The sequence below is a fragment of the Leuresthes tenuis genome, unplaced genomic scaffold, assembly GCF_036924035.1.
Source record: "Leuresthes tenuis unplaced genomic scaffold, fLeuTen1.0.hap1 SCAF_8, whole genome shotgun sequence".
Taxonomy (NCBI): domain Eukaryota; kingdom Metazoa; phylum Chordata; class Actinopteri; order Atheriniformes; family Atherinopsidae; genus Leuresthes; species Leuresthes tenuis.
Genome location: NW_027325362.1, coordinates 34,870,747 through 34,972,707, shown reverse-complemented (window position 1 = coordinate 34,972,707; position 101,961 = coordinate 34,870,747). Strand labels below are relative to the sequence as shown.

Genomic DNA, 101,961 nt, shown 5'->3' with positions numbered 1-101,961 from the left:
TACTCTAAATCTATAAAAGATTATTTTTGTTGAAAAGAAATCAGTGACATGCAGAGTGTGATGAGTATTTTTAAGAATAAGAAGAATAAGAATTCCCTTATTCGTCCCAAAGTGGAGAAATTTTCATGTTACAGCAGCAGCAAGAGATAAAAAAAATTAAAAGATTATTATATTTATTATAGTTTCCCTACTTTGTGCCTGTGTTACGAGACAACGTTTGAAAATGATTGATTTGTGGATCATTTTAGCATTGCTTGTGCCCAACTGTCCCAACAGTGTTGATGGGGTTGGGAACTACACAATCAGAGTTCATAATTTGCATGTTAAGATCAGCGCTTTTGATTGAAATATTCTGTGTTCTTCCTTTTTGGTTAAAATGTAATCTGATTACATCTCTGCACTCAAGCACAATATAAACAAATGGCAGATTTTCTCTCACAAATTGCTGAGTGGTGACTGTTTTTGTTTCACAGAATGCAGGATATGCAGGATATGCAGGACATGCAGGACATGCAGGACATGCAGGACATGCAGGACTTGCAGGACTTGCAGGACATGCAGGACATGTAGGACATGCAGGACATGTAGGACATGCAGGACTTGCAGGACATGCAGGACTTGTAGGACATGCAGGACTTGCAGGACTTGCAGGACATGCAGGACTTGCAGGACTTGCAGGACATGCAGGACTTGCAGGACTTGTAGGACATGCAGGACTTGCAGGACTTGCAGGACATGCAGGACTTGCAGGACTTGCAGGACATGCAGGACTTGCAGGACTTGCAGGACATGCAGGACTTGTAGGACATGCAGGACTTGTAGGACATGCAGGACTTGTAGGACTTGCAGGACTTGCAGGACATGCAGGACTTGTAGGACATGCAGGACTTGCAGGACTTGCAGGACATGCAGGACTTGTAGGACATGCAGGACTTGTAGGACATGCAGGACATGCAGGACTTGTAGGACATGCAGGACATGCAGGACTTGTAGGACATGCAGGACTTGCAGGACTTGCAGGACATGCAGGACTTGTAGGACATGCAGGACTTGTAGGACATGCAGGATATGCAGGACTTGTAGGACATGCAGGACTTGCAGGACTTGCAGGACATGCAGGACTTGCAGGACTTGCAGGACATGCAGGACTTGCAGGACTTGTAGGACATGCAGGACTTGTAGGACATGCAGGACTTGTAGGACTTGCAGGACTTGTAGGACATGCAGGACTTGTAGGACTTGCAGGACTTGCAGGACATGCAGGACTTGTAGGACATGCAGGACTTGCAGGACTTGCAGGACATGCAGGACTTGTAGGACATGCAGGACATGCAGGACTTGTAGGACATGCAGGACATGCAGGACTTGTAGGACATGCAGGACTTGCAGGACATGCAGGACTTGTAGGACATGCAGGACTTGCAGGACATGCAGGACATGCAGGACTTGTAGGACATGCAGGACTTGCAGGACTTGTAGGACATGCAGGACTTGTAGGACATGCAGGACATGCAGGACTTGTAGGACATGCAGGACTTGTAGGACTTGCAGGACATGCTCCTTATAGCCAGCAGTGGTACTGTACTTGATTGCACCTGACAACAGACCCAACATCTTGTTTATGTGTCTGTTATCAGCTACTGCACATAAATAACTCTGGTCTTTGTCAGACATTGATATGGTCTAACACTGCAAACAGCAGCTTCAAATAAACACTGTTTTTTCACTCACTGCTTCTGCAACACAACACCTTAGAACTGATAGAGGGCGTACTTTCTTTTTGACATGACTGTATGCATCAATGCCAACTCACGAACAGTACAATGGCTCGATGTCGTTTTCTTGGAGCAATGAAAAGCGATGTAGCTTTTGAATTCAGATCTGATAGCTTGACTGTTTTTTACAACGACGCGCAGCAATGCTGTGTTTGAAATAACGTGCAGCTTTTAAAAAGGGCGGACACTTGCAGCAGTTTGCATATCACAGCCGCACGCTCTCTTGATCAACGCACAGAGCTGAAACGCCTCGAAAAGTTTACCCACAATGCAACGCGCATCTGTCATGGCTGCTCACTGATACAACTTTAACCACATGGGTGGATAAACACTTAATGTCTGTTTGAAAATCACTCACTCGGCTTATTAATAGAGCTGGCTTTAACTCGGGACCGTTCCTGGCAGAATCCTTCTTCAGTTTATCACGAACCAGCGGTGTTCAGTCATGTCGCTCAACGCAGAGATCCCAGTACTCCGAGGCTTCCTAACATCCAGCGACGCAACGGAATGGAAACAGAACATCATCAGTGTTGCAGGTGAGAACCCCGGCTGCATTTTCGCTGTATGCGTCTTTAACACATTAGGAAAAAGATTATTTGATCTAGTCGCCGCTTCAGACACGGCTACGCTGGTTGGCTGTGGAAGCTTGCGAGGCAAAATGAGATTTAAACGCAACGATGGACAGATAGACTTTTAGATTTCTCTCTTTAGGTAGAAGTGCTAACGTACATGTCGGCCTTCCGACGTACTGGTGATGAAGACTGTGAGCGGATCACACAATGTCAATTTGCTCGAATTGAACCACTATCAAGCAGTTGTTAACCGTCGGCACTTTCCGTGTGTCCGTCCTGCCAGACTCCATGCAACGTTTGGGTAATATTCTGTTTGAGGGTGGTGGGGAGTACTGAATGAAGGAGTGAAATAGTGGTTTGAAATGTTGTGAGTGGCTTCGCTATTCGGCGTAAATCTTCTGAATGGATTTAAGCTAATAGAATCCGATTAGTCAAGAAAATGAGTTGATGTTAGCGTAAATTCGCTCAATCTTATGTGTGTTTTCTTTGCAGTGCCTTTTATCACATGAGACTGTGGCAGGTTGTAAGCTATATGGGAGCTACCTGGTTTCGCTTTTAGGTTGGATTGTACAGCTCCTGTCGGAGTCTGGCCACACACCTGCACCATGTCGAGCTGCCTTTTATCTTTAGCAAAGAAAGAGGAAACTTCCCCACATTTACGGGAGTGATGAAACATGGCTTTATTACAAAGTGGACAGCCAGAAAGCCTGGTTAAGATCTGGGGAAAGAGCGCCCATGTACATGTTCACAGGACATGATCCTGCTTACTTACACACACACACACACACACACACACACACTGTGTTATAGGAAGGACACACACACACACACACACTGTGTTATAGGAAGGACACACACACACACACACACACCGTGTTATAGGAAGGACACACACACACACACACACACTGTGTTATAGGAAGGACACACACACACACACACACACTGTGTTATAGGAAGGACACACACACACACACACACACTGTGTTATAGGAAGGACACACACACACACACACACACCGTGTTATAGGAAGGACACACACACACACACACACACACACACACTGTGTTATAGGAAGGACACACACACACACACACACACACACTGTGTTATAGGAAGGACACACACACACGATGTTGCTGTGCATCATCACTGTTGAAGGAAATGGACTTTTGTACGAGCCTTTAAAAGTGTGTTACTGTTGCAGTGAAAACTAAAGCTATGAAACGGTGTGTGTATCTGTGTGTGTATCTGTGTGCAGCTCTGTGTGCAGCTCTGTGTGTATCTCTGTGTGTATCTCTGTGTGTATCTCTGTGTGTATCTGTGTGTGTATCTGTGTGCAGCTCTGTGTGTATCTGTGTGCAGCTCTGTGTGCAGCTCTGTGTGTATCTGTGTGTGCAGCTCTGTGTGTATCTGTGTGTGCAGCTCTGTGTGTATCTGTGTGTGCAGCTCTGTGTGTATCTGTGTGCAGCTCTGTGTGTATCTCTGTGTGTATCTGTGTGTGTATCTGTGTGCAGCTCTGTGTGTATCTGTGTGCAGCTCTGTGTGTATCTCTGTGTGTATCTGTGTGTGTATCTGTGTGCAGTTCTGTGTGCAGTTCTGTGTGTATCTCTGTGTGTATCTCTGTGTGCAGCTCTGTGTGTATCTCTGTGTGTATCTGAGTGTGCAGCTCTGTGTGTATCTGTGTGTGCAGCTCTGTGTGTATCTGTGTGTGCAGCTCTGTGTGTATCTGTGTGTGCAGCTCTGTGTGTATCTCTGTGTGTATCTGTGTGTGTATCTCTGTGTGTATCTGTGTGTGTATCTGTGTGCAGCTCTGTGTGTATCTGTGTGCAGCTCTGTGTGTATCTCTGTGTGTATCTGTGTGTGTATCTGTGTGCAGTTCTGTGTGCAGTTCTGTGTGTATCTCTGTGTGTATCTCTGTGTGCAGCTCTGTGTGTATCTCTGTGTGTATCTGAGTGTGCAGCTCTGTGTGTATCTGTGTGTGCAGCTCTGTGTGTATCTGTGTGCAGCTCTGTGTGTATCTCTGTGTGCAGCTCTGTGTGTATCTCTGTGTGTATCTGTGTGTGTATCTCTGTGTGTATCTGTGTGTGTATCTCTGTGTGTATCTGTGTGTGCAGCTCTGTGTGTATCTGTGTGTGCAGCTCTGTGTGTATCTGTGTGCAGCTCTGTGTGTATCTCTGTGTGCAGCTCTGTGTGTATCTCTGTGTGTATCTGTGTGCAGCTCTGTGTGTGTATCTGTGTGCAGCTCTGTGTGTGTATCTGTGTGCAGCTCTGTGTGTATCTGTGTGCAGCTCTGTGTGTATCTGTGTGCAGCTCTGTGTGTGTATCTGTGTGCAGCTCTGTGTGTGTATCTGTGTGCAGCTCTGTGTGTGTATCTGTGTGCAGCTCTGTGTGTGTATCTGTGTGCAGCTCTGTGTGTGTATCTGTGTGCAGCTCTGTGTGCAGCTCTGTGTGCAGCTCTGTGTGCAGCTCTGTGTGTGTATCTGTGTGTATCTCTGTGTGCAGCTCTGTGTGTATCTCTGTGTGCAGCTCTGTGTGTATCTCTGTGTGTATCTGTGTGTGTATCTGTGTGCAGCTCTGTGTGTATCTGTGTGTATCTCTGTGTGTATCTCTGTGTGTATCTCTGTGTGTATCTCTGTGTGTATCTCTGTGTATCTCTGTGTGTATCTCTGTGTGTATCTCTGTGTGTATCTGTGTGTGTATCTCTGTGTGTATCTGTGTGTGCAGCTCTGTGTGTATCTCTGTGTGTATCTGTGTGTGTATCTCTGTGTGTATCTGTGTGTGTATCTGTGTGTGCAGCTCTGTGTGTATCTCTGTGTGTATCTGTGTGCAGCTCTGTGTGTATCTCTGTGTGTATCTGTGTGTGTATCTCTGTGTGTATCTGAGTGTGCAGCTCTGTGTGTATCTGTGTGTGCAGCTCTGTGTGTATCTGTGTGTGTATCTGTGTGCAGCTCTGTGTGTATCTGTGTGTATCTCTGTGTGTATCTCTGTGTGTATCTCTGTGTGTATCTCTGTGTGTATCTCTGTGTATCTCTGTGTGTATCTCTGTGTGTATCTCTGTGTGTATCTCTGTGTGTATCTGTGTGTGTATCTCTGTGTGTATCTGTGTGTGCAGCTCTGTGTGTATCTCTGTGTGTATCTGTGTGTGTATCTGTGTGTGTATCTCTGTGTGTATCTGTGTGTGTATCTGTGTGTGCAGCTCTGTGTGTATCTCTGTGTGTATCTGTGTGCAGCTCTGTGTGTATCTCTGTGTGTATCTGTGTGTGTATCTCTGTGTGTATCTGTGTGTGCAGCTCTGTGTGTATCTCTGTGTGTATCTGTGTGCAGCTCTGTGTGTATCTCTGTGTGTATCTGTGTGTGTATCTCTGTGTGTATCTGTGTGTGTATCTCTGTGTGTATCTGTGTGTGTATCTCTGTGTGTATCTGAGTGTGCAGCTCTGTGTGTATCTGAGTGTGCAGCTCTGTGTGTATCTGTGTGCAGCTCTGTGTGTATCTGAGTGGCCTCGCTGAGCCAACCAAAGTGTGTGAACCTCTTCAGCTGATGTGCATCCGAGGCCAACATTACAATGTTGTAGGATGATCAGAACAACTGTGGAAGTGAACTGGATCGTCTGAGTGTTTCAGTGCATGTTTCAATTCAATGAAATGACTTCAGTTCAATAAGTCATTCAGAAAATAAAATCATGTATTTTGCAATGAGCATCGAATATTATTAGGAAACCTAGAACAACAACCTGAAACCTTTCATTTTAAGGTCTACATTAGAAAACGAAGCGTCATAAATTGCCCTCCAATGAGCGGGTGCATGCTCCCACATGTCAGAGATGCACTTTCTATCAGGGCCGTTAGCAATGTCAGCCACAAATGATGAAATGATGCGTTTTGTTCCATCAGCCTGCATTTTCCTGGTCATCACCTGGCTTTGGAAAATGTCTAGTTTTGCAGAACTAGGAAAAGGAGAATGATCTTTGATAGTTGATGTCAGTGTTAAGACTCCATGATTAAGCTGTGCCTATCTAAATATCCTCATTTCAACACTGTGAGAAGATTTGGCAAAAATGTAGTTGAAGGAACTATTCTATTAAAAGCAGTGAAAGCACTGACCCCAAAGTAGACAGCAATAGTGAATTATAAAATGGTAAACGGTCTGCACTTGTTTGACTCCTTCTTGATTTCAGCTTGGTTCCACATTAGCTTTGTTTTCTCTTTCATTCATTTACAGACATATTAGTTTAGTTCTTCCTATTCTATATTAAAGGTGGACTGATAGAAAGTATTAATGGCCGATAATACTTTGGCCGGCACCCATTCATCCACTCGGGTCATGTCCCACCTTGACTACTGCAACACTCTCCTAACAGGTCTCCTAGTCTGTGCCGTAAAAACATGGAGAATGAAGAGAGCAGAGGGAGGAGAAGTGCATCATGGGAGGTCCCCCAGCAGTCTAAGCCTATAGCAGCTTAACTATGGGATGTTTCAGGGTCACCTGAGCCATCCCTAACTATAAGCTTTATCAAAAAGGAAAGTTTTAAGCCTAATCTTAAAAGTGGAAAGGGTGTCTGCTTCCTGAAGCCAAACTGGCAGCTTATTCCACAAGAGAGGGGCCTGATAACTGAAGGCTCTGCCTCCCATTCTACTTTTAGAAACTCTGGGAACAACAAGTAAACCTGCAGTTTGGGAGCGAAGTGCTCTGTTAGGAAAATATCTTACAATGAGATCTTTAAGATATGATGGAGCTCGGTCATTAAGCGCTTTATATGTGAGGAGAAGAATCTTAAATTCTATTCTGAATTTAACAGGGAGCCAATGAAGAGAAGCTAAAACTGGAGAAACATGATCTCTCCTGTTAGTTCTCATCAGAACTCTGGCTGCAGCATTTTGGATCAGCTGGAGGCTTTTCAGAGAATATGTGGGACAGCCCAATAATAAGGAATTACAGTAGTCCAATCCTGAAGTAACAAATGCATGAACTAGTTTCTCTGCATCACCCTGAGACAGGATGTTCCTGATTTTAGCAATATTACGAAGGTGAAAGAAGGCAGTCCTAGAAACCAGTTTTATATGTGCGTCAAATGATAAATTCTGGTCAAAAATAACTCCAAGGTTCCTCACTGTAGAACTAGAAGCCAAGGAAATAATAATAATAATAAAGTTATTACCTGTCGTTCTCTGAACTCCTTAAGCAGCTCTGGGGGCTTGTCCTTTTTGGGGTGTTAAAACGGAATTGACTGCTTTGAGACTTACGGCCCTTCAGAGCAGTATGGTTTTAGATCAGCTTACTGCCTCTGCAGGAGGTGTTTGTGCAATGATTGGTTCTTCCTGCTGCGCTTATATCCCAGCTGAGGACAGTGAAAGGGTGCTATTACGCTCGCTCTGTCCAACCTCATTAGGGATTCCCTCATTTCTGACTATACCCCACCTTCCGGCTGGTCTTCATGGCTTTGAGGTATTGGATGGCAGCTGTTTCTGCTTAGACGTCTTATCCCTGTTCTTAGTGTGTTTCTAATCCTGTTGGTCCTGTCTTGTTGCATGGTTCCCCTGGTTAACAGGCTGTTAGGTAATCTGATTGCTGCTCAGTTCTTAGACAGTACCCCCCTTTCCCACTCTGAGTTTCTGATCCTGCGTCTCAACCCTGTGTCAGATGATTTTGACCTCTCCTAATGTATTGTATTTTCTTATATTTTTCATATTTAATTTTTTCATTCCATGTTTCTGCTATTCCTTATTTCCTGGCATGTATATCTTTTGAGAAACAAATGCCGGTCTAATCTCACATATCTGTTAATGATGGTTATCTTTGAATCCACTGTGAATTAGGTAACCTGATGAGTACTGAGATATGTCTTCTAAAGTTTTGCTGTGTGATTAAAGTAAAAGGGGTTTTACTATAATCAAAAAGAGGGAAGTGTAATGGAAAATTTTATTTAGCCTTATGCTTGTCTCATCATGCTTAAATCACTTGTAAGACTTGATATTCATTCCCAGGCATTAGATGCACCAGATGTTACAGTACAATATTTCTTTTGTTTCTTGTGAAACTTGGTCTCCCTTTCCCAGGCACTCGAGAGATAAGATGTTTCCAATCAAACAATTCTGTCATTGTTCATTTTGTTTTGTGCACTCCACAAGGCCGTCCAGCTCATCAGGAGAAAAGAAGAAGTCGGCTTGAATGGTCTGATACGTAGACATTTTTTTCTTCTCCTTTGTTCGGGTTTAATACGACATGCAGTGAAACTGTAAGTCAGAGCTACACTCTGACACAGGTGCTCTGTGTTGACGAGTGTTTTTCACCTTAACAGTGCTAGAATAATCATGATTATTTTTTCCACCACAACACTTAATGACAGCAGTTTTTAAGGCCTTTGGATATGTTCCAGTCTGGAGTGAGATGTTAACTAGATGAGCGAGTTGTGGTAACAAACTGCTCAGCACAGACTTTAGAAATCTAGTGGGCAACTCATGAAGGCAGCACGTTGATGGACTCAGACTGCAGATGATCTATTCGACTGTTTTGTCAGTAACAGGTGTGAAATATGTCAGCTCTCGGTGTCTAGCTGGCTGCAGAGTAGTTATTTTGAGTTGTGGAAAAGTTCTTGCTAAATTGCTGGAAGTGAATGTCCCAGCAAGTTTATCCCAAGATCAGACCATGCAGTGCTCGGAGAAACTGTGAAAAAGCCAAGAGCTGCATCTCAGACTCTACAGGCTTTTAAGACAGCTGTCAATCTTCCCGGAGTGGACGTCCCAACAAGTTCAACTTAAGGTCAGATAATGCTTGGAGAAACGGCAAAAAACCCAAGAGACTCCACAGGCCACAGTTAGCATGTTAAATGTTAAAGTTCACAGTTAGAAAAAGACTGAACAAGGATGGCTTGTTTGGAAGGGCTGCAGGAGAAAGCCTCTTCTCTCTAAAAAGAACATGGAAGCACAGCTTAGGTTTGCAAAGCTGCATCTGAACAAAGCACAAGACTTCTGGAACAATGTCCTCTGGACAGACCAGACCAAAGTGGAGATGTTTGGTCCTAATGCACAGCAGCAGATCTACAACAGAATGTGTGAAAAAGAAAAGAATCGAGGTGTTGCAATGGTCCAGTCAGAGTCCAGACCTCAGCCTGACTGAAATGCTGTGGTGGGACCTTATCCCAGTTAGACCTAAAGTGAATGGTTTCTGGAACTGTCCCAAACTGTCCCAAAACACTTTGTTAGCCTCTGAAGAAACTGGAAGTATGAAAAACAAATATCTGTGAAGCTAAACCTTCAGCTTTAATTGTGCATTAACTATTTTGATCTCATATTTATTGATATACTTTAAGCAAAATTAGTGTGTATTGAAAATGTTGATGCAACGTTGCTCCAGGCTTGAAGAGCAAATGGCACATATGCTGCCAGGCCAAAAAAAAGTCGGACTGCCTTTAGCTCTGATTACAGCACTCATTCGCTGGGGCATCGTTTCGATAAGCTTCTATAATGTCACAACATTTATTTCCGTCCGGTGTTGCATTCATTTTTCACCAAGATCTTGTATTGATGATGGGAGAGTCGGACCACTGCGCAAAGTCTTCTCCAGCACAACCCAAAGAGTCTCAACGGGGTTCAGGTCTGGACTCTGTGGTGGCCGATCCATGTGTGAAAATGATGCCTCATGCTCCCTGAACCATTCTTTCACTGTTTGAGCCCGATGAATACGGGCATTGTCATCTAGGAATGTGCCCGTGCCATCAGGGAAGAAAAAATCCACAGACGGAATAATCTGGTCATTCAGTATATTCAGGTCGTCAGGCGAGCTCATTCTTTGGGCTCATAACGTTGCTGAACGTAGACCTGACCGACTGCAGCAACCCCAGATCATAGCACTGCCCACACAGGTTTGTATGGTAGGCACTAGGCATGATGGGTGCAGCACTTCATCCACCTCTCTTCTTACCCTGATGTGCTCATTATTCTGGAGCAGGGTAAATCTGGACTCATCAGACCACACTTCTTCCATTGCTCCAGAGTCCAATCACCCTAGCAAATTGAAGCCTTTTCTCCGATTAGCCTCACTGATTAGTGGTTTTCTTAGGGCTACACAGCTGTTCAGTCCCAATCCCTTGAATTCCAATTGTATTTTGCGTGTTGAAATGCTCTTACTTTCACTATTAAACATGAGTTCTGCTGTTGTTCTTTCTACAATTTGATTTCACCAAACGTTTAAGTGATCACCGATCACGATCATTCAAGATTTCTCCCTCAAAGATGATGGTTCCCCACTATCCTTCCAGTTGACCCTTATCAAACAGACTAACATATTTTCCACAACCACGTTATGTGTCTTCCAAAATGGTTGTTTTAAGAAATGAGAATGTACTCACTGCATCAGTTAGGGTTAAATAACTTGTTGCCAGCTGAAACATAACCATTCATGCTGTAATTACCCAATGGGAGGCTCTTGCCTATTTGCAAGTCACAATGTGTTAAGAGAGCTGTTCATTAATGAATGAAAAAATATTTGGATTAATTACATCCACAAATCACTTTCAGTTGTACAGCTAGCTTTTAAAAAAACTTCAGTGTAAATTAATTATTTATCTGAATGCAGACTGAACCAGGTTTGATTTAAAACAAATTAGTTGCATGCTCATCACAAACTAAATGTAGAGGGACGCAGCTTCATCTTACTCTTCGTTCGCCATCTTTCTGAAAGCCTGAGTTTGTTGTTGGTGGTGAAGACGTCAACAGGAAGTGGCTCTATTAGCGATAGCTGAAATGGGGACAGCGCCACCTATGGTACCGGGGTATGACATGCTTTGTGCCAGTGATTCCATTCATTCACCACCATATATCCAAGGATAATTACCCTCAGATAAGGAGCAGAACCCAACTGTAGCTGTAATCCAGTTAATCTCATCATGTAGACCCACTGAGGGGGTCAGAGCTGTTATGGCAGAAAACGGGGACCTACTCATTATTAGGCAGGTGGTCATAAAGTTATAGTTATCAGCAAGTTACAGAGCCAGACTGATGAGTCTGAGTTTGGTTAGATGTTTACCTGGCACAGGTTTTATTTTTTGTGTTTTGCTCCTGGTCGTCCTACAGTACATTTACACATTTGACCCTTTACTGGAATTACATGTTAAATACTAAAAGTGTAGTTTTCTACATTGTGTTAAATTGGAGTTGCTGACAGTGGTGATGCAAATATGAAACTGCCATTTGTCACTTTTGCTTAGCTAGAATAAAACAGACTTACTGACAAATGTTTGTAGGGGGATGATTTGAGTTTGGTTTCCTTTGACAAACAATTAAATTATTCATCATAAACATCTGAGTTTTTAGTCCAAATCTCTGTTTTAGTGTGTAGTACAATGGCTTTAAAAGCTTTACTTTGCTATTGACCAAAGCTCAATCCCTAAAAATGGCAAGAATCTGACATCTAGACATGCACAACTGTCTGGGGATGGACTGAATGGTCCTTTTAGACAAAAAGATGTGGTTTTGCAGGGGATACATGGCACTCTCTCTCAACTTTTCCAGACTTTGTTATACAGCTTATGACATTTACTTCTCTCTTTTTTTATCTCCACCAGGGAACACAAAGCAATCAGTGCTAATGAGCCAAGCCAGTTTCCCTCCTCAAATAAAAGACGCATTTGCTAAGCTTAGTGCCCGGGTAATACAGTTATTTCTGGTTGGCCCTCCAGCTGCCCTTATCCTTCTATAAATCAACTTTTTTCATCAGTCCAAATATAGTCGTCCTCAGCTTACACAGGGTAGTTCAGGCAGATTAAGTCCTTTTGACGTGTGCACCCCGTCAATCCCCCGCTGCTGTGCGGGTCACACAGCAGTCAAAACAAGAGGTGTACTTCAGTTGTCTTAACCCCAGATTCTTGGAAGTATTATTTAAGGTTTAGTATATATGATCACATGAGTGTTATTGTTAAAATTCATGATTTTCTTCTCACTTTTCGAAGACTCATTAATTCTAGAGTTTACATGAACACTGCAACTTCTAGTACACACTGTGTCTTCTCAGTTGACTGAAGAGAAGGAGAACTAAAATGATGGGAATGCTCGACCAATCAAAAATATTCAGCATTGCAAGCCCCACCCAGAACATTCCATTAATCTTAAAAGTACCAGGGCCATTTTTAGGGCTGAAATTCCTTCTCTGGAACCCTTCTTTTTCTTGTAGTAATCCTCACACAATGCCAATACAGCTGATACTTTCCTTAAGTTTGCTGTGTCTTTTGTTTAGCTTGTTGGAGACATAACAGTTGTGATGTATTCAACTTGACTCAAAATGCTACTTTTATTGTGGAAACATTCAAACAAATAATCAAATCATGCAGTGTCCTTATCCAGACTGTGTCGCCTCAAAATTGTTAAAGCAAGATTGTTGTGTGATGGCTTGGTATGTGGCTTTGGTGGTTAAAGTCCTGCAGACTAAAGAACATTTTGGGTGGTTATCGACTCATCATTATTTCTAAGAGATACACAATATTGCCTCGTAGTACTAGTATTGTCTCATCTGCCTTTACTCGCATATGAACTTCAGTAACATCTCATTCTTAATCCATAGGGTTTAATATGACGTCGGTCCACCCTTTGCAGCTATAACAGCTTCAACTCTTCTGGATAAGTTTTCCACAAGGTTTAGGAGTGTGTTTCTGGGAATTTTTGACCATTCTTCCATTTGTGAGGTCAGACACTGATGTTGGACAGAAGGCCTGACTCTCAGTCTCTGCTCTAATTCATCCCAAAGGTGTTCTATCAGGCTGAGGTCAGGACAGTCAGGTTCTTCCACACCAAACTGGCTCATCCATGTCTTTATGGACCTTGCTTTGTACACTGGTGTGCAGCCATGTTGGAACAGGAAGGGGCCATCCCCAAACTGTTTCCACAAAGTTGGGAGCCTGAAATTGTCCAAAATCTCTTATATGTGAAGCATTCAGAGTTTATTTCACTGGAACTAAGGGGCCAAGCCCAGGTCCTGAAGAACAACCCCACACCATAACCCCCCCCTCCACCAAACTTTATACTTGGCACAATGCAAGTACCGTTGTCCTGGCGGCGTGCTTTACACCACTGCATCCGACACTTTGCATTGCACTTGGTGATGTATGGCTTGGATGCCGCTGCTCGGCCATGGAAACCCATTCCATGAAGCTCTCTACACACTGTTCTTCAGCTAATCTGAAGGCCACATGAAGGTTGGAGGTCTGCAGCGGTCTTCATGACTGAGCTGCTGTCGTTCCCAACCGCTTCCACTTTGTTGTAACACCACTGACAGCTGACTGTGGAATATTTAGCAGCGAGGAAATTTCACGACTGGACTTGTTGCACAGGTGGCTTCCTATCACGGTACCATGCTGGAATTCACTGAGCTCCTGAGAGCGACCATTTCTTTCACAGATGTTTGTAGAAGCAGTCTGCATGTCGAGGTGCTTCAATTTATACACCTGTGGCCATGGAAGTGACTGGAACACCTGAATTTAATTATTTGGATGGGTGAGGGAATACTTTTGGCCATATAGTGTACTCATCAGATGTTTGCTAATATCTTTTATGATTTGGCTGCGACTTATCAGCACAATGACATCCTTGTACATCTGCTGCTTTTGTCTCTTTGAGAGTTCACACATGCAGACAGAGGCCTGCATTTGCATGTGCCAACACATATCAAGCCAGCATCACAGAATCAGCTGAGGGGTGACAGTTGGGGTGATACGTTCCACAATGCTGTGGAGTGTGTTTCACCTGTGTTCCTACCTAACACAGAGGGGCCCAAGTACGGCTGTGCAGCTATGTGTGGGCTGTAACACTGTTCTACTTTAAAATACATTGTACATTATTTCAGAATGTTGTCTTTATGCAAGAACACTTTGGAACCTGTCTCGTTTTTGATTATTATTTTTTCCATGTTCTTTCAGAGGCGGGCTGCCTACTGCAGTCTTTGTTGGATGGAGACTTTGAGGCAGTTCTGCTGAGCCCACAGGTGACATATCTGCTCACAGGAGATGGCAGCTATAATGAAGATGAGGACATTGAGGCCTATCTCGAGAGACGGCTCCTACTGTATCTCACTGATGGCACCCATGATAATCAGACCAACAGGTAAGGTCACTATTGGACAGTAAAGATTCCTCAGCTGAAATTACAGCATTAAAGCAACTCTCCTATGAAGCCTCTGAGATGTACAGAAAATGATCATGATTCTGCTGGAGTCATTATTATTTGTGTTTGGATAAGGGTATACTTTGAGTTATCTGGAGCGCACTTTAATCTGTCATCTCTTTAAAAGTATTCATGAATTCTGCAAAAAAGGTGGTGATAAAATGCTTTTTTTTTTTTTTTTGTCAAAGCAATGCAAAAGCATGCTAACTTACTCTACTGATATGGTGAATTTGTAAAGTCTACACTGTATCGAGACAAATGCTAAACTGTAAACCGTGGTCTCTTGCTTTTGTCAAGAATTATTCATTTCTAATAAGGACAGCAGAGCTTCTTTCTTTCCTCTTTCCTGCTCTACCCTCATCATGACAAGGTCCATTTCTCCTCTCTTCCATCACCCTGACTTTCCCACCCTAATTGAAATGCACTAAAGCATGCCAGTGTGATTTTATATCCTCTAAATGTGGCAGGTAGAAAGACCTGCAGTTACCTGTAAATGGTAAGACTTTGTCAAGCCAGGAAATATTTTGGTATATTAAGATGTGACTTCTCTGCAGCGTTTCTGTGCTGTAACTCCAGTGTTCATCATCTCTTCTGCTGCAGGGAGCTCGTGTTGCTGGCCCTGGCTGTCTCCTGCCTCCACATGTTTGCCCAGAGTAACTGGACTGGCCCGCCGCTCTCTTTTCACATCTTTGACTTGCTGCCTCCGGCCCTCCTGTCCTCTCAGGTATGTCTCCAACTTTTGTGTCATGTATTAAAGCTAAAACAACTCAGATTTTGAGGCCCTCTTGTGATTTTATTCAGAATTATGCCCGTGTTTTCCTCTTACAATAAACATGGAGAATAATGTACTGGCCCAATCAGATCACTATTTAAACAAGAGAATATTGCAGTTGAATTGGATCATTACACTCAATCAAAAGTTTAATGAAGGAAATCTTAATCTGTCCTAATTATCTTATGAGATCATCACCTGGAATATTTTTTAGATGAGCCTTAAGCAGCAGCTCAGCTAACAGCTCACAGAACTATAACCAAGGTTGCTGCTGGCTGTTTTTTAAGATTATAGTAGTAAACCACTTAGTTCAGTAATCTTGACAATCAAAGTGAGATGGGTTTCTTTGGCTCACATTGAAGCCTCTCTCACAGATGCTCTGCTTTCCATTCATCCGGATGTGCCGATGTGATGTGAATTACCCTCTGGGAGCTTTTCTACAAGAAAAGACAGAATTCAAAATCACTTACAACACGGCAGTTTAAACTGCTGCAGTCATGTCAACAGACACACTCATAGCAGTGGTGAGTTAATTTGAGATATGATGAGCCATTCAGAGGCGTCTCACAGTTCACAATTTTAAATAAACAGCAGCACTGTTCAAACCTTCCATCACTATCATTTTAACCAATTTAATATAGCTGCAGGGATGTGGAAGCCCTGCTTACCTATGTGATACTTTAAAAGCACTGGGTACGGTACTGGTGGGTAAGGTGGAGTAGTTGGCAACGACACTGCACTTGTAAACAATGAAATGGTATATATGACTATGGAAGCGAATCGTAACCATAGTTCAAATTAAAATGCATTTGCAGAAAGGCTTTTTCATTTTTAGAATGTGGCTGCATTATTTGACTCAAATTAAATTAGTAATCAATCATTCTATTTGCATTTTAATTTTCTTCTTCAAGAGTGCTCAATCTTTCACTTACTTAAAATGAAAAAGAAATAGACATTTGAGATTTAATTTTCAAAATATGCCACAGCAAATAGATACCAAAATTCAATTTGAAATGTCAAATTTGAAAATTAAAATGCATTTGCAGAAATGCTTTTTCATTTTAAGAAATTGGCTGCATTATTGGACTCATAAATAAAATTAGTAATCAATCCTTCCATTTTCTTCTTCAAGACTGCACATTATTGCTTTTTCGTTATCATGGTCTGCCCACAAAGTACTGCCTATGATTCAAAAAGGAAAACGCAATCTGAGCGGCGCAGCAGAGTGACGTCGGCTCTTCCTCAGCTACCTGCTGACTGAGCTACCCATCTTGTTCGGTAGGGGGCGCTGTGTACATCTGCATTGCATTACATTACATTGTAAATGTGCCGGGAAATTGATTGAATTGCCGGGTCTCTGGATTGAGAAATACAAGACGGTCCTTTTTTTTTCCCCATTGAAACGATCACTAAGAACAGTAACAATGCACGCTCATTGTTTGCTACTGTTAACAGATTAACAAATCCACCAATGCCAGTAGCCTCTGAATTTCTGTCTTCCGAAGCCTGCAATGACTTGGCTGCCTTTTTAACTGGGAGTGACACCCATCTCTATCTGTCCAGTAAACCTGACGCCACTCTCTGAGATTAAATCCTGGTTCACCTCAAACTTCCTTAAACTCAGCAGTGATAAAACTGACCTCCTTTTAGTTGGCACCAAATCCACCCTATCCCAAGTTGACAGGTTCTCCCTCACCATAGACAGCTCCACAGTGTCCCCCTCTCCCCAGGTTTAGAGTCTGGGTGTCATCCTCGACAGCACACTTTCTTTCCACTCCCACATCAATAACATTAGCCGGTCTGCTTATTTCCATTTGCGTAACCTTATTCGTCTCCACCCCTCTCTCACTCCTCACACCACTGCTGTCCTGGTCCATCGATTATTGTAACTCACTCCTTTTCGGTGTCCCTCACAAATACCTTCATAAGTTTCAACTGATCCAAAATTCTGCAGCCCGCATCATTACCAGAACCCCCTCCTTTCACCGTATCACCCCCGTTCTCCAGCAGCTTCACTGGCTCCCGGTCAAATTCAGAATTATTTTTAAAACCCTTCTCTTTACATTCAAGGCCATCTACAACCTCGCCCCCCAATATCTGTCTGATCTCCTCTGCATTGTCATCCCCTCTCGCTCCCTGAGGTCTTCCTCCTCCCTCCACCTCTCTGTGCCCTCTGCCCGTCTCAGCACCATGGAGCAGAGCTTTCAGTCGCTCTGCTCCCCAACTCTGGATGTCACTCCCACCAGACATCTGCAACATTGACTCATTAGCCCTCTTCAAATCAGAAGTCAAAACCCATCTGTTCCAAGCTGCATTCTCCCTCTAGCCTCATTGTTCTTTTGAACTTGTGTTATTTTATTTATTGTGTTTTAATGTGTTGTAAAGTGTCATTAAGTGTTAAGAAAGGTGCTTTTTTAAAATGAAATGTTTTATTATTATTAACTAACAAGATCTTGAACATTAGACAAGCTATCAGTGCCTCTATTGGAGCTTCTGGAAATGCAATGTCCCACTTGCTGCAAAAGTCAAATTGAAATATAATGAATATAATGATCAAATCAACCAATATGACCTTTGAAAACATTAAAATACAACAGAGACCCTCAACTTGCTGTCAGTTTTTCAAAATGTCACAGGTAGCTTAACTCCAGGTCTCCTGAATATTGTAAATACATCTTTCTGATATTTATCAGGAGGTTTTAAGAACCCCACTCATCAAGACTCTGTTAAAAAATAATGATTTGGACCCCTCAGTAATGAATAATTGTAGGTCGCTGTCAAACATTCCGTTTCTAGGTAAAATCATAGAAACAGCTGAACTAATTCTCTGAATCGGGGCTCCGTCCTCACCGCAGCACTGAGACTGCTCCTGTTTAAGTAAGAAACATGACTAATGTTAACAATTCTGTCTTGGTGTTACTGGATGTCAGTGCTACATTTAATATAGTCAACCACAACATATTGCTCTGCAGTCTGGAAAACTAGGTGAGACTTTCTGTCACAGCACGAAACTGGTAGAAATCTCACTTAAAGTACAGAGACTACTTTTTGTCGATAGGTAATCCTACATCTGATTTAAAAAAAAAAAAAAAAAAAAAAAAAAAAGACTGGCATGTGGAGTTGCTTAGGGTTCAGTTCTGGGGCCTCTTTTGTTCAGTATTTATGTGCTCCCACTCTGATTATACAAAGCAGAAAAATGTTCTTACCACACTTATGTGGACACCACACAAATCTAGATAACCATATCGCCCAGGGATTATAATCCCACACAAACACTCATAGTGTGATCAACAAATAAATACCGTAAATTCTGGACTATAAACCGCTACTTTTCCCCAGGCTTTGACCACCGCGGCTTATAATACGGTGCAGGTAATATAAGTTTTTTTTCTTTTTCTTATTTTTTTTTCATGCGACCAAAAACATTTTGCCTCGTAATATTAGACCAATAAAATGAACAAATAGTTCACAGTGGTCCAATGAAACTGTACGATAAATCAAAAACACTTACACTGCTAAATTATTTTAAATCGGTCATTTGTACTCACCCTCAACATGGAAAACAAAGAAATGCATATGATGCAGCTTTTAAATTAAAGGCGATCTATTTGAGATTTACGCCACCTGTTTGTGCGTTACTGATAGGTATTTAAGTTATAACCATCGGTGTTACAGGCACTGTTCGGGGAAAAAAGCATTTACGCCACCTGTTTGTGCCTTACTGATAGGTATTTAAGTTAAAACCATCGGTGCTCCGAGCTCGGTGCTCGAAGAGCCCTTCCCTTACGCGAGAAACTCGCCAACTCTCTTCTCTGCAGGTTCAGGACTCATGATTCATACCCGAGCGGTTCACAGCTCACTCGCTCTCTCTCCCTCTCGGCTTCATTTTGAAGGATGCGAGAGTTCATTCATTCTGTACATAATTATTTTATTTTAATGGTGCACTGTTGAATGTTAGAATATCATGATTTTTGTGCAACTGTTTAGGTTATTTAAATGTTCTATTTATGCACATTTTCATACATTTTATTATAATTTTCACTGTTTCGCACTGAATGTTAATTTATTGGCTGTTTGGGTTATTTGCATTTATTTAGAGAGAAAGAAAGAAAAATAAATGCCTGGGAGACTTCTTGATTTATTTTTATTTTTTAAAATCTTTTTCACAATGCTTTGGGGACTGGAGTGGTTTGGAATTTGTTTGTACATTCCATGGCGCACACTCTGGGTGACTGATTCAAGTGCCTCGAAAACCTGATTCACTTTAGTGAGTGACTCGTACAAACTTGAGTCAGTAAAAGGAATCGAGTATCCCATCACTACCTCCTGCTTCTTGTGTGTGAGACCACAGAAACAGTGGGATCAAGAATACAAGCAGCTGAAACAATCTATGCTCAGTACACATATAACCTCACAATCACAAATAGTCTAAACTGAAACAGGAAGGAAGGATTTCACATTACATCCCGTTTGGCCTGGGAACACTGGGATCCCTCAGTGTAGCTGAAGGATTTCTATGGGGGAACAGATGCTACTGGAAGTTATGGCAATTCTGTTTTACGATTCATGTCTGGTAAATGGTAAATGGTAAACTTGTATATACTTGTACTTGTATAGCGCTTTTCTAGTCTAGCTGACCACTCAAAGCACTACATGCCGCATTCACCCCACTCAGACACACACTCATACAGCATGTCTTAGGATATAACTACGTGCTTTCTAAGCATTCACACACATTCATACCCCCAATGATATACTGGGTTCAGTGTCTTGCCCAAGGACGCTTCGACAATTATCCTGGGGAAGCCAGAGTCGAACCACCGACCTTCCGATTGGTGGGCGACTGCTCTTCCTCCTGAGTTACAGCCGTCTGGATAAGCAACCTCACAGTTGATGAATGGACGCTAAGCTATTGTACAGCAGTCAGTGTATTAATAGGAAATGTTTGCATTGCAAGGTGAGAATGTTGGTATGAAAGTGAAAAGCATTTGCTCCTAGGCTCCTATGTAAGAGTGGTAGCACATTTATGTTGGATGTTTTTTAAATGCACCTGCACTGTTCCTCAGCAGCATTGAGTCAGTTTATGAAATATCACATTGTAAGAAAAAGGAAAAAAATATTATAGAATTGTTTTTGTTTTTTTTCTTTACAAATGCTTGGTGATCTGTACGCTATTAGAAACAAAACCTTATTTTTTTCCTAAGCTATATCCAACGTGTATATTTTTTCAGTTTAATTTGAGAATGAAAATTACATTCCAGATCTTAATTTCTTTCAGTCATTTTTCTCTATAAATGTCTCTAATTCCCTTGACTAGAAACCCCAGACTTTGGTTGAGGCCATCAACTCCAGTCTGCTCCTGGATGGGGAATCTGTCTATAGCCTGGTAATCAACCCCTTCCTGCTCCTGTTGGCCAGGGTAATTCTCACCAAGTGCTCTACCAAGATGGAAAGCCTCCAGGTACATCTGTCTTTACCTCCCCTTTATGATTACATTGAATTGAAGAGAGGATCCAACCAGAATTCAAATGCACTGATGCAACTACTACCATGTGTTGTTCTTATCTGTTTTGAAAACCTAATTCATCAATTTACAGTGTGGGTGTGAAAGATTTTATAAACCTATCTAGGGTAATGAAATGGGTTATTGCAGCTGAACTGGGTTAGATCTTCTGACTTTGCATTTCACAGTGAACAAACTCTTCATATAACAGATTTACAGAAAGGGCTGCATATTATTCTATAAGTTGTAAGATATATAGTTGATATTTGACTAAATGCTGTACATCTGTGAACGTGCCATAGGATTCAGATGTTATCTTTTGCTTAGCAATTCCTTAATCTTATGTTTAATCTTTTTTAAACTTTTCTTGGTGGATTTGCTAGTGTGCTTAACATCATCATCATGACGAAGGGTACACTTTTGTCTTCGATCACAATTTCGCCTTCTGGCTCAGCTCCTTCTTCACAACGATGGGTCGGTGCAGAGCCCGCAACACTGCTGACGCCGCACTGATCCGCCCGTCAATCTCACCCTCCATTCGTCCCTCACTCGTGAACAAGACCCCGAGATATTTGAACTCCTCCACTTGGGGAAGGATTTCATTCCCGACCTGGAGAGAGCATTCCACCTTTACCTGGCTGAGGACCATGGTCTCGGATTTGGAGGTGCTGATTCTCATCCCAGCCACTTCACACTCGGCTGCGAATCGCTCCAGTGAGAGCTGAAGGTCATGACCTGACGATGCTAACAGAACCACATCATCGGCAAAAAGCAGAGACCCCATTTCTGAGGTCGCCAAATCAGACCCCCTCAATGCCCTGGCTGCGCCTAGAAATTCTGTCCATAAAAATTATGAACAGAATCGGTGACAAAGGGCAGCCCTGACAGAGTCCAACCCTCACCGGTAACACGTCCGACTTACTGCCGGCAATGCGGACCAAACTCTGACACAGAGACCGAACGGCTCCTATCAAGGGGTCCGGCACTCAATACTCCCAGAGCACCCCGGGACGTTGTGAGTCGGTGGGGGGAATACTCTGAGGACCTCCTCAATCCTACCAACACACGTTTGGAGGAAGCAGAGTCGGAGAGCTCGGAGACGGGGCCTCCCATATCTGGGGCTGAGGTTGCTGAGGTGGTCAAAAAGCTCCTCGGTGGCAAGGCCCCAGGGGTGGATGAGGCCCGTCCTGAGTTTCTCAAGGCGCTCTGCATGTTGTAGGGCTGTCTTGGCTGACACGCCTCTGCAGCATCACGTGGACATCGGGGACAGTGTCTCTGGACTGGCAGATCTGATAGGTAGTGTGTTCCAACGAGGGTGTGTACCAACTACAGGGGGATCACACTCCTCAGCCTCTCTGGTAAGGTCTATTCGGGGGTACTGGAGAGGAGGATCCGTCGGATAGTCGAATCTCGGATTCGGAGTCTTTTGATGAGAATACTGTAGATGGTAGAATATTCAAGTTTTTGCAAATGACATTGACAAACGTTATTCTGAAATTACTCCACTCCTTTCATACCCAACCACGTTACTGACATGTTGCCAATAACATAACTGGCTGTAACATGTGCCGCCAGCTGTTTGTTTTTAGCACCACTTACATTTCCAGCCTTTCATTTCATTCATTTTTTTTTTAAAGCGTGTTGCTGACATCAAATTCAAGAAAAGTAGTGAAACGTCTCACTTTTATGTGTGTTCTGTTGTGAATAAAATATTCATTTGAGTTTTGCAAATCATTGAATTCAGTTATTTCTATTTTACACAGCATCCCAACTTTATTGGATCTGTGTTGAATGCCTGACAATCAAAGGTGGTTTTGTGGTTGTATATCCAGACCATTATTTGATTGAAGCTTTCATTTGATTCAAACCAGAAGTACAATTCCAATAAGAGAATTTTTTTTTTTTCTAATTTTCACTTTGATATGCAGCTGCTGCCCTGGTGGACCCTTCGTTACATCAACCTGCACCAGCAAATCCTGGAGGCCCGATCTCCACAGCTTCTGAGTTTGGCCCAATGCAGTATGGACAAAGGTTTGTAGACACAAACGAGTTTTTCTTCAGTTTTGAGCAGCTATGCACACACAGCCAAGTCACTCTGAATGGAACTTCAGCAGGCTGACACTCATTTCAGTGAGCAGTCTCCTCCTGCTCTCTGTAGTTACTCTTTTTTTTTTTTGTATATGTTTGCAAGATGGTGACGTAATCAGTGTGCTTCTCATCTGAAGTCAGTTGGGATGGGCTTCATCCCCAAATAACTTTCTACAGTATACAGAGGGTACAGAGAATCAGGAGATAGATGAACAGAATTGTCATGTTTAAATTGTGTTTTTCTTTTGCCCCACGTCTACCCTGTTTATGTATGTGCACATGATCAGCTGTGGGAACAATGCCTGGAATTGTTGAAGGAGAATTATTCTGTAGATTTGGATCACAGTGATAAATTTGTTCAAAGACTAATTTCGGCCTCAGTATTTGAATTTTAAAAAAAAAAAAGTACTTTCTCTTTTCTGCTGTTGATGTCCCAGCAGGAGTCTTACCAGAGGACATATTTGAGATATTTGTGTAATTATCCTTTTCCACATTTTGGTGTTCTGGTTGCTAGAGTTTATTGTTTGAGTGCAGAGAGTTGATTTGTTGTGGTGCATTCTTTTACTTGGCAGTTAACAGGGTGTGCAGAGAGAGAGAGCAATATGTTCTGGATACAAAACAGTCTGATCCATATTCCAGCGACGCAGTCTACCACACAATCTTACCAATGCCGTTAGAAGAGCGGTGTGGTGGAAGCTGTGAAGCACATGCAAATGGGTTTTCCCCCTGTGCTACACCACTTTGTGGAGGTGCTGCAATTATGTCTGGCTTTTTTTTTTTTGCATTTGTTTGGTGCTCAGTAGATAAAGTGATGACAGCTTAATTTCCTCAATTCTTTTCAATCACAGTGTTCATTAGGGGTTGAACAGCTTTAATTGTCAGTACTTGCTTTATTTTATTTATTTGGTTGTGTCTAATTCTTTAAAGCATTCAAAGACTAGTTGAATTACACAGAGCGTGACAAACTCACAAGCTTCTTTTTAATTTATCTGGTAGCCGTTAAAAGGTTTCGGAAGAATCAATTTGTCCTTCAAGACTAGCATAGCTTAGGGAATTGTTTGATGGAAAACAGACTCCTATGAATATCTCCAAATATTGGCGATTGATTTAAAAAACAACAACTATTTATTCATTTGCTTATAATTTTACAAGGGAACATTCAAAAGGAATATTCTGATGAAAAGGCAAAAAAGTAAAAGAAAAAAAGGCCAGTTGTAGCAGTTAACTATTTTCAGATGCATCCACTAACATTTAAAAAGCCTAATGTGGCCACTCACCATCTACTAGATTTCGCTGTCCAAGCCTAAAAGATTGGAGAGGCTGGTGAGCACACAGGTTAGGAAATGGCTCCGTTTACCAAGATGTCTTAGCAGCGCAAGGCTGTACAGGACTAGAGCCCTCTACCTACCATTATCACGCCCTGTGGAGGAGTACAAATGTGCCAAAACAAGACGAGGTATGACGCTCAAAGAGTCCAGAGATCCCATTTTAAGAGGTGCTTCACCAACTATAGGACTGGGAGGAAATGGAATGCTGCCACAGCGATGGAGGAAGCAATGACTCTTCTCAGATACCAAGACATTGTGGATAATGTCCAGCATGGCAGAGAAAGACTTGGGTTGGGTACAGCACTCACCAATTGGCACAGGGCTTCACCCAAGGAAGTGGTGGAGAAAGTGCGACACCAGGAGAAAGCAGCCAGGTGTGCCAGAGCAGTCCCGCAAGACAAGCAAGTCCGCTGGATGAAGTGGGATGGAGTGGAACAACATAAGATCAAATGGAGTGACCTGTTGAGCATGGAAGCAAACAGAATAAGCTTAATCATCAGAGCCACCTCTGCTGTTCTGCCCTCTCCAACCAATCTCCAGCTCTACCTCTGTGCAGCTCCAGCAAGCCTCAAACACATCCTGGTGGGTTGTAAGATAAGCTAGATGCACAAGGTAGATACACTTGGCGCCACAATCAAATTTTAAGGTGCTTGGCTGCCGCACTTGAAGACAAAAGAACATCAACCAAAACCACTCCTCTGAACACTCAGCCACAGATAACACAATTTATCCGAGAAGGAGAGAAACAGCAGACTAAGCCCTCCCCTTATTACGCAGGCCTACTACTGCAAGGGACTTGAAAATGTGTGTTGACCTACACCAAAAGCTCACTGTCCCATCTGAAATCGCAAACACCAACTTGCTTTCAGATCTGGTTCTCTGGTCCAGCTCCGGCCACTGCGTCTTTACCGTTGAGGCGACAAGAATTTGAAAAGAAAAAGGTACTACTACTTAGTTCTATTCAGGTGCACAAACCTAACACACCTCTCCAGCAGTCCCAGCAGTTCTCAGTGAACTGATAACCTGCGGAGGTGTGGAAAGCTAAATAACAGATACAGAACTCTTTCTCTGTCCTCGGTGAACAAATGAATCAGGACGTCTGGATCTCGTATTGGATCCATTTCACCTTCATCTGCAGGATGAAAATGGAGCAGAACAACTAGGTTCATTTACGCTCCCCTCTTTGAAAACACTTGTTGGTTAACACAAGTGCAATTAGCCTAGTGCAATTAGCCAACACATGAATGGCTGTGTCCAATTGTGCGCACAACATAAAATAAGGGGTGATGCCTGAAGCGTCAGCCATTCTCCTGTAAGGACATTCTTGGGTAAAAACTAGCGTGTCTACGTGCATGTGTCCACCGAGCAAGACCACTGAACAAGGCAAACCTGTCCTACTTGCCTCATCCATGTCGCTCTGGCCTCACCACCTGCTTTAAAATGTGCCTCAATCCCATTCCTGTTGTCTCCAGCTCGCATAGAAGGTTTCACACAACCAAACGCCACCGTAACCTTAACAACCTCCGCTCTCTAAAGCCCACTTCACTCTGTGACACGCCCTTGTCTGTGGGGTTGTGGAATTGCCAATCGGCGGTAAACAAAGCAGATTTCATTATGGCTTATGCCAACCACCTGTCTCTTGACATCCTGGCTCTCACTGAAACCTGGATTAAACCTGAAAACACAGCTACCCCGGCTGCACTTTCAACCAACCACTCATTCTCCCACACCTCTCGTACATCTGGGAGAGGTGGTGGAACAGGCATGCTCATTTCCAACAAATGGAAATACAACCAACCGCTACCTAATGCTAAATACAATACCTTTGAATACCACGCCATCTTGGTAACTGCACCGGTCAAAATTTATGATTGTCGTATATCGCCCACCAGGAGAACTCGGCGACTTTCTAGATGAACTAGACACCTTGCTCTCGTCTATCCCGGAGCATGACTGTCCCATTATGGTCCTTGGTGACATGAACATCCACCTTGACAGACCTAACTCTTCTGATTTTCTGATACTAATGCACTCGTTTGAGCTACAACCTCCGACCCATAAAGCTGGCAAAGTGCTAGATCTCATTTTCACAAGAAACTGTGCCACAGAGGCCCTGTCTGTCACACCTCTGCATTTTCTGACCACTATTTCATTCAGTTCAGAGTGAGTCTCCCGAGAAGACCATCTGCCTCTACTCCGATGGTTTCCTTCCACCACAATCGCCGCAAACTGTCGCCCACCCGCTTCTCCTCCGTTGTTGCCTCCGCTCTTCCAGCCTCCAGCACATTCTCCTCCCTTCAGGTTAATGGTGCCACATAGTCCCTTTGCTCTACACTGAGGTTATCTCTGGATAGTCTGTGTCCTCTATCCACCAAACCCGCCTGAGCCTCCCAGTCTCACCCCGGCTTAATGATACTCATGAGTGTTGCGCACCAATCTCAGAGCTGCCGAAAGGAAATGGCACAAGTCAAAAGATCCTGCAGATCTCGCTAAACTCCAGGTGCTACTGTCATCATTCGCATCCAGTGTTACTGATGCAAAAAAGTCTTTCTACATCAACAAGATTCATAGTACTACTGACAGCTGGAAACTTTATTCCACCTTCAAAACTCTACTTAATCATCCGGCACCTGCTACCAATCTAACAGCAGACACCTTTGCATAATTTTTTACTGACAAAGTGGCAGCTTTAAGCAAACAGTTTACTGAACCATGTACCACAAAATCTGCATGCAGAAGTCCTACTGCATCATTTTCCTCATTCCCCCCTCTCGCTCAGAGCAGTGTGTCTAAACTTCTTACATGTAGCCGTCCTACTGCATGCCCGTTGGACCCGTTCCCACTAATCTTTTCCAATCCATTTCTCCTACTGTAACTGTTGCGCATGTGAATTAATGCTTCAGTGACATCGGGCACATTTCCTACCATATTGAAGCAAGCTCAGGTTACACCGCTGCTCAAGAAACCTTCCCTCCCTCCAACTCATGTGGAGAATTATTGCCCGGTCTCTATCCTCCCGTTTCATCTAAAACTATTGAAAGGGCGGTCTTTAAGTAGGTCACTGATTACCTCTCACATAACAACCTCCTTGATCCAAACCAATCTGGATTTAAAACTGGACACTCCACCGAAACGGCCCTGTTGGCTGTGACAGAAGCCTTAAAGTAAACCAGAGCGACAGCTAAGTCCTCTGTACTTATCCTGCTCGACTTATCATCTGCATTTGATACTGTCAACCACAGTATCCTTCTGTCCATACTCTCTGGCATGGGCATCACAGGGAGAGCACACTCCTGGTTTGAATCATACCTCACTGGTCGGTCCTTCAAAGTATCCTGGCTTGGTCACACTTCTGCAGCGCACCACCTTGCCACAGGGGTCCCCCAAGGCTCAGTACTGGGACCTCTTCTCTTTGCCATATACACCACCTCACTGGGACAGATCATCCGATCACATGGCTTCTCATACCTATGTTATGCTGATGATACCCAGCTCTATCTGTCATTCCCACCTGACGACCACACGGTCTCAGCACGGATCTCAGACTGTCTCTCTGACATATCAACATAGATGAAAGCCCATCACCTCCAACTTAACCTCCCAAAAACTGAACTACTTGTCTTCCCAGCCAAACCAACCATACAACACAGCATCTGCATCCAAACTGAATCCCTATCTCTTGCTCCATCAAAGGCAGCTAGAAACTTGGGTGTCATGATTGATGACCAACTAACCTTCAAAGATCACGTTACCTCAGCTGCTCATTTATGCTGCTTTGCATTGCATTACTGGTCTCCCAGCCTGTGCTGTGAAACCTCTGCAGATGGTCCAGAACGCGGCGGCGCGTCTGGTCTTCGATCAGCCTAAAAGAACACACGTCACCCCTCTGTTCATTGAACTCCACTGGCTACCCTTAGCTGCCCGCATCAAATTCAAGTCCCTGATGTTAGCTACAAAGTGCTTAATGGAATAGCTCCCATCTACTTGAATGCTCTTGCAAAGGCTTATGTCACAACTCAGTCCTTCCGGTCGTCGCAGGATTGTTGTTTAGCAGTGCCTACACCACGCCTAAGACAATCCAAACTCTTTTCACGTGTGGAATGACCTACCGAGCGCTACCAGAACAGGGAAGTCCCTGTCTATCTTCAAGAAACTCATGAAAACCCAACTCTTCAGAGAGCATCTCCTGTCCTAGAACTTACCGTGTACTTCCCTAACTCCTCTATCTCTGCACTTTATTTTTCTGTCACCTCTGACAGAGTCGGACTAGTAGGTTCCTTCTATGTAGTTTGTTAGCTTTTTATATAGCTTGTTATATTTTCATTTGTAAGTCACTTTGGATAAAAGCATCTGCTAAATGCATAAACATAAACATGTACGCGGAGTGGTGTGCACTGTGAAGATCAACTTCCGGTCACGGAAGCATCAGAATCTGTGAACGCACGTGTGTGTTAACGCACAACAGCATTTGACAGACGGTGACAGACAGACGTGCACATGCTGCTTCATACGTACGCAGTGTAGCCAAATTATATATCGCCGGCACACAAAGCACCAACAATATATATTTATAGCGGACACACGTAGCGTGATGTGATAAGATATAAGGATTTATCCAAAAGTTCTCACTATCTGAATAAGCCTTATTTTACCTCGTTTTAGGGCACCACCTTCAATAGAAGGAAAAATACAGAATCTTACGATTCTGGTATGTTAAATTAATAATCAATTATTAATTAATAACTAATAAATTCCAGTCTCATATAGTCGCTACTCGTGAATTCTCGTTTTGTTGGACTCACACATACGTAAAGAACACATACACAAAAACCGATTGATTTTATATATGTATATCTATGAACCATTTATTAAAAATGATATGACCAAAGACATGAACCTTAAGACAACAGCAGAAATGCTTTGAATATGGATGATTATATAAGAAACACTTAGTGAATTGAAAAGAACTAAGGGGAGGGGATGGATGGATACCGGAATAATTCAAGTAGTCAAGCTTTGTGACTATTTGAATTTAGAGGCTATCAACTTGGATTAATTTATCCTTTTAACAGCAAATTCTCTCGACACCCACCGTATACCGTCTGAAATGTAAGAACAGGGCAGATCTTACGGTTAGGTCAGCTCCGAACCACAGGTAATCGCCAGCGGGTCCAACTGGGTCTCTCTCGGTTCCGTGTCTCGCGGCCTTCGTTGTGGTGGGACTGGACCGGTCGCTTTCCTGCGCCGGAGAATGGCTTCCTTCTGGTAGCTCGGAAGACGAACGGGGTGGTGTGTCGGAATTCACCGCAAATAATGATAAAACTGTCCAAGGGTCGAGTTGGTTTTGGTTGCTGACCAACTCTGATGAGGTGAACTTAAATTCACCAAAGACTGACAAAAAGGTTGACAAGCTTAACGCTGGCTCCTTTTGGTGATCAAAAATCGGTGAGGAAGCTGCAGCAGCAGAGTTTAAAACGTGCTATAGAGAGGAGACAGGATGACGGATGAACAAAAACGCAAAATGTATCTTTCTACTACATTCTTCCCTTTCTGTCTTTGTTCGGACCTTCTTCTTCCATCTCATCTTCCTCTCCTGCCATTTCCAAAGACTCTCTGCCAGACTCTCATTCCATCAATTAGAACTCTCTGCTCTTCATCTTCTCTACTGATCTGGACCTTCAATATTCTCTCCCAATATTCTGTCAATATTCTGACTTTTCCTCGCGGTTTCCGGAGTTTGATTTGCCGAGGCGGGGCATGACGTAGGCCTACGCTACACTTTCAGCCAATGGTATGCCTGAAACTGTTGTGACGTCTGCCTGGGCGTATTTTGTAAGGCGACCTGCAACGAGCGTGCCTCAAAGCAACTTGACTCCTGCATTCCTCCTGAACATTTGTTCAGAGAATTCTAAAAACACCATAACTTGTTAAGATATAAAGGGTAAAGATATAGCATAGACTTAGGATATAAAGACATCAAAAACAACATAACATAACATAACATGATGGTTATGAGTCTCAAAATTCAGATGGATATCTGTAAACTTATGACGTATGAATAACGAACCAAACAATGTTATTTTCCTGTGTTAAACACAGAATACAATAAGAAACAGCTGAAGCATTGGTTAACACTTGCATTATTTCATATAAATGTCACATGTCATATGCCAGTTGTTGACTTAGTTTTGAGTTTAACTATTCAGTACTACGAACCACTCGGGGGCAATGTGGCTCCATAAGCTGATTAGTCATTTTCCAAAATAATAATATCTTACGTATCGTTCCACGTACGATCATGAAAAAGGTATTAAAATGCAGCTTGTGATATCACTGAGAACATGAAAGAACTTGTACAAAGATATAAAGCACATTTAATACAGTTTCAAGGTTCAGTTAAAAAGTGATTTTGGGTGAGATCCTTTTGAGAGGTCCATGCTGCGACTGTCTCTGGCTTGAGCCAGAGTCAGGGCAAACTGTCACCATTGTTTACTTTGAACCATATAGGGTCGGAAGGGTCCTGTTCTGGTTTTCCCCAATACTCCTCCTGCGAGGGTCCGTTGTTTGTTCCGTTTAGTTAGCACTAAGCTATTAATGCATTTACCTAAATTTATGGGACAGGTCTGTGGAAAGAGGCGCTGAGAAAACTCCCCCAAAATGCTTTCGTGGGCAAAGGTGGTTGTAAATTTCTCTTCTTTGAGGTAGAATCCCCCATCTGGTATTTCCACACTGACCGTCCCCACAAAAGAATATTGCAGTCATTTAAAGTCTTAAGTTTGTATTAAATTCCACACTTGAGTTCGCTACATATCCCCCATTCAAATCGGATCTGGACTCGTGGCAGCTCCGAATAGAAGGTGAAGAACTCCAGTGTGTCCGGGTCGGATGGTAGCTGGAACTTTCAAGAGGGCTACAGTGGGTGTCTCGAGACAGCTTAATACAATTCTGGCACTACGAAGGCTATAAGGCAAAAAGGTTATAAACTACACCTGGTTAAGATAGTTCACCTATGTGAAGAATGTCTAATATCTAAAGATAATGTTCATAAGTAAAGGTTTCTAAGCCTAAATAATTTCAAATGGAAACATCCTAGGAAAAAATATGAAAATTTCTTCTGAGAAAGAAAAAGCAACGTTAGGGGAGAGGTTTACTCATTGCTAGAGTCTCGATTTAGGATGTGGTATTGTCGATAGTTAGGATATGAGCATGTTTACTACCTGAGTGTGAGCATATTTGCAGGACCTTGCACGGACAGTAATGTGTAACATACTTATCGTGGTGGTGGTCCTGAACAGAACTCCACTTTACAGCAGTAACGAGTGACATCCTAACAGAAAAAGAAATCCATGGTGGAAGCCGTTGTCAGTCTTTCAGCACTAATTTGCTTTTCATTCCAAAGTAGACCAGTTTCCCCCATTTCTAGCTGTCACATGGGTGAAATAAGGTAAGTCTGAATGTGATACCAGATGATGATGGACTGAACATTGCAATTTTGAACACTGAGGTGTTCTTGATCCAATTGTGAGGCATCCTGATACTACAGAGTAGTTTTATCAATTCAATTCAATTCAATTTTATTTATATAGCGCCAGATTACAACAATTGTCATCTCAAGGCACTTAAGTAATATAGTCCAATTCAAGCCAATTGGAATTCAATTAATTGTAATCGTAATCCAATTAATTCATATAGAGCCAATTCAAAAAATTAATATCCTAGCTGAGGAAACCAACAGATTGCACCGAAACGTGTCTTCAGTCCAATCTCCCGTCCTGAGCGTGCCTGTGGCAACTGTGGAAAGGAACGACTCCCTTTTAACAGGAAGAAACCTCTGGCAGAACCAGACTCAGGAAGGGTGGCCATCCGCCTCCACCAGCTGGGGTTTGAGAAGACAGAAAAGAGGGAAAAGAGGGGGGAAAAACACCATAACGCCATTCAAAGGATATCTGTTGGAACAGGGAAACATAGGTTAATAATCACAATAATGTCACATGTACATAAAATCAATTTTGAAATTAAACAGGGGAAAAAGAGAGCAAAGTGAGGAAAGGTGTGACAGATGAGGTCCCCCAGCAGTCTAAGCCTATAGCAGCTTAACTATGGGATGTTTCAGGATTACCTGAGCCATCCCTAACTATAAGCTTTATCAGAAAGGAAAGTTTTAAGGCTAATCTTAAAAGTGGAAAGGGTGTCTGCTTCCCGGACATTTACTGGCAGCTTATTCCACAAGAGAGGGGCCTGATAACTGAAGGCTCTACCTCCCATTCTACTTTTAGAAACTCTGGGAACAACAAGTAAACCTGCAGTTTGGGAGCGAAGTGCTCTGTTAGGAAAATATCTTACAATTAAATCTTTAAGATATGATGGAGCTCGGTCATTAAGAACTTTATATGTGAGAAGAAGAATCTTAAATTCTATTCTGAATTTAACAGGGAGCCAATGAAGAGAAGCTAAAACTGGAGAAACATGATCTCTCCTGTTAGTTCTCATCAGAACTCTGGCTGCAGCATTTTGGATCAGCTGGAGGCTTTTCAGAGAATATGTGGGACAGCCCAATAATAAGGAATTACAGTAGTCCAATCTTGAAGTAACAAATGCATGGACTAGTTTCTCTGCATCACCCTGAGACAGGATGTTCCTGATTTTAGCAATATTACAAAGGTGAAAGAAGGCAGTCCTAGAAACCAGTTTTATATGTGCGTCAAATGATAAATTCTGGTCAAAAATAACTCCAAGGTTCCTCACTGTAGAACTAGAAGCCAAGGAAATACCATCTAGAGTAACTATATAACTAGACAATTTCTCCCTGAAGCGCTCAGGTCCAAAGAGAACAACTTCAGTTTTGTCTGAATTTAAAAGCAGACAGTTCTGAGTCATCCAGGTCTTTATGTCTTTAAGACAGGCTTGTAGTCTGACCAACCTGTAGGTTTCATCTGGTTTCATAGATAAGTACAGCTGAGTATCATCAGCATAACAATGGAAATTTATGCCATGCTGTCTGATAATGTTACCTAATGGAAGCATGTATAAAGTAAAAAGAATCGGTCCAAGCACAGAACCCTGAGGAACTCCATGACTTACTCCAACGTGTGAGGAAGATTCTTCATTTACAAGAACAAACTGGAATCTATCAGATAAATATGACTTAAACCAGCCTAATGCAGTTCCTTTAATCCCAATAACATGTTCAAGTCTCTGTAACAGAATGCTGTGATCGATCGTATCAAATGCAGCACTGAGATCCAACAGGACAAGCACAGAAACAAGTCCGCTATCAGAGGCTAAGAGGAGATCATTGGTAACTTTCACCAGTGCTGTTTCTGTGCTATGATGTACTCTGAATCCTGACTGAAACTCTTCAAACAGATTATTTCTATGTAAATGATCACAAAGTTGAACTGCAACTATTTTTTCAAGAACTTTGGACAAAAAAGGGAGATTGGATATAGGTCGATAATTAGCCAACACTTCTGAATCAAGAGTAGGTTTTTTAAGTAAAGGTTTAATTACAGCAACCTTAAAAGTCTGAGGTACATATCCTATCAACAAAGACCGATTGATCAAATCCAATATGGAAGTGTCAATTAAGGGGAAAACCTCCTTGAACAGTCTGGTTGGGATTGGGTCTAACATACAAGTTGATGGTTTAGAAGAGACTATTGCTGTTGTTAGCTCAGAGAGATCAACTGGACAGAAGCTGTCTAAATACAATTCAGGTTCGAAAGATACTTCTAAAGCTGCTCTACTTGATGATACATCAGTGATAATAATGGGATGGATTCCATTAATCTTCTCTCTGATAGAAACAATTTTATTGATGAAGAATCTCATGAAATCATCACTGCTGAGAGTTAAAGGAATACATGGCTCAACAGAGCTCGGACTCTTTGTCAGCCTGGCAACAGTGCTGAAAAGAAACCTGGGATTATTCTTATTCTCTTCTATCAATAATGAATAATAAGCGGTTCTAGCTTTACGAAGTGCTTTCTTATACGTTATTAAACTATCTTTCCAGACTAATTGAGACTCTTCTAAATTCGAGGAACGCCACTGTCTCTCCAGCTTTCTTGCACTCTGCTTTAAAGCAGCTGTGAATTATACCAAGGAGCCAACCTCTTCTGACTGATTACCTTCCTTTTCAGAGGGGCAACATTGTCCAGTGTTGTACGCATTGAAGCTGTAGTGCTGTCAACAAGAGAGTCAAGTTCTACTGGAGTAAAGTTTAGGTAGCCGTCCTCTGTCATATCTGCACATGGCAGTGAAGAAAAGGATGATGAAATCAACTCTTTAAATCTGGTTACAGCATTCTCTGACAGACACCTTCTATATGTAGAATTCTTCTCAGAAACCGTGTAGTCAAGTAATGTAAATTCAAAAGTTATTAAAAAATGGTCAGACAAGACAGGGTTATGAGGGAACACTGTTAACTGTTCACTCTCAATGCCATAAGTCAGCACAAGGTCAAGGGTATGATTAAGGCAGTGAGTAGGTCTGTGAACACTTTGACTAAATCCAATAGAGTCTAATATAGAATTAAAGTTAATATTTAGGCTGTCATTTTCAACATCTACATGAATATTAAAGTCACCCACTACAATGACTTTATCTGTACTCAGCACTAACTGGGATAAAAACTCTGAGAATTCAGACAGAAACTCAGAATAAGGGCCAGGTGTACGATACACAACAATGAACACAAGAGGTTTTTGTGATTTCCACTTTGGGAAAAACTGAGAATCAGAGATTCAAAAGAGCTAAAACTAATCTTGGGTCTAGGACTGATTAGTAACCCTGATCTGAAGATAGCTGCCACTCCTCCTCCTCTGCCTGTGGTTGGAGGAACATGAACATTTAAATAGTCAGAGGGAGTTGATTCATTAATGCTAACATGATCCTCCTGCTGCAGCCAGGTTTCTGTAAGACAAAATATATCAATATGATGATCACAGATCAAATCATTCACTAACAGAGACTTCAAAGGGAGAAATCTAATATTCAGCAAACCACATTTAATAGTTTGATGTTTTTGTTCAGTTAAAGTTTTTGTTTAAATTTTTTTTGCACAAGAGGATTTGCTCCTTTTGTGTTTTTTGATTGAGGGGGGGCAGCATCAGGTGGGAAGCCGCAGAGAAGTGTGTAAGACTACAACTCTGCATCCTGGTCTCAACCCTGGGTTGTCATGTTTTTGGATGACTAATAAATTTGTCCATATTTCTAGAAATGAGAGCCGCTCCTTCCAAAGTGGGATGGATGCCGTCTCTCCTCACCAGACCAGGTTTTCTCCAGAAAGATTGCCAATTATCTATGTAGCCCACGTTGTTTGCTGGACACCATCTAGACAACCAGCGATTGAAGGAGGACATGCGGCTAAACATGTCATCACTGGTCAGATTTGGCAGGGGTCCAGAGAAAACTACGGAGTCCGACATTGTTTTAGCAAAATTACACACCGATGCAACATTAATTTTAGTGACCTCCGATTGGCGTAACTGGGTGTCATTACCGCCGACGTGAATAACTATTTTACCGTATTTACGTTTATCCTTAGCCAGCAGTTTTAAATAGGATTCTATGTCGCCCGCTCTGGCCCCTGGAATGCATTTGACTATGGTCGCTGGTGTCGCTGGTGTCGCTAATGCCACGTTTCTGACTATAGAGCTGCCAATTACCAGGGTTTTGTCCTCAGCGGGTGTGTCGCTGAGTGGGGAAAATCTATTAGAAACGTGGACAGGTTGATGGTGAACCACGGGCTTGACTTTAGGACTATGACTCCTCTTCCTGACAGTCACCCAGCCACTCTTAAGTCCCGGCTGCTCGGGATCTGCTCGGGGACGACTAACAGAGCTAGCTACGCTAGGTGGCTCCGCACTGACTAAAGGGGCCTGGCTCGCTATCGGGTGGTTTTCAACAGTGCAGAGCCGAGCTTCCAATTCAGAAAGCCTTGCCTCCAAAACTACAAAAAGACTACATTTGTTACATGTACCATTACCACTAAAGGAGGCAGAGGAGTAACTAAACATCTGACACACGGAGCAGGTGAAAGCAGGAGATAGAGGAAGAGAACTGGTAGCCATGCTAAGCTAGAGAACCAGACACACCGCTAAAAAGTGAAAAATAAAAACTAAAGATCTGTAAGAGTGAGCGTTAGAATATAACAAGTATGGGATAGAGTTAACTATGCAAGATGTGTAAATTATAGGGAGAAATAAGGTGATTATTAGTAGTTCAAGAAGAGCGAGAACTGTCACAGTGCACACACAAAGCAACAGGAAGTGATGCAATACGTCTTACCGCAAAGCAAAGCCGTCGCTGGTATCAAGATTGTGTCAATAATATTTTGAGTGTAAGCTTCTTTGCTTCCTTTAAGAAGATAGCTATGGTTAAAGGTTTGTTGCTTAGTGCTACTAGACTGTTGGTTGGAGTGTATGGTCCTACCTCCAGGAACAGGCTAGCATTTCTAAGTCTCTGTTAGCATAGTTGGCCACAGCAGTGTTCTCATGTTTTGTTATTTTCTTCCCTTTTAACAGAAGACTTTTCAGGGTATCGCTATCATCTTGACTGAGGGCACTTATTTCACTCGACCATTGCTGAGATTCTGTGTGGTCCTCGTCAGTGAACCTGTTCATCTCAGTTGCCTTCTGATCTGGTGATGGTTGTGACCATACAGTACGTGATGGTTTGTAGCGAGACCGATGTCTATAAGGGCACTTGCGGTTTTGAGCAGACTGCTCGTCATGTCGGTTTTGAAAAGACATGCCTCTCTGGGAGTTTGACTGAACACTGTGGTATTCAGTATGGCAGTAAGTCGGTTCATGGCGGGGCCATGAGGGTTTGGAGTAGTTAGGTTTGAAGTCTTTCTTGGACTGTTGTGATCGTGACCAGTGGGGGACCTCTTCTGGAGGTCTGCCACTTTGTCTGTCCTCGATCTCCGGGGACCAAGAACCTGTGTTCTGGGTCAGTGCGGTGATGTGTTCTGGCTGTTTGGCCTGTCTATGTTTCTGGAAACCTAAAGTGGCCCATTCACGTAGCTGCTGAGTTGTAGCAGTGTGAGGGTTAGCTATAACGCCTAAGTGATAGCTGGTATCCAGATGGAGGTTTTGAATGAAAAGAGTTTTCTCATGTCTTCCTCCATTCCTACCTCATTGCGGAAACCAAAATAGGCCTTAAGGAGACGGTAATAATACTGCTGAGGCAGCTCATTCCTTCCCTGTTTAACCATCATAGCAGAGCTTAAGCCAGACTGGGTCAACTCGTCTGAAAACTCTCGTTCAAGAGTTTGGCAGAGAAGTTGATAGTCATTCCGTATGTAATCAGGTTGACATTCAATGAATCTACTGACCTCGCGGCTGGATGTAACCTTAATCAAGTAGAATTTGTCATGAACGGATGCATTTGGGAACCTTCGCAGATAGAAATCAATGTCGTTCAAATATGCTCGGGTGTCGTGTGGTATCCCAGGAGTGGGTTCAAACCTGGCTCTTGTAAGCCCCTTACTTGTCGGGAAAAGGGTTCCTCCTGTCTCCCCGGGGGAAACCATCCAGTGTCAAAGGACTGAAGTAGGCCTCTCTTAACACCTTCTGATTTATCTGATAGGTGTTCCAGCTGTTGATGAACTGTGTTTTGTTCATCTTTAGCTTTGCCTAACTGTTCTTTCAACGGCTGCCTTTGTTAATGCTTAACATCGAGATGTTCATCATAAGCTGGAACTTTGACTGTTAAATCCTGCACTCTCTGCAGGACCACCTGGAGGGATTGCTGGGACTCTTTCTGTACTCGGTCCACCTTTTCCAGTTGAACTTGGGTTGAAAACAACTGCTGTTGGCAGCTCTGAAGTGCCTGTTCAAGCTTGTTGTTGTTTTCATTCAGTTGAATGATTTCTTGGTTTGAGTTGTCAACCTGTGTTGTTAACTCTGTTACCTGGGCAGTAGTTTGGCTAGATGCCCTCTCAGTGACTTCAAGTCAGTGTTGGAGGAATTTGGCTTCCTCCTGTAACTGTGATATTTCCTGTGACCAGGCTTTAAGTTTGCCAGTGGCTTGTTCCATTACTTGGTGTGCGTGTTTAAAGAACACCACAGCTAAGCTACTTAATCTCTTGGTCAGAGATTCTTCTTTGCCCATTTTAGCTTTTGTCTCAGCTAATGGCTTTAAACTGAATGGTTCAGTTTCAAGGGTTTTGATGCTTCTTGTCTTCGTGGCATAACTCAGGATCATCTTTTCTGCTAAGTCCAACATCCTGTTTCCACTTGACTCAAAGTGAGAGGGGTTTTATTCACCAAAGTGACACGAAGAACCAGTAGCAATAAAAGACCCTGCTTTTACTCCTCATTTCACCAGCATCTGAGCAAGCTAAGAAGCAAATGAACACACCACAAAAACAACATCCAACTGCCATCCAGGATGTACAGGCTGGTTTAAGACAACCTCGTAGAAACACTGTTTTAGCAGAATTAAATCACTATTTGTGGTGAAAAACCATGTACAATTCTGGCACTGGTGAAAATGTGATGGCATCCGTGCAAGTGTGAACTGAATTATCAAAGTTAAGTGCTGTAAAACCAAAGACTCTTGCATCATATAACATGAGCATAAGTGCACAGTTTTCACGGAAAAGTGGTTCTCTGCACTACTTTCTCTCCTCTGAAAAGTTAGTATAAACAGTCCATTGGTATTAGGTACACATTTATTTCAGTTTATACAAGTACAGCGTGAAGAATGTTGTAAGTGCACTTGAATATAAAACATTGATGTGATGTCAGTGTTGGCCAGCCGGAGAATTGGGAGGGGGGGGGCAGTTGGACTTGGGCATAATACTTAAAATCATAGCTTAACTAAAGTGTTTGGAAGTGCCAAAGTACAATATATAGAGAGGAGATACACTGAAGAGGCACCTCTTTAACATCATGTTAGTCATTTGAAGTGCTGAAATGGCAATGATTAACAGATCATTGGAGCTTTTAAATATTTAAAACCTGGAAGGTTGCAAGTTCCGTTTTATTTAAGGGATGTACAATAGGACAGTACTTATTGTTCAGCTATATGACAAAGATTTTGCAGGACCAGCAAAGGAGCCTAAACCAGCTAATTAAACCCCCTTCCTGTACACATGAATACATGCCTGTGAGCTATATACCTCTTCCTAGATTAAAATTTAGGAACGAGCAGTTTTGTGCCGCTGTGAGAGAGAAAAATACCTCAAATTAGTTTTTTTCTTTTTGTCAAAAATTTTCTATTATCTTCATGCGAGTGTTAATGCCTACCTTCGCCAAAAAACGCATGAATGTTACGTGTAGTCACTACGAGTGGTGTGATTACAGGCGTTCAGCAGTGATCACGCGTGAACGTGAATGGGGGACCATTAGTAAGCTTGTTTTATGGTTGCACTTGACGTCAAAATGACGTATTTCCGCCTGGCGCGTAGTCATGCACCGGTCACAATTTGTAACTTGCCGCGTGCGGAGAACGACAAACCGGATGGACCAATTCGAAAACAGGCTCAGCAAGGACATGCATCTGTACAGGCACCTGTACGACACTGCTCTGAAACAACATAGTAACCACATCAATCGCCAGGGGGTCCAACTGGGTCTCTCTCGGTTCCGCGTCTCGTGGCCTTCGTTGTGGTTGCGTGGAACTTTGGGGAACGAGAGAGAGTTCTGTAAGAGTGATTGGAAGAAGCTACAGGACAGATATGTGAAAGCCTGAAAGGCAACGATAATTCCCAAGTGTGTCCATTGCTTCCGCTATAGGTGCAAACTCTGACAGAAACAGTGCCGTTAACATTTGTTCCACATCTCTGCGTAGTGAAACATGAGTCTCTTCCTGCCCCAAACAAAGATTAGTTCACAAGAAAGTATTCCGACTATGTGCGCCATTCCGACTGATCGATAAGTTGTGCACACCTCAAGTTAATCCAATACAATGAGCTGGACCATGTGAACACACTTTTAGGAAATGCTGGAAATAATGCTAATAATTTGTTGGATACAGTTTTCAGCAGATGATTAATACAAGTGTCCACATGTCCACATAGCATTTATTTCTTGCAGAAACATTCTGGCCGGGAGATGAGTAGCGCTGTCTCCCAGCGCCACACCAATCTGCTGTCAGAAGTTCTGACACCTATGATGCACGGGCATTTGATGCCTTTGCTGCATTGTGGAAGTGTTGATTTCTGGTGATTGCCCTATGAAATCACGCATCCGTTGTTCGGAAAAGGGATATTGATCCAGGCTCAACAATTTATACTTCTGCATTAAAAGGCTACTGTATACCAGCTAAGTTTTAATCATAAGATTAAGGTTATAGCTATCTCATGCCTCCATGCAATTTAACTACAAGCTAGAACTACACCGTCAGCGGAAACGCCGTCAGCGGAAACGCCGTCAGCGGACCTGCAGAACTGTATTTGTCGGTTTATGTTTCTGTTGCATGTTTCTTCTGGCAGTTGTTGGGAGCGAAGACTAAATTACGACTGCTTCAGACTTTCAGGAAACTAAGCCTCTTGCAAACCATCTGCCCTCCATGATTGTGTCAGTATGAATTAATGACTTTGACGACAGTGGCTCCACAGCAATGGTTTTGTAATCGATAACCACAATAGACCAAAATAGCACAAAGTTACATGAGTACACTTCCAGAACTATGTCTCCATTTAAAAAAAACTAAAATGCTGCATGCAGTCTATAGCACCTAATGAACTGACTGTGTACCACTACGGAAGTGTCATCAGTAGCTGATCACAACTTACATTAGTACTTATGATATGACTCTCATAACCTCTTCACTGACTGTGAATTTAGTCCAACACACCAGCCTACATATCTGGAAAGACTTGTGGTTCAAAAGATAAAAAATGTCAACCCTGTGACTGACTGACATGGTTGCCAACACACAAAAACCAAAAGACCAAAGTCTGAGTATTTTCTGGTGATGGTGATAATTCGATGATCCAAATAATTATGACCAACTTCCTAATATACTATTGGTCCCTTATGTGCTGTCAAACCAGCTCTGAGCTTTCAAGACCTGGACTTTACCACAATTTGCATTATAGATATCCCCTGTTCCACCAGATTTAGCTTAAATAAATTGGTCTGCAGAACTTGATGAGGTGATCCATGTATTTGAATCAGATGTGTTAGAGCAGAGACACTACTAAAGGCAGTGGGCTCCCATGACCAGGATTTGGAATAATTGCTCTAAACAACCTTTAAAGGTGCCTTTTGCTGTGCGACTGGGAGTGTAGTCTCTAAATGTGTGCTACATTTAAAGCTCCTCTGTTCTGTGTTGTGTCAGCTCATCTAGCCATGTGCTGGTGCATGCAAGTCCCTGGTTTTCACTATTTTTTTTTTTTTTTCAATTCTTGTAATATCCATCAGTATCAACACGTTTTCTTTGCCTTGTACTCAACAGCTCACAAAACTTCCAATGAGTCCTTTTCCTGCAGTGAGAAACTGCCAGTTGTAAAGGTGACTCAGACATATTGCATGTAAATCTGTATGCCCTATTCCTGTGTCTGGTGCCGTCAGCCCTGGCGTTGCTTCATGAATGTTGATTAGGGATGAAAGTGTATAATTTCTGATCAGCTCCTCTGAGCTTTGTTTCGCCTGACAGCCTCAGCTGATTATGTCTATTTGTCAGAGCTGAATTAATAATCAGATCATCGAGATCATCATGGGGAAGGGAGAGGGACATGCACAAGTCAGAGGGTGGTCACAACTTTCCCCCTCCTCAACATTACCTCCAATCTAGTTTTATCTTTTGAGGAGTCACCTCAATGCTTTTGGTCTTTCAGTTGAGAATGTTTGTTTGTTGCTTGTTATGTTACTGTCTACTGTTAGCGATATCTCTACCATGCCTGATATCTGATATCAATTGCACTTTATCTTCTAGTGTGTTGTAAGTCTCAATACAGTTATATATCTTAGTTGTATGTCAAATTTTAACTCGTGCACATTTGGAGTTAGATAAACAAAATTTCAGTCTGCTTGCAATGTACTGTTGTAAAGCTTGATTGACAGTAAAGTTCACTTTGACTTTGACTTTGACTTGAGGCTGTGAGGACTGCAGCAGTTCTTAGCTTTCTTAGACACCATTTATGCACTGCTTAATGTTTTAGGCTCTTTAGATATTCAGACTCTTTAGATATTCCAGGAGACATTTCATAGGTCCTCGATTCAGTCCACATCAGCACACTATGCGCAGATATACAACCACATGTTTAAAGTAACATCTTAGGCCACAAGAAGACTAAGGAGTTCTGCAGTGGTATTTGCCCTGGTTGGATTATACAAAGAGACAGAATACGTCTTAAAACTGCCTTAAACCTCAGATGATTTGTCACGTTTTCCAAGATGCTTGGGAAGATCTGCATGCCAGGTGCTTGAAAAAGTGTGTTGAGGAGAACTAGTCTTCTTTAAACGCAAAGTTACTATTTGAGGGAGTTGGATTCTTACAAGATCACATCTTATGCTTGTGGGTACTTCACAGTATCTCAGACCACTGCATTTCCAATGTTGGGATTTAAGTGAGCTTTTGGTAAAAAAAAAAAAAAGAAGTAGTAGCTGGCCCAGACATTGTTAGCATTGGAATGTATTTCCTCACTGAAAGTAGATCATAAAACAACTCGGAGGGCTTTTCTTGTTGTTCTGATTGATAAAAGTTCACCCATGGTAAATTTGATCACCTGCTTGGCATTTGTGGTGAGGCAGGAAGACCTTGTAGATGTATGCACACACACACACAGCATTTTTATGCTCACTGCATAAATTCAAGACATTATCTTAGAAATAGTGATTGATTGTGTTTCTTATGGTCTTTTCAGTGCTGAAATGCCAGTCTGTGTTATCAGAGCAGAGGAGCCTGACTATCCAGTTCCACCTGGAGTGTGTGTACACTAGTCTGACTTACTATGAGTATGAGGCAGCCAAGGAACACATCAAAAAGGCCCAGGAGCTCTCCGGGCTCCACATCAACATGACTGGTACGTAACATACTATGAGCCAATGCAAACTGTACACCATGAAGACTGAGAGTGTAGATATTTATGACACTGAATGGACTGAAGGATGCATGACCTCACTCACTGAAATCTTAATCTAGGTGCTCTTGGCAAACGGACCCGTTTCCAGGAGAAGTATTTGGCTCAGCTCATCCTTGAGGTCAAAAGAAAGCAGGGCGAGCCTGATCAGATGTTTGATGAAGCCAGCCCCACCCCCACACCACAGGCCAAACTACCTAAGGTAAAGGCTTTTCATGTCATCTTCCCAGTGTTGTTTTCTGATGCCTCCTCTCCCTCTTGGGCTGTTCGATATAACTTCAGAATCAAGATTAAGATGCAGGATGCAAAATAAGAGCATATAAAATAAGGCACATAAAAAATTATATTATACCAATATAATATTGTACGAATGTAAAATGATCTTCTCAAAGATTTGAAGTCATACTCCTGAGTGGCTTAGAGCAGAGAGAAAATATATTTCCAATATCCTGCTACTCAATTCTTCATATGTCCCCTAAGAGCAGTTTTACCTCCAACACATTTTCCTAAGACCTGCATCTATGTTGCTTTGACATCCAGACATGTTCATGTGTGGATCCCTAGCCTGTCAGCAGCACATGAAGAATCATGAAGCTGTACTGTTGATGTCCAGTGTTATCAGTGTGAAACTGTGCTCATACCAGACCACTTCAAGCTGTAGCTTCAACAGCTTTGCTTGAAAAGTTTAGGAATAGCACTCATTGTTTGTAAGGTGATTATATTTTACTTTTTCATTTAGAAATACCTCTTTACCAGAATAAAGGGATGGTTCAAGCTTACTGAAGTGGGTTTGTGCGAAGGTCAGACCGCTCTCTAGTTGAAGAAGCAGGGAGGACTTCTCATGAAGGAGCAAAGCTAACAGCTGCTCAAAGCAGGGACCAAAGAGGAGATCTAAAACAGCATTTCATGATGGTTGTTGTTTCTTTTTGCACAAAGCGTCACTGTTGATGCGCCTAGCGTATCCTGCTGCAGATCAGCCGAAATATCTTCCTCCTGGGCATTTCGTCTGCAAAGATTTACAAGATTGTACAAGTTTGTATTTTTCCAGGTTGTTTCAATAAAGCAACATCCCTTTTGTCAGATAGACAGTGAGGTTATTTGCTGATCAGGTTCCACCCATTGCAGCAATAGCATTCAGGGTTTGATTGGAATACAATGAGAACACCACACCAGCAGGTAGCTCGGGTTCTCTCTGAAGCATCTTCTCTTTCTTTCTGCTCTGTCACTCTCTTCTATAACTCTTTATCAGTTGTACTTCTGGCTGGTACAAATATCCTCTTACCCCCCCCAAAAAAGCCATGTGGTCATCTTTGCTTTTTTAATAACAAATTTTTACTGTCTCATTTTGGAATTAGACCAGCGGAACTGAGTCACAGCTAATCAGCAGCACAATACACAAGGCAGCTCCAGTGCACGCAGTGATGTGGAGCAACACGAGCATTGTTTGGCTAAGGAAGTCTGATTGCAACAGTGTTGTGTTGTTAAAAATGTACAATGTAGCGTCTGCTGAAATGCTATGAAATGTTTGAGTTGTTTTAGAAGGGGAAGATTCTTCTACTTTTCTTTGGTCCCTGCTCTGAGCAGCTGTTAGCTTTGCTCCTCCATGAGAAGCCCTCCCTGCTTCTTCAACTAGAGAGCGGTCTGATCACTGCTCACTGCAGATAAGGTAAGATCTTCTCATGTTAACCTGACACTATCTCATTTCAAAAGACCTCAACTATCCCTTTAAATGTCAGGCACAAATCTCAAGTTTATTACAGAGGTCTCAGGGCAAACCGTTTGTCATTTGTTATGTTGGCAACTACCTGATTACAAAATTATCAGATGGTTGTCACTAATACAGGTAATATCTGCTTCTTATTCCACAATTTCATAGATAGCTTTTGGTCTTTTGTGTTGGATGATGCATATGAAACATCCAATCAAATCTCATTCTGACAGGAGTCCTGCATTTCAGGAGCGGTCCAGTCTCTGGTTCTGGTTCGGCTTGAAGGCACCTGATGCGGTGTCTCCCCTTTTGCAGAATGATGCGGGCAAGTGGCTGAGTGGCTTTTGAGCGGGGTCGAGTCAAAATTGTGTTTTCAAGTAAACTTGGTCAAAAAAAGGGAATTATTGGTTAAGTCTGCCCCGTGGATTTTGCTTAGGAAATGAGCGTCTCATAAAAGTAACAAAAATAAAAGAAGGGAAATCTAAGTAGAGGGTAAATAAGAGGCTCAAGAAACCTTCCCTCCCTCCAACTCATGTGGAGAATTATCGGCCGGTCTCTCTCCTCCCGTTTCTGTCTAAAACCATTGAAAGGGCGGTCTTTAAGCAGGTCACCGATTACCTCTCACATAACAACCTCCTTGACCCAAACCAATCTGGGTTTAAAAGTGGACACTCCACCGAAACGGCTCAGTTGGCTGTGACAGAAGCCTTAAAAGAAGCCAGAGCGACAGCTAAGTCCTCTGTACTTATCCTGCTCAACTTATTGGCTGCATTTGACAGTCAACCACAGTATCCTTTTGTCCATACTCTCTGGCATGGGCATCACAGGGAGAGCACACTCCTGGTTTGAATCATACCTCACTGGTCGGTCCTTCAAAGTATCCTGGCTTGGTCACACTTCTGCAGCGCACCACCTTGCCACAGGGGTCCCCCAAGGCTCAGTACTGGGACCTCTTCTCTTTGCCATATACACCAACTCACTGGGACAGATCATCCGATCACATGGCTTCTCATACCAATGTTATGCTGATGATACCCAGCTCTATCTGTCAGCACGGATCTCAGACTGTCTCTCTGACATATCAACATGGATGAAAGCCCATCACCTCCAACTTAACCTCCCAAAAACTGAACTGCTTGTCTTCCCAGCCAAACCAACCATACAACACAGCATCTGCATCCAAACTGAATCCCTATCTCTTGCTCCATCAAAGGTTGCTAGAAACTTGGGTGTCATGATTGATGACCAACTAACCTTCAAAGATCACGTTACCTCGGTTGCTCATTCGTGCCGCTTTGCATTACTAAACATAAGAAAGATCAGACCATACCTAACACAACATGCCCCCCAGCTCCTGGTGCAGGCCATGGTCATCTACCGCCTTGACTACTGCAATGCTCTTCTAACTGGTCTCCCAGCCTGTGCTGTGAAACCTCTCCAGATGGTCCAGAACGCGGCAGCGCGTCTGGTCTTCGATCAGCCTAAAAGAACACACGTCACCCCTCTGTTCATTGAGCTCCTCTGGCTGCCCGCATCAGATTCAAGTCCCTGATGTTAGCTACAAAGTGCTTAATGGAACGGCTCCCATCTTCTTGAATGCTCTTGCAAAAGCTTATGTCACAACTCGGTCCCTCCGTTGGTCCCAGGATTGGCGTCTAGCAGCTCCTACACCACGCCTAAGACAATCCAAACTCTGTTCATGTGTCGTCCCACGATGGTGGAATGACCTACCGAGCGCTACCAGAACTGTCTATCTTCAAGAAGCTCCTGAAAACCCAGCTCTTCAGACAGCATCTCATATCCCAGCACTTACCTTGTACTTCCCTACCCCCTCTATCTTTGCACTTTATCTTTCTGCACTTCCTTCTATGCCTGCACCCTATCTCTACTCTGTCACCTCTGACAGAGTCGGACTAATGAGTTCCTTCGATGTACTTTATTGTTAGCTTTTTATATAGCTTCATTTGTAAGTCGCTTTGGATAAAAGCGTCTGCTAAATACATAAACATAAACGTAAAAGGGAAAAAGGAGTCTAGAGTCTGAAAGTGTAAAATAAACTACAACTGAAACAAACAAAATAAAATGAAACTAACGACTGGGAAGAAAAGACTCAAACTAGACTGAAAAACAAAACTAAACTTCACTCAACTAACTTGACTGGCAGCATGCTTCGCTTTCACTGGCTAGGGCGGAGTTTGGTCACTGGTTTACATCCAATGAAATGGCGGTTTTGCCTGTGGGCGTCACAGAGGGGCTTTGATTCTTTCTGTGCGTTCCTGTGCGTTTCAGTACCAGCGTTTCTGTGCGTTTCAGTACCAGCGTTTCTGTGCGTTTCAGTACCAGTGTTTCTGTGTGTTTCAGTACCAGCGTTTCTGTGCGTTTCAGTACCAGCGTTCCTGTGCGTTTCAGTACCAGCGTTTCTGTGCGTTTCAGTACCAGCGTTTCTGTGTGTTTCTGTACCAGCGTTTCTGTGCGTTTCAGTACCAGCGTTTCTGTGTGTTTCAGTACCAGTGTTTCTGTGCGTTTCAGTACCAGCGTTTCTTTGCGTTTCTGTACCAGTGTTTCTGTGTGTTTCAGTACCAGTGTTTCTGTGCGTTTCAGTACCAGCGTTTCTGTGCGTTTCAGTACCAGCGTTTCTGTGCGTTTCAGTACCAGTGTTTCTGTGCGTTTCTGTACCAGTGTTTCTGTGTTTCAGTACCAGCGTTTCTGTGTGTTTCAGTACCAGTGTTTCTGTGTTTCAGTACCAGCGTTTCTGTGCGTTTCAGTACCAGTGTTTCTGTGCGTTTCTGTACCAGCGTTTCTGTGTGTTTCAGTACCAGCGTTTCTGTGTGTTTCAGTACCAGCGTTTCTTTGCGTTTCTGTACCAGTGTTTCTGTGCGTTTCAGTACCAGCGTTTCTGTGCGTTTCAGTACCAGCGTTTCTGTGCGTTTCAGTACCAGTGTTTCTGTGCGTTTCAGTACCAGCGTTTCTTTGCGTTTCTGTACCAGTGTTTCTGTGCGTTTCAGTACCAGCGTTTCTTTGCGTTTCTGTACCAGTGTTTCTGTGTTTCAGTACCAGCGTTTCTGTGCGTTTCTGTACCAGTGTTTCTGTGTGTTTCAGTACCAGCGTTTCTGTGTGTTTCAGTACCAGCGTTTCTTTGCGTTTCAGTACCAGCGTTTCTGTGTGTTTCTGTACCAGTGTTTCTGTGTGTTTCAGTACCAGTGTTTCTGTGTGTTTCAGTACCAGCGTTTCTGTGTGTTTCAGTACCAGCGTTTCTGTGCGTTTCTGTACCAGTGTTTCTGTGCGTTTCAGTACCAGTGTTTCTGTGCGTTTCAGTACCAGCGTTTCTGTGCGTTTCAGTACCAGCGTTTCTGTGTGTTTCAGTACCAGTGTTTCTGTGTTTCAGTACCAGCGTTTCTGTGCGTTTCTGTACCAGTGTTTCTGTGTGTTTCAGTACCAGCGTTTCTGTGTGTTTCAGTACCAGCGTTTCTGTGCGTTTCTGTACCAGTGTTTCTGTGTGTTTCAGTACCAGCGTTTCTGTGTGTTTCAGTACCAGCGTTTCTTTGCGTTTCAGTACCAGCGTTTCTGTGTGTTTCTGTACCAGTGTTTCTGTGTGTTTCAGTACCAGTGTTTCTGTGTGTTTCAGTACCAGCGTTTCTGTGTGTTTCAGTACCAGCGTTTCTGTGCGTTTCTGTACCAGTGTTTCTGTGTTTCAGTACCAGTGTTTCTGTGCGTTTCAGTACCAGCGTTTCTTTGCGTTTCTGTACGTTTCTGTACCAGTGTTTCTGTGTGTTTCAGTACCAGCGTTTCTGTGCGTTTCTGTACCAGTGTTTCTGTGTTTCAGTACCAGCGTTTCTGTGCGTTTCAGTACCAGCGTTTCTGTGTGTTTCAGTACCAGTGTTTCTGTGTTTCAGTACCAGTGTTTCTGTGCGTTTCAGTACCAGCGTTTCTGTGTGTTTCAGTACCAGCGTTTCTGTGCGTTTCTGTACCAGTGTTTCTGTGTTTCAGTACCAGCGTTTCTGTGCGTTTCAGTACCAGCGTTTCTGTGTGTTTCAGTACCAGTGTTTCTGTGTTTCTGTACCAGCGTTTCTGTGCGTTTCAGTACCAGCGTTTCTGTGTGTTTCAGTACCAGCGTTTCTGTGCGTTTCAGTACCAGCGTTTCTGTGCGTTTCTGTACCAGTGTTTCTGTGCGTTTCAGTACCAGCGTTTCTGTGTGTTTCAGTACCAGCGTTTCTGTGCGTTTCTGTACCAGTGTTTCTGTGTTTCAGTACCAGTGTTTCTGTGCGTTTCAGTACCAGCGTTTCTGTGTGTTTCAGTACCAGTGTTTCTGTGTTTCTGTACCAGCGTTTCTGTGCGTTTCAGTACCAGCGTTTCTGTGTGTTTCAGTACCAGCGTTTCTGTGCGTTTCTGTACCAGTGTTTCTGTGTTTCAGTACCAGCGTTTCTGTGCGTTTCAGTACCAGCGTTTCTGTGCGTTTCAGTACCAGCGTTTCTGTGCGTTTCAGTACCAGCGTTTCTGTGCGTTTCAGTACCAGTGTTTCTGTGTGTTTCAGTACCAGTGTTTCTGTGCGTTTCAGTACCAGCGTTTCTGTGTTTCAGTACCAGCGTTTCTGTGCGTTTCTGTACCAGTGTTTCTGTGCGTTTCAGTACCAGTGTTTCTGTGCGTTTCAGTACCAGCGTTTCTGTGTGTTTCAGTACCAGCGTTTCTGTGTTTCTGTACCAGCGTTTCTGTACCAGTGTTTCTGTGCATTTCAGTACCAGCGTTTCTGTGCGTTTCAGTACCAGTGTTTCTGTGCGTTTCAGTACCAGCGTTTCTGTGTGTTTCAGTACCAGTGTTTCTGTGTTTCAGTACCAGTGTTTCTGTGTTTCAGTACCAGCGTTTCTGTGTGTTTCAGTACCAGTGTTTCTGTGCGTTTCTGTACCAGTGTTTCTGTGTTTCAGTACCAGTGTTTCTGTGTTTCAGTACCAGTGTTTCTGTGTTTCAGTACCAGTGTTTCTGTGTTTCAGTACCAGCGTTTCTGTGCGTTTCAGTACCAGCGTTTCTGTGTGTTTCAGTACCAGTGTTTCTGTGTTTCAGTACCAGTGTTTCTGTGTTTCAGTACCAGCGTTTCTGTGTGTTTCAGTACCAGTGTTTCTGTGTTTCTCTACCAGTGTTTCTGTGCATTTCAGTACCAGCGTTTCTGTGCGTTTCAGTACCAGTGTTTCTGTGCGTTTCAGTACCAGCGTTTCTGTGTGTTTCAGTACCAGCGTTTCTGTGTTTCAGTACCAGTGTTTCTGTGTTTCAGTACCAGTGTTTCTGTGTTTCAGTACCAGCGTTTCTGTGTGTTTCAGTACCAGTGTTTCTGTGCGTTTCTGTACCAGTGTTTCTGTGTTTCAGTACCAGCGTTTCTGTGCGTTTCAGTACCAGTGTTTCTGTGTTTCTGTACCAGTGTTTCTGTGTTTCTGTACCAGTGTTTCTGTGTGTTTCAGTACCAGTGTTTCTGTGTTTCAGTACCAGTGTTTCTGTGTTTCAGTACCAGCGTTTCTGTGCGTTTCAGTACCAGTGTTTCTGTGCGTTTCAGTACCAGTGTTTCTGTGCGTTTCAGTACCAGCGTTTCTGTGCGTTTCTGTACCAGTGTTTCTGTGTGTTTCAGTACCAGCGTTTGTGTGTTTCAGTACCAGCGTTTCTGTGTGTTTCAGTACCAGTGTTTCTGTGTTTCAGTACCAGTGTTTCTGTGTTTCTGTACCAGTGTTTCTGTGCGTTTCTGTACCAGTGTTTCTTTGCGTTTCTGTACCAGTGTTTCTGTGCGTTTCTGTACCAGTGTTTCTGTGCGTTTCAGTACCAGCGTTTCTGTGCGTTTCAGTACCAGTGTTTCTGTGCGTTTCAGTACCAGCGTTTCTGTACCAGCGTTTCTGTACCAGTGTTTCTGTGCGTTTCAGTACCAGTGTTTCTGTACCAGCGTTTCTGTACCAGTGTTTCTGTGCGTTTCAGTACCAGCGTTTCTGTGCGTTTCAGTACCAGCGTTTCTGTGCGTTTCAGTACCAGCGTTTCTGTACCAGTGTTTCTGTGCGTTTCAGTACCAGCGTTTCTGTGTGTTTCAGTACCAGCGTTTCTGTGTTTCAGTACCAGTGTTTCTGTGTTTCAGTACCAGTGTTTCTGTGTTTCAGTACCAGTGTTTCTGTGTTTCAGTACCAGTGTTTCTGTGTTTCAGTACCAGTGTTTCTGTGTTTCAGTACCAGCGTTTCTGTGTGTTTCAGTACCAGTGTTTCTGTGCGTTTCTGTACCAGTGTTTCTGTGTTTCAGTACCAGTGTTTCTGTGTTTCAGTACCAGTGTTTCTGTGTTTCAGTACCAGTGTTTCTGTGTTTCAGTACCAGTGTTTCTGTGTTTCAGTACCAGTGTTTCTGTGTTTCAGTACCAGTGTTTCTGTGTGTTTCAGTACCAGTGTTTCTGTGTTTCAGTACCAGTGTTTCTGTGCGTTTCAGTACCAGCGTTTCTGTGTGTTTCAGTACCAGCGTTTCTGTGCGTTTCTGTACCAGTGTTTCTGTGTTTCAGTACCAGCGTTTCTGTGCGTTTCAGTACCAGTGTTTCTGTGTTTCTGTACCAGTGTTTCTGTGTTTCTGTACCAGTGTTTCTGTGTGTTTCTGTACCAGTGTTTCTGTGTGTTTCAGTACCAGTGTTTCTGTGTTTCAGTACCAGTGTTTCTGTGTTTCAGTACCAGCGTTTCTGTGCGTTTCAGTACCAGTGTTTCTGTGCGTTTCAGTACCAGTGTTTCTGTGCGTTTCAGTACCAGCGTTTCTGTGCGTTTCTGTACCAGTGTTTCTGTGTGTTTCAGTACCAGCGTTTCTGTGTGTTTCAGTACCAGTGTTTCTGTGTTTCAGTACCAGTGTTTCTGTGTTTCTGTACCAGTGTTTCTGTGCGTTTCAGTACCAGTGTTTCTTTGCGTTTCTGTACCAGTGTTTCTGTGTTTCTGTACCAGTGTTTCTGTGTTTCAGTACCAGTGTTTCTGTGTTTCTGTACCAGTGTTTCTGTGCGTTTCTGTACCAGTGTTTCTTTGCGTTTCTGTACCAGTGTTTCTTTGCGTTTCTGTACCAGTGTTTCTGTGCGTTTCTGTACCAGTGTTTCTGTGCGTTTCAGTACCAGCGTTTCTGTGCGTTTCAGTACCAGCGTTTCTGTACCAGCGTTTCTGTACCAGTGTTTCTGTGCGTTTCAGTACCAGTGTTTCTGTACCAGCGTTTCTGTACCAGTGTTTCTGTGCGTTTCAGTACCAGCGTTTCTGTGCGTTTCAGTACCAGCGTTTCTGTGCGTTTCAGTACCAGCGTTTCTGTGCGTTTCAGTACCAGCGTTTCTGTACCAGTGTTTCTGTGTGTTTCAGTACCAGTGTTTCTGTGTGTTTCAGTACCAGCGTTTGTGTGTTTCAGTACCAGTGTTTCTGTGCGTTTCAGTACCAGTGTTTCTGTGTGTTTCAGTACCAGTGTTTCTGTGCGTTTCTGTACCAGTGTTTCTGTGCGTTTCTGTACCACTGTTTCTGTGCGTTTCAGTACCAGCGTTTCTGTGCGTTTCTCTACCAGTGTTTTTGTGCGTTTCTTACAGGACTACCATCTGGCTGATGACACAGTACTGGATGAGATCAGTTTAGCAGAACCAGATCAGTACAAGATGCCTGACCTTAGCGCAGAGGAGCAGGCTCTCATCCTTGGTGTCTGGTAAGTCCAGCGGCCCAAAGCTCATAAAGGTTTTTGCCTCCCAGTGGAAAGCTTAGTTATATGTTATAACATGAGTACAACAACTATGGAGAGTGTCTATTCGTGACGGGCCTTTACCAGTAACTTGAACTCTGATAGAATCTTAATAACTTGAGGCTATTCATTTATCATGAACTCTGTATCCTTTTTGCTCAGACATTTACATATTCATTCATGCAATGATTATTTGTACAAACCTAAAAAGCTAGTTCACTTTATATATACATATACAGTTTAAACCAGCTATCTGAGCCTTGGTTAACTTGATGCATAGTTCACAGTAATGAACAGTAATGGTACAGGGTGTGACCATTGTAAAGGTAACTGAAACTCTCGTTTCCAAGTTTGGTCCAAGAGCTCTGGAACATTGTTAACTCTGTCCCTGAACATTGAGCTCAAATTGGAAATATCTCAAAATGCAACTCTTGTTCGTGTGGATTAACTGTGCAACAGCTGTAAGTTTGAACTTGTTCGTTCAGATGGTTTCATCCATGAAATGGGAAGACTAGTAGACTCTGTGTGTGATATTAAAGCACTTTGCGTCATAGTGAGTCAGTGATTAATCTCAATGCTTCTGCTGGGGCTGGATGGGTCAGGTGAAGGGCAATGGAGCAGGCAGCGAGATTGCTGAGAGATGACTGATGAGCAGCAGGTCCGTTTAAATTAAAGGGAGATCTGCACACCTGCATATCGCTCCAAGGCAATGTCAAACATGAGTATATTGTAACTCTGGAGTCCTCAAAATGGCCAACACATCCCATTTATTTTGTTTATTTTGTAGTTATTTTTAGTTACTTGGATCCACAAAGCTTTGGGCAAATTTCCCTCTCGCTGACTTGGTGTCATGTTTATCATCAGAATCACTTTATTAACCCTGGTGATGCAGAGTCATTGCACAGTTTGGATGGAAATTTGAGGCCCATGCACATGCTCACACACCAAAGATTTAGTTTAGTATAGGAGATGTTGTTAATGCTTTCTTATTTCTATGTTTGGTCCCAAATGTACTGGATAAAATGGCAGAATTTTTTGTGTGGTGTAGACAGACTAACAATCAATAATTTATGAGTTTGACTGGACAAGCATTACATGTAAGAATTGTAATTGCCTGTTCATTGTTAGAGCATATAGTATTACTGAGAGCACATCATGTCCAAGGAGTTCTTGCTTGGAGGATCAGAGGATTAAGGTGGTCTGTCATTTCGTCCCACACTTTTTTTCAAAACATAGCAAAAAATGCTGAAAAAGGTTTTCCTAATATTTGGTGTGAATAATCCCAGTTATCATGTACTTACAGGAATGTTTTTCTGTTTCCAACATCATGTAAATCTGTTTTAGTGGTGGTCACCTGATTATGTATGTGTTGCAGCACTGACTTCCAGAGGAACAACCCTGTGCACAAACTAACAGAAGAAGAGCTGCTGGCCTTCACATCTGTAAGTCCTTTTTTATTGTTCTTGTGACTAACAACCCTAATTTTCCAACAGCATTGCTGGGTTTACAGAATAAATGTGATTTTACATACGTTCTCAGGTCAGCATTGTGCCCTGTTTAGTAGTGGTGCAACGGATCACCATTGATCCGTGATCTGTTGGGATCAATATCTTCGGTTCGGCACACACGTGATCCGCGGATTGATTTATGGAGAAAAAAAAAAAAGTTGTGCGTCATTTAAGTCCCCTGTATGGGGAAAAGAGGTTAGTGGATAAAACCGTGACGGTGTGGAGGCACTGTGGCACAAGAAAGTCCAATGACAGAAAACACATCAGGCATGTCCACGCATTTGAAGCAACATCACCCCGGTGTTTCACTGACAGGAGAGAAAACGAAGGCTGCTCAACAAGCGCATATCACTGCGGCAGCCCCTTGTTGCACAATCCGACCGTCATAAGTCTGAAGACGGTATGAAGATTGTTTGTAGGTGCATACATGAGGCCAAATTCTATTAAAGGAAGGAAATATGCCTTTTTATGTTTTTCATTGATTATGTTAAAAAGAAGATAATATGCCTTGTGCACATTAAGTTGATTTTATATATTTAAATTGAATAATTTAAAAGTGTTAATAAACAAAAAGACCAAACTTGTTTTTTTTTGGTTTTTTTTGCTGGTCTGAAAAATGAAGTATTTAAATTGTTTCTGTGCTGACTAACAGTCTCAGTTGCATCACATTATCATCAGGAAGTCATTGGTGTTTCATCTGTATCTCATTTGATTCATTGTCACTGCTTTTTTTTTTTTTTTTGACAGTTGTCAGGAAATATTTATTCCTGAAACTGTTGAGAGTTTTGGTGAGCACATTGATAGCTCAATGGTTGCACTTTTTCTTCACCTCTAACCTGTATTAGATGCATTACTTACTTCCTGCTGTGAGCCACACTTGATCTTTCCTGGTGATTCCTGATTATGTGTGATGGTTTTGCATACTGTTGTATTTATTTTACTGTACTTATTTTATGATCTTTTATTTTTATTAATATTTTTCTAAAGCAACCTCCTGTTGTATAGATCTTGAACTCACTTAGCTGAGGTCTGCCTTTTATAGTGTTGCACTAACAAACTTATATGGGCTACACCTAAATACAAACTTCTGGTCAGAACAGATGAATTGCCTCACCTGAAGGAAATCTGCAAGAAATCTTCAGCACAAGTTGAGAAAAACAAAACCATGAATCTACGTTGGGCCCTCTAAATACCATCTTGATGTTTTTATAAATGCAGATAACATTTTTTGACAAAACTGCCCGTCAGCTATTTCTTCAGTGGCAGTAAAACAAGCCAGGAAATTGTCAGGGAAGACTTATGTATTATTACTGGCTGCTGTTTGTCCCAGTTTTTACTACACTAATTGGTGTAAGGCGCATGCCATCCTGACCTCTCTCTCCACCTGCAACTCACTTAGAAGCTCTAATAATCATCTCCATTGCTATTGTAAGTGCTATTGGAGATATTGTACACCCTGCCATAATGCCTATTTCTAGCCTCTGCCAACCTGTTGTGAAACCTGTTGTACTTAGGCACAGTCTAATATCCTGGAAATATGCTCTTACAAAGTTAACTACTACAGGCACTCTAAAATAATCAAACGCTTTCCAAATAAGGCTACGTGGCACTGAAACAAATGCATTTGCCAAATCTCGAAATATAACATGCAAGTCTTTTTTCTCAATCTTGGCTGTCTGAATCTGATACCAAATCATGCTAGTGTGCTTTAAACACCCTGCGAAACTTGGTATTCCTGCCTTCTGCACAGTAGTATCTATTAAGCTATTCCTTACTAAATAACTAGCTAATCTCTGTGCAACTACAACAAAGAAAATCTTCTGTGCTTCTAAATTAGATTAACACAATTTTCTCTCCAGCTTTCTTGCAGTCTGCTTTAAAGCAGCTGTGAATTATACCATGGAGCCAACCTCTTCTGACTGATTACCTTCCTTTTCAGAGGGGCAACATTGTCCAGTGTTGTACACATTGAAGCTATAGTGCTGTCAACAAGAGAGTCAAGTTCTACTGGAGTAAAGTTTAGGTAGCCATCCTCTGTCTTATCAGCACATGGCAGTGAAGAAAAGGATGATGAAATCAACTCTTTAAATCTGGTTACAGCATTCTCTGACAGACACCTTCTATATGTAGAATTCTTCTCAGAAACCGTGTAGTCAAGTAATGTAAATTCAAAAGTTATTAAAAAATGGTCAGACAAGACAGGGTTATGAGGGAACACTGTTAACGGTTCACTCTCAATGCCATAAGTCAGCACAAGGTCAAGGGTGTGATTAAGGCAGTGAGTAGGTCTGTGAACACTTTGAGAAAATCCAATAGAGTCTAATATAGAATTAAAGTTAATATTTAGGCTGTCATTTTCAACATCTACATGAATATTAAAGTCACCCACTACAATGACTTTATCTGTACTCAGCACTAACTGGGATAAAAACTCTGAGAATTCAGACAGAAACTCAGATGAAGAATTTGATAGCCCAGGAAAGTAAAACTGGGATGTTCTTGAGATTAGCCTGAGGGGCTGCCTTTTGTCAAAACTTTGATTTGGCTGTAAAATGAGAAGAAGAAGAGACAAAACACAAAAAGAACCGTGAACAAATGTTCTTGTTGACTGACTTTGTATTTGAGGCAGGGTGACTTCTGGCTGAAGTTGAGATGCAGAAACACATTGTTGTCTTGAAAATTTGATTTAATATTCAATAGATTACAGTCATGTAATCTACAGTAGAGGGCAGTGGTGTCTATGAGTGTGTCATGCTTTGAACACATTATGATATAAGTTTAATAAAGGAATGGTCACATTGTCACACTGCTCATGCTTCAATTCCCACATGCAGAGTACAAATAATAACTTTTTTATTTGGATATTCTTGTCTAATGCTCCCTGTACATGACACTGTCCATTTATAAGAATGTTGTCTTTTAATGTTCTTAAAACTGCAACTATATAGTTGAAAATAGTTGAAAAAAATCAAGCATGTGCACGTGTACATGTTCTTGTACACTTTCACCTGCTGTTGCCATCTTTTTTTATTTCTTCTTGCAATATATCAATCTGATCCACTGTTGATCCACATTTGACTGTTTCTAGAGGCATTTTCGGATTAGTCATATTAGTACATGATAATATCACTGATAATCGTGTTTCATTTCCTGATAATGGTCAGCAGCTGTTGAGTACAACAATAGACCTGTCAGAAGTACTGAAGAGATTTCAGTACAATCAGGCTTGTTAAATGCAGACAGAACTATCATTAAGACTGTTATGATCCCCACATCTCCATTTACACTTGAACTGGGTTTTTTGGGGGGTTTTTGCCTCTCCTGTTGTGTGAGGTTGCAGGACAGAATAATCAAGATAACATGACTGGCTTTTATCACGATCCATGCATGATGTCAAAACCACTTCATATTATTGTCCCTGTATAGTGTTTCTGGTTCTGTTAGCCAAAATAAGGTTCCCATTTCTACAGCATCTTGAGCTTGCCTCTCTGATTAGTTGTTGATTCCCTGGTTGTCGAGCCTCTTAGATGAGCATTTTACATTTTACAATGCCATGTAAAAAAACTTTACTTTAGTTAGTTAGTTAGAATAGCATTGAATAGAAAACTACTTTATTCATCCTCCAGTGGGGGGAATTCAAAATTAGTCAAGTAGGTCAAAATTTTTTCTTTAAAAAAAAAAAGTATATTTGTATATATTTACAATAATTGTATATTAGAACAAGAACAACAATAATGATAATTATAAATTGATACATAAATAATTTTGAGAAAAACCTCAAAGTTAGCAATAACTGTTAAAAAGCCTGCTCTTCTGTCCTGCCAGGATGCTGTGGAGAGTGTGTCTATTATTATCCAAAACAGAATATAATTTCCTCCTCATCTGTTGCTCCACCACAGCACTGAGAGGGTCTAGCCTTCTGCCTACCACAGAACCACAGTCTTTTTCACCAGTTTGTCCAGGCACCTACAGTTTTTGTCTGTGGTGCATTTCCCACCGCAGACAACAGCATAGAACAGTGCACTCTCACTGATAGTGTGATAAAACATGCATATCATGTCACTGCAGACATTGAAGGACCTGAGCCGTCTCAGGAAGAGGAGACAGCTGTGGCCCCTCCTATTAACTGCTTCTATGTTGGCAGACAACTCCAGTTTATTATCCAGCACCACCCCCAGGTATTTGCAGGTCTGAACAGTCTCTATCTCCCCTCCATCAATGCAGGCTGACTGGCATGGAGTTTTAGATCTCCTGAAGTCCACCACCAGCTCTTTGGTCTTGGTAGTAGTGTTCAGGAGGAAACGTTTTTTTTTTTTGGTCCAAGGACTCCACAAGGTCCCTGTACTCCTTCTCCTCTCCACCGCGCACACATGCCACAACAGCCGTATCATCAGAATACTTCTGTATGTGGCAGGACTCTGAGTTGTTACTGAAGTCTGATGTGAACAGGGTGAAAAGAAAAGGAGCCAAAACAGTACCCTGCGGAGCCCCAGAACTGCATTCCAGTGTTCCAGAAACACATCTCCCCATCCTGACATACTGTGGTCTGGCAGTCAAATAGTCTATAATCCACTATGTCAGGGAGGGGGCCACACCCATACCTAGAAGCTTGTCTTTCAGTCTGGGAGGCCGTATGGTGTTTAAGGCTATTATGGGGTTGTTTTTCACGAGCTGGGCTTGGCCCCTTAGTTCCAGTGAAAGGAACTGTGAATGCTTCAGCATACCAAGAGATTTTGGACAATTTCATGCCCCCAACTTTGTGGAAACAGTTTGGGGATGGCCCCTTCCTGTTCCAACATGACTGCGCACCAGTGCACAAAGCAAGGTCCATAAAGACATGGATGAGCCAGTTTGGTGTGGAAGAACTTGACTGGCCTGCACAGTCCTGACCTCAACCCGATAGAACACCTTTGGGATGAATTAGAGCGGAAACTGAGAGTCAGGCCTTCTGTCAAACATCAGTGTCTGACCTCACAAATGGAAGAATGGTCAAAAATTCCCAGAAACAGTCCTAAAACTTGTGGAAAGCTTGCACAGAAGAGTTGAAGCTGTTATAGCTGCAAAGGGTGGGCCGACGACATATTAAACATATTAAAGAATGGGATGTCACTCAAGTTCATATGCGTGTAAAGGTAGACGAGGGAATACTTTTGGCTATATAGTTTGTGTGCACATATCACATCCATATCACTGGTATGAATACTGAGTGAATGCATTTATTGGTTTACCAAAAATTGGTGCAGTTTTACAATGTCAGTGGTTTTTAATCCACTTTGTGCTCACCAATTTATGGATAATTGAACTTCGCTTGCCACTTTGTCAATTTGGCCAGCTATGAATATACTTTGAGAAATGAACTAGCAGCGAATGCCATATCCCGTGCAGGCAGCTGCTGGTTCTGTGAGCAGGCATCTTCCCAGCCTACATGTAGATCCTGGAATCTGCAGGCTGGTTAGATGGTTGTCGCATGTCTGGCCATCTTCATCGTTGCCTTGCTGCTTTCTTCAAAGACATCTATTGTTAGTTCCAATGTGAAGCTTTCCTTGAAGGTTTTTCACAAGCATACGACAGCTTTCGTTGATTTTAGTTTAATAAGGCATTGTCCAAATTACCCTGATGAATAATGCTGAGAATTAAAAAGTTCCGTAATTTCTGAAGAGCAAACATGGTAGCAACAAATATACTGAATTCTCTCCCAGCCTCTATATAGAGAGAAGGGAAAGAGAGTTTTGCAGAGTGCAGACTCAAATCTGTTTTGGGTGTTTTTGAATCATTACATCAGTGTGCTGTGTTTAAGTCGTATAACATACACAAATGAGAGCTTGTATTCAAATATTGTATTTGTAAAGCTATCATTTTCTTTTTTTTTTTTGTTCATTGCAGTGTGGTTTAAGCTTAACAAGATGAACATGTTGCCTGGTGACAAAATAGCTACTTTGAACGTAATACTTACCATGGGAGGCTGTTTAAAATTGTACATTTGTGAGTAATGTTACATGATAGACCAAGGACTTCAAATACACCATGTTAGTGGTGATCCTATTCACTGATCCAGCCGAAAGTGAGCATCATCTGAGCACTCTTAATGTAAAATAGATCAGGTACATATAATATTTACAACACATGATATATCCTTGGTTAATAGATCTTGAATTACCCCTCTTTGATCCAGACTAAGAAGTCGCTCAGAAATGGAGCTCTGTGTGCGTGTTCCTTCAATCACTTGACAGCCGTTCATCCAGTCTCCTCAGCAGGTGAAATGACCGATAACTAATAAAATGTCCTGTTGTGATTGAAGTAGTTTAGATGAGTGGTTCTTTAGAAACTGTTAATGACACGAGGGAGAGTCACTGGCTTCATAGGTCACTCCACAAGTGCATGACAGAGGGCTGCAGCCAGTCAGTATCTATATTTACGTGCATGCCGTTTACACAGTAACAACATTTTGGCTTGATAAAACAGCGCTCGATTAAGGTAGGTTCCGGACTACAACCCGCTACTTTTTTCCCTTTTTTTTTTTTTTTTGAGTACTGCGGTTTATAATCCGGTGAGGCCTATATAAGTACAAAATGGATTTCCTTTTTAAGATTAGAGGGTGCGGCTTATATTCAGGTGCGCTCTATAGTCTGGAATTTACGGTAGTTAGTGTTAGTTTATTACAAAGCTACTTTATCTCTGTTTAGGAGCTCTGTGCTGCCAAACAAACGGGTTGAGTTCTGCTCTCTGTTACTCTGTTACTCTCTGATGTTGCAATGGCAACACAAGGTAAATAAGTGATGTTATCATGGAATTTGTAGCTTTGTTTTGATCAAGTGATTAGAATACCTTACGTTTCATCACTGTTCTGTCAGTATTGTAGGGTTTCACAATCCATAGACCTTAGTTAAATACAATAGTAATTGTTAATATTGTTATTATTATCACAATACAACAAAAAGACTGCATCTCAGAATGACTCTTTTCTCATTTGTGTAACTAGTGGTGTGACAACTGCTGGGCATTTTAATTGCTCATTGATTGATGTTGGCAGAGTTCTGGATACCTTAAACAATTTACTGTTGCACTAATGACTCCAGCAAGACTTTCTAAGCATCCACAAACATCGTTAGTGTTTGTTCATCTCACCTACAACCATGCAGCAGATTCATGCTGTATTTTTCCATTGTCATCAATGTGTGTTGGGTGCAGAAAGTCATTGTTGTATAAATTGTTCTAACTTGTTAAAGCTTAGCCAAACACATTTTCCCTGTGAGTAAATCTGTTGGATGTCCCCAACCCCCACCTCCAACCCCTGCCCCCTTTAATCAGCTCATCTGAAGCTCAGCCACAAAGCTGTGCCAGCTATTACACATCAGATTATCACCACAGCACACAGATAAAAACTTTCAGACTCTAATGGGTTCTGATAATTAGGTGATGTCAATTAAGCTTGCTGGTTGATTTCTCACTACAGCGCACAGCAGACAACAGGGCCCTGTGTCCCTTTAGTCCAGGGAAAGAGATGGCGGGAAGTGTTTCACTCAAGCTTTCTCCATCTTTTCTCTTATATTGGGCGGCTGTAGCTCAGGAGGAAGAGCAGTCACCCACCAATCGGAAGGTCGGTGGTTCGACTCTGGCTTCCCCGGGCTACATGTCGAAGCAAGACACTGAACCCCACGTTGCCCCCCCTGTGTATCATTGGGGGTATGAATGATTAGAAAAAGCACGTAGTTATGTCTCTTAAGATGTGCTGTATGAATGTGTCTGAGTGGGGTGAATGCGGCATGTAGTGAAGCGCTTTGAGTGGTCAGCTAGACTAGAAAAGCGCTATACAAGTACAAGTCCATTTACCATATTTACCATATTTCTGTTCAATATGTGATTGATTTAGGATGATTTAGGATGATGCTCTGGAAGCTCAGGTTGTTAATATTTTCAAATTTCCTTCTTTCGCCATATATTATATATAAGCTTTTTGACGCTCCTGTTGCTTTTTATAGAACACACAGTTTACATTTTCACAGAATCATTTCCATCTGTATAACAAAGAACACACATTTAAACATTTTATTTTCCAATTAATTCTGCTCACCTCTTTCACATTTTTTATTGCCTTTAATTTTTTTTTTTTGTCTTCAAAGCTCAACAGTTTGTGCAGAGGGGCTTAGCATTAAACTTCTTCATAGAACTGAAATAATAAATGAACTCTGGTGTAACATGACTGTTTTCTGTAGATAGATTAAGATCCAGGATAATGTGTCCATGGGACAACCATATATTTGTACCCATTCTCTAATGGTGACTTTTTTTTCTTGCTCAGTTGCTGTTTTAATAGTAGCTTTTGAGAATTGATGAGTATGTTCAAATGAAACGACCTTGATGCCTCACAGCCGACATATGTCAAATCACCTGATAATCCCAGAGTGCAAGTGGTTCATCTAAGATATGAGTTGAATCTTACCTTTTGTGTTTCTTTCTGCAGTGCATTTTGTCTCAGCGCAAGTTCTGGGCTGTGGAGGTCACAGCATTATGCCTCCGGACCAAACTGGAAAAAGGAAAATCCCGGTGTGTTGAGAGAGCTATGATGCAAACCCAGGTGAGAAGCTATTTATCAAAGCTTTGTGAGTACACAGGGAAAGGTACTCAGACCTCAGGGCTTTGACCATCTTGGACCTTCCTATCTTAACTGATGCAGTTCCATTTTCATATTTTTCATTTATGTTTTATTACAATAAAAGAAAAACGTTTGAATAATGAACCATTTTTAGACTTTGTGTTCTCATCAAAAACGGGAAAAGGTAAGGATATATTAGTCTGTACAGGGTTACACTGCAGACTTTTTTTTTTCTTTCACACACATTCACGCACCTATGGATGCATCGGAGGACACAACATGTGGTGCAGAGAATCAAACCACCGACCTTCCGATTAGCAGATGACTGCTTTTCCTCCTGAGCTGAAGGATGATAAACTGTTAAAACAGTGCCTCAGGCAGCAGAAATTGGAGGGTGATGAGGAGGAACTGGAAATATCTTTGTGTGGGCCGTATATATTACCTGAGATATATTACCATATATTATATATATGCTCGTAGCCTGGTCTGATGAATGAGCTTCTGCTGAGGCTGCAGATAGGTGAATAGATAGATGGAATACTTTGTATGCCCCAAAGAAAGAAAATATAGACTCAACCTACCTGTGTCAACAGGCATATGTCCATCCTTTTTGGTCACGGTTGACCATTTTCTATGAACATGGCAAACATGGTCTCCCTAATCACCAGTCATGAATCCAGTATTGAGAGGTGGCAGAGCGAGAGGGCATCAATGTGAGGCTGAAACATCTGCCGATGTCATGCAATAAAATCAGATCAACATGGAGCAGACACCGAGAAATTTTCCAAAATCCTATCGAAAAAGAAGAAATAAGACTATTTAGAGAGAAAAAACCCAGTTGCTGAAATGAAAGTGCTCAATAAATGTAGATAGGAGAGAATAAAGAGCATCTCCAGCCTTGAGTTGTTGGTTTTTTTTTAATTCACTTTTTTTCACCAATAAAGTGTACCTATATTAAACTGAATTTATGTAAAGTACTTTTTAAAATCGTGTCACTGCCTTTTTCACATTGCATATGCTGCCAGATATGAATTAAATTCCAAAAGTTAATTTAATTTTTTCAGCTTTCCTTTCACTGGCCATTTCCAACGTTGGGAGCTGCAGAGCCTGACTCTGTGAAGCTTAGCGTAACTTCGTCTTTCCTTTAAAACGCCTCGGCACACAAACAAAATCGTTAATTCCATACTGCTCCAAATGTTATTTTTGATGTTGATCGATAGTGTTCCTAAAACGGAGAACACAAACAGCAGCTTGGGATTATGAGAAAGCTGGTGAAGACGTTGTTAGACTGTATAGAGGACAACAGTCAGTGTGCTTGAACTGGAAGAAATACAGAATTTATTCTGTTTTCTGGTGTTCACTAAACTTTTATCACTAGAGGCTGGTAGAAAAGAGCAGAGTTGTAAAAAAGTTGGTGAACAGAATGGTACTAGGCTCACTGAACAAATATAATGCACCCCGTCCTTCCCGTTCACAGTCAAGGTCATGCTGCATCTGGTGCTTACCTGATTTGGATGTTCCATAAATAAAATTGTTTTCTGCTAATTCTTTTTCTTTTCCTTTGTAATGCACTGATTGGATGACACTTTGATCTTGTTGTACACGTTACAGTGACAATAAAGATCATTGATTGATTTTCCAATTTCAGTCCTTTAATTGTCAAACTAACATATTTTGTGTCAGAGCTGATAATTATTTAATTATTAGAGCCCAGCCTAACAATGGCTGCCATGTTTTTGATTTTTGATGGATGAAAAGAATTATGGGAGATATTTTAAGATGTTGCGATGGAAAGCTTTTTTCTTGTATTCTTTACAGCTGATCAGTCTTACCGTTGGGAAAATCTTGTTAAACCTCTGTGAAGATGAAGTGAGAAGCGTTTCCTTCGGTTTTTATGTTAAACATAGAATCATTCCATTAGCCTGAGAGGATGTATGTGTTCTTTGTCTCTGTGTAAGTTTGCGGTCATCAACCAATGGTTCCCTAATGATCCTGTAACGTTCAACTGTCAATATTCAGAGGACGATTGCAGCATGTGCTGCATGTAAGACGTGCTGTGGTAGTTGTAAGTTTATTAGAACTGCATCTGTTGGAACCATGTCTGCAGTCCATAAAAGTGACTTTGAAAGTCACTTTGGGTCCTGAAGGGACATGCTCCTGTTGCTGTAAGGGGAAGTCATTTCAGAGTACTGTTGGGACCCTCACTGGACTTTGTGAACTTGTGAAAAATAACTGACCCAGTTGCAGAATATCATCTCTGCTTTTCCTTTTCCAGGCAATCGTAGACCACTTTGAAGACAAGAGCTGTCCAGTTACTGAGCGCCTTAAAGTCTTCTACTGCTGCCAGGTGCCGCCCAGATGGGCTGTCCAGGTATCACATGCACTCTTCTGGAAAAACAACATTTGAACTTTCTGTGTCTTTTATTTGAATGGGCCAAAAGAAAATGTACTTTGTAACTGGACACACCCATTGGTGCCTAACAGACAACACTATTAGGCACCAATAAAAGGTCTGCTGTTAAGCGTAGTTTATGCTTCTCCGTCATTTAGATGGCGTAGCTAAGGCGTCGGCGTGGACCCCTACGCCGTAGCCTGACGTGCACCTCCAAAAAAATTCTAACTACACATCGTGTAGGGCTGTGATTGGTCCACTCAGAACTTAAGTTCCGGCAGTTGCTTTTTCCGGTCTTAATGGCTGTATACAGCAAAGAAGCGCGTCAAATCGGCCCGTTGACGTTCCAAAGTATCGAAAATGCATTTGTTCATCCAGGTCCCTCAGTGGGGGAATCAGTGTTGTAAATTCACCCGTTCAGCCTCGACCGGTCGTACAGACCAACGTCTTCTCTGTCGCCTGCGCTTCAACATTTTCAATTTTAGCATTTGTTCTTCAATATTGATGAGCCCCAACTGCAAATACAGCTGCTCCACCTCAGTTGCCATTGCTTACTGTTGTTAACTCTGACCAGAAGAAAAAGCAAATATTCGGCTATAACCCCTGGAACCACACAAACACACAGCAACACGGTGAATTGCAAAGCAACGTTTTTCCTCGATGCAGAACTTCGAATGCTCAATGAAGACGTCACAGAGAAGCATTAACTAAGCATTACTCAGCCTTGATAGGACAGACACTATTTGGTCACTGTCTTGCTTTTGGTTAGACAATGTTCACTTTCTGTTTTCACTATAATCCTAAGAAATGCCCTTGCAGAAGCCAAAAACAGTGAAACAACAGGGGAACCTGGGACATAAAGTCTCAAGGCCTCAAAGGGACTGTAGGAAACCGCACGAATGACATCTTGTGACATATTTGCTGAAACACAGAGTATCAGCAGATCTATCAAGATGAATATTACACTGCCCTGAATGGAGAGGAGACGAAAAAAGGACAGAGCAGTAAATAGAAAAAGCAGTAATTGAAAGATTTAGGCCTGTCCAGGAGATTGAAGAAGGATGAGTGTTGCAGAAAGGGAGAGATCAATTGGGGAGGAGCTATCACCCAGGTGGCATGTAATAACTGATATCAGCAATAAAGTTGGAATTGCCGCTTGGGGACTACAAGGTGGGTTGAGGAGGAGTGCAGTAGGCGCTGCGATGCATTTTCTCTTCACAGGAGAATTGAGTGTGTGTAACAAAGCAACAGAAGACTTTTTTATGGTTGGGGGTAGCTTTCTGTTCTTGCTTGTGCGTGTGCATGTATACTTTGTTTTTATGGGGTAATAATTGTTATTTCTTTTGGGTTTTGTCATTTTTATGCTTTACATGCAGTTGGTTTTGCACATTTCAGTCCAATAACGACATATATGCAGTATTCGACACTATTAGCATTTTGATAGCCTAGCCATGTTTTAGCCTCTTACTCTTGTTTTCTCCTCCTCTACAGAAACAGCTGTCCAGCTTGCTGATAGACCTCGGCTGTGTCAATTCAGCTCTGATCCTTTATGAAAAACTGGAGCTCTGGGAGGATGTAGTTATCTGTTATGAGAGACTCGGCCAACATGGAAAGGTACACCCACACAGATACAATCAAGTTTCCATATGCAGTCCTGAGTCTTTTGTTAAGATGATCTTCAGTACAGTAGTTATGTTCCATCCAAATGTAGTTCAACAAAATGTGACCGAATTCTAGGACACACGAGACTTCAGAGTAGTTTCTGTATGTTGGGCTGCACAGAGGCACTCAACAGGGTGATGCGTATATCTCGTGATAAATACATGAAAGTTACCTGCAAGTTACCTGCAAGCCCTGTTGACTAAACCTAAACCAGTAAAATCTTTTCAGTATCCATCAATACGTTTGAATTCATAGCAAAGTAGATTGATTCAAACAGTATTTCCTGATTTATTTGAATGTATTTACATAAAGAGCTTCTGTGCATCAGGGGTTGAGTTTTTATATCAGAACATTTATTTTAAGAAATTAGCAGTTGTAGATTTTAATGTTGGTAGTATTTGTCAGATCTTTTTTGCCATCTTCCAGACTAACTTACAGAAATACACTGATTTAAATAAAAAAAAAAAACACTTACAAATGCACTGCTTTGCATTTATCTGGTGGCACATTCACATTTTGGTGTATTGAGTGATGATAATCAGATAATCATCAGATGATAAAGTTCTAGTGGATCAGCCATTCCTTGCAATGCTTGTGGTGGATAACATGCATGCTCTTGCTCCCATGGGCACGCACTGCTGAGAATTTGACCAGAAAAGGAAGTCTTGCTTTTCACTCATTGTGTGTGAGCGTGGAAGAGCATACCATGGAACCTTTAACACTTCAGCAGCTGTAGCTCAGGAGGAAGAACGGTCACCTGCCAATCAGAAGGGCCACACGTCCAGGCATTCTTGGGCAAGACACTGAATGCCACGTTCCCCACTGATGCGTCCATCGATGTATGAATGTGTGTAAATATCTAGAGGGAAGCACTGTGTAGCCTGTACAGCTATATATACTCAGATATGTAATGTGAAAGCACTTTGAGTGGTCAGCGAGACTAGAAAAGCGCTATATATACAGTCCATTTACCATTTAACAGACAAACACAGAGCAGAGGTGACTTACTTTGGTTTCTTGTCAGCTGATCAGAGGGATCCAACAGATTATATGATATGATTATTAAATTAATGAAACGCTGTTGAAACTTTTCTCCTGCATGGTTTTACTGATGATGATGATTAGCTACTGCACTGAATAATTTTTTCATCATCTGAGCCAAAATGTTCAATATTTTTGCACTTCCATTTGTTTAACACAATGCAGCATGCTTGTTAGCTTTATACAAACATTTGGGACAGAACTACATTATTAAAAAAATGCAACTATGAAAATATAGACCTAGCCCTCAGGTGAAGAAATGTCGCATTTTTCTAGCGACGCTGTTACTGAATCTTCATAACACTGATGCTTCAACAAACTAAAACATATAGAAAAGTTATATTTTAGCTGCTCCTGCTATGTTTTACATGACCACATGGCATATTAATATGAATTGTTGTGGTAACATGATGATATAATCGCTTAAAGAGCTGAAACTGGTTCTGCTTGAGAAATGGATTAAAATGTCCATAGAAACTTGTATGACTATTCCTTGGCATATTGCAGCCATTATTGCTATCAAAGGAGGACTCAATTAATGATGGACAATAAAATAGTAATTTAACTTGAGATTTCCATTCTTTTTTCCAACCTTCTAAAACATGGTAAATGTGAGAAATGCATCACATTAGTTTATAAAACTCTCCAAAAGCACTAATACACAAACATTTTCAACGCTACAGTCAGCAAATGCAAAACTGCTGTCATGTTTGTGTTTGTCATGACATTATGTATGTCAGTTAAAGTAACTGACACAAAAATTAGGACATTTTAAGGTGTGTTCTTATTTTTGGAGAGTAAATTCAAAGTAAACACAAGAAACTTGTGCTAAAAAAAAAAAAATGGGCCAGACTGGTCTACCCATGTAGACCAGTGAGCAGTGCTGGCCAACATGTCATTGGGGTAATTTCTTTCATCAATCAACAACCATCTTTCTTTCCATAAGCAGCACTATTATCAGCTACCTATGTGAACATATGTTGCCCCTATCAAAAATCAAATACTCCTTTCCTCCATACTCAACAGCTCTTTCCAACTAAGCTTTTTCTTCTCTACACCTTCCCAATTCAACCACTGTCCCTGCTTAGCCTGAGCCACTGCCTTTGTACCCCTTAGCATTTCCTCCTGTCTACGAACCTGCTCAATAACTAGCTTTCTCTTCTCCTTGGAACCTGCTCTACTCCACACCGGTTTGCCTGGACCGAGCCCCAAGCCTCCCCGGCCTATTTGAACATTTCCCACAATCTCTGTATGTCTAAGAGTTGCTTCTGCCTCCTGAGCTGCCATTTGTGGATTCCATTTCCTCCCCTTGGTTAGGTTTGGAACCACTTTACTAACTACCACATCTTTACTCCCAGCTAACAGGAGCTCTGTCCTAACTTTAGTACAGTATGCCTTTCCCATACAGCGCGACAGTACTTAAACATCTAGGAACACCTAGCCACTTCCTAATGTAAAAGCTTACTAATCTTTTAATTTTTTTCTGCAACAGATAATGTAATCTCATACACAGACGGTGGCCACATCAACCAAGGAAACAATCCAAACTGCAGACACCACAGCTTCAACTTTCCTAGAAGTTCTGATTTATCTATTCTATCCAGTCCCTCAGCAACATCATTCCGAAACTGCGTTGCCTGCTCTCCATCATTTAAGTCTGCCTGGTACCACCTACCTAAAGTCTTTACTGCCTTTTCCCGAATTATTGGAATCTATTACAAACTTTGTATCACTTAATTTCCCTCTACTTATTGAGATACTTCTAGACTTACCAGCCCACTTTAGATTTTTATTAAGCCTCTCAAGTATTGTCCTCATACATGGCACTGTTGTAGTCACTAACGTCACAACGTCACATGAATAACATTGTAGTCACCAACGTCTTTACATGGATGACGTTGGTGACTACAACGTCATTCATTTGACGTTTGGTGTAAGGCGCATGCCATCCTGACGTCCCTCTCCACCTACAACCCACTTAGAAGCTCTAATAATTATCTCCATTGCTATTGTAAGTGCTATTGGAGATATTGTACACCCTGCCATAATGCCTATTTCTAGCCTCTGCCAACCTGTTGTGAAACCTGCTGTACTTAGGCACAGTCTAATATCCTGGAAATATCCTCTTAAGTTAACAACTTCTACAGGCACCCTAAAGTAATCAAACGCTTTCCAAATAAGACTGTGTGGGACTGAACCAAATGCATTTTCTAGATCCAGAAATATAACATGCAAGTCTTTTTTTTCTCAATCTTGGCTGTCTGAATCTGATGCCAAATCATGCTAGTGTGCTTTAAACACCCTGCGAAACCTGGTATTCCTGCCTTCTGCACAGTAGTATCTATTAAGCTATTCCTTTCTAAATAACTAGCTAATCTCTGTGCAACCACACTAAAGAAAGTCTTCCCCTCTACATTTAGGAGAGAGATCATCTAGGACTGACTCTTACAGACATCATACAGACTCTTTCTCCAGAGGAATAAGATCGCCATCTGCCCTACGCCATGCTCTAGGAATAAACTGTTTCTCCCAAACTATTCTAAATTGCCTCCACAAAAACGTTAACATATCAGGTGCACTTTTATAAACCTGGTAGGGGACTCCATTTGGCTCGGGGGCAGACAAAGCCTTTGCACACCTGACTACCTCCTCAACCTCTTTTCACCCAGGTGGTCTAACATCCATCTTATGAGCTATCTCTCCTAATGGTGGCATGTCAGGTGGAAGGCCTACTACTCTACACTCCTCAAGATCTGAATATGTATTTCTTGGATACTCTTCCACACCTGCCCTCCCCTTTCTTGCTTAAACAACCTTAAACAAACTTAAACGGGTCTCTGTAAAACGCAGTCCTTACATATTCTTTCTTCTTTCTCTTTTTCCAAAGATATTCAGCCCTTCTGAGTATTGCTATCCTGCTTCTCAATTCTTCCTGCAAAACATTAATTCCCTCCCTCTCTTCCTCTGTAGCTCTTTTCTATTGCTTTCTTAAATTTCTTATTTCCTTAACCAATTCCTATATCTCTCTTTTCCGTCTAGACTTAACTAAATGTACTCTTTCAACCCTCTTTTTATCTTGCACCTGAAATCTTTATGAGTAAATTATATCTTCCATCTTCTCTAGCCTATCGCTTGCATTTCCTCCTAACCTACCTAATATTGTCGACAAATCTTTATTGACTGCCTCCCATTCTTTGTTGTTATTTGCCATCGGCCACTTAACTCTTGCTTTCTGCTCCATATTTCTCTCTCTCTAACTGGCCTATTCACCTCAGTATCAGCTGTATCCCTTCTTAGAACCTCCTACTCCTCCCTAACTGTGTTATTGATATCCTTCGGACTGTGGTTTTCAACCTGCTGCTGGACTTCATCCGACTTACTCGATTGACTTCTTATGTGGCCACACTGCCCTTCTTTTGCCACACATCTCTTTCTTCCCTGATGCATTTTAAGATCTCTAACTGACGTTACTTTCTACCAGCCACAAAGACAAACCTGGAGCTTATATCCCTCTATTCTATTCAATTCAATTAAATTTTATTTATATAGCGCCAGATTACAACAATTGTCATCTCAAGGCACTTAAGTAATATAGTCCAATTCAAGCCAATTGGAATTCAATTCATTGTAATCATAATCCAATTAATTCATATAGAGCCAATTCAAAAAAAATATCCTAGCTAAGGAAACCAACAGATTGCACAGAAACTTGTCTTCAGTCCAATCTCCCGTCCTGAGCCTGAGGCGACTGTGGAAAGGAACGACTCCCTTTAACAGGAAGAAACCTCTGGCAGAACCAGAACCAGGAAGAAACCTCTGGCAGAACCAGACTCAGGAAGGGTGGCCATCCGCCTCGACCAGCTGGGGTTTGAGAAGACAGAAAAGAGGGAAAAGAGGGGGGAAAAACACCATAACACCATTAAAAGGATATCTGTTGGAACAGGGAAACACAAGTTAATAACCACAATAATGTCACATGGACATAATATCATTTGAGAAATTAAACAGGGGGAAAAAGAGAGCAAAGTGAGGAAAGGTGTGACAGATGAGGTCCCCCAGCAGTCTAAGCCTATAGCAGTTTAACTATGGGATGTTTCAGGCTCACCTGAGCCATCCCTAACTATAAGCTTTATCAAAAAGGAAAGTTTTAAGCCTAATCTTAAAAGTGGAAAGGGTGTCTGCTTCCCGGACATTTACTGGCAGCTTATTCCACAAGAGAGGGGCCTGATAACTGAAGACTCTGCCTTCCATTCTACTTTTAGAAACTCTGGGAACAACAAGGAAACCTGCAGTTTGGGAGCGAAGTGCTCTGTTAGGAAAATATCTTACAATGAGATCTTTAAGATATGATGGAGCTCGGTCATTAAGAGCTTTATATGTGAGGAGAAGAATCTTAAATTCTATTCTGAATTTAACAGGGAGCCAATGAAGAGAAGCTAAAACTGGAGAAACATGATCTCTCCTGTTAGTTCTCATCAGAACTCTGGCTGCAGCATTTTGGATCAGCTGGAGGCTTTTCAGAGAATATGTGGGACAGCCCAATAATAAGGAATTACAGTAGTCCAATCCTGAAGTAACAAATGCATGAACTAGTTTCTCTGCATCACCCTGAGAGAGGATGTTCCTGATTTTAGCAATATTACGAAGGTGAAAGAAGGCAGTCCTAGAAACCAGTTTTATATGTGCGTCAAATGATCAATTCTGGTCAAAAATAACTCCAAGGTTCCTCACTGTAGAACTAGAAGCCAAGGAAATACCATCTAGAGTAACTATATAACTAGACAATTTCTCCCTGAAGCGCTGAGGTCCAAAGAGAACAACTTCAGTTTTGTCTGAATTTAAAAGCAGACAGTTCTGAGTCATCCAGGTCTTTATGTCTTTAAGACAGGCTTGTAGTCTGACCAACCTGTTGGTTTCATCTGGTTTCATAGATAAGTACAGCTGAGTATCATCAGCATAACAATGGAAATTTATGCCATGCTGTCTAATAATGTTACCTAATGGAAGCATGTACAAAGTAAAAAGAATCAGTCCAAGCACAGAACCCTGAGGAACTCCATGACTTACTCCAATGTGTGAGGAAGATTCTTCATTTACAAGAACAAACTGGAATCTATCAGAAAAATATGACTTAAACCAGCCTAATGCAGTTCCTTTAATCCCAATAACATGTTCAAGTCTCTGTAACAGAATGCTGTGATCGATCGTATCAAATGCAGCACTGAGATCCAACAGGACAAGCACAGAAACAAGTCCGCTATCAGAGGCTAAGAGGAGAGAGGAGTTTTTCTAGTCTACCACTTCTAAATTATGAAGTTTTAGAGTAATACTATTTGTTATTTCTGTTTTTGTCCGATTGTAAAATATGATTGTTTTATTTCAGCATTATTTTTTTGTCTAAATTACTTATTTCCCTGGTGGATGCCATGCTGACCCAACACAGAGAAATACTGCAGGTCCTTCAGTAGCCTTTTGTTTTTTAAGGTAAATCCAACCAAACCTCACATAGTTTGACACTATTCCACATTATTATACAAAGCATGGTGAATTGATGAGCTCATTCTTCCTGCTACATCACCAGTTACATCTGATAACATGTGTCTGCTCATGAAAAGTTGTGTCAGTGGGGAGTTAAAAAAAAAAAAAAAAAAGTGTTTCCGCCTACCTGAGCCAATACGAGATTTTACCCAACACAACCAGCCCAACAGCCAGCAGCACACACACATGTGCACCCAAGGACATGCGCGCACACACATACAGGAGCTCTCACTGTCTCACTGCTTTCTCAATGTTCAAGCTTAGGGACCATTTAATACTCAGCACTTCTTTTGTCCAGACAAGGCCATTTTTCAAAGCAGCTCTGCTGCTTTCAGCACGCACACACACACTAGGCATATAACTCACAGAGGAGTTAATCTGCTGTTTGATGTGGTTACATCACCCCTCTACAACAACCTTTATCTCATCCTAGTCTGTAGACCTGTGGAATCCCACATACATGCACACACACACAGTTTTTGTAAGCGTTATTAGTCTATGTGGTCTCGAGGAGCCCTAAAGGGTTTATCAGAATTGACAGCAATACAGAACTCTTCCCTCTCACGTAGGACACTCATCATTTCGATGTCTATCAGCTTTTTTATAGAACACAGAAATGTTTCACTGCTGCTCCTGGTCTGAATCTGGAAAGAGGCAGGTCTTTTATTTTTATTATTTTTTTTCTTCTTTTTTTAATCCTCTATTACAGATTACAGGGACTGCCTGGTGACAGGTGACACCAGGTGTCTGACTTATTTTTAACACACAAAACAGTATTTTATGTGGAGGATTCCAATAAATCTGACCAGCTGGAGTCTTGGGATCGATCACACTCAGAGCTTACGATGCTGAGGGTGAATGTTTGATATCCAGATACATTTGGATATTTGCCTCACATGTCTCACAAAACCATAATTTGGGAAAATAACCATCCAGATAAATTTTACATCATGGACTGTTGGTAATGCCACAGAACAGATTGCATTTTCAAATGCAAGATTGCTTTTATTTTTTCAGAAGTAATACAGATCAGGTCAGAGTGCAGATGACCTGACTGTATGTCCAGTTCCTTCAGTGGGACTCAAGCCAGGTTTCTTTGACAGTACAATTCTAATTATGGTGAGCCTGCTTTGTTTCCAACCTGAAGTCTCTGGTTGCTTTTGGCTCGTAAAAATCTCCTTCTCTCCTCTTCTCTTGAACCGTGTGCTGTTGCAGTTTCAGCCAATACTGCATGTTTTGCTCTCACCAGGGTCCAAAACAACAAGGTAATCAATTTGTCTGGAGTGGTTTGGTCTGTCCAGTGCTGCTTCTCTCCTCTCCTTTGCACTCACCGCATTCTTCCTGTTTGACTCACTGGGACATTGTAGCACACAGTGATTCTCTGTTGCACATGAATAAAGTTTAAGACTGCTCTGTTGAACATATCTCATTGCTTCTCTCTCGTTTGAGTAAGGGTGATCCTTGCACTTGCTGAAAGCACTCCAGGCAGGAGAGAAGCAGAGTGACACCTAACATTGGAACATCAGTTCTTATACACTGAAACTGTCAGAGGTTTTAATGTTGTGGGGGATCTGTGCTGATCACTGGAGCTGCCTGTTTCCAATTGCACTAGAGGAGTGACATAAATAACTGTAGATTTGCGGTATTTATGTGAAGATGAAATCAGTAACTGATTATTTGCAGTATTAAACATTATATATTATATAAATATATTAATATTATTTTGGTTAATTCCAACCTGGCATGTTTCCCAAACTATCTTGATATGGTATGGCAGCAAAAAGCCCAAGCTCCCAGCTTCTCTGGAAAAATGTGTTTTTCCATGAATAATTTTAACATTTGTTTTCAGTTAGATGAAAAGTAAACACAGAAACTGGCTGCTTGGAATGGACATCTTGGCAGTTACAGTAGGGATTTTCATCCTGGAGAACCTGTCTGTTGATCCTTTTTCCATTTTCACTCATGCATGCAGGTTGAGGATGAGAATAACTTTTCACTTATGTTGTTTTATTTGTAGTTTGTAGTTCAAATCCAGCCAGTCTGGTTTCACAGCTTGGATTTCCCTCATTCATTCAAACAGGAACATGTTCCAAGTCTGACATCAACAGGTTCTTCTGTCACTTTGCAGCAAACATTTCTTTGCTCCAGTCAGCAGCTGATCTGTTCCAGGTGGATCATTTCTATGTTTATTTTTTAGTCTGGCTCGAACAAACTGAGTCAGTCTGTTATTTGCAGATACTGCAAAGTTAACACGGCCATCAGGACCTTGTAGCGGTATGGATTCTCCTTCAAAGTCTTGCATCGAAGACAGTGTCTGTGTTGTTCTTTCCTTTTTTTCCCTGAATGTAGATAGTGCGTATGTTGTCGGCACAGTCGGTTACAAATATTTTGGCTACAGGGGGAACTGCCAATCTCCTCATGGACTGGTGATGGTAAAATTCACATCACACAGACCTCATGGCCAAGGAGATGTGGAAACTGCATTCTATATACACGTGTTAGTACGTGCAGGCAACACAGGGAGTTAGCTTTGTAAACTGTGAGAGCTAACACATCGAGTGTGGTTGTTTTCCATGTTTATGTTGAGATGAGAATTTTAGATGCAATGAATGGCCCACATAGGTTTGCTGGTGTCTTCTTTAATGTACAGGGTGCAGTAGAAGCTTCATACATTTCTGTTATTAGCAGAATGCTGTATGCAGTGCAACCCGTTCAGTTATGTTGTGTAGGTAAACTTGGTAGGTTGTGTCTCTAAGAAATGTTGGCTCTTTGTTCAGCATCAATCAGCCTCCGAACAGGAGAATTCCACAATGAAATGTATCGTTGGGGTCTGTGAGGCCTCTGAGGCTCTCACTTACAGTGGTTAGACTGACACTCTTCAGTATCTAAATCAAGATTCTTGCAAGTGGAAATAGAAACAGTCTGTTTAATATTCCACACACACAACAGACCATATCGCAGTTCAAAGCAAGTAGTTGCATGTTGAAGTACAACAAGTGCAGATGTTCTCAAGTGTCTTTCTGCCAGTCTTTGTTACCAGACCCCACATTATGTTCTTCTTTCTTTCCCTCAGCACATTCTTTATGGCTCACGTATTTTCTTTGCCAAAACAAACTGTTTCACTTTGTTATATGCTTTAAACAGTGCAACCAAACAGCTAAAAGGTTTTAGTTGTTCAGTTGAAAAGTTCTCTTTTTTTTTTTTTTTTACACGAGGACCATTCCTATCTTCAGACTTCCCCCCTCCTGTCATTTCTTGCTTACAGTGTCCGCCCCCCCCCTGCTGTGTGTTTGTTCAGGCTGAGGAGATTGTGCGCAGAGAGCTGGAGAAGAAGGCGACACCCAGTTTGTACTGTTTACTGGGAGACATCTTGAGGGACCATCAGTATTATGACCAAGCATGGGAACTTTCGGGCCGACGTAGTGCCAGAGCCATGCGCTCCAAGGCTCTGCTGCACCTCCGCAACAGGGAGTTCCAGCAGTGTGTTGACTGCTTTGAGCAGTCACTCAAAATCAACACCATGCAGGTACACGCACTGCATGGACAGTGTACTGTTGTGCCCTTCACTGAGAACAGTCACAGTTAGTTTGCTGTCATGCTACAAAGTTATTTCCAGTTGATATTATTTAGTTATTGTTTTTGATAAGCCTGATTTTCAGGACACTCTTCATTGAACTTTATGCTTACCTGTCATCAGATTCCACATTGTTTCATGTCAACTTTAACAGTTTATATTACATTATATAGGCACTAAATTAGCAGTTAATTGAAAATAATCATTTTGGGTTGTATCAATAGGACACAGTCCAGCGTTTGGAATCTTATTTGAAATGTCTGTTTTTGAGGTAATATTCCCATTAGTTTTTCCCACGTGTATGCATGTGTGTGTAGCTTGGTGTGTGGTTTTCTCTTGGATGTGCCTACTTTGCCCTGGAGGGATATGAGGGTGCTGCTAAGGCTTTCCAGAGGTGTGTGGGACTGGAGCCAGATGTAAGAGCTTACACTGACACACACAACACTCAATTGTGCGTCTTTGTGGGGGCACTCATTAAAATGGTGTATTCTCCAGCTCCTCACCCAAACCATCTTAACTAAATTGCCGACCTGAACACTAACCAAAACCTGACTTGTAATTGAAAACAGGTTAAAAGTTCCAAATAAGGTTCTCACTTTGATGTTTCAGGATGTACAAATAGCCATGCTTCAGTCATTTTGGAGAACTTTCTATTGCCTTATATTCATTACTGGAGATATCTCCTATCTTTTGCCATAATTTACCCTAGCCTTAAGCTGTACTTAACGTTAATTTAACTTAACCCCGAACCAATTGTCTTCATCCTAAAACACAATTTACATTTTTTGTCCTCAAAATGATGGAGGCCACTCACCACAGTATGACTACATAAAGTGTATTATGTCTCCACGTGAGTAATACAAGAACACTCAGAATGGAACATAATTTCAGTGGTTGCATTATCTGAAACACCCACTCAGACACATACCCCCACCCATTACCTACACAGTGGCCAATCTGTACTGACCTTTGAGTCCAGATCAAAGATCATGTAGTTGGATGAGTTCTATCACTTTTCACAGCAGTGTGGCATCCCTTCACTGCTTTCTACTCTACTTTATTGAGTATAAACCTGAAAACTTCATTGTGTCTTTACTAATCCTCTATGAGATCTGTTGATATTCCGGAATTCATGGTTACCATTTCCTTCTCCTTCCTGGCCTCCCTATCATTCCCTCCTCCCACATACACCCTTTCAGAATGCTGAGGCATGGAACAACCTCTCTACAGCCTACATTCGTCTAAAAATGAAGTGAGTATGGTGCTTATTAGATATGTTGCCAGAAAAAATTCAGTTTTCTTTAACAGAATCTTTACAGTCAACAGCAAAAAGGTCTTATTGGGAACCATCACTATGTGACGCAGCTAGATATAAATCCCTCCTGTAGTTTTAAAGTAAACTGGTGACTTATTGTCTGCTGAGGCATGGCATCCCACTCTTCTTGAAGGGCAGCCCTCAGGTCATTGAGGTTCTGGGGTACAGATTTACGAGCCTCTACAGGGCGACTCAGCTGATCCAAAAGGTTTCCTATGGGAAAAGTGTTCATCAGCGTGAGATGTGGCCAAAGGACGTCCACTTCTGTGCCTTTCTGCGACTCTTCCAGTCTCTCTGTTGCAACCTACTGAAGACTCTCTAAGCTCAGTGGTCACATCCGTCTGAGAACATCCTGTTTGAAGCCTCACAATGGCGAGGTACTGTTGATCAATTGTTAGGTGTCACGATGTCAAAATGTGACCAGCATGATGAGGAGGGTTGTTTAAATACCAATTCTAAATGAACCAGGAAATGTATTGGTCGATTCATGGATCAAACACCTGTTGTGAATTTTGCCGTTAAGCTCCTTTAGAGAACAGCAACCTGTGCAAAAAGTACTGAACAGTTGGACATGTGCATTCAACAGTTTACAGAAGGTCACACTAAGTTCACCTGTAAAGGTTGGAATGCATTTTACATCATCCTGAAATTTCACCCCAAAGCCGTATATCCCTAACTTTTTGTGAGTAGGGTATTTACTTAAAACATTATATTCAATTTAAAGTTTATTTAAATAGCACATTAAAGCAACCTCAGCTGACCACAGTGCTTCACTGACTAAGAAACAAGATAAAATGAAATAGATAAAATAGTCACTAATAAAATTAGCAATAAAAGTAGTAAACTCCAGATATATTACATCAGCTATAGTGGTGAAGATTTGCTGAGAGATGTATTTTATAGTGCAACCCTTTGGGCTACATTTGGTACTGGGGACATCTCTCATTTTGACTTAAGTTATTTTTTATTTTGTCAATACATTTTTTGTTTCTGTAGTCAATCCAAATGTTCTGTGCAGCACTGCTGCAGCGCCTGTGGGATGATGTTTTCACCAGATATCATATTCACCCTGAAAAGCTTCTGTGTTTAATTTGTAGGAGATCAGCAGTTTCAGAAATATTAAATACACTTTTTTTTTAAATCTGTTGTGATGTTTCCTTTGATCAGCATCGGTGACTCTGTCATTTGTAAAGAACTGCACTTCACTACAACCCTCTTACCATAAAAAGCGTAATTTAGCTAGCAAACACACCTTATGAGGATTGGACATAGTGACATTACTAATGAAAGTCTGCGATCTTTAAGGTACTGTTCTGTGGAGAGACAGTGATGGATTTCCTGCTGTATTTGTGTTCTGCGCAAGGAAATAGTGAGAGAATAAAAGTACCCCGTGAGCTGCTGTTTGGAGCCTGTGCTTTCAGGCCTGAAATTGAAAAGCAAAGCAGGAAAGCTTTTATTAATACCTGGTTAGCACCATTGCCAATTCAGCAGAAGGTCTTTTGAACTCAAAAAGTTTTGCTTGTCGTGTTGAAATTTTTTTTCTCACTTGCCAGTGGATCTTGTAAATCACTGCTGATTTCTTTCTTTTTCCCTCATTCCCCCTGATGGGCAGGAGTAAAGCCTTCCGTACCCTGCAGGAGGCCTTGAAGTGTAACTATGAACACTGGCAGATCTGGGAGAACTTTATTGTGGTCAGCACTGACATCGGGGACTTTGCAGAAGCCATCAAGGCATACCACCGTCTGATGGATCTGAGAGAAAACTACAAAGACATTCAGGTAAAAGCCTGCTTGTAAGAGCATAGTAGTTTTTATCACAGTTCGATGGCACATACTGTCAGGGGAAATACAATCTATTTAATACTTTTGACTCCCGTAGTAACATTTGGGAACATTTTTAACAGCTGTTGGTTGAAATGATGTTGCGCCTCTTTGAAGGAATTACACTTTCACTTCCAGATTTGTTGTGATAATAATCCCATACAAAGACGATTCAATTCAATTAAGTTTTATTTATATAGTATAGTAGCCAAGGCAACCAACAGATTGCATCGAAACTTGTCTTCAGTCCAGTCTCCCATCCTGAGCCTGAGGGACTGTGGAAAGGAACGACTCCCTTTTAACAGGAAGAAACCTCTGGCAGAACCAGAACCAGGAAGGGTGGCCATCCGCCTCGACCAGCTGGGGTTTGAGAAGACAGAAAAGAGGGGGGAAAAACACCATTCAAAGGATATCTGTTGGAACAGGGAAACACAAGTTAATGACCACAATAATGTCACAGGTACATATCATTATTTGAGAAATTAAACAGGGGGAAAAAGAGAGCAAAGTGAGGAAAGTTGTGACAGATGAGGTCCCCCAGCAGTCTAAGCCTATAGCAGCTTAACTATGGGATGTTTCAGGATTACCTGAGCCATCCCTAACTATAAGCTTTATCAAAAAGGAAAGTTTTAAGCCTAATCCTAAAAGTGGAAAGGGTGTCTGCTTCCCGGACATTTACTGGCAGCTTATTCCACAAGAGAGGGGCCTGATAACTGAAGGCTCTGCCTCCCATTCTACTTTTAGAAACTCTGGGAACAACAAGGAAACCTGCAGTTTGGGAGCGAAGTGCTCTGTTAGGAAAATATCTTACAATGAGATCTTTAAGATATGATGGAGCTCGGTCATTAAGAGCTTTATATGTGAGGAGAAGAATCTTAAATTCTATTCTGAATTTAACAGGGAGCCAATGAAGAGAAGCTAAAACTGGAGAAACATGATCTCTCCTGTTAGTTCTCATCAGAACTCTGGCTGCAGCATTTTGGATCAGCTGGAGGCTTTTCAGAGAATATGTGGGACAGCCCAATAATAAGGAATTACAGTAGTCAAATCCTGAAGTAACAAATGCATGAACTAGTTTCTCTGCATCACCCTGAGACAGGATGTTCCTGATTTTAGCAATATTACGAAGGTGAAAGAAGGCAGTCCTAGAAACCAGTTTTATATGTGCGTCAAATGATCAATTCTGGTCAAAAATAACTCCAAGGTTCCTCACTGTAGAACTAGAAGCCAAGGAAATACCATCTAGAGTAACTATATAACTAGACAATTTCTCCCTGAAGCGCTCAGGTCCAAAGAGAACAACTTCAGTTTTGTCTGAATTTAAAAGCAGACAGTTCTGAGTCATCCAGGTCTTTATGTCTTTAAGACAGGCTTGTAGTCTGACCAACCTATTGGTTTCATCTGGTTTCATAGATAAGTACAGCTGAGTATCATCAGCATAACAATGGAAATTTATGCCATGCTGTCTGATAATGTTACCTAATGGAAGCATGTATAAAGTAAAAATAATTGGTCCAAGCACAGAACCCTGAGGAACTCCATGACTTACTCCAATGTGTGAGGAAGATTCTTCATTTACAAGAACAAACTGGAATCTATCAGATAAATATGACTTAAACCAGCCTAATGCAGTTCCTTTAATCCCAATAACATGTTCAAGTCTCTGATCCAGTCAAATTAAATGAATTCTACAGAGTCGATTTAAGAGAGAAAAAAAAAAGTAGCCTTGCTAAGGAAACCAACGGATTGCACTGAAACTTCTCTTCAATCCTTTCTCCTGTCCTGAGTGTGTGTGAGGCAACAGTGGTCTAAGTAGATGTAGCTGTTTTCATGAGGGATGATCAATCTTTGGGCTTGAATATAAGTCAGATTTTTTTTTCACTCTGCTGCATTTTCTAGTAATGTAGCCACAGTAGCTCTGTGGGTCATGATGGTTTTTACATGCGTTAGTCTGACTGAGATTGAAAGCAGAAATTGTTCTAATCCTCAGCCTATATTACATGCCCTTTTTTGTGTGTGTGGCTGACTTTCTGCAAATAGATTGACTCGATAGAGTGGCAGATCACCTTGTGGACCAGTATGAAGAGGGTGATCAAAGATGTTGTTGGTTTGATGGTCTTTCTTATTTGAACTGAAGTTCACAGATGAGGAAATACATCAAATGTAATAAGAGAGTTAGAGGATGGGGGAAAATACTGAACATCCTCGGGATGTGAAATCAGCCGATCGTACGAATTCAGATCGTTCGATCGTGGCCACTGTCGATCACAGATAGGCGATCCAATCGCCTGAGATGGCAGGTGCAGTTAGTCAGCTAAAAAAAACAGTAAATAAACTTCGCCTGGCGCAAGAAAGATAATACAGAGAAAAGTGTGCTGTATTATTAAGCAATTATATATTATATGTATTAAGCAAGCAAGAAGATGAAGAACAGAGGAGGCAAAGAGAGCCTGTGTCCGTGGCGTGTACTTCTGAAAAAAAGTGAGAAGGGAAAAAAAGATGCAACAGGGTGTAATTAAGAGTTTAATATTCACTCCTCAGTTGCACAGATCAAAGGGCTCTGTATGCAGACATGTTGCTGCATGAGAAACATTTTTAAGTACACAGTAAAGCGCAGGTTCTAGAGATTTTTTCTTTAACATCTTATGGCATTAAATTAATTCAAGATCGCCATTTGAAAAAAGATCACGATCCTCCTTAGATCCGATCGAAAATCACTCCTTCCCAAGAACATCCTGAGCAATGACATATCTATGAAACTGCTAGTGTTCTTGCACTGGTTGCTCATAGAGTGGGAAAATTCTCATCTCAAATCCTCATGTGTCCCTGAATGACTGGAAATATAGCTGTGAAAATACTAAAGAATTTTTTTTTTCTTTTTAAATCATGGATACAGCCTTGTTAATACTGCACCAGCACAAGGAGTTAAATGAGGGCTTCTATAAGGAATGAGCTTCTGGGAAACTGATCTGTCAGCAAGCCTAAGTCATGATGAAGGGTCAACAAATGCTCCATTCCATTTTTAGAGACTCTCAGCACAAATAAAATTCAAGTTCAAAGCAGGAGTTATGTTTTAATATTTGTCAGCTGTGATGGAAATGTAACCAGAAGCAGCACAGGCAGAGCAGTTTTTGCAAGTTTTCCTCACAATGTGATTTAATGTTACCTTGCTGTCAGCCTGTCCTGCATCATTCATAGATAAGCGTGACAGAGGTTGCGATGCTGATAATTTACCCTTTTATACCAACACCAGCACACAGGTTCAAGTGAAACAATCAAAACCACATTTCCTGTAAACATAATTATTTTCCATTCTGTTTTATATTCTTTTGTATTTTTTGGTGATGCTGAGAAACCCTGCTGTTGACTTAACAATGCGTACAACACTGGACAATGAAATGTGAAAAGGAAGGTAATCAGTAAAAAGAGGTTAGCTCCTTGGTATAAGAGAGAGACAGTGGCGTTCCTTTAATTTAGAAGAGTCTCAATTAGTCTGGAAAGATAGTTTAATAACGTATAAGAAAGCACTTCGTAAAGCTAGAACTGCTTATTATTCATCATTGATAGAAGAGAATAAGAACAATCCCAGGTTTCTTTTCAGCGCTGTAGTCAGACTGACAAAGAGTCCGAGCTCTGTTGAGCCATGTATTCCTTTAACTCTCAGCAGTGATGATTTCATGAGATTCTTCATCAATAAAATTGTTTCTATCAGAGAGAAGATTAATGGAATCCATCCCATTATTATCATTGATGTATCATCAAGTAGAGCAGCTTTAGAAGTATCTTTAGAACCTGATTTGTATTTAGACAGCTTCTGTCCAGTTGATCTTTCTGAGCTAACAACAGCAATAGTCTCTTCTAAACCATCAACTTGTATGTTAGACCCAATCCCAACCAGACTGTTCAAGGAGGTTTCCCCTTAATTGACACTTCCATATTGGATTTGATCAATCGGTCTTTGTTGACAGGATATGTACCTCAGCCTGTTAAGGTTGCTGTAATTAAACCTTTACTTAAAAAACCTACTCTTGATTCAGAAGTGTTGGCTAATTATCGACCTATATCCAATCTCCCTTTTTTGTCTAAAGTTCTTGAAAAAATAGTTGCAGTTCAACTTTGTAATCATTTACATAGAAATAATCTGTTTGAAGAGTTTCAGTCAGGATTCAGAGTGCATCATAGCACAGAAACAGCACTGGTGAAAGTTACCAATGATCTCCTCTTAGCCTCTGATAGCGGACTTGTTTCTGTGCTTGTCCTGTTGGATCTCAGTGCTGCATTTGATACGATCGATCACAGCATTCTGTTACAGAGACTTGAACATGTTATTGGGATTAAAGGAACTGCATTAGGCTGGTTTAAGTCATATTTATCTGATAGATTCCAGTTTGTTCTTGTAAATGAAGAATCTTCCTCACACACCAGAGTAAGTCATGGAGTTCCTCAGGGTTCTGTGCTTGGACCGATTCTTTTTACTTTATACATGCTTCCATTAGGTAACATTATCAGACAGCATGGCATAAATTTCCATTGCTATGCTGATGATACTCAGCTGTACTTCTCTATGAAACCAGATGAAACCAACAGGTTGGTCAGACTACAAGCCTGTCTTAAAGACATAAAGACCTGGATGACTCAGAACTGTCTGCTTTTAAATTCAGACAAAACTGAAGTTGTTCTCTTTGGACCTGAGCGCTTCAGGGAGAAATTGTCTAGTTATATAGTTACTCTAGATGGTATTTCCTTGGCTTCTAGTTCTACAGTGAGGAACCTTGGAGTTATTTTTGACCAGAATTGATCATTTGACGCACATATAAAACTGGTTTCTAGGACTGCCTTCTTTCACCTTCGTAATATTGCTAAAATCAGGAACATCCTGTCTCAGGGTGATGCAGAGAAACTAGTTCATGCATTTGTTACTTCAAGATTGGACTACTGTAATTCCTTATTATTGGGCTGTCCCACATATTCTCTGAAAAGCCTCCAGCTGATCCAAAATGCTGCAGCCAGAGTTCTGATGAGAACTAACAGGAGAGATCATGTTTCTCCAGTTTTAGCTTCTCTTCATTGGCTCCCTGTTAAATTCAGAATAGAATTTAAGATTCTTCTCCTCACATATAAAGCTCTTAATGACCGAGCTCCATCATATCTTAAAGATCTCATTGTAAGATATTTTCCTAACAGAGCACTTCGCTCCCAAACTGCAGGTTTACTTGTTGTTCCCAGAGTTCCTAAAAGTAGAATGGGAGGCAGAGCCTTCAGTTATCAGGCCCCTCTCTGTGGAACCAGTTGCCAGTTTGGCTTCAGGAAGCAGACACCCTCTCTACCTTTAAGATTAGGCTTAAAACTTTTTGATAAAGCTTATAGTTAGGGGTGGCTCAGGTGACCCTGAAACATCCCATAGTTAAGCTGCTATAGGCTTAGACTGCTGGGGGACCTCCCATGATGCACTTCTCCTCCCTCTGCTCTCTTCATTCTCCATGTTTTTACGGCACAGACTACGAGACCTGTTAGGAGAGTGTTGCAGTAGTCAAGGTGGGACATGACCCTTGTTGTCATTAACTTGTTTCTCTTTCTCGGCTGGTATCCCTGGCCTGGTGTTATGGTGCTTGTTGTCCCCTCTTTCCTTTCCTCTCAACCCCCAGCTGGTCGAGGCAGAGAGCCATCCTCCCTGGTTCTGGTTCTTAGGGAGGTTTCTTCCTGTTAAAATTGTTTTTTTTTTTTCTTTCCGCGCTCAGGACAGGGGAATGGACCGAAGAGAAGTTTTGGTGCAATCTGTTGGTTTCCTTAGCCAGGCTACTTTTTTTTTATTGACTTTGTATATACTAATTTGGAATTTAATTAATTGGATATGGTTGGATTGCAATGAATTGGATTCTAATTGGCTTCAATTGGACTCGCTTTGAAGTGCCTTGAGATGACATTTGTTGTAATTTGGCGCTATATAAATACAATTGAATTTAATTAGTATTGACTTGAGGAAGTGCCAACAAATCACGTTAAGAATTCCAGGTTTGGATTTACTTCATATCCATTTTTTTCATGGTAGATTCTTCAGATCCTGGTCAAGGCAGTTGTTGACAACCTGACTGACAGCCAGGGTGTACAGGCTGGAGTCCTGCGGTCCAAACTGAAGGAGCTTTTGGGTCGCGTCAGTTCTCGCCACAGCAGTGACGCTGAGATATGGCAGCAATATGCCCTGCTGTACAGTGGCGGCAGCACCAACCCAGAGGACAGTGATAAGGTCGGTGCCCGGCATCCACGCATGTAATAAATACTTCTATAGGACCCCTCCAGGTATTACCTTTGCTATTTGTCTTTCATAATGTTCTGGTGTTACATTGCCATAATTCAAAATGTTATATTATGTTTTTTTCTAATTGATGATATGTTTAGTTTAGTGGATGAAAGTGATAGGTAAACTGACAGTTTTCAGTTTGAACTGATGCTGAGTGTTAGCCTGGTGGTTCATTGTTTAAACCCTGGCAGAATCAGACATGTCTGATTGACTGTTTTTTGTCAGTAACATGCTGATAGTAACCAAGTTAGTCTTATGCATAGTCTTTGATACTGGTTGGTTTTAAAGTGTTTAATTGGCCTTTAATTAGTCATACTTTAAAAGGTGATAATATGATGCTACTCTCATTGTGCAATAAATCAAGCAAAACTGTACATTATGACTAGTGCAAGGTATTAATTGTTAACTTGAGTTAATTAGTAAAATGGCAGTGCAGTTTTAATTTTTAAATTGCACAAACTTATGCTGTACATTGTTTGTATTGATTGGTGGTAGAGTTGAGAAGGCACACACCAGGTCTGCCAACTTCCATGCACTGTGCATGTGACTCAGCCAGTTCCCCTTGTCTCATGCTACAAATCCATTTCTCATGCTGTGAAAAACTGATAACTGATTATGTTAGTTATGCGATAATAGGATGGTGACAGTGCATGTAAAGACAGTGTCTCACTATGCTGCCGATCAAGGTTTTCAGAACATTCAGGAAGAAAGTGAGAAATGTCCACTTTAAAACCAGTTATCGTTGCAGTACGCCACTGAACAGTTTAGCTATCGCTTATCAGAGGTGCGCCAGTCAGTTGCTGCACTGCAACGTCTCCTCTCCACTCACAGGTAGGCTGGAGAGTGTGAGAGTTTCTACAGACTGCTATGTGTGTCTGCGCTGCTCTGAAACTTTCTCAGCTTTTCCATTTCATTCATATCAATTCATGGTCCTGTCTTGTCTTTTTAGTCTAAAAAGATTACCTAGTGTGTATTAACTATAGCAGTTCTCATGTTTTAACATTGATTCAACAACTTTGATTTTGTCTTTAGGACTTAAGGGATCTCACAAGAAATATTAAAAACAGATCTACTGCAGCCATGTATAAAATCCCCAAAAAGCAATTATATGACACCAAAAATAGGCTCACAAGCTTAAACCATCGACTGTCTGTATCTGGCATGAACACATTTTCTGCACCACAACAGAGGGTAGAAAGATACAGCAAGATCACCTGCTGATAACTGTTCTTGGGGTCATTCAGTTGTGTTGAGGATATTAAAAAGGTTTTTCTAAGGTGAGGAGGTGCAGGTGAGGCTGGAGGAGCTGGAGAAGAACTTGTCTCCTGTTGCTGCAGCAGCAGAAAGGAGCTGCTCAGGTTGGTGAAGAGAAGGGATTTTTATCCAGGCAGTCTAGCTCAGTGGTTTTGAATGCACCCCAATCTTTGTTACTCAAAACAGTTAAAGCTGAACTCAAAAGTTGCCAGCCTTGGACTTATTGTAGCTAGTCATGATTATTTATGAATTTAAATAATTTTGTAATCTCAGTCCCTCTTCACCCCAGTTAATGCAGTGAACAGGACTAGCACATTTGGTCTTCACTGTAGTTTGGCTGGTATGTGATACTGTCAGTGTGATGTACTGAGTATAGAGCAAAGGGCAAATTTGAGTCTTATTATACTGCAGAAAACAATAGTACATTAGTTGTATGAACGTTTTGAATCAGTGTTGAAAAGGCTTGTGGGACTGTTAATGTTTCAGTTCTGGTTGATTAGTTTAGCGCTGTTTATGTTGAGAATGGATTGTGATGTTTTCAATGTAATTGTGGCTGAAGAAGTGTTTTGATTAGACTGATGATTCACTGCCATCAAAAAGGTTGCTGTTGTAATAAGTTAATACTGCCAGTGTTCAGTATTCAACAAGTGGAGTGTTCCTAAAACTGGTTCTCTACACACAAGTGTGTGTGTGTCATATTGTTCAGAATACGGATGTAACAATATGGAAATTTTGATATCTCGATTATAGTGACCAAATTATCACGGTTAATGATATTATCGCAATATTCTCAATTGCTGTACAAATGTAAAAATAACACGTACATTGAAATAATTTCAAGAAATCTTGTGATTTTCTTGTCTTACCAAAACATTAGAAGCCAAAATCTAATCAACATCTAATTCACATTAAAAGGGCAAGCAACTGGCACTGAAAGAGTTTATTATATAACTCACTGTCAACATCAACTCACATTTTTAACTTGCTATGATAAATGTCACCATATGTTCTTCCTAATATTAATGAACTATATAATTATATTATTTTACGCCGCCTCACATTGTGTCGGCTCCGCTCAGTACAGCACACAAAGCCGACAGTAGACTGGCTGCCTTCGGTTCTGTTTCATTTGGAGACACTTAGCAACACAGCTGCTAACCCGCTAGCAGCTGCTCAGCTAGTAGCTGCTAAGTGTCTCAAAACGAAAACGGAAAACGTAGCTGCATTTTAGGAGGATAGATACTGCTCAAAACATCATTGACAAGTTACGCAATCTTCCTAAAGCCGATGTCCCTCACATGATGTATTTGAACCAAAGCATCCACAAGTACCCCTGACTGCAGCCCGCAGATCGGGGCGGGGCTCAATGTACGTTGAGCTCCACCCACATTGAGCCCCGCCCCGATCTGCGGTCTGCAGTCCAAGCATGTGAACAGAGCTGGGCGCTAAGGATTTCCGCTCCTCGCTCACATAGGTGTTCGCTCCCCCCGCTCCGCCGCTCAAAGTCACACCAAAACGCTCCGCTCAGTTCTGCTCCCTGCTCACCAAAAAAATGAATTCCGCTCCGGTGAAATCGCTCCACGCTCAAATTTTAAAGAAGAGCAATTCATCCGGGGACACACTGCGTGGCGTACGTGTAGCGGGTTTGTTGCGTGACACAACGAACGATTTCTGAAGTGTTGGCTAACAGTTTCGTTAAGGCACAGGTGAATTCTGGGTGGATTTGTGCATGCCCTAGACTCGTGGTGTGAGCGGTATCAGAGCGGAACTGGAGCATTTTATAAAAACTCGCTCCACGCTCCAACTATATTTTGGACGCTCCGCTCCGTTCACGTGCTCTGATTTGAACTGACGTTGGCTTACCTTGCATTGGCTGTTAAGCTGTGGTTGATGCTCACGGAGATGGGCCAGTAGATTTGTAGTATTGCTGCTTTCAGAGCAACTATTTCCATGCGTGTTCTGCAGACAGGATAATTGTCCTCCACCAGTTCTCCCTCTGCATTCTTAAAAAACCCAAAATATGCCCAGACCTTTTAGTGGGTTGCTGTCAGCACTTTCCACCATGCTTTTATTATCGATGCCTTATAAGCTACATATTCACGCGAGACACAGTCGCGAGTCGCTCGCGAGACTTGGATGAGGCTGTTATTACATATCCCGATAATCCACCGAGATAATGAGATTAATTCAAACATAATCTTTATCGCATACAATTTCACCACCGTAATACCGGTAACCGTTACATCCCCAGTTCAGAGTAAAAGGTTTTGTGGTTCTTTTGAAGTTTGCCACAATATAACCACTTCTGTTATCAGTGATAACTTTTTTAAATGGAATAAAAGTGATATTATGTTACTGACAGCAGTAATTATTATGAATTAAAATTTTGGAATTCAATTCAATAACATAAATTTATCCTTGATTAGAAATGATGTTCCTGCTGTAAAAATGATTTCTGAAGAAAAGCTATTGTATAGGTAAATAAAAAAATAAGTGGAATACAAATCAGCTGACAAACATGAAGAATGTAACTAAGATGTGGTAGATATATTCAGAGATCAATATGAATGGATTAGAGTAATTAGTTTATTGATTAGTTTATTTTGATGAGTGCACGCACAGCATCAACAGGTCACCCAAGAACTCTCTCAGTAGATAACATGGACAGGAATTCAGCTTTAAAGCTCAGTGGAGAGGTCTTAGTTGTTCCTGCAGCCATGTCTTGGTGAATACATTATTGCTTTCCTGATCATTCTGCTGCATCCTCATCAGCACTCCAGCTTCATCAATTTTTATTCACCCAGTGATCTCACACTACCCTCCTTTTTCTCCATTTGGTCCTGCTCTGCATCCTAGACATCTCCTCTTCAATGGATCGGTATTTGCAGTTTTGTTCCGGGCATTACTTGGGCTTTGAACAGCTTAATCACCTACTCCCACATGTAGACAACTTTTCCGTTGCTATGACTGTGTATCAAAACAGATGTGAAAAACAGCCAGTTACCAGCAGAAATCATTCCAGCAGTACAGCATCCAAACAAGCACAGAAAAATCATTCAGAAATCAGTTTTTCACGGACGGAAGCTCATTTTCTCACAAAGACCTCAAGAAAATGCAAAAAAAGACAAAACATATAGAAAGAAAGAGTTAAAACCTAAGTTTGACCCTGCTGTTAAAGGTTTGTGAAAATTCCTAAATAGGAGTATTGTATTTTTCATGTTATGCCTATATCGATAATTAGTTATGTCAGTAGAATGATCCATGCATATAAGAATTTATGATAAATTTAATGTAACGACACATTCCCACTTTGAAAGTGCCGCTCTGCCTCAGAAGTAATACTATAAATGTAATACAACAGCGTTGTTCCCCTGTTCTGCTTGAATATTATCAGGTAGATTTTTTTTAAAAGATCCAAAACAAAGACTGTATCTGTATATCAGCCGAAACAGTGATGCTACTTGCTTCTGTGTTTTGCTCTCAGGCTCTGCAGTTCCTGTGCAAAGCACATCGCTGCGAGGTTCAGGCTGGTGGCTGGGAGAAAGAACCTGCTCTCTTCAAGGAGGTGATCCAAAGAGCTATCCACATGGGAGAGGGTGAGAGCACTATCCGTTGTGTACATTGCCACTATCTATAGAGGTCTACGTTTATCAGAGGGGAGAGGAGGTGAAGGAATGAAGGGATGTTAAGAGATGCCTCTGTGATCATCAGTATTATAACTGGTATTGATTTTGCTTTGTTTATGTCTGTTCATGTTTATTATGCAGGCTCATAGACAGGGGGAAAATGTTAATGGGTACAAAGGCAGTGGTTCAGGCTAAGCTGGGACAGTGGCTGAATTGGGAAGGTGTAGAGAAGAAAAAGCTTAGTTGGAAAGAGCTGTGGAGTATGGGGGAAAGGAGTGTTAGATTTTTGATAGGGGCAACATATGATGTATTGCCATTTACCCAGAACCTAAAACTCTGGGTAAATGGAGACCCGCTATGTTCGTTACGTTCAGGTACTGCAACTCTAAGGCATATTTTGTCAAGCTGTAAGGTTAATCTGTCACAAGGCCGGTATAAGTGGCAACATAACCAAGTATTATGAAGCTTAGCTGCAGGTACTGAAGACAAATGAAGGCAGGTGAATTTAGGAGGATCTAAGGTGCATTTTATCGAGCTCGCCAAGTGAAGGCTGTGCTTTCTGACACGGTGCCTTCACAAAGTGTCCGCGATCGCGCAGCCAGTAGCTTGACAAATCTCGAGGGACATGTCAGACATGGTCGAAGTGTCAGTGGGAGAGCTGGAGGAAAACGTAGTGGCGCAGTTCATGCTCTAGCCGAAACATGAAAATTTCATAAAAATTCTATAATCCAAGATGGCCGCTACCCCATGATGTCATAATATGCAAATTAGGTGTGTAAATTTGCTCCCTAAATAAACTTTGGGTCATCCGTAACATTTCTGTAATTTACAGAAAGTCTCTATCTCTTTTCAGTTTTAAGATATAGCCTTTTGAAATTTATTTGTCAAAATCAAGGATTTTAGAAAAAAAACCTCTGGCGCCTAAAGGGTTAAAAGTCAGTTTGAGATATTTTTGTGCCTCTGTTCTGGTGGTGTTTCACATGAACTTCAGATGGTGTTGCCATCTGAAGTTCATTTGAGTTCATATTTGAGTATGTAGTGCCAAATTTAGCCATAATTTCAGGTGTCCAAAAGAACCTCATGATTGCATTCCATTAAAATTCCCTCCACACATTGGAATTAGTTACCAAATGTGCTTCACTACATGTTTTCCCACATATCCTGTGATATGTCAGAATTAGTTTTGATTTCCCATCTCTCCTTGATCTGTACATTATTATTCAAGTTCATGCCCAAAATATTTGGTAGCAATAGTTTATTAATTTCTTATCCCACGGTCTTATGTTTATGTATTTAGTAGACGCTTTTATCCAAAGAGACTTACAAATGAAGCTATATAAAAAGCTAACAATAAACTACATAGAAGGAACTCATTAGTCCGACTCTGTCAGAGGTGACAGAGTAGAGATAGGGTGCAGGCATAGAAAGAAGTGCAGAAAGATAAAGTGCAAAGATAGAGAGGGTAGGTGAGTTCAAGGTAAGTGCTAGGATAGGAGATGCTCTCTGAAGAGCTGGGTTTTCAGGAGCTTCTTGAAGATAGACAGGGACGCCCCTGTTCTGGTAGCGCTCGGTAGCTCATTCCACCATCGTGGGACGACACATGAACAGAGTTTGGATTGTCTTAGGCGTGGTGTAGGAGCTGCTAGACGACAATCCTGGGACCAACGGAGGGACCCAGTTGTGACATAAGCCTTTGCAAGAGCATTCAAGTAGATGGAGCCGTTCCATTAAGCTCTTTGTAGCTAACATCAGGGACTTGAATCTGATGCGGGCGGCTAAGGGCAGCCAGTGGAGTTCAATGAACAGAGGGGTGACGTGTGCTCTTTTAGGCTGATCGAAGACCAGACGTGCCGCCGCGTTCTGGACCATCTGCAGAGGTTTCACAGCACAGGCTGGGAGACCAGTTAAGAGAGCGTTGCAGTAGTCAAGGCGGCAGATGACCATGGCCTGCACCAGGAGCTGGGGGGCATGTTGGGTTAGGTATAGTCTGATCTTTCTTATGTTTAGTAATGTCTTGTTTGTATTTTTATCAACAGTTCTTCAATTGGCGTTGGTTTAGCAACTTGACCCAGTCTTTGTGTTTCAATAAGAAATCCCTCAACTGTAGGTACCTGAAAAAATCCGTGTTTGGTAGCTTAAATGACTTTAAATTATTTAAAATTGCCAGCATCGTGGAGTATGTTGGTGAGTCCATACTTTGACCATTTTCTGAAACTTTAGAAGGCACAAAATCATTTATGTATCCAATATTTGTAAGTGCTGAAATTCTTTTAGACTGGCCAAATGTAGATTTTATTGTCTTCCATATTTTTGATGTGATTTTGGTCCAATCTCCCATATTTATTTTACTTGAATGAGTATCTAGGAATGGCAAGGCCTGTTGAGGCCTTTCACATTGACTCTTATATCGAAACAAATATTTGAAACAGAAATAGTAATTTAGGCAGCACATTCATGTGGACACTCTTAATGCAGCCCAGTAGAGATAAGGCAAATATTGATCATTGGTCCAAGTCCTTACTAATGTTTTGGATTAGACTTTTGTAATTGAAATCGTACAGTTTTTATAATGAAGGTGGTATATGAATGCCCAGATATTTGATGCCATCTACTAACCATTTAAACCCGCTCTGCAATTTAGTTGGCCATGGCCATTGTTTTGTCCACGTTTAACTTGTAGCCCGAGAAGTATCCACATGTGAAAATGATGTCCTTTAAGTATGGTGTTGTTGTTGTAGGTTTTGTAAGATACAGCAGTACGTCATCTGCATACGTTAACATTTTATGCTGTTCTCCATTTATTGTAATCCCCTTTATATTATTGTCATCCTTAATCAGCTTTGCTAGTGGTTTCAATATATCAAATAACAGAGGCGATGGTGAGCAACCTTGTCTACATCCACGTTCTTGGGTGAAACGAGAGAAAGGGAGATCTGAGAGAAACCCATTCACCTTAGCCACAGATTGTGGATCCGAACATAGGCTTTGGTACCCATTTGATAAAGTTTGGGTCAAATTGGAATCGTTTCAGAATTTGAATTATGTATTGCCAGGATACTAAATCGAAAGCTTTCATGGCATCTAGGGACAGTGTCATTGACTCCTCTTCCTTAACTTTTGGGTGTGTCATTAAATTTAACAATCTTCTGATATTGTCCCCATAATATCTTCCCTTTATGAACCCTGTCTGATCGGAATTAAGGATTTCAGTACTTATTTTATTGACACGTCTCGCCAGGATAGCTGTTAAGATTCGTAAATCTGTATTCAATAATGAGATAGGCCTATATGATTGACATTTGATGGGATCTTTGCCATCCTCATATATTACCACTACAGTAGCCTCTCTCCAAGAGGGGGCCATGGTTCTTGATTGTAGTGCATGATGGTAAGCATGTAGTAATAAAAGTGATATAACCTCTACAAAAGCTTTATAAAATTGGTTAACATACCCACCTTTTACTATTTTTCAGTGTGGAGATTGTCTGGCGTATTTCCAGGTTCTTGATTGGTTCATCCAATTCTCTTGCTATAAATTCAGATAGCTCTTTTAATTTGATGTCTTCTAAAACTTGTTCTAATTCCTCATCATTAGTGCAGGTATCCATATTTTTGTACAGGGTCTTATAAAATTCTGCAAAAGACTGTGATATTTCATCTGGTTTGGTGAGAGTCAAATTGCTATCCTTTCATTTCTGTACTATGTTAGGTGATTGTTGATTTTAAGTCTTAATGCTAGCAACCTACTCACTCTGTTACTGTTTTCATAGTATTTTTGGTTGGTAAACCTTAAATTGCCCTCTATTTTTTCATTAATTAAGTTGTTTAGGTCCCTGCGTGCCTTTTTAAGGTTATTTAGTAATCTTGAAGTCGGGTTTCTTTTGTGTTGCTGCTCAACCTGCCTTATTTTGTATTTTAGCTCTCGCTGTTTTTCTTCCCTATTTCTTTTCCTGGCAATTGTAAAGGAAATGTTTCGGCCTCTAATATATGCCTTTGCACAGTCCCATAGAGTAAGGGGCGATATTTCAGATGAGGTTATTGTATCAAGGTAATTCTTTAATTCAGTTTTTATAAATATACTGAATTCGCTATCATTAAGGAGTGATGCGTTGAGTCACCATTGTTTAATTGATGGCATGATCGGATGATGTAATTGGGAGGATCTTTATGTCAGCGACTCTATAAGATTCTGCTTTAGGAGTGAAAAAGAGGTCTGTATTGTTAGTGATACAGAGCACTAAATGTATGGAGTATATAATCACATTTCGTTAGTTTTGTTACAGGTAATAACCACAGCTTCAATCTTGTCTGACTTACATCCTACAGAGAGCAAAGGCAGAAATGATCATGATTCTATTCTTTTCATCAACCTGCACATCCTCCATCAGCAGAGCTAAGCAAAGCAAACACAGCACAGTACAAGAGAACAAATGAGTTATTACTTACTGACGGCAACAACAAAGCCAAGTCTGCTTCCCTCTTGCCTGACCTTTCACCAGCAGTAAAAGCCTGTCAACCTGCTCATACAACCCAGGCAAAGATTATGGAACCACCGCAGTCGTAGAATGTTCTTTCTGCTTTTTAATTCAAAACATACACACTCTGATACAAAACATCCATCCACCCACTATACCAGCTTAATGGCTGGAGGCTGGAGCCTATCCCAGCGGTCATCGGGCGAGAGGCAGAGTACACCCTGGACAGGTCGCCAGTCCATCACAGGGCCACACAGAGACAAACGAGACAAACAACCACACACACTCACACTGACTCCTAAGGACAATTTTAGAGTCAGCAGTTAACCTAACATGCATGTTTTTGGACCTGGAGAGAACTCACGCATACAGGGAGAACATGCAGACTCCACACAGAAAGGCCCCGGGTGGGAGTTGAACCTGGAACCCTCTGCTCTGAGGCGACGGTGCTGACCACCACACCACTTTCACATCAATTGTTTTTAATAGCTGAACTAATTTTAATAGCTGAAATTTTTTTTTGGTGAGGTGGATTAAGAAATGTTGTCTTTCAATCAAGAATAAAGAATTGTCGAATCATGAACCAATAAAAGTAATTCTTTGTTTCAGCTTCCATTGTTGAACTCTTTGAGGTCTTCATCAGTCAGGTTCCAGCTTTCTTGTACAGCAGCTGACAGATCAGCTCTATGGGGTGGCGCCTTGTCAGGGAGCATTTTTTCACTTTCCACCTTAAACTTGAACTCAGGCTGAGATACAGACTGTTTGCTGGCCATGTCTTTGAGCTATAGAAAAAATTGAACACTCTTTGCTCTGTGGAGAGATGCATCTTCATCCTGAAAAATGAGCTCAGCATCACCAAACCTGCTTTTGATTGATGAAATGAGAAAAGTACCCATATCATCACTGATGGTGAAAATATGCTGGTTTCCTTCAGCCAGTCATCTTTCTATGTTTCATTGGACCAAACTAAAGTTCCAGTTTCAGCTGACTGTAACCTGCTTTTCTTCTCTTTAGGTGTTACTGATGGTTTATGTTTGGCTTCTCTGGCAGGAAATCTCATTTCCTTCAGCTGCTTTCTTACAGCTTGCTCAGTTATCGACTCCTGTTTCTGTCCATTTGTTTTTCATTTCTTTTGTTGAACATTTCCTGTTTTCAGACATTGAGTTTGACATCTGTCTTTTTCAATCTGTATGTTTCCCTTTTATAACCTTCTCATTTTATTTCTACTTGCCACACTTCAATTTCCTTCTTGAAGGAGTTTTAGAAAAAATTCCACCGTTTCTCTTGTTGGGAAATAGTTTTGTATCATGTCTGTGTTTTATGTCTATTTTAATGACTTTTACAAACTAAAAAAGCTGATTTAACATCCTCCAAGTGTGGTGATTTCATAATTTTTGCCTTTATATCTCTGTCCACAATGTTTTTTTTCCTCTTCATCTTTATTTATTTTGCTGAAAGTGTGGTTATGTAGTTGTTTGCGTGACCTGATACTGTGAAGTGAAACAATGTCATGCCAGGCTCGAAATCGAACTGTGACTTTCAGTTTTACAGCCTGCGGGCGATCTAGGACAGTTTCAGTCCTGGAATATGCCTGATGAAGGACGGTGCACTTACAAAAAAAATCAGAAGTACCGTACATACTTGTAAGGGTCCCACACTTCTCTTGTGTTGCTTTAATCAAGAAACTGAAGGCTTACAATTAATGTAAAACACATGTCCTGTCACTGCAGCTTTCCATGCGTGGGTGTGTGTGTGTGAGATCTTAGCAGAGTTTGACACGTGTTTCTGTGTAAGGTCTAACTGCAGTCGCAAACATTTCCAGGTGTGTAGGCTGAATTCAAAGAGGACCTGAAGCTGTCATCGTATCGTGTCGTCTTGACAGGCATCAAAGGTGGTGCAAGCATACTACAAGAAGGTCTTCAGTCCCAGTTTGGTTGTTAATCTCACTATTCCCACATGTTTTCATCACAGGGAGACTGAATTAAACGTCAGTGAGTCAGCCAGGAGTTAAAAAATGACACTACAGCCAAGCAGCAATGTTTTTTGTCATTTCTCCACCTTTCATTACATATAAATGATATTTAATTTTTATCAAGCTCACAGTATAAAGTATACACTTAAAACACTTTCTAAGCTAATGTGGTGGCACATGAATATTCCAGGCACAGGCTACACTATTAAAAAAAGGTTTGTGTGCGGCTTCACTGGCCCCAAATATAACACATCTCCAAAGGAGAAGAAAGTAAAGGACAGATGAAACAGAGCAGGGGGAAACTGGTGTTATAAATCATCACTGGTTGACCTTCACAGTCACAGCTAAGGTGGACACGGGCGACACTGCCAGGGTGGAGGCAGGAAACAGCCAGGCTTCCTTCCATGAGGAAGAGGGCCTACTACACTGTCAGGTGGGAGAGGGGGATACTGCTGTTGGCACTCTGAGGCCAGGCGCTGCAAAAAAAAAAAATTTATAGAGCAATTGTTTTCAAAAATCAAGCCAGAACTACTTTCCACTAACTTCGTGTATGCTAAGGACAGACATTTCAAGAAAGGTTTACAGGAATGATAAAGAGTTGAAGCTTTTCTGGTTGGCTTCTTTCAGCAAGCATATCTTAAATTTCATAAGTTGCTTTAATGGAATAGTGTTCGGTGGAAAAACTCATGGATATTTTGGTTCAAAGTACTTTTATTCAACATAAACTCCATTTTTGGTAAAATACTCCAAAATGAATGGTAAAATACTAAAAAATACACCTTAAATGCTCATCTCTAAATGTCTTCTGTCTCTCAGTGACAGTCAGATGCAGCAAGAAGAAGAATAATCCAGCAGAAGTTCTGCAGATGCTCTCCTCCACCCGCCTCAGCCTGAGAAGTCTGGCTACTAAAGCCAAGGTACAGTCCATCAATGCACTCCAGCTCTTTTTACTTCAAATGTATTAAAATGTCTGCCTCAAGTGCAAAATGAAGTGTGAAAATCTGCATTCAGACCAATGTCAAATGACAAAAGACGCAGGTTTTAATCAGCTTTGGCTCTGCTTCAGTGAGAACACAACACCCCTGTGTACACATTACTGAGGATGCTATGGCCAAGGCAACAGAAATGTGAACAGCTCACATTTTCTTTACAGAAATACACGTTGTCTATTGTAACGTCTGACATGGAGGTTCTGAAACTGGCAGCAACAATTCACGGACAAAAAGACATAAGATTGATCTTTGTTTTTACCAGTCTTCTAAACAACTTGAAGTGTATCCTCCATATCACAGTGATGTCTAACAAAAGTAGGAACTCGTCTGATTATTTCAGAATGGGATTATCAGAAGCACAGCCTGCAGGATACAGTGTAATGCAGTATCTTGTGTAGTCCTAGTGACACACCTTTCCTCTTGGAGGTAGAGATAGCTCACAGAGTACTGATAGGTAACCTGCCTTTGCACACAGTGTCAAAGGCTTTAATCAGCTTGTTGCAGCAGGTGAACCCCCACTTTAAGTTCATCCCATTCTTAATCCATAGGGTTTAATATAACGTCGGTCCACCCTTTGCAGCCATAACAGCTTCAACTCTTCTGGACAAGCTTTCCACAAGGTTTAGGAGTGTGTTTCTGGGAATTTTTGACCATTCTGCTATTTGTGAGGTCAGACACTGATGTTGGACAGAAGGCTCTCAGTTTCCGCTCTAATTCATCCCAATGGTGTTCTATCAGGTTGAGGTAACTGTGCAGGGCAGTCAGGTTCTTCCACACCAAACTGGCTCATCCATGTCTGGGTGGAATTCACTGAGCTCCTGAGAGCGACCCATTCTTTCACAGATGTTTGTAGAAGCAGTCTGCATAGCTACCTAGGTGCTTGAATTTATACACCTGTGGCCATGGAAGTGACTGGAACACCTGAATTTAATTATTTTGATGGGTGATTGAATACTTTTGGCCATATAGTGCATATATATATGTGTGTGTGTGTGTGTGTGTGTGTGTATTCGTGCTGTATCATACACTGACCTGGGGGTCATCGACATGATTTGGCCCATGTTTCAAAATGAGCATGAACACAATAATGTTAATGATATGTTCCTTCAATCTATTACATCACTTTTTCTCATATTTTGTATTTGTGTCTTGCAGCAGATACACACAGACATAGCCACAGGTCAGATCCATGCTGAGCTCCGGGATGGCGTTGCTGCTCTGGTGCACCTAATTTCTGAGCTGCAGGAGCTGACTGGGAGGCTGTGTAACCAATCACAGTGAGCCTTGTCACAGACATGCCCCCTTTTGTTCCAAAAACATAACTGGGGCTGACAAGGCTTTTCAACAGCAAATTGACAAGTCAAGAGTTAAAATTTAAAAAGCCAAAGGACTCACTTTAATACTTTTATACCTTTCTGTATACAATGGAATGCAAACGTTGACTGTTAGGTATAAAGCTGTAAGATGTTTCAAATTCATACTTGTGCTTTGGAATCTTTTTGTTTTACAGGAAGAAATATATCTAAAGTTATTGAACATCAAGTTGTTGGTCAGCACCATCTCGAAGGCACTCAAAGCCAAACACCCATGAATTATAGTTACACAGGAAGTACAGGAAAAGAAATCTCAAGTCTCAGTTCCAGTGAGAGACTGTGCAGTTCCATGACAATGTTTTAGGCTATTTGCTTGTACCCATCACAATAGTGCTACATTGATATTTTCTTCTATAACAAGTAACAGGAGACTAAACCTTTAGTTGTTGCTTCTTTTACCCCCTGACCAGTCAACAGTTAATCTGTTGATTGGAGAATCTTCCATAAGACTGATACTTGTGTGTTCTATGAACTTTTCTGCCTATTGTTGCTCCTTTAATAAGTGTTTTGTGTGTTGCTGAATCAAATTCTAGATTCGGTCTTTATTTTCTAAATATAATAAATGATTGAGACATTATTAAGTTACTGAATCATTTCCTCTGTACAGATTTCTTTTGTTTAATTTAAGAAAAAAATAATCATAATTTTTTCCCTAGCTTTTTTGGAAACAAATTGGAGTTTGATGTTCCTTCATCTTGGTAAAAAAACACATCTCAAGAAACTGCTGCAAAAATAGCTTCAAATGCACGATGACATGAGGCGCATTCGGACAGAGAGTTCTAAGAACTGTCCACCTTGAATTCAGTTATAAGAACTGCCCTTCCCCGGGGGAACTGTTTCATTTTGCATTCGCACATAAGTCGGGGACATTGACAGGGACTGATGTGACGCAACCGTCTGCGACAGACGTGTTACTTTAGCGCCACACTGAACAACAAAACAAAACCTGGGAAAAGTAAGGAGAGAAGAAAACAACACCACCAAGAAGCTAATATGGAGAGCGAGGAGGCCACCGTATTCATGGTCTGCATGACGGTGATATTAATCATGGACGATCACATCAGGCGTCTAAGATGGAGGCTGGAAGAGCGCACAGCGAGAGTCAGGAGACGAAGAATCCAGCAGCGGGCGATACTTCTTGGTTTCGTGGAGGAAAGAAGGAGAGCAGAGCGCCGCAGACAAAGGAGACGACGTCTAAGTTTAACTTATTAAACAGGCGCCGGTTGTATGAGTAAATATTTCAGACAAGGGGCGGAGCTACCAACCACCAAACACCTACGTCATGTTCCTATGGAACCCAGAAAAAACCCTGCCTCGGAGAAGGAGCTAAAATGGTTATAGGAACTGAGGACCGTGGTCCCTAGTTCCTGTATGTCCGAATCCACGAAAAAAACGGCCTAGTTCCTTAAAAGGTTATAGGAACTGCAAAAGGTTCCTACAGTGGGAATGCGCCTATGCACTCGCATCCACATGAATCCATTATCAAAAACAATATTTTCTCTTAGATAAGTTTACAGGAGCAACATCTTGTTTATATCTGGTGTCTTCATGAGGAACACCTTCAAATATGTATTGCAGCAAAGGGAAATAATTTGTGTGACTGCAACACTTTCTACCCTGGCATAAGTTGGTGTAATAGTTCTTTTTCTAGTTCTTCCGATCTTGCCAGCGTAATATGGAGTATAAAACTGTTGTGAAAACAGACTAAAGTTGTTTCTATCAGGTTTTATATGTGCATTTTCAAGTTGCAAATGCAGTGGTGGAAAAGTTTGAAAGAAAATGAGTCATTACACTTTTTGTGCTTTTATCAAAAAAGTTTATTAACAGAAATACAGGGGGACTGATGTGATGAGATGTGATGTGTGAATCAGTTTTATATAGCAAACATCCCATGAAG

The 101,961-nt window shown here is 41.5% G+C and overlaps 2 protein-coding genes and 1 pseudogene across 2 annotated transcripts; 1 reads left to right on the top strand and 2 right to left on the bottom strand.

Annotated features, from left to right (window-relative positions):
* The first annotated feature begins 2,042 nt into the window (after positions 1-2,042).
* On the top strand, positions 2,043-100,169 carry ttc27 (tetratricopeptide repeat domain 27). Its single transcript, XM_072391570.1, has 20 exons — positions 2,043-2,311; positions 14,255-14,438; positions 15,099-15,222; positions 20,588-20,731; positions 22,702-22,804; positions 43,013-43,171; positions 43,291-43,430; positions 52,486-52,598; positions 54,007-54,073; positions 62,601-62,714; positions 65,008-65,103; positions 66,616-66,738; positions 76,664-76,891; positions 77,257-77,355; positions 78,139-78,191; positions 79,867-80,032; positions 86,124-86,318; positions 91,111-91,222; positions 98,516-98,616; positions 99,847-100,169. Exons 1-20 carry the CDS (start codon positions 2,221-2,223, stop codon positions 99,970-99,972), a joined length of 2,538 nt encoding a protein of 845 aa, XP_072247671.1. The 5' UTR covers positions 2,043-2,220; the 3' UTR covers positions 99,973-100,169.
* On the bottom strand, positions 32,238-37,332 carry LOC140313330 (uncharacterized). Its single transcript, XM_072391397.1, has 3 exons — positions 37,328-37,332; positions 36,625-37,266; positions 32,238-33,265 (listed from the first exon to the last, which is right to left on the bottom strand). Exons 1-3 carry the CDS (start codon positions 37,330-37,332, stop codon positions 32,320-32,322), a joined length of 1,593 nt encoding a protein of 530 aa, XP_072247498.1. The 3' UTR covers positions 32,238-32,319.
* On the bottom strand, positions 80,673-83,270 carry LOC140313317 (uncharacterized; annotated as a pseudogene).
* Positions 100,170-101,961: the final 1,792 nt, after the last annotated feature.

Excerpts from the sequence above, each read along its gene's own strand:
- ttc27 (XM_072391570.1), top strand. The coding sequence starts at position 2,221 with ATGTCGCTCAACGCAGAGATCCCAGTACTCCGAGGCTTCCTAACATCC. Across the intron at positions 43,431-52,485 it reads CACAGGCCAAACTACCTAAG|GACTACCATCTGGCTGATGA; the intron begins GTAAAGGCTTTT and ends CGTTTCTTACAG. Across the intron at positions 76,892-77,256 it reads TCAAAATCAACACCATGCAG|CTTGGTGTGTGGTTTTCTCT; the intron begins GTACACGCACTG and ends ATGTGTGTGTAG.
- LOC140313330 (XM_072391397.1), bottom strand. Across the intron at positions 33,266-36,624 it reads ATGCTAGCCTGTTCCTGGAG|TCATGGAGTTCCTCAGGGTT; the intron begins GTAGGACCATAC and ends CGTTGGAGTAAG.